General features: G+C 44.3%; 2 protein-coding genes across 3 annotated transcripts; one reads left to right on the top strand and one right to left on the bottom strand.

Annotated features, from left to right (window-relative positions):
* Positions 1-45,386: 45,386 nt before the first annotated feature.
* On the bottom strand, positions 45,387-50,710 carry LOC115566816 (prostaglandin reductase 3). Its single transcript, XM_030392820.1, has 2 exons — positions 49,566-50,710; positions 45,387-46,570 (listed from the first exon to the last, which is right to left on the bottom strand). The coding sequence occupies exons 1-2, from the start codon at positions 49,847-49,849 to the stop codon at positions 45,640-45,642; spliced, it is 1,215 nt and encodes a 404-aa protein (XP_030248680.1). The 5' UTR covers positions 49,850-50,710; the 3' UTR covers positions 45,387-45,639.
* LOC115566815 (teashirt homolog 1) lies at positions 49,048-85,890 on the top strand. 2 transcript variants are annotated; one of them, XM_030392817.1, is made up of 3 exons: positions 49,048-49,365; positions 51,690-52,319; positions 82,268-85,890. In XM_030392817.1, the coding sequence occupies exons 2-3, from the start codon at positions 52,280-52,282 to the stop codon at positions 85,807-85,809; spliced, it is 3,582 nt and encodes a 1,193-aa protein (XP_030248677.1). In that variant the 5' UTR covers positions 49,048-49,365; positions 51,690-52,279; the 3' UTR covers positions 85,810-85,890. The 2 variants fall into 2 exon arrangements, with proteins under 2 accessions (XP_030248677.1, XP_030248679.1); XM_030392819.1 differs by lacking the exon at positions 49,048-49,365 and adding an exon at positions 51,033-51,460.
* The last annotated feature ends 58,289 nt before the right edge of the window (positions 85,891-144,179 follow it).

Below are 144,179 nucleotides of genomic sequence, written 5' to 3'. Positions count from 1 at the left end.
TGCATCTCCTCCCTCCCCTCGTACGTCCCTAATCAGGGCTGGAAGGCTCATTATTAACTGCAGCAGGCCACTCGTGTGACATGGAAGAGAGAGAAATTAGCAGCTGTCACCCAGTGATGAGTTCATTTCCTGACAGGCCTCTGCTCCGAAGAGTCCTGCTGCAGACGACCAGACGGCTGATGGAAACCTGCTGCTGAAGCTTAATTGGAGAGCCGGAAAAGGGCAGGGGGAGGGGGAGGAGGGGAGAGCGCGGATGGAGAGATGAGGGCGGAAGTAACGCATTAAAGTATTAAGTAACATTAGGAATGTAACTATTGACAGCAGGCTACTGTGCTGGTGTTTCATTCACAGATAGCTGGGTGCAGTGAAGGAAAGGAACTAAGTAATAGTTACCCATTTACCTCGTTACCTCTATTGGTTAAGCTACCCAGAGGTTTGTAAAATGGTTAGAGTTAGTACCACACTGACATTAAAATGCTCCTTACATAATGCTTCAAACAAAATATTTAGTATGCTGAAAAGGGCAGTTTAACATTAGGATTACTTTTACTTTGGTTAAGGCAGCAATACTCAGTATTTTTATATGAACAGCAACTTGCATGACTATGTATATGTGAGAGGGGTCACTTATAGTTATATACCCGCAGACAATCATCACCCAGATCTACTCTACAAAGGTTTTCAGCGTCTTATTAAGCTAATTCTTTTGGGTTTCCAACCCAAAAATCACTTCTTTTTTTTTTCTTTAACTGTCAAAAGGTAGTTTTTGACTGCTTCTTCTTCTGCAATAACGCTCTATAAAATCCACCACATGCTACCTTCACAGCACTCAGCAGCGGACAGACACAGTTAAGAACCAATTAGTGAACAAAGCGGAGTATTCAGCTGCTCTAGAGCCATGTGTTTGCCCCAGAAGACAGTGGATGCCAGATTAGAGCACAAATATTGGACTTGCATTCATCGGAGGAACGGAAGCACAAATCTAAATAAATGCTAACGTTGCTTCATATCTGCAGGATAGCCCGTTTGACATGTCAACTTAAAGGGTAACTTCACCAATTATACAAAACAAAGTGTGTTAGGGATCTTCAGGAGTACTAAGCAGCATTATGGGTAATGTAGGCACCATGTTTTGAAAAGCAGTCCACTGGTCTATCATTATACTCCTGCAACACTTTTGGACTCCTGGATAGTGTAAAAACAAATCAATGCAGCAGAACCAGAGCTATCAGCTATATTATTCCCACACTACCCACAATGCAACTTAGCCACTGAGTGACATCACTGGTGGCAATGTATCAGATAAAATGCAGCGTCATTTGCAGTCACGAACATTGTTAGACGACTTTTTTCACATAATGCAGTAGTACTGCCAAAGACCTGTAAAGAATGTGTAAAATTGCCCATTAAAAGGGGATTAAGGGGTAACTGCGGGTTTAAGAACGGTTTCAGCCAAGGTGTCAGTTGTGTACTCTACCATGAATTGTACCTGGTATATCTTTACAGCACAATCTATTCATTTACTTCATGTTCTTAATTTAACTTCAGTGGAAGTTCCCATACCTTTATTTTGAAGGCAGGATGTTTACTTGTAATGGGGTATGTTTTACATGTTGGCCTTGCTACTTCAAGGATTTAAATACTTCCAAAACCATGGGCTGGTTGGCAGTGGAGTGCAGAGACTCTGTTGACACACATACACACACACTCACACACACACACACACACACACAGACACACACAAATGCACTCTCTCATACACAGAAACACTGACTTGCTCCCTCTCCCGGGGGCAACTCTCATCACTCTCCTGGGGACAACTGAGAGGGACAGCAGTGTGGATGGGGGTCTCTCTCTCTCCTTCTCCTCTCTCTGTTTCCCTGAGTATGATAAATATGGCAATTCTGTTTAGTCGCCATCTATAGAAAACATATCAGCCCGGGGATCATTTTCTTAATGTCTCCGCTATTAGTTTTGCCTTCCCTTTGGCAGTATTAGCATGCCGGCTGATACTCTCCGTTTGTGTGTGCGTGCGTGTCCTCGGGGCTCCAGGTGCAATTCTATTAAACCCAGACTTGTTTGTTTATTTCCTGTCCGTCTTCCCCCCCCCCCCTACATGTGCCCCGCTTGCTAGGACCTCCAATCCTGGCGTGTACATACATCCGAGGTAACATCGATAGGCCGCGTACAGCTGCATGTACAGTCGGAATGCAATGTTTGTTTTTGTCATTTCTGTAGCCATGGATCGATAGTTGTTTGAGGCGGGAGGTGGAGTGCAGGGGAAGCCACGGTTCAGTTACGGTTCATCTCTTCCATGGGAGTTATTATGGGAAAATGGGGAGGGAGGGAGGGAGGAGGTGAGGGATGGAGGGGGGGGGGCAGCCCTGCATGGCTCTTCTCCCTTTCTCTTACTTTTCCAATGTGGCTCTGCATTTGTGTCTTTGATCATGTTAATCCCTGCCTAGCGCCCACCCACCCCCCCGGTCTCCCTGCCATAGACTCACTGCCACACACACCTCAGCGCCTGACAGAAATTGACAGCCCACTCTATCCCCACACATACACCCCCCCTCCAAAATGGCAAGCGTTCTCCATTCCTGCATAGAGCAGCTTACCCCCACCCCAAAATAAAAGAATAAAATAAAACACCCGGGCAGGCAGGCAGGCAGGCAGGCAGGCAGGCAGGCAGGGAGGGAGGTAGGGAGGGAGGCAGTCCCATTGACGGTCTTGCGGCACTTCATTAAGGAGACGCGGTGATTGAAAAGGGATCTGATTAGCTCACTTCGATGAGATAGCAACGTTTCAACCTTGAACCAGAAACAACTGTAAGTGCTTTTTAATTAGGCACACAACGCCGAGGAATAGCACTTCAAAACATAAAAAAAAAAGAGGGAGTGAAAGACGGAGTATCTCAGGCAGAAGGGAAAGTAAATGATGAGGCAAAGAGTGGATCAGTGGGAGGCCTATTCCCTTCTGCCCGTACACCAGCATCACTTTTTCAACACCGCACGCGCCATGAAAGAGAAACTTGAGGCCGAGTTTAGCGGAAATGCTCTCAAAAACAGTTCCAGTTTGGTTTCCCCCTCCATTTAGATTTACAATATTTAAAATCATATAGACCTCTCAAGGGGGGAAGAGTGTCATGCCTCGAGTCTTCCCTACTTGAATTAAACAATCTGACATCCTCAATTTTTTTGCCGGCGTCCCTCACAGAGCCTGATTCACGTGTATCGACGCAGAGGAGTGGGCACGCTACCCCGCGCCAACACGCCACTCTGTTTAAATAGCAGATCTTCACTGTCAGCCTTGCGATAACACCTTTCCACATAGCTGCTGCAGCCATCTGCTTCATGTCAGCCCTGCCATATAGGGGTTAACTCTGTTGGTATATTCGTTTTATCAAAACAAACAGCGTGACAGATGAAGAGAGGGAAAAAAAAAAAGCTGTGCGATAGGTTTGCTTGATTCAGGAAAATATTTCATGATAAGGTGAAACTTTAATGTTTTACTTGGCAAAAAAAAAAAAAGTTCACTCCAGCAGTAAATACTGACAGGATACAGCAGAGGGAAAATAACAACCTGGGCCAACACTGAAAATGCCTGTAAATAATTCACCAAAGTGAAGCAAAGAGACCAGTTATGTACCTGTAATCTAGATTTCCAAGATGAATTCCTATCAATGCCATCAATATTAACTGTACTGTAACATAAGTGTTCATCATCATTTGAACAGCACTCCCTGAAAACTGTTGAGTTAGAACAGTTAACTCCCAACATAAGGGTTACATCTTCTGTTACCGGAGGTGACGTTGATACGATTTAAAAAGTAAATCCACCTGTTGAGTCAGTGAAAAGCTAAAAGTAATGGATCAACTGTTGAAATTATTCCCTAAAGTAATGGATAAATGGTTGGAATGTCAGCTTGTGCCACTCCGTGCGGCCAACCTAAACACTTACAGTTGTTGTGCGGAAATACTGTAACATCCACTGTTAATAATCAGCAATTGAAATGAATTGAAATCAATTTGAATGATAGTTATATGAGAGTGCAAGGTAACAACAGTAAAACATATAGGCGGAGTGCTACATCTGCTAAAGTAAGCATGCTAACCTGGTAGCCCCAGCGGTCCGAGGCTCCTGTGCTAGTAGTGTGAGCTCACAGTACAGGCATACTCACGGCTAATAGGACTGCTGGCTACATATGACTGAGCTAACTAGGTAACAGCAGCTGAGTAAGCAGCTACAGTTAGCATTTACTCTAGTGATATGCTGCCCCCTATTTGTTTGGAGAAGTAATTCAACAGTTGGCCAGTTTTAACATATTGCACCTTTAACCTTCTGCTTTAGCTTTTTCCCCACTGCAACGCGTCACTTCAGCAAGTTGTCGCATCTCCATTTTGTTTAGGTCTGCTTCCCCGTGAGCTCGCATGAAATGGATCACACTGATTAATATTGAACCTGTTGAATGTCCAAATTGCACCAAATTCGACACTGCACTTCACTTGGTCTTTAGCAACAAACCAGCCAAGTCTGATTTAGATTGGATCAGCAACCACACCAGCGGTTCAGTGAGGCTTAGACACAGCCGTGTTTTGAGCTAAATCTTTAGCGTAATTACAATCCATCTAATATTTAAAGTCAACCTCACGGTGCTGCTAGAAAAAATTCAAGAAAATCAGCAAAGTCATTAAGGTTCATCCTCTGGGAACAGCGATTGCCTGTTCTAGATATTATCTTGCACCGAGGTTGCTGAGATGTTTCAGTCGGAACCAACATGGTGGTCCGACTGACCATCATCCCTCGAGCTGTTCCACTTGTAATGCCTTAAACAACAGACACGGGAGGCAAAGGATATGTTTTCTCTGGACTATGTGAGGTGAAAACACAAGCAGCTTATATCAACTTCACTACATCAACACATATCGTACCTGTTGTCTCCCGTTCCTCGTGAAAAAAGACATTATGACTCTCTGTATTTGATACCAAAAAAATATGGCTAACATTTCCTGACATGAAGGAACAACACACCCTGACCAATATTAATCCAATTTTGGAAGGCTCGTTCAATTTTTCTTGTGGATGTGCCTATTGTTTTTTTTTTTGACACGCACAAAGCTGATTGATTGACCACAACTCGCCCGTCGGAAACACGATTCAAATGTTATTAATCTTGCGCCGTTTCAAAAGGGTTTGTTGAAAACGTGTTTGTCAGTTGGACGGAAACAAAGCTGCTGGTATCCTTTACTAATTTAACACAGCCAGGCCGCATCCTGTGGCTTCGACCAACTACATATTGATGCCGCTGAAAACTTTGAGCAGCACATTTTTCTCCAGAACCAGGAAAAGACTCACGAACATTTTCGGGGCAGATGTGACAGCTTTTCACTTGGAAAAAAAACAAAACAAAACAAAACAAAAAAACGGTCCCACGGATCGCTCTTGTATCAACTCTGTTTTCATTTATCACGCTTACATTCCAGTCCAGTTGGACTACTGTCAGTCCGGGACATGTTTATAAATGGGCCCATGTGTGTTTGCATCTTTACTATTAAAATGATGTGACCAAAATGAGAATGTCAAATATCTCCGTGCATGAGAGAAGTTTTATTTTGCAGCTGCCTCTCCTCTTAGTCACCCCCCTCGTGTCTATTACTTTCTTTTTCCTGTCGCCTACTTCTCTCTCCTAATGTGCGACGAGCAAAAAGTCGGGACTCAACTCTCGGGGTGATCTCATTTGCTGGATTGAGTTTTAGTGTCACCGATATTGGATTAGATGTGATACTACTTCTGACTGTGCCACGGGAGAAGTGCAGTCACGAATTTATGGTGCTGCCAATGGGTGGTGTCTGTGTCATTCAGCAGGACTCATATTATTGGCTAATTCCCTCATCCCAAGTGATCTGGTTGGCATTTCAGCCCTCTAAAAAAAAACCCTACATGGGAGTTAGCCTTTCAGTATAATGTTCTCAGGGAAGGGGGATACGTCATTTGCGAGGATTTATTCCCAAATTGATCTTAAACATATCTGAGCTTGTTATAATTTCCCTGCTTTTCTCAGAGCAGGGTATTTCAAAGCAGGACATAATTGCGGTGCGCTTCCTTCCCAGCCACCCTGACCGTCTGCCTTTTAACCATCTTGCATGGCGAATTGAGCCCCGCATTTGTGAAGTGTAGCCCTGGGAGTCCCCTGGTGGCCCCTGCCTTGCTGTAACAAGCGTGGGGGGCCCCTGTGGTAAGTGCTCTCTGGGGACCCCGGCTCTGATCTGGCCGTCCCTGGGGCCCTGTTAATTCCTGCTCCGCTCAGAAAGCCTCGCCACTCTCCACTGCTTTCCTCCTCCTTCTCCTCGCACCGCTCTCCTCCTCTTCTTCACCCAACCGTCGTTCCTCTCTCTCTCTCTCTCTCTCTCTCTCTCTCTCTCTCTCTCTCTGTCTCTCTCTGTTCTTTATGTAGAAGGTGTGCTGTCAACAGGGGAACTCGGCCAGTCTCATTAAAAAGATGGTGGAGGTTGTGAAGTTGTGACGGTGACAGAGATGTGCAGATCAGCGGCAGCGTAGTGTCGCGGTTGGAGAAACAGTCCATTAACCGAACCCCGCTGATATTCGGTTAATACATGATGTGGAAGCGGCTCGGTGTCCTCAGGAACTCTGTCCAGATCGGACTAATCTGCACCTCACGATTTTAGCGTCGCATGCCAACATTTAGTGCCAGCACAGGAAGTCGTGTGTCCTATATGAGGCAAGCAGAGTAGAGGTGTGAAGGTCAGGGAGGTGGACGAGAAACATAGCGTGTCCTATTTACATACCGGAGAGCAGAGATCACGTTTTTAGAACCATAACCAGGATCTTTCCTTGACCTTAGCCATACTGTGGACATTGACAATGGTTTTTACTTCAAAACATCTTTTTACTGCCATTATTATTCTTATTGTATTAACTTCATTTTGAAATTTTGCATCTTCTACATCTTTTGCCTTGTTTAAACTTTATCTTAACTTTAGTTTAGTCTGGTCTTGCTTTGTTTGCTCTGAGTGTTTGACCGTCTGTAATATTGGGGGACGGTTGGTCTGCATGTCGAAGTGTTCTTAGGTAAGATACTGAATCCCAAACTGCTCCTGATGTGCTGGTCAACACCTTGCATGCCAGACACTGCCATCAGTGTATGAATGTATGTAGGAATTATGGTAAGTCGCTTTGGACAAAAGCATCTGCTAAATGCCCTAAAATGTAAAAGTATTGCCTTTTGAGTATCTTGCTTTTGCTTTGTCCATCAAAAACACCTTTTGTTTGGAGAAGTAATTCAATAGGTGGACAGTTCTAACATGTTGCACATTTGACCTTCTTCTTTTTTTGTTTTCTTTTTCTCACTGCGACAAACTGCTCCGACAGATTTCTCCATTTTGATTTAGGTCTGCTTCCCCGTGACTAGGGTCTGCTTCCCCATGACTGGGGATATTTTTATACTGACTGTGTCACATGTCCAAATTGCACCAAATTCGACACTGAACTTCCTTGGGTCTGCAGCAATAAACCTGCCAGATGTGCAGTCCATTGGACGAACGGTTCTTGAGATATGAGATTCACATACAGACAGTCAGACAGACATTGCTTGCTTTAAAGTTAAATGTAGCGCCAAATGAAAGTTGAGCTCGTCCAGAGCAGCTACCTGCATCATTATCTGAAGTCTCTATCAAAATGTCTTATCCCTGCATCAATTCAAGCGGTATCCGACTTTCTTTGACTTCATCTGACACTGACAGTGACAAGCAATTTGAGAAAAGAGACGGTGATGACATGTGACAAAGGTGTTGAGCCATAATCAAACCCGGGGCGCTGCAATTATCAGTACATTAGTTGACTGAGCCATCAAGATGCCTCACCAGTGGTGTGTTCCGACACAGCAAAGTGTAAAATTTCAAGGCTGTAAAGTTTGACTGAACCTGGTTCCTCCCCCTGAGCCAAAGTATCCGTGAACAAAACACCTAGGTTTTATGGATAACCATCATCATGTATCGTTTTTGCAAGCTTTTCTATCCGCCCTCTGCCCCTTCCTCCCTTACCCACCCTTTCTCCCACAACCCCCTGCCCTGTGGCCGGCCTGAGAAGAGGCTAGAGCATGGAGGGTGGGGGGCTGGAGAGGTGGTGGATGGAGGGGAGGCGGAAAGAGGGGGGGTGAGGCGTGTACATGGGGGGAGGAGAAAGGGGGAGGCGCCCAGATCATGCCGGGCGACTCCACAGGAGTGATAAGAGCGAATAAGCTGTCAGCGTGGGCGTCGGATGGGCCTTATTGTTCATATTTAGATGGAGGAACAATGGCGGGGTGTCAGGCGCCTATAGTTCATAATCTGCTGATGCTGACCAAGTGTCAGTGTGATCCATGAGCACCGAGGCTCCTGAATCCTTAAGCAATCCCCCGTAGGAATGTCATGGGGGAGAGTACAAATGGGACAGCATCTGCCGGACTATAGATAGATAGGTATAGCAGAAGGGGAGGGAGGAGAGGGAACGGAAGGAGGGCGAGGAAAAAAAAGGGAAGAAAGGATAGAGAAAAGAGAAGTAGAGAGAAGGAGGGTGAGACAAATCCAGAGAGGACAAAGTAAAAAGGCGTGAAAAGGAGACTGCCAAAAGAACGGTAGAGCAAATTTCTCGCCCCAAAATGAAAGCAGCTAATTGTGAACATGCGAGGAGGGAAGCACCTGTGAGGAGAGATGGATGGATGGGGGATTAAGACGAAGAGGCAGGAGGGAGAAGGAGGAGGAGGAGGGAGTGGGGGGTGGTGGTGCAAGAGGGCGCTGATTGTGAGGAGGCCTTTGGCTGTGTGAGCTCCCACCTGCAGGTGAGACAGAGAGGAGAATGGGCGTCAGATTAGAAGGGGGCCCTGAGAGCTCCTTCCCCCACAATGCAGGCTTGATTCTGGGCAGGGAGATGCCCCCGAGGCGCCAGGCGCACCCCGGAGCCGTCACAGCCTATCAGCCGCTTTTTTCTGTGCTCGTCTTGATCGAAACGCAGCCGCGCTGCCCTCGCACCGCTTCAGCTGTGACAGATGACAATTAATGGTGATTCTTTGATGGAGACTTTGAACAGATCTTATCAAGCTTGAGCGCGTGTGTTTGTGTTTTGGTGACAGCGCTTTGAAGAACTGTAAAGAGGCACGCGAAAGCTGCACGCACACATGCACACACGCCCGAGTCACGTGCTCTGCTGGCGTTCTTAAATGTGTCACAATGAAAATGCCCCCCCAGGCATTCTTCATTTACTGTCACAACTATTAGACATGGAAGGGGAGAAAAATAAGAGATGGTATCAGTAACGCATGAGCTACAGTAATTAGCCTCCTGATGCAAGGATGTGTACGTGTTGGCATGCATGTGTTTGTGTGTGTGTGTGTGTGTGTGTGTCTGTGAGTGTGTTGTGTTAATGCACAGCACACAAATGAACACTGGTATATTCCTGCATCTGCTGAGGGGCTCTCATCAACAAAAGCTGCGTAAACTGGAATCACTGTTCTAAGGGCCGCGGCGCACATTCTCTAAATTATATATCATCTCCAATGACTCATATTCATGCTATAAGCTATGCTTATGCCTCCATTAGTTTATGAGCTGACATGAGATGTAATGGGGGGCCTTGTCATGCCACGCTGATCCCTGCCAAGGCCCCAGATCTTCACTTTCTCTCCCGCCTTGTTCCCATGTGCCACCACCTCCTCTCACCTTTCCTAAGCTGATGTGTGTGTGTGTGTGTATGTGTGTGTGTGTGTGTGTGTGTGTGTGTGTGTGTGTGAGAGCGAGAGACAGAGACATTCTTTAGCCCCCGCTTTAACATGCTGATGCCGTGGGGTTTTGGTAATGCTTATTTTCATTAGTGGATTGTTGTCATGGGAGCCACATGCATTCTCAATGCCTGTATGTTGTTTAGTGGCTATAAATGATGAAGGCATTCTGATTCCTAATTTTTGTAAAAGTGTATTTTGTATTCAATTTAGCATGCTAGTGCAAGCATGTTAATTTATGCTAAACGTACCACCAGCGATAGAGGATGGTTTTGAGCTAAGCCTAACCCCCTAACCACAGTTACTACCACTCTTTAGCTTGGTTTGCCAATCTTTGCTGGTTGAAGTATCACGCATCATGTCCAGTGCACCAGTGTCGGAAAGTCGCCAAGGGCACCATAATTAAAAATTCTGGCATGCTGCCGAATACGGAGAAATGTATCTGGCAGTGACAGGATAAATCAGCATTTTGATCTTGTTGGGCAATGGCTTGAGCTTAACAAACATTTTTGAAGTCCCACATTTAAATGGAATTGCCCCGACTGTAATCTGCAATTACTTTTGTTCTGCTTCACACGAATGACACAGATCACCTCCTGCAGTGGTTTGATATTAAAAGCCGACCAGGAAATGAGAGGATTGTGCCCTTAGAGAAGCTGGAAGGCTTTTAATGTGAAACATCTGGAGGGGAAGTGATTGGCTTAACTGAGAGTAGCTTAACACCAAATGAAAAAATGAGACAAAAAATGGACCTGACTGGTGTATATTAGTGAGAGAGAACAGGATCTGTACTAAAAAGAGACACCTGAGTTGCAAAGCGAATGAATATGGCATGGTTATATTGTTGTTGTGATGGAAACAAAAGCTGCAAATTAAAAGCCTGTATCAAATAAAGACCTTGTTCTCTATATAATTTATGTAAATTGAACACTCAATTGAGCTTTTAAAATTGCAAGCTACTCAGTTACATCATATGTATTTCCATTGAGAGATGCACTAATCTACTTTTTTTAAAGATCTGGTCTGAGTTCACCATCTGAATTTAGGTATCTGGTTGGTATCTAAGTTGCTGCCTTGCTTCCCTTTTTCTGGAGACTTATATACCTCCAGTCAAACCATATGTCGAGGTAGTCAGTTGTTACCATCTCGTTCAGTTGAAGACTGTCTCATGTCACCTTCCAACAGGTTCATGCATCTTTGTCGAAGTGTTTAAATATAAATTACTTAATCAATTTGTGCAAAAACATTGCATTATTGTACATCGACAACGCATCAAAAAAAAAAAAAAAAAATGGACTATGGAATCTGGACTGGTATTGCTTTGGTGATACCAGTCCGTCAACCAATGAATGAACTGCGTCAATATCAGCACCTATTACCAATATTGGATCGGACTGGTCTTTCAGCTTTGGTCCGACAGCCTAGATTCTGATTCTGCCTCGGAAATTCATCGCGTCAACCACGCTCTGATCTCTCGCATGACTGTCTTTTTCTGGATAAATACAAAAAATAACATAATGTTTAGATACATGAACTGTGCGGGGTACAGAAAGTGGAATAGTGACCCCAAACCTCAACTTCACATCCGTAGAGCGTGACAGTTCGTCATAATCCACCCCGCAATCTCACCGGATCGCTTTACCCAGCATGCCACAGGTTCCTCCGTCCGTTCCCCTCGCAGTGTGTTGGCCTTGGTCAGGGGTCTGCTCAGCGTCAAGCGTCGCGGCGCTGACGTCCAACACAAACACGCAGCAGTCGCAGTTTGGTTCAGTGGCCGACACTGCGGAGGCTTTCCCGTCCACGCTAAACGCCGCTGACATCACTGAGAGCTTAGCCAGCCCTTCAAGCACGCTCCCAAAGGCTGGGACTCGCCCTCAGTAATCAGTGGGTAGATCTCATAACACAGACATGCACATGCACAGAAAAAAAGAACTGGCGCTCATTCATTTGGTTGGAGCAGGACATCGCGTAGACTCAGTGACAGGAGACATGCATGTGTGCAACCACACACACGCCAACAGAATGCACACAAGACTTTTGCGGGTAAACTTGCTAGGGATAGGTGATCAACTCCTTTCATACTGCCAGTGGACAAGTTTGCTTTTTTTTTTTTTTTGGTGTATTTTTTTCCAGAGCTGATGATGGACCTAGCTAAGACATCTTGCTTCTTTCTCTTCTCCGTTGAGAGTTGCACATTCACATTACTGATCAGGCGGCTGGCAAGGATTTTATATAGACATAAAGGCCGGTGACAATGCAGAGAGGTTATTTTTTCACATCTTTTACTTTAGTCTGTCTTACAAACTCAATGAAACGAAAAGAGAAAGGGAAAATGAGTTGCGCCCCAACGCCCTGAGCTTCAATGCGCATCCTAGCAATGCACAGATCCGAACTGTAGGGCATTTATGGTGACTAACTTAAAGGCCAAAATCTGTTCATTGTAACCGAGTTGCTGCAATCGGTGGATTTGCTCTCTGAAAATAAATTACTGATTAAATTGACAGTCGAGAATGTATTTATTTATTTTCTTTGTCACTCTTGACCAAAACTTCCCCAAACTTCCAGGTGAATCATTTCCCCTGCACCACACACTCAGCTGTGCTACAGTTCGCTGACAACAGAACTTGCGGCGCGTACACAAAATAAAAAGCGGGAACTTTTGCTACTTTTATAGGCACCATTTTGAACGCAGACACATGTGGAGCTGATATACCGCCGATATGAGTGTAACCTCGCCTAAACTCCGCATTTGCCGAATTCATCCCGTACGTATGAATAAAACAGGAACACCTACTCAGTGTGCACAAAAGCAGTCATTGTGCTCTGAGGATTCAATACTGCGCCCCGAGTTAGAATAGAAAACAAGAGGCCATGGCTCATCTCTGACACTTAATACCCTCTTCCAAGGCGTGATCAAAAGGAGTTTGTCCTATAAAAGCAAGTGGACAAAAAGAGCGACCATATGACACCTGATGTACGGTTCTGTATTCCATGACGCAGCCATATGACTCAGGATGAGGACATAATTACAATCAGGGATAGGATTATGATTACCTTTTCTAATTTTTCTCCTCGTGATCAGCAACGGTGTGTTTCTTTACGAGGCCCATGCAGACTTCCCTCCTCCAACCTGCGAGTCCCTCAGGTGTTTAATGGCAACACATCACTTCACAGAGGAGCCTCTTGCCTCAGCTGAGGTGTGGCAGCTGCCTGTAGTGGTGGCCTCAGACATCACTGCAGGCAAGTGGTGGTGGGGGGGGGGGGGGCGACCCTGGAGAGCACCAAGTGGAAAAACAGTGAGCGGAGCAGCTACAGTAGAGCTATAGTGCAACTACAGTACACCACCAGTGCTGTACGTGGCAGTCTGGGAGTTAACTAACAGCCTCGGGGTCGACTTAAGGGCTCTGACTGCGGGCCAGCTCATCGTTTGCATCACACTACATTTCTTCTCCTGCAGTCAGGTCACAACTGGCCACTGCCGGTTGGCATTTGGGGACCGGGTAATATTTGCATCAGACCACAAATCCCTGCGTCCAAACTCACCTTTCCTCCTCTCCTCTGATACGGCAGCAGCGGACTCCGCAGTTTGCCGGCTCTCAGGAGGAGGCACATTACGGCAACAAGCCGGCGAGAGAATAAATACTGAGAGGACATTTTCATTACTATTTGTGAGCTCCCATGTCGCTCGGTTTTCATGGGTTTGTATTTTTTTTATCTGTGGTATGGCTCAGCGGTTGAATTTTTAAGGTCAATTAGACATACCTCACATGTATGCACAAAACGCCATATTTTCTTTGGGTTTTTTTTTTAATCTCAGTTACCTTTTTAATCACGCGGTTAAAGGGGCAATATGTAGTTTTGAAACGCGAACTAAAACTCTGAATTTTAATACTCACAGGATTAATTCGGTTACACAAACTCAGAAATATACTTTTTATTTTTCATTAGCGGATCTCAGGAAATAAGGTCCCCAGATCACTGTTAGAGAAAGGTGGCAGGGTCCGCCACATATAGACACACTAAAAACAGTATGATGCTGTGTTGTCCTTTGAGGTCAGTTTCATTCAGTCATGAAAACAGAGACACTTTGTGTATTTAGTTTGTTTGGACATAAAAAAAATTGTCAGTCAATGAAGATCTTTCACTTCTGATAAAAATGTCTTCTCCAAAACTACATACTGCACCTTTAACTTCAATTCAATCAGTTTCCTTGTAATTTCCCTGTCGATGAACATGTTTCCGGAGGTGAAGCTCCTTTTCTTTATTCATCAAAAACATTATTCCCGAGGAAAAAAAACCCTGCGTGCCAGGTGTTTAGAATAACAAATGTACACGCTTCCATGAATCAATCTGTTATAATTAAGAAGCAAAATGGCCATTCATTTGCATAAAAATGTTGCAGCTTATTACTAACAGGTGAGCGTGCAGGGGAAGGGAAAAAAAAAAATAAAATAAAAAAGACGAAGAAGTTAAGACGAGCCAGAGGAGGAAATGATGTCAGCTCGACTGCAGCTGAAGAACCCCGGACCGACGCATCAACATTTCGAACTAAACGACGCTCCTCTCCTCCTCACACAACTCTCATGCCAATTTAAAGGGAGAGCAGCTCGCGTCAATTATGGATGTGCACTATTGAAATGTTCATGTGATAGAGGGTAATAGTAGAGAACATGTTTTATTACTTAATTGAGTGGAGTTCCAGCAGGCCTTGTAAATGAGGAGTGACAGTAGGCGTTATCACAGAGCGCCCTGGGTAATTATGTTCGGCTAAGTCTGGCTCGGAGGAGGTGAGACTCTCGCAGTGGTTATAAACAGCAGAGTTCGGCTTTCTCTCCCTCTCTCTCTGTCTCACACACACACACACACGCACGCGCGCGCACACACGCGCTGCAGCAGAAGCTGTTTTATTTCGGAGGCGTGGAGTGTGTGTGCGGAGGGGAAGAATGTCATTTATTGCGCTGAATGTTTATCAACTCAGACTTCCATCTTGAGGCTGACACTCGCTCAAACAGGTTTGCGCGCCACAATTAGCACATGTAACGACTTTGCAATCAAAAACAAAAACAAGCGTGTTTGAGGCACTCAGTCCTGGTGAGAGGTGTAATCATGTTCAGGGCAATTACACAGGTTTGTTGTTCTCTACAGCCATGTTATGTACCTGTGGGATGCTGATTGACTCAACAATCTAATTAGGTTTCGTTACGTAGGCTCCACAACATGTTACAATTGGCGGCGGGACCCGTATGGTACACAGGGCAACAAGGTCATATTCTTCAAGCGTTGCGCATGAGTGGCCGCCCTCGGCATTGCTGCGTGTTGTTGTGTTCCAGCCCGAGACCTTTGAGTCACCCCGTGAAACAGAGTGGCACCTTTGACAGTGAGGGAAATGTTGTGTCGAGATTGGCTCTCATTGGGAGCATGATGATGATGATGATGATGATGATGATGTTGATGCTGCATCATTCATACAGTCAGTGACATACATTTATGCACAACGTAACTCAAGGAATACTGTATTTGTATATGAAAGGCTTTATTTGTAAATGCCAGCTGATATAAGACAGCTGTTCCCTCTAAAGACAGTTTATTTTAAATATTACATTTGCCATCTGATTTGATTTTTCAAGAAAAATGGTTAGAAATGATGAAAATTGCCCCGAACACATGGCATTCAAATGTCTTGCTTCATAGAGCCAACAACCAAGATATTTCCTTTATGATCGTATATGAAAAATAAAAACATCAAATCGTCATATTTGAGAAGCTGAAGCCATCAAATCTTTCGGTATCTTTGCTTGAAAAATTACCGGAATGATTTATCGATAGTCGCAACATTTGCTGATTGCCTGCTGACCGACGAACAGAAGTGGTGAGCGAGAAAAGGAAAACAAAAACAACAAAACCCCCGCGACTGTAACCACCTGCCACTGCAGAAGAAGGGGAAAAAAAAAATAAAAGATTTTACAGATTATCACTTAAATGATTGTTTCAAATTGCAATAAAAAAAAGAAAGAAAAGGGAAAAATAAAAGAAACGATCTCGGTGAAGTTTCACATCGGCTGCGCGGCCGCGGCGACTGCGGCCCCCTCCGCGATGCAGAACGTTTGACGAGTAAGAAAGATAAAGACCTGGAAGATGAACAGTGTATGATGGAGAATCACAGATGTTATGGGGAGGGGAAGGCGCCGGCCGTGTGACACGTTATCTATGAAAATGGATAAAGCGAGGAGAACAGAGGATCAACACTGTGAGGGCAAAGTCTCCATAGACTAATTATTCCTGTGACAAAGTGGAAACTGTGCCACCATTGTCCCCGCTCCACCCAATCACACATGTAGCGAAAACTGAAAAAGAAACTCTCTCCCCTCTGATACATTCTTTTTTTTTTCTATATAACTCTAGGTGAAAGCAAAGGAGAGGCTCTGATTAAGGCGGCGTATGGTGAAGAGAATCCGCGGTGTCGCCCACCTTTGGGGCCCTCCTTAAGTGGCCTTAAATAAGATAATAAGGGCGGTGGGCAGAAAAGAGAGGACTTTGTCTGCTGGCATTAGTGCGATGGCCGTGTTCGCGGTGATATCTTTGAGGGGGGATAGTGTGCCAGTAATGAGACAGGGTTGCCTTCCCTTGCCGGCCTAATTAATCCTACATTTTCATAGCGTATAATCACTGCCCACAGTGCAGCCTTCCACTGGCCGGAGAAGAGAGACGTCGGAGCCGTCTCTATCTGTTGCCCTATCTTTTTCTCTCTTCCTGTTTCTATCTTTCCCTCTCCTCCTTCCTTCCCCCCCCGCGCAATTTATTACACTGGTATCCAGAGTGAAGTGAAACCTCCCAGTATGGACCTATCTGTCATCTCTACATTATCAGGAAAACACACCGCCTACCATATTGTGCTACAAGGGGCTCCGGCAAATTACTATTTTTATGGGACATGATAAAGGAAATGCTGCCTTATGTTCAAATATTTTACTGTCTTAGAGGAAATGGAGAGGATTGAGTGTTTGAGATTGCTGTGTGTGTGTGTGTGTGTGTGTGGGTGTGTGTGTGTGTGTGTGTGTGTGTGTGTGTGTGTGTGTGTGTGTGTGTGTGTGGAGGCCAGTACTGCTACAGCTGATGGATAATCCAGTGGTCAGGTACGGTCTCATAAAAATGCCCTTCTAAAGGGTTAAAATGCAATAAAGCTTTGAAATGGAATAATGTAATAACTCCATACTGACATCATAAACACTCAATTACATGCATTTTGTTTAACAATAGCGGGAAAAAGTTGAAAACATTTATCGACTATTTCATGAAAAAATCCAGCTTTTTTGTTTGTTTGTTTTTGACCAATTTAGTCGGCCTCTTAAAGGCGCACTACATAGTTTTGGGGAAGAAATTTTAATTAGAGGAGAAAAATCTTGATTTAACAGAAAACTGTCTCAATTTTCACGACTGAATAAACTGAATTTACAAACTGACCTTAAAGGACAACACAATTTCATACTGTTTATATTTGGCGGACCCTGCCCCCTCTCCGGCTTTACACAGTCTTCTGGGGACCTTAAAAGAAAATGTTACCTCTCTGACTTTCAGAATTTCTTTTCCTCAAACAACAATGTGCCCCTTAAATATATGTGAACATGTTTGTTACGGTCTATCAGAAAAGAAACTATCAATATAAATAGACAGATAGTGTACTGTCGTGAGATATCAAAAGCTGCGCTCAAACTGTATTTATTCTGTCTTCAATATGCACTCTTCATAGACAGCAGTACGTGACACGGGTTGTTTTCATTTCTGCAATAGCCCTTGGACTGGAAACGCATCGAGGACTGCAGTGTCTCGCTGCTCAGCGGCATTGAAGCCATGTTGCAGAACGATCCCTGAGATGATAAAGAGAGGAAAGTGAAAAGTCACATCCTGTCACATCTCATGATCTCCCGGCTGAAATGTGAGGCCTGCAGGGCCTTGAGGGTGACATCCTCCATATACCAACACACCACTACGCAGTGAACGGAGGAGGTGGAGAAAAACGGAGGGGGTGGATAGTATAGAGGGGAGAGGGAGAGAGAGAGAGAGAGAGAGGGGTGGAGCGTGTGGAGGAAAACAGAGTGGAGGATTTAATGGTAAATAAGCCTGTGTAGAAGCAACTGATCCTGTCCCTCCCTATCTCTCTGAAATCCCGCTTCCCCTCTCTCTCTCTTTCTCTCCCTCCGTTTCTATCTCTCTCTCTCAATCGCTGTCGGTGTGAGACAGATACCCCAACCTCAAAGTGACAGGCCCTCAAACGACTTGGCGAGGAAACCAAGCATTAATTAAGTCATTGCCGGACTGTAATTTCCTTGAGAAGTGAAAAAATGCACGAGAAAAGGTTACTGAGACCTTTTCTGTGTCAAAATTACCATTCGTCATGAATATTAATGCACCTAATGAAGACAACCTTTGCTTCATCAAGAATGTTCTGGAGCAGGGTGCCACGCTGATAGACTCTCCCTGGCTGTTTTTCTCCTTCAGTCAGGAGGGGAAACTGGCACACACACACACACACGCAGTAATGCACACGCACACACACACACAAACTGAGGTTTACCCATCTGAGTCACCAGCATGCATCTTTTTCTTTATGTGGAGCAACATATCCGTTCGTCTGCACGGCGCCATATTCGACCAAACATGCTATTTAGGAAAGAAAGCAGCTCAGATCCCAGAGCAATAATTAAAATTCACTTTGAGAGTGATTTACAGCAAAATGCTAGTCTAAAACGTAAGTATTCATAGAAAAAAAGGTGTTTTATAACGTCATTATTATTCGATGATTTTTACTTTAGAATGATTTTATAACATCAGTTATGATGACTGGTAAGTAACTGGGTATATTCTCCTCAAAGAGACATTACTAATGGATTAAATTTAGGTTTTAAAGCCGAACATCACAGATTTTACACCTGGAGTTCAGTTTACTCATCGCGAGCAGTCACACTCTGCCTGTGAAAACAGTTGTATAACGTCTTCTGTGGCTCTGGAGGGAGCTTTTCTAAACTTTGAAAAATAACCCTGATGATGTTATCTAATTAAAGACGCTGTCCAGTTGCATTATGGGAATTGTAGACTCCTTGATCTATGCTAGGGACTGAACGTCAGGATGTCTTAGCCTCCGCCGTTTTGATTTTGACAAAATTGGTCTCTAGTGAGTCCCCAAACATTATGGAGGTGCAGAACTAAATTGCCCGAATAGCCATATGATTCTGTGAGCTCACACACACACACACACACACACACGCACACACAAATCCGTTCACCTTCATGTACGAGGATGGTGGCAGATAGCTCATAGATGGGAATCTCAAAATCTTGCCAAATAAGAACAAAACTACTTTAAGTGGTAACTAAAAGCTTTTTTTTTTTTTTCATTTAAGTGAACTGAAGGAAGATGTGAATACTACTTGTTTTATAGTACAATAGTTTGTAATTCTAGATGAAAGACAGGGTTTTCATACCCTCTGTCATTTCAGCAGCAGCCCACATTGAGCAATGACTGAAAAATTAAATCCTGTCAGGCTCTTATTTTCATATTATGGTCAAGTTTAATGTACTTTAGCAGTGATTATTAGAGTAGTAGCTAGTGACGCTCTTTCTTTTTGTCTGTTTGTTTTTAGCCGTGGTTTCAGTGTTCGTATGGATGGTCATGTCAGTCGGTATTAACTGTTTTTTTTTTACTGACACTTACAGTAAATGCAGGTACAGTGGAAGAAAACACATCTAGGGTGATCAAGGACGTTTGAACAAATTGAGTGATTAAACAGGGCGGAACTCGATACTACTGCTCACATACCTCAGAGTGCTGTAGGGAGGATGTGTTATTGTTGGCTAGCATCACCTGGAAGCTAGCATCAACCTGCTTCCCTCATCAAAAAGCCTACGATTTTTCCATTCGATTTTTTTTTGTTTTTCAGCGAGTTAATCTCCACTAATGAGCGCCACATTCATGATATTTGCAGCATAAATTAATTTGGCAGAAGTACAAAGCTAATGCTAAAAGATCGCCTGTAAAGTCAGACTAGTGAGTAGATCAGTGTTTCTGTTCGGTGTAATGACCGTCAGTTTCCCAGACAACTTCTGTGGTCTCAGTTAGCCTCCTTTTAGCAATTGCTCATTTTAAGACATGTAAGTTCTTTTTTATTCAAATGTCGGGATTTAACAGCTGTATTTTATGTCGCAGAACAAAACATTAAATCTCCTAAGCTTGTGTCAACCCCAGACCTCAATTACGGCATTTAACAAAAAAAAAACAATTTCAAAAACCCATTGACTTCGAACAGGAAGTGCTCGTATGCTAACTTAGACCTGCGTTTTAGGTCTCATTCCTGGGGCACTGTATTGGTGAGTTCTATTGTAAAGGGTTACTAAATTTGTACAGACATTCATGGTCCCCACAGGATAAGCTCTAGTTTACTTTGGTGATCCCCTGAAATTGTATCTTGCATGAATTGAGCATTATTGGTTTATGATGAATTTTCTAGAAAAACACTTGATTGACAGGCATAAAATGTCATACAAACATTCATGTTAATAATTATTCCAGTACATTGGGTTATTACCATAATAGCAGCAAAATGAATGACATTTTATCATCAGCATAGTAAACATTGTTGTTTTCAAGTTGTTAGCATGTTAGTATAGCATCACAGCTAACATCAGCTGACATCACTTCCTACATCACTTCCTGTACACCAAACCGCTTTGTCCCGGAGAAAAGCTCCAAGTCACTGAGTTTTTTTTTCTTTTTTTTTATGAGAGCAGATATAAAAGCTTTTATATACCAGTTACTGGTGCCTTTATGCTGGCGACATGGAGTAACAGGAGATGTTTTAATATGAAACTGTCACAGATTGTAACTTTAAAAAGATGATCTGATTCCGACTTCCCCTGAAATAAACAGGCAGGAAACAATGAAATTATGCTTTTAAGTGCCACTCCTCCATACATACACGGGCTGTAATCGCCACTGCTCAGCCACAATCTTTGCCCTTCTTACTCCTCAACGTCTCTCTCTCTTTCTCTCTCTCTCCCTCCCCTTGACACATACCTCTCATTAATTCAGACCTGTCACATTGACACATACAATTACACACACACACACACACACACACACACACACACACACACTCATGGTATCTCAGTAGCGGGTGACAGCTCAGTGCTGAGTGACAGCAGCCCTGTCTGTCTGCTACAGGAAGATCTTCTGCTGCCAACAGTTTTGTAAAGTAACCCTCGACTGTCACCGCGAGAGACGGAAGGGTCATCTATTCATATGTCTGCCTCCTCAAACTGTAAATAGCTTCAGTGATGTCTTCCCTCATCCATTATTAACTGCTTCTGAATTAATGACAGTCTTTTATTTTGCACACGTAACTCTGGTGTGGTTGTTTGGCATCGACTTATCCATCCAGAGGCAATCCCACTCCATCCTCTGATTAGGGTGGTTTTGAAATGTATAGTTTGAGGAAATAGTTTTGGATTCTGTCATACTATAAGACTACATATTGCTCGGGTATTCCAACATCACTTTTTCCAACTTTACCTGAACGGCTATAATAAAGGCCCAGGGAAAATGTTTGATCTTGCTGGAAATGTCCAACATTATATCGAAAAAGATGTCCTCTTTTGCACAATAATAAACACATTGTCCTTTTCTACAAAAGTCTTTGTCATAGTTTAACTTAAACATATGGTGAGCTACCTCTCATATCCGCCCAGTTTGTCTTCAAATGTACAGGAAGCGATTCTGGAGAAAGATAGCTGACTGTTGAGTGTCATTCACAGGTCGTCAAATAACGACAGTTGGGGTTGGGCCAGCCGACCCACAGTGGTCAACACGCAGCATTTTTTATTCTTTCGCTGTGCTCGGGATGTTTCTGGCCGTCAGCAGTTCTGGAGAAAGATAGTTGTTGACTGTTGACCGATGCTTTGGATCGGATCCACAAACCTAGAGCGCTGTCATCAGCAAACCTGATCAAGTGCCTTTTTGGGGGAATCTAGTGCAGCTGACTGGTGTATTAATGAAAAAACAGTAGTTTGGACTAACAACAGCCTATATTGATGTTTTATTCAGCGAAAGGAGCTTAGAGACTTCTTAAATGTCTAGTTGTATCAAGAAAACAAACCCATTATCACCCATATGGTAATGCTGTAGAATTACCTATCTAACAAGGAAGTGGTGGACCACGCTGAAATGTGTCGAAGCCAAAACAACTTTTTTTCAATGACTGTTAAACATGTCATGATGTGCAGACTTTAAGCATGACTCGTTTGGCTGTCTGTAAATCTGATTGGCCCACTGGCATCAAACGACTCCCATCATCTTGACCTGTGCTGAGCGCAGATTGGACGTTGCTTAGTTTTAGCAAGCAGCTGTCTGTTATATTGGTTTGAAACTTAATTCAGTGATATCAACATTATTTAGTGCTGATGGTGGGCTTATCTACGTTTGTGTTACTCTCTGGTTTAGCAGTTACAGTTAGCAGCAGTTTCATATTAATGGCTCACTGGTTGAATGGTTGTTCATCAGGCCCACATCGCATGCTAGCCTCCTATATTAAAGCATTTTCTGAGCGGATGACCCAGCAGTTTCACTTTAGCATAAAAAAGATTATAATGCATTCTGTCAGGTCTAATGTGGTCAATTGTTGGCAAAAACTTTTCCAGAATACTGACCCCAGCCTCCCCTGACACGTGACACAAAAGATTCCTGGTAGAAGCTATGAAAGCAAGCGTAAACCAAATATTCATATCATATTTTCAGTGTCACATTATAAATGGAGAGGATAACAGGCTAAAGACAGAAAATAACAGAACAAACAACACAGAACAAGGCAAACACACAGAAGTGCAAGGTACACTGCCAATTATTTTCTGATGTTTTAAGCTAGATTTGTTTTCTTTAAGGATCCCTCTTTATTTTGTGACCTGTGTGTTCATGATGTGGATTTGGACTGAGTTCAGATTTTACTACTAGGAACTGTAGAGGATCTCTGGCATCCCCTAGGTGAGAAGAATAAAACTGTGATTTGTAGTCAGAAGTTCTGCCAAGGAAGCCCAGAGCTGGAGGGCTCAGAGACGAACAAAACAGACAGGAACGTACCGTAAACTGGTCCACCAAACGTCAGAAACACTGTTTTCTTTTCTTTTTTTTCATCATTTGATCTGTTCCACATCAGTCTAAGAGAAAAAAAAATAATTGGCCGTTTAGAGGCACAAAAAGAAAGTTTGCCTTTGTTCTGAATCTGCATAAGAGTCACCACCATACATTATCATGAATAATACATCCATATCTCCTCCAGAGCCACGGGTGGTAGGGATTAGATAAAGCGCCATAAATAAGCTTCAAAGCCCGCTGTATGCCATTTTGTTACACCTCGCCATAGAGGCCTTTCCTTTAATCACAAACTTAGCCTTAGCTGGTGGGGCCCTTTTGTTGCGATTGTGCTGGTGTCGCTATTAGCACGGGGCGGCCCCGTCTGTACACACATATTCATTTACCTAATTAACACGGGACTCACACTGGGAGTCAAATGAAAGCTACCGTAGGGGAGTCGCAGAGAACAAAGCCTGGTGAGGAAACCCGCCACTGGAATCACTGTGAAAAAAAGCAAAGACACCCGGACGGGGCTTTGGTTAACTGTTGTGGTTTATCTGAAGACACAAACGCGCTGACAAGCTCTTTCTTGTCCGTTTGTCTGCCCATTGCTTCTCATGATAATCATATATTTTATGGGAATAAAAAAAAACTGTTGGTTCCTTTTGTTCTACTCGTGTGCCGACATTGCAAAATATTTCACCAAAGTTTCTCTTTCAACTGTGTAGCAGGGCCGTAATTATAATATGAACTGAAATGGAGTCACTGGGGTCTAGTGATATGATGCCCCCTATAGGGGTATACATTCAACAGACGGCCAAACCTTACATACTGCACCTTTAGTATAAAGAGAGGACTGTCTTCTAGAAGTTCCTCTGAAAAGGTCAAAAGGTCACCAGTTACCTCACAATTCAAAACTGAACTTCCGAATTTTTCTTTAACAAGAATAACGTTTGGGAAATGTGGCAGATTTTCGTGGCAACCAAATAATTGACGACAGAGACAACAACCCCTGACTTCAGGCCAAAAATATCTGCTGTGATACTTAACAGACTCTGGTCTTGATATTGGCGGAAACATAATTAGTAGATTATCAGGTAAATTTCCCAGTAGATTTCCCTCAGTCGACATGAAAAATGACCAACATAAGACCAGAATTAACGTCTTGTGCAATGTTCATCAGTTGTATTGTATTTGTGTTACAGCTCTGCTGTAAGTGTGCACAGCCTCTTCAGTAGAAACACAAATAATTAACATCTTATTTTTGGTGACAGTTTGAAAGTTTGCCTAAAATGTGCTTGACAGTTGGACGGACACAGCACAGTCTGTGTTTCCCTCTGAGGTGCAGGACTCACCGTCATGTGTTAATTTAAAGAGTTGGATGTCTTTTAGGACAGATTATCTTTAATTAACACAGTGAGATAGATGCTCGTTCTATCTGCCTGTTATCTCAGCCTTGTACTCCGTCAGGTTATTTTCATATCTTATCAAAAGCTGCAGTGTATTAACATGGACTGGCTGATGTGTATTGTGTGAAATGTTGTATTGTTTTCCAAAACTGGGTTCTCATTAACTTTGTGGGCATTTCTTTGATGTTATTTATATCAACTAATTATTTAGCTTTCTTCAGGAGGATTCCAGGCCCTGATGTCCAGTGCCTGCCTGCCACAGGAGTCCAGAGAGGAAAAAAATAGAAATCCCTTTAATAAAAAATTTGAAGTCAGCACATTGAGATATCTGACAGGTGGACTTGTTACGACTCAGCAAATGAAATGCAAGACATTCTATGTAATCAGTTAGTTTGTTAGAAACAGCAAATCACAGGATACTATACGTGTCCATTGAAACAATATAGATAGCTATGCATATCTTGACTAATTACCATACAAGATAAAATATTAATCAAATGTATTTATGTTTTTTTTGTTTATTTTGATGATACAAACGAAAATGATAAATACCAACATTACAACTTGTGCCTCAGTCACAAGTTACACTCAAAACATATTTTTAAAAAAGAAATAAATATCAGCATATGACAATAATGGCGTGGTTAAGGTCTGATAGCTATCATGGTCTATTGGCACAACGGTTGAAGGAGTGCTGTCCAACTGTTGAGTTCATACTCCATCAAACAGGGGGCAGCATATCACCAAAATAACCACTTTCTGCTTCTAACTATAGCTAAGGTTAGCTAGTTAGCTCAGTTAGCCATGCAGCTAATGATCCATCAACAAAGATAAATCTCGGATAGGAATGTTAATAAAACAGTTGGAAAATGTTGATTATCTGGGATACAGGTTGACATGTTCAAGTGAATTACAATGCTGGGGTGTAATTAGCCGATCAACTAGATTAGATTCATGTTGCAGCATGGCTGTGCAGCCTCCCATTGAACACCGACAGAAAGTTTTACAACAAAGGTATACTGTACCAAGGTGGTTTACAGCTACTCCAACCAGGAAGCTGACTGAAAGAAACAGTAAGATGGCGGATTCAGGCGGGGACTGAAGGGGAATTAGGCAGGAAAGGAGCGAGAGGTAGGGCATTAGTCAGTGTCCTCCTCCTGAGGCCTGAGCTATACTGCTGGACTATCGCCTCTTGAGGTAGAAAATGGTACAACAGGACAGCATGGGCCAAGGCTAGCTGGTTAGCATGCGTACTTGAGTATTTCTCTCTGCAACACAATGTCATCAAAATTGCATCTTTGGCACTCTGATGATAATTTTAGTTATTTCTTTTGATATTCTAAACAAAAATTCTTACACAGTGCATCTTTAAGGCGTGGTTAGTGTCAAACACTTGTCTTTGCAAGTCTCTGATCTTCAGTCTCCTACCTTGAAGTCAAACATGCTACAAACCAAATCACCACTCCAGCGTCTACACACTCACTTTCTCGCCTCACTAAAATGACATTACTTGGCACTGACTGATAGCACAACAGGGATCATGTGTGTGGAACTACAGTCAGTCATGTTGAATATGGATTTAATTCCTGGGAAAAGGCCTGCTCTGTTGGTTGAAAGTGTAAGTGCTGATATATGTCACTGTGAGTGATCAGTAAAACAAGCTGCATCTCATTACATCAGGAGTGGAAAACACTGATTGAACGACTTAAGCAATAATGCACTTTCAGCCAGTTTAGGCAAATAATGAATAAGTATGGCACTCAGTAGAGTGCATACCTCTGCCAAGGCCCAACAGTCCCCTTTAATTCAGTCAAGCCTAATGCCTTATCAAATAAAACACATTTGGAAATCTGTTTAGTAGTTTTTATGTAATCCTGCTGACAAACCAACCAACTAACAACAAACACAACCTCCTTGGTGGAGGTAATAAGTTGACACTGTGGCATTCTCTTTGTTTGTTTTCCAACACTGCACCCCTGCCACATGGTGACCTTTCTTTTAACTTTTTTATGCGACTCACTCTTGAGCCTTCCTTGATTTATACTGTGAACATTGTGTATAAATGACACATAAAGAGGTGAACACGTGTTGTTTGCGATGCACGAAAAAACCACAGAGATTAATTAAGAGGGGTTGGAAGTTGCATCAGCAGCCAATTATCACCTTAGGAGAGTCGCCTCGGCCTCTGTCGGTTAGCAGCCAGCCTTCTTTCTTCTCCGGCTCCCTCTGAAATCAGCTGCCCATCAGCCACCAACAAAATGGATGGGAGCCAGCAAACATATTACCACCCAAATACACGGTGACAACAAATCGGGGATCGTGGTAATAAACTCTAATCTATCAGGAGGAACGAGGGATGAAGGATGGGGGCTGGTCAGAGACCTGCAGCACAGCGAGCAAAGAGTGGAGGGACATGAGAGAAAAGAGTGATGTGTTTAAACTTCATTCATCCGCGGAAAGTCTGCAGTGATTTACTGGTGGATGCTGGGTAGTTCCATGGGAGCAGCTGGGGGTTCAGTGCCTCATTCAAAAGTGCTATCAAAGGTTTTCCTCGCTGATGTGGGAATTTGAACCAGACCGCAGCAGAAAATGGTTCGCGGAGGTAAAAGAAGCGCTGATGCCTGTGGACGAGGAGAGAGTGCACCGCGAGCAGGGGTGATGGACGGGCGCGGGGAGAGGCAGAGGGTGGAGGGCATTTCGTGAATGATTTCAGTGAACACATATTCGCCTCTCATCAGCGGCCTGACCTCCTCCGACTCGGATGATCCTTGTTGTCATGGCGACTGGCAAAACAAGTGTGACACTTCTCTGCTTCCCCCTCCCTCCCGTATGTGAGTGATGAAAATGAATGTGGCCCCGGGATCAACACGCAGTCATATTGGCACAAAATCAATACTTTTTCCCTCTGTCTTGCATTGGTCCAGTAAGCTGTAACATATCAATCCATACGTGCGCGCAGTCAACACTAATCCTCCGTGTCTATGTGTGTGTGTGTGTGTGCGAGGGGAGAGAAAAATGTTGCATTGAACAAAAGCTGCCCGGCTTGTTTGAACTGCTCCATTAAAACAATCTTTGTTTTTGATACCGAGGAGGAGAAAAAGAGCAAGCTGACTGAACACGGACTGGATGTCAGTCGAAGATGGAGGGGTTTTTGTTGTTTTGTTTTTGCTTTTCTTTAAATTCTGTTTCTCATTACTGTGCCGAGCCTCAAGCAGTGAGGGGAGAAAAAAACGAACCAGAGCAACTGTGCTTGAGCCCAGGGGCCCCCAGGAGCCGTGGGGGGTCCCTACTTTGATGGAGGCCTGAGCATCATTAGAACAGATAGCATGATGGGGTCAGGAACACACTGCTACCACTGTACCGCTTCTGCAAACTCCTAACAGCACTCTCACTGACAAACACAGACAGCAAAATGTGTTTCCACCCAACTATTTTCTATGTGACTTATGATGAATCAAAATAGGAAAAAAAAATATCACAGACATATTTTTGAACTTGCCTATGGCAGAAATATAGAAAAAGTGGTGGGATTGAAAAAATACAGATAGATAGATAGATAGATAGATAGATAGATAGATAGATAGATAGATAGATAGAAAACAAAGTTAAGATAAAATCCAAAAGACACCAACGGAGTAGGACTTTACAAAATATGACGACGGGCGAACGGAACGCAGAAATTAATTATGTAACCCATTGCAGTTCTCTCCGAAAGTTCACTGTTCATGAAAAAATTAATGTGAGCTAGCGCTTCCTTTATGGGCATCATAAAAATTATACTGTTGTACTTAAATTTTTTAATAAACTGACTGAGAACATTTAGGGAGACTGGCATATGTTAATAAGACTGAGAGGAGCGGGCTGTCTAAACAGCGTCGGCGAGGAACAATCCCGCTCTGAAACCGTCCCTGGACCTCAAAGGTCAACCATATTTTTATAATAGCAGCCCTATGGCCAAATCTAAATCTGTCCTCAGAATATGGAGGCCGCCCAACGAGAAGGTGTGGCAGATAAAGTCTAATTCCTTGCGCGAGGCGTCGTTACGACACCGTCTGTATAGGACAGCGGGACAGAAAGATGGGATACGTGACGATACACTTCAGGTTTTATGTGCTGGCTAGAAGTACATTTCTGTGCGGAAGCAGTAGTGTTTCGTAGCCTTAGCCTCGAGGACTTGACTGATACATATTTTACAGGCTGATATAGACTCAGCAGCCTCTTTATTAGGTACGCCTGTTCAACTGCTCAGTAATGCAAATATCTAATCAACCAATCGAATTGCATCAACTCACTGCATTCAGGCGTAAAGGAAGGTGGTCAAGATGATCTGCTGATCTAAGGGTTCGCAGGAGATCGTCTCTGAACTGCAACCGAAGTGGCCGTTGAGTGTATTATTATGCATCAATGTCAGGCTATGGAACTTTTGCTGAGCAAGTTTGGGAGACTGTTTAATGTGAAACTTCTACTACAACAACATTTTTGAATTTAGCTGAAATGTTAAGCTATTGGAACAGTCGCAAAAGTGAAGAAAAGTTATAAAGTCAACAAAAATAACCTGTGGTGTCGTAACACAGTGACTAAAGATGGATTTTAATGCTTCTGAATTATTATTTCAAGAGGAAGATTGTTTTCTCTTACATAGTCTCACTTTAAAGCTACAGCTTACCATTGGAAACCTTTTTTTGCAGAACACATGTTCCCCTGAACTCTGTCTCAGCTATGGACTTCAGTCCACCTCAGGTCAATGTCAGGGAAGTTGTCACTATAGTCCTCAGGTGTGTTTGGATGAACATATTTTTTTTTATTGATCCTAGAATTACCCGTGAACAGTCTAAATGAGTGATGATGATGAAACATGAAAGCAGCACCGCATTTTATCCTTAAAGGGACACTCACTATAATAATACTTTTAAAGCTGAAGTAAGCCATAAAACCTGTATGGTTTTATGCTTCTGACAAAGAGCCTGCATTATAAGGTGGCAATGTGGTGGGTATTTAGAACTAGGCTCAACTCTGCTCGCTGTAGCTCCATTTTACATCCAGTTGAGTATATTCTAATCATCTATTGGTCCAGCACCTGTAATATTTGAAGTACAGAGGGTCTAATGAAAAATCCTACTGAGTTGCATTATGGAAATGGTTGCTAAAAAGTTAAAAATGCTAAAAGTCAGGATATTTCAGCCTGTGATTCTTATATTTTGAATTAAATCTGTTACTTTCCCCTACCTTTTACCTAAATCACCCAACTTGGTGATCATCGCTTGATTAATGTGGCATCCAAGTCCTTGTTTACATGAAAACTGCATTGCAAAAAGTGTAAAAGTTTAGGGTGAGCACACTCTGGAACACAGTTTCAAAAGTTTGCATATTCAGGCTACCAACACGCTGTTATGTCTGTAAATGCACGGCCAAAATACTTTGCTTTGTTAACCCTTTTTTGACAGTAGAGAACATAAATAAGCACACAAGTCTCTGGAATATGATTTCACTTGATGTTCCAATGTCACAGTGCTGATGCAAACTGACCAGAGTCACCTAAAGTGTCTGATGAATGTGTTACCTATCAGTCCATGTGACCACATGCGTACTCCTCTTGGTTCATTTGTAAATAGCCTGTGTGAACCCCATTTTGACCAGAACCATCATGCAACAATGCACGCTAACAGCGGATTTATTTCCTTGCTTGGAACCAAATGAATCAAACATCAGCTGGAAAAGTAAATCACATTCTGTTCGGCATGTTAATGAGTCTTCTTCTACTATTTGAGGCCTTGACAAGGCAGCACGTCAGCAAAATTGTTTTACTACTTTTCTCCTGGAATAATCAACTGATCGGTGAATGTGAAATCCTTCAGACTGCATCAGAGGAGGATGTCATTTGGCTGCTTGATACTTGAGTTTGGCAACTTATCTCTAAATTCTCCCAGCGTACGTGTGTGTTTATGTGAGAATGTATGTTGGGTGTTGTAGGCGATCTCTGATGGGTTGTCTGCGTGTGTGTGTGTTCCCTGGCGGTGATGAGACCCTGTCTCTGACACGATGCTGCTCTGTTAAGGTCAAGCCCTACAGAATGTCAGGGATGATGACACGCACTGAAAGGTTTCATCTAATCCCTCCATTTCCCCTCTTCCCCTCCGTCCCTCCAATCTGTCTCCCCCACCTCCGTCTCCGGCCCGCTCACTCAAGAGACAAGACAGACATATACCGGCCTTCACCTAGAGTCTGCATCAAGACTCTCTGTGAATGTGTGTCTGTCCGTGTGTGTGTGTAAATAGCATCAAGCCATGCCATCCCACTAGTAAGGCCAATTCAAAAATGCCTGAGGCCGCTGTCTCTGTGTCTGTATGGTTGGCCTGGTCTTTACAACCCGCTGTCAAACATCTTTGCTTCAGTCTACAGTGGCTGCACATTTACTGATGCTCAGGTTATCCTCGGTTGCTTTAATATAGTGGAACTTGTGCAGAAGTACAATAAGCAGTAATCACGAGTATTCCCAGCATGCATTTATTATGAAATGATGTGAGAGGGATCTTTATTTCATTGTTTAACATAGAAAACCTAATATGTTTAAGTCCTTTTATCCATTTAAAGGTGCACTCTGTAGTTTTTTTATGCCTAAACAAACTCAATAAACAAACTCTTTTTGTTTTCATGAATTAATAAACAAACTGACTTCAAAGGACAACACAATTTTTTATTGTTTTACTTTGTTTATATGTGGCGGACCCTGCCATTTGTCTAGCCTCAAACGGTGTTCCAGGGACCATATTTTCCAGCTTGTTTATTTAGTTATGGAAAAAATATGGAAAACATGCCTGAGACTGCATTAATACCTCATTAATATATTAAAATTCTGAGTTTGAATTTGGGCTCCAAACCAACCTTCTGTAGCTTTAAAGGGGCACTATGTAGATTTAAAGTGGCAATATGTAGTTTTCTAGAACAAATTAATATTCAGAATTTTAATATTTACAAAATTAGGAGGAATAATGTAATCTCAGAATTATTTTTGATAGGTGAATAAACAAGCTGTTCTTAGAGGAAAATGAGGTCCCCAGACCACTGTTTGAGGCTAGAAAGGTGGCAGGGTCTGCCAAACATAAACAAAGTGAAACAGTATGATTAGTTTTCTACATTCTGCATTCAGGGCTTTCAGCAAAGTGAGCTTGAAGCGCCGTATCACAGTTAAATCACAGACCTGAGCACAGTCTTTGTGCAGATAGAGTGGATAAGAGCTCTGCAGAAAGACACGAGGATGTTTTCAATCACTCCCATATCCGATCCCCTCACATCGGTTTGAATGAACTAACTTTAATTCCTCTCGCTTTCACCTTTACAAAGAACGCCTCCTGACAGTCTTTGCTTGCGCGTGTGAAAGCAAATCTAATTCAGTTATTTCTAAATAGCGTCAAATGAATTCAATTAAGCTGCCATGAAAAAGAATGTTATTTACACCGTATGAGATTACCTGGACTTAATTTCCTGGGGTTTTAAATAATTGACAAACAGCATGTGCGTACTTAACTAAGCCTCATATTATGCGCACAGTTGAACATGTCATCAGTTAATCTTAATGCTTTTTTACTCCTACATTCTCCCTCATTTTTCCCTCTTTTCCCTCGCTCGGCTGCTCCATAGTTAACACTTATTAAATTAGCAGTCATCCAGTGATCAAACAACAACCCTTCTCCATCGAGCCGGCTGAAAGACGGCAGAGGTCTCCTCAGCATCTGGTGAGATGCCTGGCTTGGTGCAGATGAGCACAGAAGCCCTGCTAATTATGATATTACAATTCCAGTAAAGTGGTGTGTGGAAGCACTGCAGTTTGGATTTGCTTTTAACCCGGGTAAGGAAAGAAACAATGCTGGATTCAAGATGCCTGGCTTCCCCTGCACCTTCTCAAACTGTCATTTATCCTCTCACCTCTGTGGATTGGGTCTGGATCAGTGGAGGAATGGCGGAGATGGAGAGAGCAGAGGGAAGGGGGGGGGGGTGTATGAAGGATTATATAAAGAAGAAGCAGCACTTGACGGTAACTGGTTGAGATTAGCGCCTTAGGGGTACAGCAGTGGCTGTGATTTTGATACTGCGCCCCCAGCTAAACGCTGAAGGCCGCCTTGCCTAGAGGAGTCTGCCTTCACCCACAGGCAGTCAAAGATTGTTTTCTTACCAGCATCACCTCCTCCTCCTCCTCCTCCTCCTCCACCTCCTCCTCCTCCTTCTCCTCCACCCCACAGACACCTGTCATCTCCAATGTCAAAACTCACAGAAAGGAAAAGACAACGCAAAGAATAAACAAAAGAAACATGCTTTTTTTAAAGGCACACTCTGCATACAGATCTGTGAGGGTGAGGCCCAGGCTTCACCTGCAGCAGCCTGAGCCAAACACACTCAAAGTCATGACAAACGGGGCTCTGCTGGCTATTAAGGATGAAGTCTAAATAATAAAACAGCTATATTATCCTTACACAGCTACAAGAGGGGTTATCAAGTCATTCAGCCACAACAATTATATATATATCTTTACGCCTGAGTCTTGATTGTAAACAGATTTGATTTTGCTGCATGTATGTTTTTATATTAAAAACAATAATAATTGGGGAAAAATTCAAACTAAAAGGGTCTCTATTTAAATAAAAGAGCGTAAAAAAATGATACAATTCTAAGCAAGACTGTCATTTTCTAATCTTGATCGATGTCCTGCATGTTCTTAGATGATCACCACACAGTTTAGGACTTAAATAAAATCTAATATGTAAAAAATGAAGTCCTGCTAATTCAGGTTCAATGCAAATATTCAATGAAATATCATAGAAGATATAGTTTTTCACCTTGAGGACAGTGAAGTGGCTATTCACCGTAAGTGAATTAAGTGTGCAGAACCTTATTTTCAAGTGGTGAAAAGAACACACACATAAATATAAGTACATTTACTCAAGTACTGTACTTGAGTATTTCTTTTGAATGCTGTTCATTACTTATTTCTGCTACAATGTTTTGAGAGCCAATATTAAACTTATAACTGCACTAGATTTATTTGATAGTTTTAGTTACTAGTTGCTCTAAGTGTTATAAAAAGTACACAAAAGTCATTAAGTAAGTAAGTAATGTTTTAAGTAAACGTAAATCAAAAAAATATATGGTATTGTGTGACAGGTATGTATATACTGTACTATGGTGCATATTATTATGATTATCGGCCAGGCCGATGAAAATAAAAATGCACTACATTTGCTCTGATGCAGCATGTAATCTGCAAAGTAACTAGTAACTAAAGCTATCAAATACATGTAGTAGTGTACAAAGTACAATATTTGACCCCAAAATGTAGCAGATAAAGATGTAAAATGTAAAATACAAGTACTGCAAAATGTTACTTAAGTACAGTAATTGAGTAAATGTACTTAGCTCCGCCAAGGAGGTTATGTATTCACCCATGTTCGTGGGTTGGTTGGTTTGTTACCAGGATTACACAAAAACTACTGAACAGATGTCCACGACAATTGGATAGAGGACGTGTCTCAGCCCAGAATAGAACGCAGTAACTTTTGGTGTGGATCTGGATAAAGGGATGGATCTAGGGATTTTTACAAATGTTCTTTAACATTGCAGGGAAGGCAGTTTTTTCAACATTATATTGTTAATTTCTCAGGGAATGATACATGGATTTTAATAAAAAGATATTAATAAAAAAAATGTTAATAATAATTATATATTACTTTATTACCTCTCTTAATTTCTCCATATGTGTCAATTCTTTTATTTGGTTAATATTTGGTCACCAGAGAGAACATTGGGGATGACATTCCCACTAAAAATCAGTCTTGGCCATAGTGAAAACTTTATATTTGGATTTTTCTTTTACCTTTTCCCTCCATAAAGATGCTTTAAACAACAAGATCTAATTTGAACTCACGCTGGCTTCGCAAAGATAATTTTTTTATCAAATCGAGTGTGAACGACCTTTGCCGCCTCGAGGAAACAGCTACCTGAGGAGCAAGAGGCAGAAAAACCCCGTCCTGGTGTGAAACGGCCCTTGTCGTCCGCGTAGTTAAGCAGAAGCATGAGATGACGTGACACTGGCAGCCCTGCCAGGCGGTGTTGTCGCAGCCAATGGGGGGCAGAGGACACAACGGAGAGTAATGGCTGCTACATGCCATCAGCCTCGCAGCGATAAAAACACACCAGCGCCACGTTTCATCTGCTCTGTTTTTCTCTATTTTAATTCCTTCTGTTTGTTTGTTTGTTTGTCGACCTTGCCATGTCAGCTGACCTTCCTCCATCCAGGACCCTGAAGAGAGAGGGGGGTGGGGGGGAGAAAAAAAAACAACAATGAGCAGGACGCTGACATTTCTGCACAGAGAAAGAACAAACAGCACATACAAAACGTCCCCCCCTCACCCTCCACTCCCCTCAGACAAATTTACTCAAAAATATGTGTGTGTCTTGAACGTCCGAGGCTGTCCGGCTCGCGGCCACCATTGCCAAGGAAGTGTCAGGGTGTCGTGACAACTTCAGCGACTGCGGTGCGATGGGTGACCCTCGGCCGGCGGAGGGGGGGCGCTGAATCCTCCACCCACCCTGGATCCTGACAGATGTCATATACCTCCTCCATGGGCACCTTCTGTTTCCTGTTCACCTTTCTCCATCCTGCAGCGTTAGGGCTCCTGTCTCCACCTCGTCAAAACGCACACACACACAAACACACACACACACACACGCACACACACACACACACAGGGGAGGGGGAGAGACAGACAGAGAAGGAGAGACAGAAAGTTGACCGATACAGGTTTATAAACACCAATATTTCAGGATTGACAGAGGCGGTAGAGTGCTTTCAGACGATTATACCAGAACAAATGCAAAACCGTAGCTTTTCCCCACCTGAACTTAACCAGCGCATCACACTAAAGCCTGGAGATTTATTAATAAAAGTCTGTTTAATTCTTGTCATCTGCTTGCGCCGACTCTATTTATGCCTTTTTGTTTAAATACTGTCTGCTCAACTCAAAAGGCAAATGTGCATCCTGCGCTCCCTGGCATTCACGTCGCCTTCTCGGAGGACATTTCCTGTTATTTACCGAAGGCTTTTCTCTGAGAACAGTTGGTATTTTAGTCTTAGCACACCCCACTCAAAACCTGTTTGCACAGATTTTCCCAATCATCCTTCAGACCGTAGTTTGACAGAAACACTTCAACAGAATGAGATTCTGCCTCGTTACATTGTCTCATACTGTTACATCAAAAGTGTCACCAGCCCACTCTGTGAATAACAAGTCTAACAAACCAAAAAGCCTTATGATATTAGATTTCCATAAACCTTCTGCTGGCTGCCTCCTCGTCGGGATTGTGTATCATCCACTCAAAACGCTCTCCTAGATGGAAATGTGCAGACTAAATCTGATCATGGCGCTAGATAATGTTCACTTCTCACTCCTGAAACACAGACTTGGGGTAGGAAACGGAGGGGATCCTGTGACTAACCCATCAATCACGCTGACGTTGTGCTCGAGTGATGGATATTCTAATTTCCCTTTTATATACAGGTGCACAGGATGGATGGATGACGATTAATGGACGGGCAAGGCTGTTCCCAGAAAACAAAGAAAGACGCAGAGCGGCCCGCGGCGTTCACTTTGGAGGCTGGGGAGCTGCATTTCTCCGTGTTTTGAAGATGATACCTCACATTTGGGACTTGATTTCCCTGTAAACACACGAAGACGCGGTATACATCCTGAGGTGACAAAGGTGTTGCTAACACAACAATTGTCTCGCCTCCACAGGGACCTACAACAGGTCCTGCAGACACTACTCTGACAGCCCTTGACACCCTCACCTCGCCTCATTTTCGCGCAACCTGTTTCTCACATTCTGTCATTGCTATCACCTCCGTAATTATTCCTTTAACTTTCACCCCGCCTCAGACTGCTTAGACCGTGGTTTATTTTAAAAACATCACCCTCCTCAGGCCAACTCCTCCAACGCGCCGTGCTTATCTGTCAAACTCTTCAAAGTCGGAGTTGTGCCAAACATCCTTTTGATGAAATCTTCTGACGTATCGGCGCTGCGGGCTTGAATCTCTGAAGACGTTTCCTCAACAATCTCTCATCCTGTCTTTTCAAGCACAACTTTCTTCCCTCTATGTAGTGCTCTTAAGCAAACACCTCTTTCATATCGACCCCTCCGCTCAACCCTTTGCGCCACGCTGGAGGTTAAATGGCTTCACCCCACTAATTGGCCAAAGTCGTCACTGACATGGAGGCAAATGAAGTGGAGGAAGTCCATCAAACTGACTCAGGAAGATCAGTGATGGAATGCAACTGAGTACATTTACTCAAGTAGTGTACAATTTTGAGGTACTGCTGCTTAGCTTGAATATTTCCATTTTCTGCTACTTTAAGGAGACCTACATGCTTTTTTGTTTTTCCCTTCCCTTCAGTGTGTCATACGTGTAAAAGTTCTTGAAAGTTAAAAAGCCAAAAATCTGCGACAATGGGAGCTCCTCTCTCCCACTAATAAACACTGCCCCTGAAACGCCTCGTGAGTAGTCCTTTAATTCTGTGACTTCTCGACATCACACTACGTCACTGCGTCACACATTTGCCTAATTTATGCCTAAGTTCAAGGTAGAAATAAAGCTAACTGGAAGCTGAAAACACGACAGAGCTGATGGGGAGACATGGTGATTATTGCTGGCTCGGGCCTGTGTGGGCTGACAAATCAGAGCGAACTGGGCACTTAGGAGGAGGGTCTTAAAGACACAGGAGCTAAAACAGAGCGTCCCAGACAGAGGGGGGTTGGGGTTAGGTCTATTATCAAAATACTTATAATACTATGTAAGTATTATGTGTATGGCGACTTTCACATTTATGGAATTAATATTGGCTATGACTTTTGGGTAATTTTTTACAACACTGGGAAGAATGTCAAACTTCATTAAGGGTATAGTTTTGTCCCCCTCAAAATCTCCTCCTATGATCTTAGCTCTATGATTCTAAATGTTGAACATAATTTATTTATTATTATTTTCCAGAGGAGGGTCATGTATGTTTGTATCTTAATAGTCAGACCAAGTACTTACGCTAACCACACTCAAATATGTCCTTTTGATGGACATCAGTGGCAGACTATTCCCCCTGTGGTCTCTAGTTTCCTTCCTCGTTTCCCTTCACAGCTGACATTGAACATGAGCATTCATAAACCATCCCGACTTTTCATGAGACTTAACAATCCCGCCTGAGATCTCTCTTCCACCTCTGTCCTTCTCCCTCTCTCTCCCTCTATCTCACTTTATCTCTCGCTCTCCATCCCTCCCTCCCTTGTCCGAAGCTGTCCTCCCAGCCATCTGTCATGTGATGTTTATGGGCCCTTTTGCTTTTGTGTCCTGATGACCACTGTCACAGAGAGCTACCCATTACCGATGCGGCCTGATGAACGATGTTACCCAGACGCATTGCTGACACCCCTGTGTCCTTGGCCGCAGAGACGCTGCCTTGCTAGCCAGCTCAGGCCAGTAAAGAATGAGGACAGGGGGGACCTGAGGGAGCTGGACTGAGGACCTGTCCGTCATCCCGCCGACAGGATGCTCGTACCCCCTCCTCTCCCCTTCTCCTCTTTATCCAGCCAATGGAAATATGGGGCTGGTCAGCGTTGGCGATGGCGATGATGTTGTCATTAATCCTGAGGTGGTGAATAGCGCCCTTGCCTTTCACCTGAATATATATCTACATCTTAACAGACACAGTGAGGGACCCTCGCTCCCCTCCAGAGGCCACAGAAGGTGCCCTAAAGGGTTAATGTAGGTAGGAAGAGATGATGAATGTAGCTGAGTGTGATTTTATCTGTCAAATAGAAATGTTAGTGCTTGTTCGGATGTTTTATTCAATACGTTTGTAGTGCAGCGAGCTGGAATAAAGTTTTATCGCCGTGTGTTGATAGCGGCACATATAGGCTGTTCTAATAAGATTTTTTTTTTATCATACTGTAAAAAATTTTAAATTGCGCGCTTATTTAGGTCACTTGAGAACTTGGCTGTGTCGACCCACAAATTTATACCCTGTCAGATATTGGCTGGGTAACAATGGTTTGATCTACATGCCTGATGTCTCCTACTGCAGGACGAAAGATGTAAGATGTGAAGGTCAAACCAGGCTGAATATGGTTATTTAGTCACAGCTGTTGAGGTTACATACCTAAGGCAGGGGTGACATGGCCTTAAATGATATGTTGCCATATATCTAGGTTATATCAAGATCTGTGAAGCACTTCGTAAGGGCTGGGCGAACAAAATCAAACGCACCAATAGTTTGTTTACGACATAGCTCGATGTCAATATTGAATATTGTAGGGATGACCATTGATACTTTCACAAAATGTAAACTCAGTTTTAGATTATTGAAAAGACAAAAAACTAGACCGGCATGCAATAGAGTGTACACCTCCACCAAGGCCCAACAGTTCCCTTTACTGGTTTCCGGTGAACTTAAATTTTGGTTAAGCAGTTATAGGTGGTTTAAAATGTAGAGTGACAGAGGTCTATCGAGATTGATATTGGATTATGGTTGACTGAATTAAAGGGAACTGTTGGGCCTCGGCAGAGGTATGTGCTCTACCCAGTGCCATTCTAGTTTATTCTTACTTTTCTCTCATCTTTGCTCTTAACTGTTGATTTAGTCTCTACAGGCATGTAAAGATTATTCATATCAAACAGCCTGATGAGGGTTCACTAGAAGACACTGGTTCGCTTTTTAAAGGGCCCCAAGTCAAAAAGGTGGGAGCAGCTGACCAGGACATCTAAACACTTTTCAGTTTTCACCAAATGTTTCCCCCTTTTCACCTTCACCTCATGACATCTTTTGATCCGCAAATCACCAAATCGACGCTCAGAGTCGCTGCTATGTATCATAAACATCAACCATTTTAGGTCGTCAGGGTTTGTCACAGCTGATCTTAACAGAGGGAAAAATACAGAGAGGACAATCCGCTCACAGTACTGTAACGTAACCTAATGTGAACAATCTGCTGGACAAAATAAAAAAAATTCTCATTTAATCAGCGGGGCCTCCTCTCCTCTCGTGTCACCCCTCCCTCCCTCCCTCTCCCTTTTCTCCGTCCCTCCCCGATTCTCTCCGTGAACGTCTTTACTGGCCGGTGAAGCCGCTGATGAATTCTTAAGCAGATCACGCTGATAATTGTATTTCATAACTGTCAGTTGCGCGAAGGCTGCCAGTGTGCCCAGGAGCTATTTGTGTCTCAGTTTGTCCTCCACACACCTCACCCTCCCAGCCCCCTCCCCCCGATCCACTACTCTGTCCAACCCCCCCAATCACCAGGGATGTGCTTACTGTCTCTGGCCCCGAATTACTCAATCAGGAGGACACATTCACGGATGACACCTTTATTACAATTAATCAGGGGAACTTGATTAAGAAAGTTATTCCTCCCCTTCATTGAGACTTACACAAGTGGTTCTGCTGCATATTGTAATTTATGTCCCACTGAGCTCTCGCGCCGCTGATAGACAGAAAAGCCGACAGATTGCCAGCCATACTGAGACACATGTGGACGTGTGTGTGAGAGGAGGGGAATGACTGTGTGTGTGTGTGTGTGTGTTTGTGTGTGTGTGTGTGTGTGTGTGTGTGTGTGTGTGTGTGTGTGTGTGTGTGTGAGCGGCCCCCACGCACATCTACATATCCAGAAAACACATGCACGGCCACAAACAAACACATTCCCCCCTATCATTCTGTCATGCACAACTCAGGTTTCGCAAACAGTTTAATAAATGACTTTAATTGGCTGTAGAGATGTGCCCACTAAAGGAGGCTTGAATATTCCATTTCCCTTTCTTCTTGTCTCTTTCCTTCACTCTCCCTCTCTTTAACACACACACACACACACATACGCACGCACGCACACACACACACACACACACGCTCCTGAATGAAGCCATCTCTTTACCTTTACTCACAGTTCCTGGGTCTGCTGTGGCTAATTAGTCGAGTGGGGTTTTAGGTTTGGTAATTAGGCAGAGGTAGGAGTGACGGGGGCTCGGGGAGTTGGGGAGTTGAGGGGGTCTGACTGACTTGCAGAGAAAAGAAACTGGACTGTCTGGATCCTGGCAGCACCAAGCAGCCAGCCAGTGTCCCTCAGGCGCCTGGAGGTAGACTAACCATCCCACACGATGAGGGTGATGTCTTTGTTATGTGCCACATGTTCCGGTGAGGGGGAAACTGTGGAGAAAGAGTGTTTAGTGGGAAAAAAAAGAAAGAACCAGACAGAGAGAGACCTTTTGAGAATTTTCACTCCCCGAAAAAAATGTTTAAGTGCAACAATGAAAACCACCTCCGTGCTGTGGTGTTGGATTGGAAATAAAAATGGATTAGAAGGGTAGAAATAGTTGTGATTTCAAGAAGTTGGATTTCAAGAGTTGTGACTTTTTTCCTTTCTTTCATAGAGCAGTAATATACATTAAAACACATGTTCATTGTAAATGAGTTTTCAATGCTTTCAGTTCTGCAACAGAAACAATCCACTAGTGTATCCATTGTTATTTTAGATTATTATCTTTAGATGCTTCACATCCTTGAAACTCCTACAAACTAAGCTTACAGGCTATAAAAGTCAATTAACGATCAGAAATTATAAAAGTATTGAAACTATCATACATATACAACCTTCCCTCAGCAGCTGCCAGTGTGGCCACAAGGGACCATTATGTCCCTTGATGGTAAGGTTACTTTTGAAATGAAATACGTTACAGATTACAAATGTAATAAGTATCAAACTAATGTAAACTCTCACATTTGATTACTTTTGTAACAAGAACCAGTGAACGGAGCCTGTCCAGACACATACAGCTTCCTGTGAAGCCACCCTGTCCTTAACGGCGTTGCACTCAAAGTGGTTCCAGCTGCTTTTTCGCACCCGCATTGTCCGAAAAATATGAAAAAAGGAAAGCGTTCAGGTGCGCTGAAAAGATGTGAAGCAACAGAATAAATGTTACATTCTATGTATGCTTTTGGGCGAATATATCTGAACGTAGCCCCTTTGTTGCCACCAGTATACTGATGACTATCTGCAATGTGATTGCATTATCTTTCTTAGTAACTGTAAAGATCACAATCATAATACCCAATAAATTCAACCCGTCTAGACATGTGCAGATCCTCACGAGTCATCCTACCCCTTGTTTGTGCTGCAATCAAATTTGTTCCAGCAACTTTTCTGACCTGCGTCGTCTGAAAATATGACAAAAGAAAGCAACAGGATAAATGTTATACTCTACAAGCAAGCTGCTGATCTAAAAGAATATATTCATCTGCGACCCCTTTGTTATCACCAACATAAAGATTAAGTTTCTGTGGTTTGATTACATTTCTTTTTCTTAGTAACTGTAATGGATGACAATTATATTCATTTTGTGTTTTAATTACAGGCACCCTTACATGTATCTCGTTATTCTCCAACACTAATTCCATCCTAATGGTAACTGTTACATCCTGAAAGAGTTACATGAATAAAGACTGACATGTTGACTTTATCAAGGGAAAAATGTCAAAGTCAGCAGCAATCTTGTGAAAATCTTTGAATATATCAATATAATCCATTGCTAACTTAGTCTTCCTCGCACGTCTTACTGTGTGGAACTGTGCGGGTCAACGTTAACAACGTTTATAAATTCAACACTACAAAAAACAAGCCGTACCTATTGTCATCAACAAGACTGATTGCTACGCTCACAAAAAAATCCACCGTTTCTAAATCCCCAAGTTATGAAATGTAATGATTTGTTTAATTGTAAAACAATTAGTAATAATGTTTGGAAGAAAATCAAAGAAACTCCCGGACTGTTGTTTTCAATTCAGGACAGCAGAGATGACCTGAGAGGTGTTTGTAAGTCTACAGTTCATAAAACTGATAAAGGTATTAAAGGAGAGGCACGTCCACTGTCGGGGTTAAGTTACAGATAAAATAAATTGTTTGTAAAGCTATTTTTGAGGATTACAAGTGTCAACGTCTGCTTTTTTATTGTTTTCCGCAGGGTGGCTTAAATTGATTAGAAATCGATTGTGTGTATTATATTTGATGACTGAAAATACGACTGCTATGACAAAACAATGTCAGTGATACAGCAGTCACTCCTTTAGATTGTTGCTAAACCACACAAAGTGAGGCTGTAGCAGTACAGCCCTGCATGTGTGAAAAAAACAAGTGTGTTTCATTCTTATGAGTGCAACTTTTGATTTGCACGAGGGAGATTTATTATTTCCTCTGTCAAAAGTCTCACTTTTAGGTAAAGCGCCACCAATATCAGCAAATCTCAGAAATACGTCTATTTTGGGGCCTTTCTGACGAGCACTGACTCATGTTTTATTGTAACAGTTAACAATAAAACGACCAATAACAAGGCAATTAAAATTGTGCAAACGAATAGGCAGCCCATTATTATGATAACACTTAATTAAACTCAAACATTTCCATAAGGTAAAAAAAGGGTAAACTCAGCTTACCTACATATACATAACTGTCTACATGTACCTACTGTGTGAATGACCCTTTCCGAGGAGAACGACTACACTCACCCTCGACTAAAATGAAAGACACACTCGGCGTAACTCCTCAAATGAAGAAATGTTCCTGAACTTTTACCATCACACGGAAGTCTGCCAACGCTTCTGAAGAACCCTCTCTATCTTTAATGTCTTGTTTACGCTCCACGGTTCCAGGTTGCTTCAATACATTGCCAGTTAGCGGGCTTCGGCTGCAACACAATCCAATTAAATAAAGAGTGTTGTCTCTCCAGGTTCCTGTGTTCTCTAATTGGGGCTGTGACTGTTCACTAATCAGCGGAGGTACAGGTAGACCCTGGAGGACGCCGAGACGAGGCCTCTCCTGGTAATTGAAGAGATGCTAAACCTGGCCTACTCCTCGCCGTGCAACGTGGATGCATACAGCTCTCGAGCAGCCATGTGCATCATCGCGTTTTTTTTTTTTTTTTTGCAGCATCACGGCTGACAACACAGATGTGATGGCAATAATTAAACGATTACTGTTTGTTCTGTTGGTCAGATCATCTTAAAGCATTTTTACAGCGTTAGTTTCGTGTCCTCTTTAATTATGAAATTTCAATTTAAACAAAGGCACTTGAATCTTTTAGCTTGTGTGTTTAGTTTTAACTGGCGTATGACGGTTATGAGTGAGTCAAAATTTTATATATATATATATTTTTTTTTAATTTTATATTTTGCAGATTTAAATCCAGACAAAGCAAAGAAAAGGAAGCCTGGCCGAAGAAAAGATGCAACTTTTCAATGGTAAGTTTAGTGGATGTAGGCAGGATTGAAAGATTTGGAGGGATACTCAAGGAAAAGTTGATCAAATATATATTGTGAAGTGAGAAAGATTTCATTTTGTAAATGAATCTCGAGCATCATCAAATGTTTGCATCATAACACCTGACAAAACAGAAGTAATGGCAATATTTAATTACTTAATGACTGTTTGTTCTGTTGACCAGCCATTTTTTATATTATTTTAATTTTATCGATCTATTTTGATATTAACTTAATTCAAGCTTAATCACTTGAATTTTAAATCTCATGTAAACAGTACAAGTGGCTAAACTTCATGGGAATGTGTGTGTATGTGTACCCAAGTCAGTCAAAATGGATGGATATTTTACATTTTAAGAAAGACAAAATGAAGAAGACTGTCTGTTGATACACAATAATGATAATGTCATATTGACAAAACCATTGCGCAGCTTTATAAAATGAAGTTCAGTAGATATAAGGAGGCTTGAAAGATATGGAGGAAACTGAGAGAAAAGTGAAGTTAAAGAGTTAATTTTCCAAATCATTCTCTTGTTGCTGTGTTTCAGTAATAATTTAAAGCGCTACTTTAATGTTTGTGAATGCACATATCACCCTTCACAGCAGTCTCTATTTGGTTAACTACATCTTGTGAAAACACAGGATAAAAAGATATTACAGGCCTTCCATGAGCAAACAGAACTAAATCTGAAAGTGTCCGCCGCCCGTGCCAAAGACCATCAGTTTTCCTCTGACTTCCTTACACTCTGGATTGAAAGCGGCCATGGCCTGGTGTGTTCCTGATTTCCTGTGCAGTCTGCTGAAAGTAGCAGCTTTGCATGCTGGGGTCACACCTGTAACGTATTTCACACTGCGTTATATTTTGAGTGGCCACCTGGATGAGGAAATAACATGTTCACAGTGCATGAACACTACAGCCCTCCCTGCCAGGTAGGAACAGGTGTTTGTTTTTAGACGACACACGGTACATTAATGCGACATGGACGGCCTCAACATACGCAGGACCTCATTTTTGATTCTTGCCTTTTTAAAAAATAGGGGAAATTAAATGTTAAATCCTATAAGGTCTTGGACATTTTTCACCTATTAAGGCCTACGTATTAAAAAAAAAACTTTTCTTTTTGTCTCGTGCATGATAATGATGATGTGTTGTGTAGAAATATGCTGCAAAGTGACTTAACTTCCCAATGTATGTTCTGCTGCTTTGTTTCCTGTTTTCAAAAACTAAATTAAATTAAACACACACACACACACACACACACACACAAACACACACACACAAATGTTAATGAAAAAACAATGTCAAAGGGCATTCCACAATACATTCACTATAAGTGATTTCTCATACGTTCAGTGGGAAAAGTAATGGCATTTTATAGTCCGGCTCCTGGTTAGCTGGACTAATTTTTTTTATTTTTTTTTTATTATGTGCAGCTTCTGGGCATGTGAATGAAAAGATTGATTGTGTGAATGCCATTTCTGTCAGCCACAAACAGGCAATGAAATACCAAGCACACCTGGAGCAGCGCTCACATTTGACAAGCACATACCGATGTAAGCCCCCCCCCCATTAGAAAAACAATGAAGTCTATCATAAAACATTTATGGTAGATAAAGTGCGTGTGAGTGCGTGAAGCTGGCGCAATATAACCGCGGGTCGAGAATAATTTCAGGGGTGGAACACAAGATTAAGAAAACCTGTAAAAAAAAAATAAAAAATTTCTGGGTGGCTATAGATTTAGGTTCTTAGAAGACTATTTGTGCAATATTATTTTAATTGCATAGTTGTTCCACTTTGTTTTGCGTACAGGTTCCAAAACATAGAAGAAAATAAAGTTACTTATTATGTTTATTGAAATCATTGTATAGCTATACTAATAGTTTTATATCAATCATACAAAAATAAAGAACATAATCTGTATTTGAAATGATTATAGACTTTTCCTTCTTAAACTTAACAATCATTTAGGGTCAAGTATGATTTTTTTAGTGCATTAACAATCAGTTAAATCACAGCTTACTGCTGCTAACAGAGGGTGGTGCCACATCCACCACCACCTTGCCCAGGTTTTTCCCATCATACATGTAGTCCACAGCCCGGAACACTGACTCCAATCCTGTGAACCTCCCCTCCTGAGCCAAATCCCCTCCATCCACCTCACACACCAGCTTCCCCTTGGCATACAACTGCATCATGCTACCCAGAGCCTCCCTGTAGTCACTGATGAAGTGGGGCAGGAAGAAACCCCGAACACTGGCCGACCTCTGGAGCAGCTTCACCGGCAGTGTTCCCCCTTTGAGGGGCGGGATCCCTGATGCGCTCTGGTACCCCGAGATGAAGCCAATCACGATCAGCCGCCCCTTATTGGCCAGACTGTTCACTGCGAGTTCGAAGATGCTGCCTCCCACTGACTCATACACCACATCGACACCTTTTGGGTACTCTTTCCTCAGCGTCTTGGCCAGGTCTTCTGTCTTGTAGTTGATGGGCCTGTCGCAGCCGATGGATTTGAGGAAGCCAGCTTTCTCGTCTGAAGAACAGGTGCCGATCACATGACAGCCGGCCTGTTTGGCAAACTGCACTGCGAACTGTCCCGTTCCACCAGCGGCCGCTGTGACCAGGACCGTCTCACCTTTGGCCAGGTCGCCCAGACGTTTCAGGGCGATGTAGGCCGTGGCACCGCTGACCAGCAGGGTGAGGAACTCTGGCTTCACCGCAGGTACAGGCACGCTTTCCTTGGCCGGCACCACCGTGTACTCAGCGAACGCACCGCTGCCGAAGTAGGCCACAGTGTCCCCCACGGTGTAACGGGAGCTGGCGCTGAGGCCGAGGCCGACGACCTCTCCGATACCCTCGAAACCGGCATCGAAGGGGGGCTTCACCGAGGGATCGTACCGGCCTGCTGAGTAATTAATATCAGAAGCGTTGATCCCCACAAAACTGAAATACAAAGAAAAACAATAAAGAAGGATTAAACGTGTGAGTTGTTAAAAAAAAAAAATGCACACACAACATTCAGAATCACGTCCAGAAGCTTCTATGTGGTCATCTGAATTCCTGTCTGAAGGTCAAGACTTCAGCTTCCTTCTCCAGACATGTCTGCACGGGTCACAAACACTCTGGTTTGTTTTGGCAATGATTCCCTTTCTTTCTGCGAGAGAACAGTCCTGCACTGACAGGGAAAGGTTTGTATCACAAAACACATTGCATGATGTCATGATTCATTGTCTTCAGAGACACCCACAACAAACTGCACTTTAAAAAAAAAAAAAAATCCCAGATAGCTGCTTCTTGCCTCGACACGAAGACGGCTGTTTTCATCTTACTTTGGTAACATGTTGGAAACAAATATGTGAGAAAGGAATGTATAAATAAATCATTTACTGTCTTTTAGAGCTGCGCGCATGCTGCGCCTCATTACTGTGCATGTCACATGTGTACTTTGAGCCCGTAGATAATGCTTCTGTGGTTTGCGGATGGGTCAGGATGATGTAACCAAACACCTTGATTGGACTACTTTACATCACTGGAATCAGTTTTGCGCATCGCTGAAAACACCGAAACACTCGAGTTTAAACAAAATGAGCCGAGACGTGACAATGAAGTCAGAGTGTGTTCAAACAAAAACCTTCTGAATGCAACGATCATCTCACCAAGATGACAATGAGCGCATTTAAAACCACAACAAGCATTGTGATATAAACACAAGTATCAGCAGAGTGTGTGTGTGATGATAAATGCTAAATGAAATTTTAAAATGTGTGGTTATAGAGAAGACATTTTTATCAGAAGGGAAAGATGATGATGATTTTTTTTTATGCCTTAACAAGCAAAATTTAACGTCCCTATAAACGGAGCTATGAAGCTTCAGAGAGGAAATGCAAAGATTTTAAGATTTACAATATTCATTAGCTAACAGTACAAAATCTGAAATATTTGTTTTTTCCATAACTGAATAAACAAGTTGAAAAAAGCCTGTTAACCCTAACCCCCAGAACACTGTCTGAGGCTAGACAGGTGGCAGGGTCCGCCACATATCAACAAAGTAAAACAGTATGAAATTGTGTTGTCCTTTAAGGTATGTTTGTTTATTCAGTCGTGAAAACAAAGAGAGCTTGTTTCTTTAGTTTGTTTTGACATAAAAGTATCGGTCAATGACAATCTTTCATCTTTCCAAATAAAACATAGTGCACCTTCAAAGGACAACACAGTTTCATATTGTTTTTCTTTGTTTATATGTGGCGGACCCTGCCACCTTTCCAGCTTCAAAGAGTGTTCTGGGGACCTTTTTTTCCTGTGAGAGCAGCTTGTTTATTCACTTATGGAAAAATAAATATTCCAGAGTTCGTGTTATTACCTCATTAATATTGTAAATCCTAAAATTCTGAGTTTGAATTTCTTGTCCAGACCTACACAGTGCCCCTTTAAGGTTTTAAGGCCTTCAGGGCAGATGGGAAATTACATTTCTGCTAATAATTTGTTTCAGAGTGCATCCTTACACAAAACCAAACACACTAACAGAGGCTGTGTCATTTTGGACCGAGAATCTAGCTCAGAAAAACATCACGAAAAGCACGACCACGCAGTTTGTTGCAACCTCTGTCTCTCCTGTGCAGGTCATCTGTCTTCCATCTGAGTGACTGCGCTTGATTTTTACTCCAAAGTGTGCGCGCGGATCAGACGCGAGGGTGTTGAGTGCTCTGTGATCTAGATTCTTGAGGATTTTTCAACGTAAGGAGATCCGCTTGGGTGGAATCTTAAATAAAGGAGGAAAGTTTCATTTCTTCCTAGTGAATTAATCCTCCTCTTTCACCACAGTCACAAGCTTCTCGATTATCAATTTTCTCACTCTGAGATCCCCCATTCAACACTTCCACAGTGGATATTTCACTGATGCTCTGCAACATGGGACGAGCGCTTCCTCGACTTGCGCCACGAAGCAGAAATGTTTATTTTCCTCTGTTTGCTGAAACATCCTCCCTTTATCTTCCGGTGACGGTCAAAGGTCTCGAGCAAGTGACCGATAAGACACTAGTGTTCCACGTTTACACTCCATCTGACGGAGCAATATTTGCTTTATTGGCACCGAGTGGCACGATGAACCCCTGAGGTGCACTTGTGTGATGCTGATTTAACATTTAAAATCAGATCAGGCGCACATACAGTCTGTGATGTAGTAGTAAATCAAAATTAGGGTAAGACATTACCTCCGGCTGGCATCAGAAATAGAAACTGGGAATCTTACTATGTTTTTAAAAAAGCGCATTCAAATTGCTCCTCTCCCAACTTACACCAGCAAAACGTGCTTTAATTCTATCTATCAACATGTAATAATCACTGGGGCGACTGTGTCAGGCTTGCAGGTGCTCTTCGCTAACAGAGAAAACACACTGCTGAGAAAATGATCCTGCAATTCCCGCGCCATCTAACACCGCATCTCCTTCTCCATCATCTCCATCTCTTGATGCCAGTCTGAGCCCCCCCTCCATGACTCTCTGTTTGCAGTTTGGTGACGTAGAGAGACAGGAGGACAGAGAGAGAGAGAGAGAGAGAGGGAGAGGGAGAGAGAGAGAGAGGTGGGGGAGAGAGAGAGAGAGAGATGCCGAGATGGATTGATAGACAAATGCAGAGAGGGCGGAACTTGGAATTACAGTACAGCGCTTATTCCTCACGTATTTTGCCATCTTGTGATGATGATGATGATGATCGCAGGTGCTGGACATGGGTAAATCGAGGTAAGCGGAGCCCTTTATACAACTTCTCAACATTGCCGTGATAGATCGACATCCCATAATGAGCCACAAATAGACTCGTAAACACGCTTTGGGTCACCTTTTTTTTTTTTCTCTCTTGCTATTCCGAGCGCGCAGGGGAAGCGGCGGTGGCACGGCGCGTTTGTGGCCACCTTCTCCCCCCCAAAAACACACCAACTTACCGATTTCTGACGAGTAAGTCCGCGTCCCCGGGCGTCGGGACCGCGACGCTCTGCATAGAGACGGCCTCTCGGAAATTCGGACTAAGCTTGTTTACAACCAGCTTCCTCATGCTGCTCGGTATGGAGGATCCCTTGAAATCCATGAAGTGCGCCGAGTAGGACATATCTACGATGAAGCGCCGCGCAGTCGAATGAACTCCTGAAAGTGCGTCGGTGCTTCTGAGCCCCGCGATCACCGACAGCGCTCTCCCGCCGTGCCTCGGCAGCAGCAGCAGGCTGGACATGCCTCCGAAATGTGACAAAGTTCACCGACAACTTGGCGTGCGTTTATGGCAGTAATAAGCCCGTCTGCCGTTAGCCTGCGCTAGAGGCTTTTCCCCCCTCTCTCTCTCTGCACATGCACAGCGTGCAGGCCGGGCCGGGCCGGGCCGGGACCGACGTGCAGATAGACCAAAACAAAAGCCGCGATGCTTCGCAGCGGGACTCTCGGCTAGTTATGCAAAAAAAAAGCAAAACAAACAAGCACCGGATCGAGTATTTGGGATTAGAAGGTTGCTGTGGTGCAGCCCTGTGAGCAGCACAGCAGCGCCCCAGACTTGTCGTCGGAGTCCCTCCCCTTCCCGGACACAGCGCTCACTTCCTAGTAAGGTGAAACAAATCAATCCTCGTCTCCTAACGCGTTTTCCTCCCACGAACACAACCGCCAGATCTTCATTTATAAACAGCGACAAAACACAGAAACACAAGAAACAACCGCCGAGCGCCTTCCTCCGCGTTTTTATTTGAACATCGCCTTTTATTTTTAGTCTTTATTTTGAAGGTTCCTCTCTCCCCCACCACCACCACCGAAACATGTCCGTGGCCACATGTTACACCTGTAACCAGAGCCCGCATCAGCGATTTGTCAAAGTGTGCCGCCTTTGCGTTCGCGCACGTTGCGCGCGGCGGTGCGTTACCGTGCGTTACCTATTGTCATCTGCCCGTCACGTTCTGGAAACATCGCTGCTTTTCGGAATAAGCGTGTAACAGTGTTGCTACAACAGACCTCCGTCCCCTCCCCTCCCCTCCCCTCGGTGGGAGACGGACCTCTCCACTCGTGTCAGAGCCGGAGAGCTGCTTTTTTTTTTTTTTTTTTTCCCTTTCCACGAGCCAGAGGTGACATCTAAGTTGTAACCATCTCAAAGCTCGAGTTGTGCTTTGCCATAAAATGTTCGTGTAAGTTTCTGTCTTTTTCTTTTCTTTTCTTTCTTTCTTTTTTTTTTTTTTTTAAAGTTGATCCCCCCCATTGAATGATTCCTGAACATGTTTCCTTTCCTTTGTCGGAGGTTTGGGATTTTTTAGAGCAAAGGGAGAAGGAGGGAGAGAGAGAGAGAGGGAGAGAGAGAGAGGGGGGAAAACAAGACAATTAAAAAGATTGACAGGTAGGCTCCTCTGTCAGGGGTGACGCTTGTGGAGAGGGGAGGAGTAAAAATGTAGCAGGAAAAGCCACTCGATGCGTCTGTCTATCAGTTGAGACTGTCTGAAACAGCTTCTGGATCCACCGCGTTTCCATTTTTTCTTTTTTCGGGAGACCTCGGATCAGTCCCCCTGGAGTTTTTTTTTCCGCCTCCCCTCTCTTTTTTCGCCTTTCTTCCAACAGACAAACATTTTAGTCCATGTCGACCTGATCTGTTTGGTTGGCGAAGCCTGGATGCGCCTGCGTCTTGTTTGTTTCCCCTGCTCTCTCTCTCTCGCTCTCTCTCTCTCTCTCTCGCTGAAGTGATATCCTCTTCTCCACCGCATCAACCACCCCTTCCTTAAAAAAAAAAAAAAAAAGCTGAAAAAAAAAAAAACCCGACTCCTGTCCATGATGCGATGAGACGAGCGGTGGGAATTATTTCCACGACTCGTAAAACGTAAGTAAGAGAGCAAAAAAAAAAAAAAAAAGGGGGCAGCTCGTCCCGTTTATTTCTGTGTATTTGTCTTCAATGGGAGAGAAGGAGGGGAGGAAGGGAGGGAGGAGAAAGTCTCCGCCGGACTGGTGAGGCTGGATCCGGGCTGAGGTGGCGTGGTGGTGACGGGACTGACGTTAACCCATCTAATGCCTGTCTGTCTGTTTCCCCCTCTCCCCTCTGTCTGTTTCAGGTCTCTGGCACAAGAAGAGAAGGAAACCTAAGGATACACTACTTGTCAGAGCTGTGCGGCGCGCTCACACGGGACTTATTTGTTTCGCTCGCCGCCAGAGTTTATTTATTTTGTCGTAGGTTTGTGCGTAAAAGACGCAGCAAACTATCGTCCCCCTCCAAACGCCACTGGAGACTAGGGGGGGATCTCTTTCTCCTTTTTTTTGTTGTATTTTTTATTTTTGCTTCCTTGGGGAGGGGGAGTGAACTGAAAAAGAACTTGGCTTTCAAGGCGCTTCCTCGCTTTTATTTCTACCCCGTGCCACGAGAGACATGAAGGAAGATGATCTTTGATGGGCAGGAAGGTGTCAGGAGCTGGCCGAATCCCTTCGTAATCTCCCCGCTCGTTGTCGAAGCCGATCCAGCCACCAAGTCCAGAGAAGAGCAGCCGGTTTGAGAAGAAGAAGACAAGGCTTCAGAGAAACCCCAACACACTGCCTCCCTCCCTCCCTACCTCCCCCCCGAACGAACCGGGATGATTCTTCAGAACTGACTGACTTTGATTTGTTTGTAATTCCTGCATGAGAAGCACCGTGGAGAGTGACGGTCACTATGCCGAGGAGAAAGCAGCAAGAGCCGCGGCGATCAGCAGGTATAAACCCTTCCCCTCTCCATAACCACCATTTCCCACCTCAGCAGCCAACTAGTTTGATTTTTATTTTTCATTTACAGGCACACACATGAAAATATTCCACCCCTCACACACCACACACACACACACACACACTCTCTCTCTCTCTCCTCGTGCTGCATGCTGAGATTCATTTGAACAAAACTCTGTGTCATTTTTTGGTCGCGTTATGACCCGCAACTTGTGTGTGTGTGTGTGTGTGTTTTGTTTGTTTGTTTTTTTTAAAACGCGTCCCCCAATTGCGCGAAATATGACGCACACGTACGCGCAAGTGGCACTTTTGAGAGCCGATTTCTCTAAACATCCTCGCTCTGCCAGGAAAAAAAAAAAAAGTTCTCTTAAGAATGGTGAGATAAACTAAATGGCATGTTATGGGGGATAAAAGGGAGCTTTTGAGGTTCAAGAGTGAGTAATGATGAATAATTGACTGGGAAAGAAGGGGGAGAGAAGAAAAAAAACTGGTGAGAGCCGGTTTCTCTCCCCCTTTTCTCTCTGTTTTATTAGAGGATTGCCATCCTTGATTTGATGCGTGATTGATCGCCTGTCACGTGGCAGTCTTTGATCTATTCATCCCTGATAAACATCAATAAATCCTTTTCCACGAAGACAAGACAAGCATGCCTCTGGTAAGGTTTTAGCCACACACACACACACACACGCATGCACACACTCAAGACACAAACCCTCCTGTTGTTCCAAGCAGGAAGGGAAATGCAAAAAAAAAAAATAAAGAAAGGAGAAAAAAAAAGCAAAAAGTTGCGAATAATGCTCGAAAATCACCTCGTTTTATTATTATTATTATAATTTTTTTTTAAGGGAAGCGACTAACAGCGGATGAAAGCCCGGTGTGTATGTTGAGCAGATCAGAGGGAGAATCAACTCAAACACTCCCTGTTTTAATCAGCTGTGTTTGATGCCTTTTTTTTTTTCCTTCGTAGAGATAAACGTTGACTTTGTTTTTTTTTTTCCTCCCCCAATCCGAATTCACCCCACATTCGCTGCAAAGAATCGGTCCAGTAATGAAATCAATATCCACCGCTGGAGGGGGGGGGAGTTATTATATTTTGCAATGTGACCAACTGATAAAACCGGGTCTTGGCAGAGGACCGACAAGGTTGACTTCTAGTGGTTTGGATTTGGACTCCCCCACCCCCCTTTTTTTTTTTTCTTCTCCTCTCGTCTCCCTGCAGCCTTTAAACAAATGTAAATGAGTGACAGGGGTTTCTACCTCTGTGCTAATGAGGCCGGGCCTTTGAAGTTAGGCATTAACAACTGGAGTGAACAAAAGACAGTTACAGAATTTTAAAGAGATTTTGAAATATGAGGTGCAAAGCGGGTCGAACAGGAGGGCCAGCCGACGAAGACTTTGAACTCAGCAGGTTTTATCGTTTAAAGCCAGGGGAGCTGCTGGTGATGATGGTGGTGGTGGTGATGGGGATGAGGAGGAGGATGAGAAGGAGTGTAGGATGGAGAACATTCAACCGGTGCTCGCTGCTCACTTCTGGCTCTCTGTCTTTCTTTCTTGCCTTTCCAGCAAAGTACTTTTCGCATAATTTCTACAAAGACAGGAATCAGATTTAGAGCCTTACTTGACTTTTTTTCGAGTGTGTGTGCGCGCGCGTGTGTGTGTGTGTGTGTGTGAGAGAGAGAGAGAGAGAAAGAGAGTTTCGGTTGTTGTTTTGGCGAAATAACCCGCTGGAAAAAGGTCGACCATGGTGGTGGAAGAATGACTCCCGTTTAGTCCCTGCATGTAGATGGAGGCATGAAAACATGACATCGCTGTGACCCCTCCCTCCCCTCCCCTCCCCTCCCTTCTCTCCCACCACACACACACACACACTCACACACACACCATTGATCCATTACACTGTCCACTGAGTGCCATGCGCATCATGGGTTGTAATGGTCAATCACAGCTTGGCAGACGGGATGCTTTCCATTCTTCCATGAACATGACAGTCGGTCAGAGATAACGCCCTCCACTCCACGCTCTCCCAGCAGCAGCAAATAAACCAACACAAACACACACACACACACACACACACACTAGGCTAGCCTGATGCTCCACTGGGAGCTGGTACTGACCTGTGGCTTCCTCTCTGTGCTGCTGCTCAGAGAGGAAATTGCTCGAGGTGGGACCGAGCATGGAAATCAGAGCTCAGACGATTAAAACGACAATAGCAAGCTTGTCTCGACAGCTTTACCTTTTTGTCGGAGGACGTTACTTTTTTTTTTATGCAGTGTTTATTTTTAGCGTCACGGGGCCGAATCCTGCAGAAAATAGCCCGCAAAAATTCCCAGCGATGGTGGAAGTTGTAATTGTGGAGTTTTTCAAAAATCAGCCGTAGGAATTTTGGACCCAGCTCATAATTATATGCACTGAACGGTCGTAGCAAAAGATGCATTTTTATCACCCTTATTTTCCCTTAGATTTTTAAAATGGCTGTGTTTGTGTCGTAATTTTCAGGAATTTGACATAAAAGCACGTCAGATTTTTTTTCCCCCCTCAAACGCTAATTCTCTAAGATGATTCTCTCAAGTAATATTTTGACACGTGTGTGTGTGTGTGTGTGATGTTAAGATCCACAGAAAAGGCTTTGTTTCTTTTAGAGATAAAACATTTGCATCTCCCATGACACTTTCGAGAGATCATTTAAAAAGAAGCAGTTTTTCGGAATCCATGTTTAGCTTTAAAAAAAAACGAGAAAGTGTGTTAAAAAGAAAAAAAAACGCTACATCCTCGTCTCTCCTGTATCCACTTCACCGTGCACAGCTGCATCTTCCTGCGCGTGTGTGTGTGTTAATGCACTTCATCGCTTTATTTAAAAAAAAAAAAATAAAGGTGAGGAGGACAGGAACAATTAAAAGTCGGGACAGAGTGACGCCGTCTCTCATCCGAGGCAGGCTTAGATAGTCTTAGAGGAGGAAGACGAGGAGGAAGAGCTGATAAGGGTAGTCGCTCTTATTTCTCGCGGAGCACGATGGTTAATTATAAGAAAGACTGTGCGTGCGCGCGTGTGTGTGCGCGTGTGGTGCAGTGGGGGTAAGGTTGCTTCCCGTTGGCTTCATTAGAGAGAGCCCTAATTATCTGCAGAGCTGATGGATTTGTGACAGGCCCTAACGATTAATGCTGACAAATTCAGTAAGGTGTCAAGTCCGCAGCTGCCTTGATGTAATCAAGTTGATATTATACAGTCCCCATAGCCCCTAGTGCAGCACCAACTCAATTTGCCGGCGCAGGTGACAAATGGACTTTGCTACCTGACTAATCACGTCAGGAGACAATGCCAGTTAATGACCTCGGTGAGCCCCCCGCCGCCCCCACCACCTCCACCACCCTTATAACCTTGTAATAAGCCGTCCAGATCGGCAACCTTTCCCTCAGTTCTCTTTTTTATTTTCCTCCTCTCGCTCCTTTGTTTTCATTTCAATCACAGGGTGATTTAATTTCTGTGTCGATTGTAACGGTGCGCTCTCGTAAAGAAAAAAAAAAAAAAAAGGTCCTCCTCCTCGGCTGGAATGCGAGGGGTGGAAACTCTCCAAACTGTTGCAGGCGATTTATTTATTTTTGTATTAATGACACGGCTCAGGCCTGTTCTCGCCACTTGATATATCAGCACTCCGAAGTAATCCCAGGAACCCTTTTGAAAGTTTTTTACACTTTTGCATGTGTTTGCAGCCCTGCTAGTAAATCAGCACCGCATCACGAGACGGTCTTCATGTACTTTGGCTCCACGTCCTCCCAACTCCGTGCTGGAGCAGCCGCCTCGCTGAAGGCCTGCAGTTTATTCGGAGCAGGAGAATCACAGTGCCCAGGGATTAATGATTTTGCATGCCCGGGGTAGCTAAGATTACACAGCGACCTTTGTGCTCTTACTTGACGATGCTGTTATGTGATATTCTCCCCTCGAAATAATCAGCGTGCTGAGATTTATGTGCCCCCCTACCCTTCTGTCTGCACCAGCGTCCTGAGGAGTGTACTGCCTCTACGTTGAGTGTGTGTGTGTGTGTGTGTTCTCTCTTTTAATGTTGCCAGATTTTGAATAGCACCCTCCTCCCAGAGAATTAGAACAGTCTGGTTTTGCTGAAAAAGTTGATTTTGAGCAAAGGAACTAGTGTCTCTGGCCTGAGAGTTGGAGCGGCTTATAACTTAAGATGCCTTAAAGGCTCCGCAGCTTTTGAGAAATGAGAAGTTTATGTTAGAATTTAGTGAAAAGTGTGTGTGTGTGTGTGTGTGTGTCTGTGTGTATGCGTGTGTGTGTGTGTTTGTGAGAAAGGGGGGAGCGTGTGTTTGTAGCTTAGCGCTGACCGGTGTTAGTTTTCCTGGAATGAATAACTTGAACGAGCGCAGCGCTAACCACGCCACGTTAGTCATCCTCTTTAGCAGGGCCTGCCTTCAGATCTGCTCTCCGTTTCCCCCACAGGAGCACGAAAAACAACCTCCTGCAGCAGCTCCACATATTTCCTCGCTGCCGACTGTCATATCTGCTCACTATTCCCAATCAAAAACGAGGGATATCAAACAGAGCAGGAACACATATTGATCCACAGCAGCCGTTTTATTCCCCCCCACCACCACCACCACCTTCAGTCGTGCTGTACATTTCCTGGGCATTCCCTTTAGCTTGTGTGTGTGTGTACGTGTGTGTGTTTGGCGGTCGGGCTCGGCTAGAGGTTACGCTAATTGGAGCGGTGGTGTCGTTAGCAGGTGCCATCGATCGACCTCGTCGATAGCCACTTTTGCTCCTGCGCCACCCTCTGAAACTATTAGTTAAATTTACATCGGGGATTTGAGGCAGTCAAAGGTCAAACATGCTCAGCTCGCTCTTCTAATGCCTCCAGTCACCACAAGTGCCCCTGTGTTACTCTGTGTGTGTGTGTATGTGTGTGTGTGTATGTGTGTGTGTGTATGTGTGTGGTATTAGTTTCTTAGCCATATGCATTAGTTCCGTTTATTATCCTTGCAAAGGCGCACAGAAAAATTCTTACACTCCCGTCTCCGAGATCCACGCGAGAGGCTATTTTTAGTATTGATTATCAGTGAATAACTAATATAATCAAATGGAAAGTATTAGCGAAGGTTTAAGCTGCATGTGTTAAGCTTTTCCTGTTCACATAGATAAGGATATATTTCCCAACCATAGCGGTAATTCCCCTCCTCGTCTCTTTCTCTTTCTCTCTCTCCGAGTCTTTCCGGGGCATTCTCAACAAAAGCTGCCCTCAGGGCACGCTGCTGCCATCACTAACAGTGTGTTGCCCTCGCTGCACTTTAGACACACACACACACCGTCAACCATAAACACAGACAGACTGACTGACAGACAGACAGACAGACAGACAGACAAGCAGGCACACACACACACACACACACACACACACCTACACCTAATGCTTAAGTGCAGCCAGCATGTCTCTGTGGGAGGTCATAATGGAGGTGGCTTAGTATGATGGGAAATCATATCATTAAAGCAGCCAGATGTGCTTTGTTGCCTGCCTCGCAGCACATAAAAACAGCAGCAAGTCATGGGATCCAAAAAAGAAAAAAAAAAAAAAAAATCCAAGTCTGAGAAAATCAAGTCTGAAACAGATAGAAAGCAGCCCTCTGGGACTGGGCTGACAAGCAGTCTTACTCCTGACTGCCATAGAAAAACAATTTCCCCCCAAATAAAGAATATTTGTTCTCATTTTTCAACGTTGCGGCAGCATAACAAACTGGCTTTTTTAACTTCACTCTCAGCTCGGACTCGGAGCTTTGATGAGCGGCGCGCTGCCGTTATCAGCTCTTTGTTAAGTGTGCTTAATTACTATGTAATATTTGTGTTGTGCTGAGTAGTTATATTTTATTAAGGAGCCACAGTCGGGGGGGGGGGGGGGGGGGGCTTTTGAGCTCATTAATGGAAAAAAAAAAAACGTTTGTATGTTCAGTTCATTGTTATGTATCAGTTTTGTGTGTTTTTTCTTGTTTTGTTTTGTGTTTTAAAATTTTTTTTTTCTCCGGCACGTAATGCGAGACGTGAGGAAGATGAGAGGGGAAGCGTTCAAGAGGAGCAGTCGTGCAACATTTAAGGCGCAAAAAATTGACATCTCCAAATTTTCTTAAGTAAAGTATTACATTTGCCGAGGGTAAATTTGCTCTCTTGATCAGTGCAGCGCCTCCTCGAGAGGCTATGGGAAAAGTCTGCTGGAGCCAAATTTAACATGTTACTTCTATCAATAAAAGATGAGCAATTACAGAATATTTTGTCTAATAAGTATTTGAATTCCTCAGCGCTGGGGAAAAAAAAAAACAAAAAAAAAACACACACACACACACACAAAAAACATGTAGCTTACCCACTCATTACATCAGTTAGCAAGGGGGAGTGAGAGGCAGCTCTTTGATGCCAACAAACAAACAAGACAAACGAGATGGGCCCACTACAGAGGAGCAAAAAGCCCTATCCAGGGACACCCAGCCCCTGCGCTCTCCTCCCTCTCCCCTTCCCCTACGTCTCTCTACCTCTCCCCTCGCCGTCTCCTCCACGCACCTCTCATCTCTCCCCTCGTTCTCTCGGCACTCCCCTCTCCCTTTATTTCTCGCTCTTTTTTTTCCCCCTCTCCGACGCGTTTTCTCCCCCTCTCTCTTCTGGATAAACACTCGTTCTTCGCCACTCAAAAAGCGAAAAAGAGAAAAGGGAGAGGAGTGCTGGTGGTAGAGGAAGGAGGGGAGGGGAGGGGGGGTGCGAGGATGGGGTGAGTGAAAAACGGGGATGAAAAAAAAGTGTTTTCTTTTTTAAACTGTGGTCGGGTTTTGTTTTTTTTTTTGTTTTTTTTTTTTCTTTCTTCGTCTTCTCCCTCTCTCTGTCTGTTGTAGCTCATCAGACAAAGTTAGGTGGGGATCGTCAGGGGAAAAGGAAAAAAACTGAAGGGGAAAGAAGTGAGGGAAGGAGTTTAGCAACACGGTTTTAATGTGTACGCCGTCCTTCTGGCTTTATTTATGCCATCACTCAGATAATTGAACGGAATCTAGAGAGCTGAGAAGAGTGGTCGATGATAGTCCAGCGCCACCATCGGAAGCGGTGGCGTCGGCAGGCAGGGGGCTACGTGGGCGGACGGATTGCAAGGTGAGGGGTGGTGCAGTGGTGTCGAAGCGGAAGGGGGGGGGGAGGCTGGCTTTTAGGACGGGTATTAGAGCTGACAGATGAACGGGACGATGGACAAATTCTCCCGCAACAGCTGTGACTGCCGCCATTATCCTGACAGGTGTCAATTAAGAATTACTGCCCGGCCGGCCGAACGCCCCTCCCGACTCTCTCTCGAGCGCACACACGTCCCTCCATCCACTACAACAACCCCCCTCCGACCTACCCACACACCCCCTTGTCCAGCTGTCGGTGTGCGAGCAAAATAACACTTTACCCTTGTCAGTGTTGTCAGAGGCCCCGGTCCCCCCCCCCAGTTTGAGACGGCAGCCAGCGGCAGATGCTCGCTGGTCAGTCGCTCTACATATTACCGATCACGATGTATGTCGGCGGACGGGTGGACGCCGTCCAGCTTGGTCCAGTTGGTGGCCGTTCAAACTCTGCTCTGATACCAGGTGACTAAGCACTACCTGAGAGATGCGTCGCGAAACAGTGAGACCCCTCCATCAGATTATTACCACCTTTCGAATAACCCTCAGTTATGAGGATTTACATCGGGCTGCAGTGTGGTGTTTAACTCCACTCTACAGGTTAAACAGCCCCTTCATTACATCCCAGGTCTGTGTGTGTGCGCGTGTGTGTAGTCTGTGTGCATTCGTGCACAGTGTGCGGCGTGCTCACCTTTTGCAAAGCAGCGGCTGCAGACTAACCTAGATCCTGCATCCCTTGATCCTCTGCTGCTGCTCAACCCCGTTTGGCTGATACAGGGCCGCTTTTATTCCACATTGTAAAGTGGGGAGTTGAGGTCAATGAGTGAGAAAATGAACAGTTGCCATTGCCCATCTCAAAGGCTTCCCCTTCCAGTAAACCCGCTGGCTGACGACCAGTTTTTTTTGGGTCGGCAGGCCCTCAAGCTTCACAGCGAATATAAAAAAAAAAACAGGGGAAATTTAAACATGTGTGTTCTCCATTTGCCATATTTTCTCAATTTTGAAGGGTTTAAATCAACGCGGCGGCGTGCGGTTTAATTTCCCCTTAATTGCTCAAGAAACAGAAAAGCATTACGTGTACGCGACGTGGTGACATGGAGTTTAGTGTTACATACCTTTATTTCTAATTGCACAGCATATAATTCACCCTCGCGTTCACATATGTGCCTTGGAATTTTGAAAGTTATTATCTGCCCGTGTGTCACGCTGTTGACGCGGTGCAGTTATTACCAGCCCCTCCTGTAATAAATGCAGTTTTCTCCGTGCCGGCGCAGAATAAACATGAGAAGCTTCAATCGGTGAAAAGAAGGAGGAAGCAAAAACAGCAACGCGCAAAAGCAACATGAGAGCGAGCGCAGAAGGCTCCCCAGGAATACACAGATGGATTTGCATGTTCACTTGGGAGTTGCAGTTTTGGATTTTCTCCCTCGAAATCATTTGCCACAGAAAATAACCGAGGGAAGATAATATCAGTGTTATTTCGCTACTCCTGCTTTATTTGCATATCTCTTGTTTTAAATAAGGCAACCCCTCGGAGTGAAATTCGTTTTTTTTTTTTTCCTTTCTCGCGGAGCTTCGGTCTGCATCACCATTTTTTTTATTTTTTATTCTTTTTTTAATGCCTCAACCTCTTTGCCTCTATCTCTTTTTTTATTTAATTCTTTCTCCAGGCCCATACCTCCGCTCTCCCGTCTCACACTGGCACCAGACCGCTCCGAGCGATTATCAAACCTGAGAATATTTTTTTCCATCCCCATGCAAATCACCCGCCATGCTCTCTTATCGTTCCTGCTTTCGCCCCACCCTCCCCGGCCCAACCACCCCAAACGGTTGTGTGTAATCAAAGTAAACGGCAGCTAAAGCTAAAAGGGAAATGCTCTTTGTGGAGATGGATGGAGGGATTAAATATTAACCGGATGCGGCTGACTTAAGGCGAGTGTTTTACATAGCTGCTCCCGCCGCGGATGCCGTGCATTGATCCCCTCACCCTGGCGCCTTCACTTGTTTGGCTGCCTGCCGTTAATTTTTCACCATCGTCTCGCCGGCCAGGCCTTTAGAGCGGAGAGGGAGGCCAATGAATGGCTCGCCCAGCCACCACTGGCCCCCACCACCACCACCTCCTCCCCTCCTCCCCTCGCTTTTAACAGGGGGCAGGTGAGATGGATGATAGCAATTTGAAATTTTGTTTGTGCGTGTGATCATGGAGATTGTTTTTGGTATTACCATGGTGTAACAATTCCTGTGATTAATTGAGGCGGGCGCTCGGCTAGGATTGGAGGAGGTTGCAGCTTCTCCACCTTCCTCCTCTCTCCACTTGTGAATGTTGTGTTTATCGGCTGACCTTGGAGTCCCAACACCGCTGCACACACACGCGTGCACACACACACACACACACACACAACACTCACACGTCTGACAACACACTCCCGGGATCCTGCCTCCACACACTGCCTCTCTTGTCATATCACTTCCTTCATTTCCTCGTGCCTCCCTCTTCCTCTCCTCCAGCTGTGATTAAAAGAGAAAATTCGAAACCGCTCTAACCAAACTTTGGGCTAAAAGGAGACTAAACAAAAACAAAATGGCTACAGTGGCCACACTATTCGCGTAGCAGGACGTTAGCGGCAGGAATGCTCCTCCAGTGGCGAGCGGCGCGCCGTGTTTTCAATGTGTTTGTTGTCTGCGTGTGTATGGCAATATCCTGTGGGTCACAGAGGCAGCTTGTTAACAGGAGGGCTCATACCAGCAGCGGCGGTGCAACCCCCCCTCCTCCAAACACACACACACACACACATAAACACAGTTGTTGCACTGGCGCTGTTGACGGCATTGTGACGGCCTTCTGGCATTTATAAATGCGGTGTCGGTGCTCTGGTGGGGCTCTACCCTGCAGTCGTCAGACATGGCCACCGCTCATCACTCAGCCCTAATGATGCCTTGTTTTCCACACACACACACACACACACACACCCCCACCTCGGCCAGGGCGCACATCTGAAGGGGTCGCGTGCAGGTCGTGACCCCCAGGCGGCCCGCAGTCCGGACGGTCGCTGGTCTTCTTTCACGCGTTTCTGTCCGTTCCCCTCAGCTGACTTTTACAGAACGCTGGAGGGTGTGCAGGGTTTATATTTATAACCCTGCACGGTGTTAATTTGAATAATTTTTCACGCCACCAAAAAATTCCAAGAATTACATGATGCTAAAACGCTGTGAACCAATTCTAAAACCTAATAATAATAATAATATGAATAATATTAATAATAATAATGATGATAATAACGTTAATAATAACAACACTGAAACTACGAATTAATCCAGTCAAAACACTGCATTACTGTTAGACGCAGTTAAAAGAGCTCACCTTAGACACTGTAAACATGATGCCATATGTCTGTCATATCAGATCCATCGGTAATCTTTAAATAAACGAGTCAACAATGGCATTAACATGTCTGACCCTGCTCTCTCTTCTCCTTTGTCTCCTGGATCGTCACCAACTTCTCCTTCCCCTCCTCAGTCTATTCCCCTTTTTTTTTTTTTTTCCCCTCCTCTCCCTGTGTCTTTCTGCGTCTCTCGCTCTTTTGCTCTCCTTTAGTCAAAGTAGCCCTGGTCCCCATAGCAACACATAGTGAACTCTTACTCATTAGTGTGTGTGCAGCCCCGGCTGAATGGCCTGAATCCTGTTCCTCATTCCTGTGATTTCATACCCACACATCCGTCACCTCGTCATGATTTCACCCGACCGGGCCGAGTGAACCGCCGCTGACGGTGATATTTGGATATTCGGTCGATTCCAAATGGGTGCGTTTGCCTTGTAAGTGTGTGTGTGTGTGTGTCTGCGTGTGTGTGTGTGTGTGATCACATGAAGATTGAGAGGCGACACTGGGAAACGTCCCTCCGTCACGCCTGACTCACGCTCTCTGTTTTTTCTTTTCTTTTTCTTTTTTTTCTATTTTGGCTGTTAAATCTCCAGAGCGCTGATAACAGGTCAGCCGTTGAGAGAGAAACGAGGGGGAGGAGGGGGTGTAAAGAGAGAGGGAGAGAAAGGGGGGGTAGAGTGAGGAAGTGAAAGAACCAGGATATGATTAGAGAGAGAGTAAGAAAGTGTGTACGCAGAGGGGAGGAAAAAAAAGGAAGAGAGAGAGAGAGAAAGAGAGATTGGTCTTCTTTATGCTGGCTCACCCATTACGTGGGCGGCGCATGGAGTGGAGAGGTCAATGGGATGCCGTGATAGGCTAATCTGCCAGGAAGGGAGGGTTAGGGCAGGCCTTACGGGAGCAGCTCATTGGCTAGACTCATTTGCCCTGTGAAATAAAATCTCATCGCGTCTTTGTTTTCATTTTTTTTCTTCTCACCGTTTGAAGATTGATAGTGCGGGTATTTGCTCTGAAATCTCTTTCTCGAGTGTGAATATTTATCTGCCTGCATCTATACTGTACGTGTAAAGTGTGTGTGTGTGTGTGTGTGTGTGTGGCATACTTTTTCTTGGTTCATCCCAGTTCCTGTGGGAGCGTGTGTGTGTGTATGCACAATGTTTCCAGAGCTGTGTGTGCTCGTCCTCCAGTCAGACACATGGATGACAGATGACCCAGTGGGAGACACCAGCCATCCTGCCCAACCGGAATCGTGCACCCCCCACCTGCCCCCCTCCCCTCCTTACCAAAAAGTGCATACTTTGTTTACTTCCTCGGCTCTCGGCCATAAATCCTGGATCCACCTCCGATGTGGCGTTGCCCCCTTTTCCTCGGGTTACGGCTTTGTACGCGATCATAATAGCTGCGTCACTGCGAGTGTATGTGTGTGTGTGCGTGTGCGCGCTCAAGGGAGAACAAACCAGCCGCAACCTGGCTGCATGCATGCCTGTCTATCGCTGTAAAGGGGAAGGGGGGGGGGGGGGCCAACAAGGGGACTTACTGGACCAGAGGAAACCTAAATCCTCATATAAAAAGGCCATGCACTCAGGCCGAGGCAAGGAGGGAGGGAGGAAGAAGGCAAGAGAGAGGGAGACAGAAACAGAGGGGGGAGAGAGAGAAGGGGAAAAAAGTTGATTTCCTTTTTCAGCAGAGCCATACATCACAGGGCCTCCCAGCTGCAGTGTCACAAGCTGACAGAATGACATGTGTCATTTATCAAAGGGGCCAGGCGGGGGCCTTGGGAAACGTGCACCACAAAGCCTGAGAGAGTTCATTCCAACGCTCAACCCTCCCTCCTTCCCTCCCTCCCTCCCTCATCTCTACTCCCCTCAGCCCGCCCCCGCCGTTCACTCTCCTCCTCGTTTTCTCTCCTCTCTGCCCCCCACCCGCCCTCCTCCGACCACCTCCACCGCCCTCCCCGCTCACTTCGCCTGGTGCCAAAAAAAGGGCCCTGTAATGTTTTCTGTCTTCCCCTGTACTCACACACAGCCGCCGATGCATGAGAGTGTGTGTGTGTTTGTGTGTGTATGTGTGTGTGTGTGTGTACGCGCCTGTGTATGCACGGCCGCCCCGCTGAGAACAGGCACTTGCCATACCTTAAAGCCAAAGTCAGTGCAACTTTGAAGAAAATCTGAAAGAATAAATCACATTAGGAGAGCGTTCAAAAGCCTCGGAGCGAGCGCTTCGACAACCTACACAGAATTTGTTTATAGTCATTCATAAAATGATCACAAGACGATGGTATTAATAATACTTTGGTCCTAAAGTTTTGGTACGGAAAGATATTTAATGCCTACGTAGATTAGTGTGTATGTGTGTGTGTGTGTGTGTGTGTGTGTTATGCTGTTCCGGTTAAAGACGGTCGTTATCTCTCTGATTGTTATTATTGTAGCCTTATTAGAACATAGCTGTTAGCACTCTCTCTCTTTTTATCCATTTTTATCTCATCTCGGTCTGGAAACATTCACACACACACACACACACACACACACACACACACACACACACACACACACACACACACACAAACACACACTCTCCATACCTGCTACTGACGACTTGTTTGACAGAGAGATTACAGCTTCCCCGGCCGGCCGGGCCCCAGTCGGAGGTCTGCGGGGTCATGCCGCTGAGCGCTTGGGGCCCGTTTAAGAACGCATTACGTTGCAGAGCAGCTTGTACACAGGAACGCCACAACACGCTGCCGACGTGTCAGTTACAATAGCAAGCTGCGTCGGTCCAGTCATGGCATGCCTATCCACGACTCTCTGTGTTAACGTCTTACCTCGCCGTGCGCACTCCATTCCCAGCTTCCTCTCATCCATCATCGGCTCACCTTTCATCCCGAGCCCCTTCGTCCACCCCCATCATCGGGCCCTGCGAGGGTTAACTCCATCCCGGCCACTTCCAGTATCAATAAACTATCTTACCTGGGCGTCCGACCCCTTCCTCCACCGAGGCCAGATTAGACTTTTAAGAATGGCCAGAGCTTTAAACACAACAATCTGCCTCTTTACTTGTGTTTAGGTGCGGTAAAGGAGGCCATGTTGTTCCACTGAGCGACGGCTTATTTCGTCGCACTTTTGAGCAAGTGCAAGCAAATAAGCCCGTTTGTCGTACTGTTTGTCGAAACATCAATGAAAAGATGAAGATCAAGTAAAATCCAAAATGTGAAATTAATCTATTTGGATACCATATTTTATGAAACTACATAATTCTGGACCAGTTTTACAATTTAAAGTTGCACTATGTAGTTTTAGGGGAGAAGATGTTGTTTGACTTAATGTATATTTGCGGACCCTGCCACATGTCCAGCTTCAAACAGTGTCCTGGGGACCTTTTTTTCCTCTGAGAACAGGTTGTTTATTCACTTATAGAAAACATTTATTTTTCTGATTTTGTTATTACCTCATTAATATTGTAAATTTCAATGAGGTGAGGTGAACTGCATAGTGCCCCTTTAATGCAATAATCTGCCTCTCTTGTTTGGTTGCAGTAAATGAGGCCGCGTTGTCCTTTTGGCCATGTTTCTCCACATCTTACTCTACTTTTGAGCAAGTGCGAGCAAATAAGCTATATGTTTTCATCCAAACATTAATGAGAAGAGATCAGTTTCAATCTGAATCTGCATACAATAATTGTAAAACCAGTTTTACCATTTAATAACCATATTTTTATCACACTGAATGAATGAAAATGTTATGTCTTTTAAAATGAAGTTAACCCTAACCTGTCCAGGTACCAGTTTTCAGATGCACGGACATTTCCGCTTCCATCTTTTGAAAACAGCTGCTCCCGTACTTTCGCTTTCCAGCGTCAGACTAAACAGAACTATATATATTTCTGCTCCTAGAAACCAGCCAGGCAGCCAGGGCTCTGGCAGATCAGATCGCCCGAAGAACAGCTGAAAAACTTTCGGGTGAAATTCTCTGTTTAATTATTGAGAGGGCCGACTCGGGGGCAGCACGAGGTGGCGAGCAGACAGAGAGAGAGGGAGACGGAGTGAGTGAGTGAGTGAGTGAGTGAGGGGAAAAAAGAGAGAGAGAGAGAGAAAAAAAAGTTGTGGGGGAGCCCTCCTGACAGTATAATGTTTCTCTGCTTTGTCTGCGGGGGTTAAAAGACGTGGTACATCATTAAGAGGAATATTCAGTGGCGGTGTCACTGAGGGGTGACCCTTGGAAAAGGTCATGGATAGTTCACGGCACCCCTCCCCTCCTCAGCCCACTACATAGTTCCCCCCACTCTCTTGTACACGCAGCCATAGGTAGGAGTTCAGGGCTGAGGGTGTCAGTCAATTTGTCCCTTTTGAGATCTTTGTTTTCTTTCTCGTGAGTGATTGCGAGACGAGTTCCGCTAAAGCACGATTCAACAGTCGTATTTGCACAGTTCTGCGGCGCGTTTTGGCACCTGCGGACTCCTCAGCTAAATGTACGTGTGTACTCGACAACACTGGCGTTTGTAAGGAGATCAACAAAGAGAGAACTATCTTCTCTATCAATCCGTTCTCTTCTTTATCTCCTTCCTTTCTCCTCTCGGTGCGTTCCGTCGGCCCGTGTGTGACCGTCAGGACGGCCCCCTTTTCATTGCTCTTCATAAGCCTCATTTATTTCTGCAGCCAGATGTGAGCTGACAGACATCACTCAGTGGCCCCGCAACTCCACCTTCTCCCTTCAGTCGGTGCCCTTGGGGCCCCCCCCCCCCCAAGCCGGCCTCCCCGTGGCCCATTGGGGGGTCAGGCATGCACCCCCCCCTCCCCATGTGCCCCCCCCCCCCAACCCCGACATCAGCATTACAGATGGATGTGTCTTTAAAGCAGAGATTGATTGTGGATATCAGAGTTATGGCGCCATTCATCACAGCCGATATTATTCAGACGAGCGGGATTGAACAAGGAGGTGGGACTCCTGAGCCCATGGGTGGGTTCTGGGTGGAGGGAGTTGGGGGGTGCGGGGGCAGCGTGGAGTAGAGTTTAATAGATCGTAGATGAAAGTGTGTGTCACTTTGTGTGTGTGCGTGCTCATGTGCTCGCCCGTACCTTTCGTAAGTCGGCCCCGCTTGGGAATTCTGGCATGTGTTTGCGTCTGAGTGTTTCTCGTCTTTATTCTGTGTGTGTGTGTGTGTGGGGCTGTCTGCATTGATCTCCAGTGATGTGATCCTCCTTCAGAGTCTGTTCTCATCGGACTCTGATTTACGGCTTCATTAGGATCCTTGCACTGCCTCCCCTTCTTTTTGTCTCCCTCCTCTCACCGGGTCACTCCCGGAGACACACTCACACACGCAAAACACAGACAACACACACTCTCGCAGACGCGAAAAGCTGCGACTAAAAAGGGACTTTTTTTCACGCGCACACTTTGTATAGTTTGTTTCTGTTCTGTTTGTCATCTTTATGAATAATCTCTTATTATTCATCAAGGCTCAGCACCTCATTGTGCCCCCGAGAGTTGAAGTGCTGTGGCGGTTTTGGAGGTGCTTCCCTACCCCCAGGCAGCCCCGCTCGGCTGAAAAGAGCCCTCATTGTGTGTGTCGTCTTTTATGGCGCTGCCTGAAAGAGAGGGATGCACTCCAGTCGGCATTCAAATGCACGTGGTAAAGCAGCCAGCAGAGCAGGACAAACACCACAGGTTGTAAAACGCTTTGAAAAGGCGAGTGTGTGTGCGAGAGTGTATAAGGGTGTGCGTGCGTGAGGACGCGTAGAATGCGGGGCGAGTGTGTGTGTGTGTCCGGTGTGTGTGTGTGTGTGTGCGTGCGTGCGCCGGCTCTTGACTGAAAGGTTTTCACTCTCTTTACCACCACTTTTTTCCCTCTCCTGATACAGTTCGCCACTTACTTCACTCCCCCTTTTTCTCTCTGTCTCACCTGTCGTCTGTAGTCGCCTGAAATGACTTTCTTCTTCCCTCCACGAAGAAAAAGAACCTCAAAGTTTTTTGCCTCTCGTGTTTTTAAAATCCCCCCCCCCACACCTCCACCACCACCGAACCCCTCCTCCTCCTCCTCCTCCTCCCCCTCCTCCTCCTCCTCGTCCCCGCCGCCACCCTCACCGCCATTATCAGGAGTCAAGTCATGCAGAAATGTAAAAAATAAGAAGGTAATCACACTTTGTGCTGGTGCTTTTGTCGTCAGTCCGTGATGGAAATGGGTCTAAATATGAGATTAGAACCTGCCGGTGACTGATGCTATTAGGCAGATATGCCATAGACTTTACTATCTCCCATGAAGGATTAGCGCAAATTATACTGGGAGACAGGCTTGATTTCTCCTCTGCCTGGCTGGATGTGGGCATTTGAGGCACTCTAAGTTGACAGCGTCTGTCTCTGCTTAGTTCTCCGAGACAGGTTGTGTGACAGCTGATGCCAGGCGAGGGCTTAAAAAGTGTGTCTGTGTGGGTGTCTATTTGTGTGTCGGACGACGTTTTGGACGGTGTGTGTGCGCGAGTGTGTCATCGCGTGTGTGCGAGAGTAGGAGAGTTATAAACTGACAGGCGAGTGTGTTTGAATGTGATTGCGCGTCAATGACGTTTTTTTTTTTTTTCTACTTTTTTTTTTTTTCAGAAAACAGGTTCTCTTTGAGTAGGGTGACAATTGGGAAAGGCTAATTTTAAGCTCGGTGGCTTCCTCTTTAATTCTACACACTCTTATCTAGTGTTATTTTAAATAATTAAACTGTCTGCGAGGCTGTCCAGGTGAGGCTGTTTTTTTTTTTGTAGCTATGAATAAGTAAGAAAGGCGGTCGGACGCCTGACCAGGTGTTGGGTTTCAGCGTTTAAACCCATTAGAAACAGAACCGAGATAACAGCACGCGTACATTTCTCTTTCGCATCCGAACTGAGAGGTCCGTCATGACAGCAAGCCGATGGCATCCATCACGCAGTGCGTAATCTCACGTAGTTAGAGCCGTGATGTTGATAGAACGGGAGGAAGCTGGTCGAGCGGTTTGTTCACCTCTCAGGAATGTTGAGAACATGTAAATGCTCCCTGTTTTAGCCCTGCTGTCTCCTCGCGGCCCGCTGATTTAGGAGGGTGACATGTCCTTTAATGTTGGGTAATAAACTGGAGGGGTGGATTTATAGGCTCGGGGCCTTGTCCCCCCCCCCCCGCTCACCCGCCCCCCCGTACCACCACTGTCTCCGCCCGCTGGCTCTTGTGACGAAAACACAAGCTCCACCCTCGCTGGAAAGCTAGTATATTAGTAGTAGTAGTACATTCTGCAGTGAGGAAGTTTCCCAGTACGATGGAAATGAGTTTGGATCTAAAATCCGGTGATCCACGGCAACTGCAGCGATCTCGATCACTAACCCCAGCAATTCAGGGTCAAACCTGTCGTGAATTACAGTTTAAAAAGATATTTCACTTCATCGTCTGCGTTGTCATTCGCCAACGAAAAAGTGAAAAACCTAAACGCGGCAGAGCAACGACTCGCCCTCACTCCCAGAACCGAACCCAATGATCTTTGCTGCGCATTTGAAAACATTCAGGTCCACCGGCAGAACCTCGTTGATTCAGCTCGTCCTTATTCCTCCCCGTCCTCAGATTTCTCGCTCTGTCTTCCCACTCATCATCCTCCTCTCTGCTCTCTCCTCCTCCTTAGTTTGTGAGGTATGATGCGCGGCGGTGCTCTGCTATGTCAGCAGGATTGAAGCAGGTCAAAGTGTGGAGTGACTCAGATAGCGTCAGACTGATATATACTGTACAGTACGTTTCCTAATATCGGCTCCTCGTTGGAGTTTGGCCAGAGAAGGCTGCCCGCCTCCGTTGTGATGTAGTGAGGAATACTGCCTCGACTACAGCAGGTGAATGTGAAAGCGTTAGTAGTGTTTTTGTTTCAGGTGGCTGACCGGAAAATGCTCCTCGGTGTGGTGTGGGAGGATTTACTCACCACCTTAAGTGTGTAAATCCTGCAAGGAAACCAGCACTCCCTGCCTCGTAGAGCTGCTAAATCTAAAAGAACGTCATTAGTTTGGCTTCGGAGAGACTTTTGGAATTATATGATGGATGAAATGTTGCTTCAGAGGCTCTCGTACGAGTGCAGTTTGAGGGGAAGCACTTCTTTTTTCTTTTTAGCATGTTAGAAGTCATATCGGTACGAGTATCAGCATCTGAAAAAGAGCGATATCGGTCTCCTCTACGCAGGATGCTCCAAATCAGTCTCATCCTCTCCCCGACACAGTTTGACTGATCAGTCCGAGGCCTAGTTTGCCGCCGCCAGCATGGGACTCGATGTTCGTTTCTCTATTTATTTCCACGGCCCGTGCGTTTTTCCCCATATAAAGACAGTCTATGTCCGACCGTGTCACCGCGTGATGGATTGCACAGTCCTCTCCTCTCAGGAAGAGAGAAAGGGGGGATGGTGGAAAAGGAGGAAGGAAAGACGGAGGGAAAGAATGAGCGAGAGAGGGGAGGAAGCGGAGTGGTGCGGTGCAGCAGTGAAGGACATGGCAGCTTAGTGCTGGCCAAAAAGACTGTGCTGAACACCTGCTCCCGTCTCCAACGCCCCTTCAACCTCCTCATTACCTGTCAATCTATCACAAGGCAGCCAGATCAAATGTCTGCAGCAGCCAGGACTCGCGCAGGGAGGGAGGGAGGGAGCGAGGGAGGGAGGGGGGTGAGCGAGGGAAAGAAAGAGAGGGACAGATTGCATGTCTGGGAGAGCAGAAAATGAAGGGGAAGTAAACGGAGCAGCTGCGTGTGCATATCGGCGATCTGTTGATAATTTGGAGTAAACTTTGTCCAGAGTGCAATTATTTGAAACTTCTGGAGGTAGTTTGTCATCTCGCTAAATTTAGAACGCGTGGAAACGGAGGGGTGTGCGTGCGGGGCCGGGCGGTTGTGACTTTATGCAAATGTGTTTCATCATCGCCACTGGAGGGTTCAGAGATTACGGACGAGTTATTAAAATCGGTGTTGAAAAGTGAAAAGGAAGTAATATCGGTGGGGGGGGGAACGTTCAGGTGCGGCTTCATCTAAAGATTGATCACACTGACCAGAACTCTGTGATATTCTGTCAGGCGTCGGGTTTCGTGTTCAGTGTACCGTACGCCCTCTTTACACAGGAGTGTTGGGACCCGCCCCACAGCCTTGTTTGGCCTTTGATTCGTGCCTGTGTGTGCATAAAAGAGGTAAACCTGTGACGGACAAGCGCCTCTGTAGGGAGGCGGGGCCTGTGGTTTCAAATTACAGCCTCGACAGCGCAGCCAGTGTGTACCTCCTGAGAATACATGCGGACACATGTGCACATATGCAGATGTGTACTTTTTATGACACGTTCAAGCATACGTACGGGAGTGCCGGAGTGTGAGGGATGCATTTTGGGTGCGTGTGCGTGTGTGTGCGTGTGCCGTAAGAGGCCGATGAATTCGAGCTCATCAAGGTGCATTAGTGCACACATGACCAGTCCCAGCCCTCTATTTCTGATCCTTTTCAGTCCCCACTCTCTCGCTCTCTCTTTCTCTCCCCCGCTCCTTCTCAAGCTCTCTCGCCCCTCTCTCTCCTTCAGTGTGTGAGCCGCGGTGATTTACGGTAATTATCCATCGTTGGGTCATCTATCAGGCTGGCCGTTGCTAGGAGATGGAAGCAGCTGCTGCTGGCTGTTGTCTTGTCAGGGACAGTGCATGTGTGTGTGTTTGTACATACTTGTGTATATTTGTGTGCGCGTGTGTGTGTGTGTGTTCCCTGGGATTCGGGTGAGGATTCTTGCGTGCGTGCGCGTGTGTGTTTGTGTTCATTGGCGGCGTGTGTTCAGGTGAAGTGGTCCATCCTGATGCGGGGATTTAAAAGCGCAGGTGGTGCAGAAGACAGAAGGAAGCGAAGGAGTCGATGGATTGGAGGGAAGGATTATAGGAGGGAGGGAGACTATAGGGTGAGGGTGGGGTCAGAGGTTGAAGGAGGCCAGGTGGAATTTCAGTGTGTGTGTGTGTTTGGGAGTGCGGGGGGAGCTGGGGGGAGTGGGCAGCTTAAAAGGCACAGGTGTGTGTGTGATAGACAGGGGAGCTGTATGATAAATGTATCCAGGCAGATGGAAGTTGGAAGAAGTCGGGCCTTGGGGAGTAGTTTTAGTGGCTGTGAAAATTGCGAGATTCAGTTTGTGTGTGTGTGTGTGCGTGGAGGGGGATTTGAGGGTTTGGGAGGGGAGGGGGGCCTGTTTTCTATTGGCAGGTGATGGTCCCACAGATGGGTGCTGGTTCAGATCCCTGCTGAGGGGCCTATTTCTCTTCACTCTGGCGCTGTAATCCACCGTAGCCCATTGTGTCGCCGCCGTTTCAGGTTTCATGACCTACGCACGCCATTCATGTTGGAGCACACATGAATGCACCCAGATCCTACACACACACACACACACACACAATACACACACCGCGGAAAGGTCAACTGCAAAGCATTATAGTCTTAACGTGAGCATATGAGAGGCCGTTTTCAAAGGAAGGGGGGAACATTTTAATCACAGGTAACTCGGAGCTCAGACGGGGGAGAAGTGTTTGCTGCAGATGGGATAAAGAGCCCAGAGCCAAGGCTGTGAAGAAAAACCATAATAGTAATTACAGTACACAAGCAAGCGCGATAATTATTATGTTAACATAAGAAGTAGTGTAAATTAAGGTAAAAGCAAACAAATATGACAGCTAAAATTGCAGGCGATAAATAAAAAAGTTCCCGCTGCTGTTTGCTAACGGAATTGATAATAATGATAAAAATTCAAACGCTTGCTAAAGAGCTTACTCACAAACCTAATTAAAAGCACAAGTATGAAACACACACTTACACTGTTAAGACTGTGGAAAAAGCCAGCTGGAGAAACTGTACGCGTAGTTTCCCTGAAGTTTTATTTGCCTAACCTGTCGGCGGGTCCGCGAGAGGCAGCTGGATGTAAGCCACACGTCCATATGAGCCGCGCTAACTGTAAATACAACCTCCACTCTCGGCTCTCCATACCGGCCTAATTAGCGCCAGTTAGCATTTGTCATTGCGTTTAGGGGTGAAGATTAGGAACACCTCTCAATTAATCTGCAATCAGCCTGTTTGTTAATTAGCTAACCTGTTCTAAGTGGCCTTCAGGGCTCTTGTGTAATTAGCTAAGCTGCTGGGAAACAGGTCTGTGTGTTGACATTGACCTAAAGTGTACGCGCACGCACACGCACACGCATAGTGCGCACACGCACACACACACACACACACACACACACACACACACACGTATATACTATATAAGACCGTGCAGACGTTTCCAGTCATGGTCAAGTGGGACAAGAACCTCTGGCTCCCAATAAATTACGTACAGACACAAAGGCACCTCCTGTGCCTTCTGTTTGTTCAGGAAAAACAAATGCTTAAGCACACACACACACACACACTCACACACTTCCTGACATACTTTATTAGTTGTCGCAGGCGTGTCACGCTCATCCAAATATACATATTTGCACATCGTCATGCTCGCAGCGATACACTGATTATTCTTCCCTTCACTCCACAGCTAACCTGCATCCCTCAAAAGCATTCTTAGAAACGGGGAGAGGGGGGGATACAAAAAAAAAAAAACATACTGTACTCCCAGCTCACGTACATTCTTTTGAACATTTTATCCTTTTCAAGTGCAACAACATCCCCACCAAAATGAACAGTTTCTCCATCGCTGTGTCGAAGCACTTTTTTTCCCCCCTCGCTCACTTCAAAGCCATTTGTTTACTCTGCTGCCTCCTGACATTGTCTGTGGTAATTAAAGGAGCCCACTGAAATTTATGGTTTAATTATACAGGCCTTGTTATGCAGAGAAGACCAGGATGGGCTGATATGCTCAATAAAAATAAATAAATTCCATACGGGTTTATTGAACCCCGCGTTTGCGCGGAGGGCGCAATCGTTCCAGCCACTCAGGTGTGTGTGTGTATGTGTGTATATGTGTTATTGTGTTTATGCGTTCACGTGTATGCATATGTGTGTATGTTTATTTATGTATTGCCTCGCGAGGCAGCAGCTCAGTGTGGAGTGCGAGTGGGTGAGAATGAAATTGAAAATAAAAAAAAAAACAGGAAAAAAAAGCTAGATGAATTGCAATCGATTGGCGCTGGTTCACTGTATTGATCCCCCAGCATGTTAAAGCCTGCTGTACTCCATGAAGAACACTCAGTCAGTCAGTGTACCACCCCCCTCCTTTACCCCCCGTACCACCACCACCACCCCCCCACCCTCCATCCGCCCCTTCACCAACTAACACGCGGCTGGATATACTGTAAATGTCTCCCTGTGTTGTAGCTGCGTGCATGTGTAAAAAGCGGAGATGGTAAGCGCTTGCAGCCCGGGCTTTGGTGTAAGCGTTCTTGTGTGTGTGTGTGTGTGAGAGAGTTTTGTGCATGCACAGTAATGGAGAGTGATCTTGGCTGTGGCCCACAAGCTGCTTCTCTGAACTGATCTTTGAGTTGGGTATAAATAGCGCTTGCTCTATAAATAAAACAGCAGCACCTTTCACACTCGCTCTCTCTCGCACTTACCCACACACACACACACACACACACACACACACATTTTCAAAACCTGCCCACACGCCTTTTTGGATCTTACACCTGCCCAATCACATGCACAAATATGTGGACCTACCATCAATCCATACATCATCCTGTGGAGGTCAGATAGAAGGATGTCTGTGGGGCATATTGACATATTTACATGAGAACATGACCTGGACCAGCTTAGCACTGTCTACCTGTCTGACCTCTGACCCCACCTCACTTTACAGAACAATAATCTTGTTCGCATCAATCCATAGTGCGCTGGTATTTAGCTGATGCTGTTATTCAAGGGAGGTTGTAGCATGAGCCTGTAGGTCTTCTATGGCCCAAGACAAAGATGGTGTCACGATGCAGCAATTCTGTGATACTTGATACAATGCAAGACGTCAATTAGGATTAACAACAAAGTGCAGAGACTTAGCAAAGTGTCTTCTTATCACAAACACACCGACATCATCCTGAGCGTGTCCACGTGTGCCGCCATTCCAGTGTAAACTAGCCATAAACCGGCAAACAAAAGGCCAAACTATGCCTAAAAATCTGTATGAAGTCACCTCGGTTCAACCGAAAGGGGTGGTCTCGGTCCAGGGTTCAGCTCGGTTAATAAAATTTAGGAAGGTTCAGTACTTATGGACCAATTACAGGAAGTTAATGATTTAGTTAATGGTTTAATGATCAGAGCTGGAAAAGAAAAAAACAACAAAACAAAATGAGCCACGGCAGCACTTCCACTTTGGGAAAGGAGGAAAACTAATGTTTGACTGACATCTGAATGTAAAATTATCAGGGAATCTGGCAAGAGGAAGTGATGTGATAAATTGCAGAATCAGTATTTTGTCCCAGTCCCAATCTCCCTCAAAATGTTTACTGTTAAGACAGTGATCTTAAACCCCTTTGGGAACAGACCGGTCTCTCAAAGCCCAGGAAGATTTCCTCCCCTCTTCCTCTGGCCAGCAGCTGTGCAGATACAGTATGGACCACAGTTTTAGAGGGACAGACTGGCAGGTAATCCGACATTGCCGTCCTGCTTGCAGTGCAAAACACACTAACAAACTGCTCTCCAACAGATCAGCGCGTTGACTTTACATAATGCTACCGGCCTACTGTAAATCAACATGACGTGAAGTGTTTGCACGGAGCCACCAGCGCAAACGATCACCGCAACGGCTGCCGCTTGACTCGCTGAATATCTGCCAATAATACAGAATTTCACCGCTAATCCTGTTTGCACAGCACTTATTCACATTCACACCACTTTCTGCGTCAGTCCATTATGTAGCTGTGTGTCTGAAGAACAACACGTCCCATCCGCTGCTGTCTGCTGAGCTCAACTCAGGCTCCAAGTGTTTTTGAAACGGGGTGGAGGTGGGGGTGAGAGATAAATTGGTACAGCGAGCTGGAATGCTGCAGCAGTTATTTAAGGCCCTGTAGGTGCTGCCTAGGCCATATGCTCCCATTATTCCGCTTGGGAGGGGCCCATGTGGGCATGTGAGCAAGGCTGGAGAGATGAGGAGGAGGAGGAGGAGGAGTGGGGTGGGAGGCAAAGAGAAAGAGGGGGAGTGAAAACAGAAAAGGTAGCTGAGGAATTATTTTAAGGAGAAGCCCCCCTATCAAGCGTAGGAGGAATTTTAAGAACGGGATACCGGGAGAAGCCTGAGATGAGACGGGAACGAATTAGCTCCTAAAGTAAATGATCGCCTTCACCCTCAATATCCGGCTCTTTCACCGCCATCTTTGCATAATTCATCTCGTCAAATTTTGAGGTGTGACAGAGTATAATTCACGAACTCCTGAACTTTTCGGGCTGATAGCGTCTCTCAGGTTCGGGCTTCTCAATCATTCTCATATCAGGGAGCCGCACTTATTAAGGATCGGCGGCGACACGCCTCCTCGCGGGCGCTCGCTTCTGTAGCTTGTTGATTTTTCACAAAATAGAAAGGGATATCTGCAACTCGACGAAGCTTATGAATATAGCACTGTGGCGGAGAGAGTGAAATCTACGATCAGGATAATAAAGAGTAAACTGTGAGAGTAAACTGTGCCCCATTCAGACTCCAGATCCGCAAAACTTCATTTTGTCAGCTGTAATGGGCTGATTTTTCAAAAGAGATCTTTCCTCCAGCAGATAGCTCAATATTTATCTGTTAAGAAAACAAGGTCCAGAAGCAGCTTTGTTCTTAGCTTCATATCTCTTGTTCCTCCCTCTCTTTTCTTCCCCCCTATCTGCACAGTCTCTTGTCAAACTGAGGCCTGTGTTCCTGATCAGGGCATTGCTCTCATGTTAGCCGCTTCACGGGAAGCACATCCCAGCATTCCCTCTGACACGCCGGCAGCAGCATTACCATAATTGGCTTTTCTACATGACGGGACAGAGGAAATAATAATGTCATTTTATTTACAGCCCTCTTGTCCCGGTCCGAGAGCTATCACCCACTCCTCCCCTCCTCATCCCTCCTCCATCCTCCCTCCTTGCCGCCGCACTCTTTCTCCTCTCAGCACATACACCCCTCCTTCTTCTCCTCCTCCTCCCCCTTTCTCTTCTATCTCATCTCCCTTTCTCCCCCTTCTCCCTGTGCAGGGCGCGAGTCTCGTTCTGCCACGGCGTGTAGGTCAAGCGATGGCTTTTTGATCAGCTCCTGTCCAAAGCCATCAGGGTTGAGAGGCACGTAATGGAGAGCGGGGTGACAAACAGAATCTGGGGAAGGAATAAGACTGCCAGTTTCCTATTAGGGGCCGGCCTAAACGGCCTCTGCCCCCCCTCCGCACCCACCGCCTACCCTCCCCAGCATTCTCGGCTGCGAACCCACTCCAGCACTGCCTAAATCACATGAGTGAAGGGGCCCGTGATTGGACATTAGTGCCGCAAATGACTGCCGTGATTGCCCCCTCTTCCCAAACTCACATCAAATAAATAAAGAAATGTGTGTAAATAAATAGAAAGAGGGGTGTTGGAGAAATGGGGCTGGTGGTGGAGGTGGTGGTGGTGGTGGTGGTGGTGGTGGGGGGGGGGGGCTGACTGGTTTCATCCCCTTCTTTTTCCTCTCTCCCTCTCTCTTTCATTTCATCGCCTTTCTGCCTTTCTTATCTGGTTTGTTTGGCTTTGACAGCGGCCAAATGGTGAAGCTCCGCGAGCCTGACAGAGAGTTTTATTGATTTAACAACCAGCAGACTCTCAGCAAAGAAAAGGGAGAAGGCAAAAAAAAAAAAAAAAAAGAATGGGCAGGGCGGAGAAAGATAGCAAAGTTTTGAAAAGGAGTGATATGTTTCTGCTCTGCTCCGTGCCAGAACGCTGACGTGTCTGCTGATCGTGTTTCATTTTGTATCATGTACGAAAATCAAGTCATACAAAAAAGTGGAGCCGCATGTGTGTGTGTGTGTGTTTGGGGGGGGGGGGATGTTTTTGAGATGATCAGCGCTTAGGTCGATAGCGGTGTCCCGTTGTGAGGCCCAGTGTTGTGTTGAGGCAGGACGCAGGGCGTTCACCACAGTCTTTTCATCAGGAAAACATCACATCAAACTGACTGTGTGTGTTCTGCAAAACAGGACTCGGCGCACACTCTGAGAGCCCTGAGAGCTGGTGTTAAACCTGCACAAAGCAGATCACAGGGTGCAAGTCTGTAATGGCGCATTGCATTCTTTAATCTTTTTACTTCCGGGCACAAATCACAAGCGAGGGTGCTTCACGGGTACTTTAGTTTGCGCAGTCCTTCAGGAACTCTCTCATTTAAATAAGAATAATAATAAATAAGGCCGATGAGAACAAAACACACTCTCTTGAGCTCTTATCTCTAATCACAGGGAGATGAGAGTTCAAGAGTAAATGGCTCTCTTGCCCAAAGTATATCTGGTAGCCTGAGACATGGTACCTTTTGATAACAGCTACTTTACAGCACCATAAAGTGTGTCTGTCAATCCATTTGTGTGTTATGCATTTTTAAAAAGGCCATTATAACATCCAAAGGGGCTACTACAAACCCTTTCTGGTGCTTAACATATCTCATATTCCTTTTTATTAACTGTGTAATAAGCATATGTGTAGGTATTGGGAGATGCACTAAGATGCTAATTCCTGCTTCCTCGCTGGGTGTTGTTGGTGATCTGGCGTGGCTGGTGGTGGGCTTGATCGCTGCTGCTTCTGACAGTGAGTCTGCAGTGCTATCCTGGCCACGCTGCCGCCTGTCTCCTTGATGGCGGCACGTCCCCGAGCAAAAGTGACAGGCGCTTTGGCGCCCGTGCAGATGGCCCTGCTCACAGCCATCACCCGCTCGGCAAACCAAACCGCCAGGGACGGCACGCCAGCCCTGCCCCTTCCCCAGCCCGCCCCTCGCTGCTGGTGTTGCGCGGCATATGCGCGTCCAGGACAAGGGAAGGAGCTTAATCTAGTCGCTAGTCAAAATCACACATATTCAAGTTGCAGTGATTGGACAGATAGAGTTGATGTGTAGCTCTTAATATTCTTCCTTCCTCTCATGCCTCAGATTTTAGCATCCTGTCAGAATAGATGCGGCGTCTCAAAACAGATGGAGAGATCATTTATTTCAGACTGCCGTGTGCCACGTTTCATCACTGGTATTGTACATTTATGGTTTGCGAAAACCGTCCACTTGCTGCCTGTGATTTTTACAGATGTCTGTCTCTGCCAGTCTTTTGTCTGTGTGCTTTTGATATCTCCCTCTTTGTTGTTTCCATGACAACATGGCAGGACAGGCATTGATTGACAGGGATCGTCAAAGGGTTCCCTGGCGACCTGCTCATTGTTCGAAGCCCCTCCCTGCTGCAGTCTGTGTTTTGTCACTCACCCAGGGATATTTCTGATCTGCTGCTTCTCATTCCTGCTGTCTGCCTGTGTGTGTGTGTGTGTGTGTGTGTGTGTGTATTAAGCACTGCCAATTATTGGGGTTTAGCTATTTTTTTGCTGCAGCTAGTGAGAGGGACGCACATAGGTAATTCCTACTGTATGTTTGCACAGTTGGTGTGGGCTTGCAAAGAATGGATAGCCGTTCTGCAGGAAGCTTTGTATATTAAGTGGCGGATACGTATTGATAGCCTCCTGTTCTGGAAGCAGGTTAGCGAGGGGGAAGGCACTGTAACAGAAGACACTCTGCAGATGTGTTGTAGAGAGTACAGCACATAATGCTAATCTGCTGTGTTAGGGATTTTCAGGAGTTTTAGAAACTGTCTCGGTCTCAGTCTGTCAGTGGGATTGAAGCGCAGCCAGGTTCTCCTGTAGTGCTCTCATTTCACTGAAATCCTGTCAAGCGTTAGGGGAGTATGTTGCTCATTTGGAGAAGGGTGTATCAGTACACGCACGGCAAACTCAGACTTATAGGCAATATTATGGTCGGTGGCTTCAGGTCTGCACTGTAAGAGCAAACATGCATGAGCCGCAGGGCGCGTATGGCACACGCACGGGCGCGGGCGAGGTGAGCATGCGGACAAACGCGCATCCGCCAGCATGCAGGCACTTACCGAGGCGCTCTCACGCACACACATGCACATCATCGCACAGTCACAGTCGACGGTGCAGCTGCTCACCTCCCCCACCTCCTCCACCCATCTCCTCTCAGGCAGCAGTAAATGGTGCCAGTGTATATATATCAGGTATTATGTCCACTTAGATTATGATATGACAGGTTAGCGTGCCGTTTGAAGCTGACAGCACATCTGTTTCATCAGGAGAGACTGATACTGGCATCTAGGACACACATCTCACCATGCAGGAAGGAGATAAAGGAAGGAGCTAGGGGGCTGTCTTTCCTGTCTCCCTGCCTCCCTCACCCTCTCTCTTTCTCTCACTCTCTCTCTCTTCTATCTTTCTCCCTCTTCTCTTTCGACCCGTCTCCCCGCCCACCAAAACCCACCACCTCCTGCTCACTTTTTCTTTCTCCCCCACATCATTCACTTCTTCTCCCTCTAACCACCTCCTGTCTCTCCTACTTACTGATGCACGCTGTGTCTTCCCTAGCAAGCCCCATCCACAGACACGCGCGCACACACACACACGCACACACACATAGTCTAGCCCTCTATCTCATTTGCATTTATACATTTTACTGGTAAACCTGTAACATCTCCTCCTTTTTTTTTTCTCTTTCCCCACACCTCGATCTTTGATCTTGTGTTGGCTTTTCTTTAAAAAAAAAAAAAAATCTGTCTTTTGTGTTGAGCATTGTCCATGCCATTTTAGATCAAACAAGTCGTACATTTTGCAAAGCCTTCAGCTCTCTTCCCCAGACCCTTTCCCTCAACAATCATTGAGGCATTCTCAATCAAGCTCGCGCTAATTAGCTCAAATGAAAATGAACTTCGGCTCATCACAGTGTGTTAGGAAAAGCTGCGATATCTCCAGATTAGAGTTTTGTTTCCTTCCCTATCTGATCGCTTGCATAACCTGAACATGTGAGGAGCCGAACTTCACCGACTGGATGAGTGAGAGGCAGTTAAGCTTGGGGAAGACAGACGGAAAGAGAAAGGGGGGAATTGAACATGCAAGCGTGCAGCTGGCTAACAAGGCCAAACAGCCAGTCATTTCCTGGGGAACATGAGGCATGTGTGGAGGAATAGGGAGTTGGGAAGGAAAAGGACAACTGTCAGAAGCTCAGTGATTTATTTTTCCCTTGGAGGCTTTTTTCACCACTGGCTTTCAGAGCCACATGTGTGTAAAATACACACCAACTCATGCATGCATGCATACAGACACATACACACACTCACATTGGATGAGAATAAAAGCCTACATTTCCCATCATCGAGTATTCATTCCATGTTATTTTGACAGTGGTCCTGTTAGTGTGCTGTAAATCTTTAATTTCACTGAGCTGACCTCTTTTTCCTCTCTTCTTTCCTCCCCTGTTTTGTCTTTCTCTCTTGCTCTCTTTCTCTCCAGCATATATGCCCGAGGACGAGCTTAAGGCAGGCGCTCAAGATGAGGAAGAGCACCTGCAGGATGACGGCCTCTCATTAGATGGCCAGGACACTGAGTTCCTGTGCAACGAGGAAGAGGAAGACGCAGATGGAGGCCAGCCACCTAGTTACAGAGACTCACCACTCAGCAATGGCACTAACCCTGACGCTGGATATGGGTCTCCACTCAGCGATGCCAGCGACCGACTTCCGGACTTCAAGAGCACCTCTTCCAGGGACGGTCAGGAGAGGGACGGCACAACTTTGCCCTTCCGCCCCAACAACGGCCTCAATTTCCAGGATAGCCTGGCACAGATGAAAGCCGTCTATGCAAACCTCATCTCAGATGCCTCTTGGTCCAGTATCACAATGGACATCATGAAATCCAAGCCTGCTGCAGCTGGCAGTGTCAGCAGTGCCCTCACCACTCCGGAGCCCACCTCCACTGCTTCTGTCTCCACAACGACAACCACAAACAAGAGCAGTGCGGTCAGCATGGCTAGCAGCCACCATAATGGCAGGAGCTCCACCACCACTGTCAACCACACAGGCAGCGCGAGTGGCAATACAAATGGCACGGCAGCTTGCTCTGTTAGCAGCCACAGTGCAACCAGCAGCGGTGGGAACAGCGGTGGTGCTGCTAGTAACGGTGGTGGTGTGGCCTATGACTGGCACCAGGCGGCGCTTGCCAAAACTCTTCAGCAGACACCCTACCACCTTTTACCAGAGCCCAGCCTCTTCAGCACAGTGCAGCTCTACCGGCAGAACAACAAGCTGTATGGCTCTGTTTTCACCGGTGCAAGCAAGTTCCGCTGCAAAGACTGCAGCGCTGCGTATGACACACTGGTAGGTTTGACAGTCCACATGAATGAGACGGGCCACTATCGAGATGACAACAAGGACAAAGAGGAGGAGCATGGAAAGCGCTGGTCCAAACCACGCAAGCGTTCCCTGATGGAGATGGAGGGGAAGGAGGATGCCCAGAAGGTGCTGAAGTGCATGTACTGTGGCCACTCATTTGAGTCTCTGCAAGATCTCAGCGTTCATATGATCAAGACCAAGCATTACCAGAAAGTGCCTCTCAAAGAACCAGTGCCAGCCTTGGCCACTAAACTGCTGCCCAGTTCAGCTAAAAAGCGAGCTATCCATGATGCTATAGTCTCCCCGTGCTCCCCAGACTCTATCCATGCTGGGAGTGGTGGGGGAAGTGTGTCCCTCGGGGATGTTGGCAAAGATACAAAATCTGCAGCTAACCCTTATGTTACGCCAAACAACCGTTATGGCTACCAGAACGGTGCCAGCTACACATGGCAGTTTGAAGCTCGTAAAGCCCAGATCCTGAAATGCATGGAGTGTGGGAGCTCTCATGATACACTGCAACAGCTGACTGCCCACATGATGGTCACAGGTCACTTTTTGAAGGTTACAAATTCTGCCTCCAAGAAGGGCAAGCAGCTGGTTTTTGACCCCGTGGTGGAAGAGAAGATTCAGTCAATCCCACTGCCACCGACCACCACCAGACTCCCTGTTCCCACTAGCATTAAGTCCCAGCCAGTGTCCCCAGCCCTGTCCTCTGGATCAGAGGAAAAGAGGGAAGGAGGTGAGGATGAAAAGATTGAGGGCGGTGAGCCACTGGAAAGAAAAATCAAGGAGGAGAGAGATGACTCAGGTGAGAAATCTGAGAATGACACCACATCATATAAATACCTTAGAGAAGAAGATCTGGAGGAGGCTCCGAAAGAGGGTTTGGATATTCTTAAATCCCTTGAGAACACAGTATCAAGTGCCATCAGCAAGGCCCAGACAGGCACACCCACATGGGGTGGCTACCCTAGCATTCATGCAGCCTACCAGCTGCAGGGTGCCATGAAGAGCTCCGCTACTGTTATACCCCCAATGGTCCAGAGTGTCCACATGCAGCCAATGTTTAACAGTGGGCTAAGAGGCCTGGTTAACGACCCCAACTCAGTCATCCACTCGCCACGCAGCCCTTCCTCCCCAACCCCACTCAGGAGCAATGTCACTGCCATGGAGGAGCTTGTGGAGAAAGTGACGGGGAAAGCTGCCACAGTGAAGAAAGAAAAAGAGGAGAAGATGGTGAGCCTGGAACGATCCCGGGCCCAGTCATTAGTCAAATCCCCCTCTCCTGCACTGAGAGAGCAGCGAGAGCAGTTAGCATCTCCAAATGACCTTTCTGTAGGTAAACTGTCGGGTATGAGAAGTAGCAGCCCAGGCAGTGTAGACTCAGAGCTCATCTGCAAGAAGGAGCCCAAAGAGAGCCTAGTAGATGGCCACAACAACCATTCAAAGAACGGCTCTGAGGCTTGCCAATCCCCGGTAACTAATGGCAACAGTCTCGGTATCATCACCGATCACTCACCGGAAAGTCCTTTCATCAACCCTCTCAGTGCACTCCAGTCAATCATGAACACTCACCTGGGTAAGGCCTCCAAACCAGTTAGCCCAGCTGCAGATCCACTATCTATGCTTTACAAAATCAGCAACAGCATGATGGATAAGCCAGCTTTCAACCCAACTCCTCAGGGCAAGCCAGCTGAGCCCATCAACCACTATCCGTTATATGACAACAGTGACCAGCCCATAGACCTGAGCAAACACAAGTCCGCCACTAACAGCAACAATAACAACAACAACAACAGCAGCAGCAGAGTGCTCTTGAACAACAATAGTGTAAATGGTAACAAACCCCTCATTTCCCTCCCTGACTCAGTCTCCTCTCCTCTGCGAGAGAATGCTCTGATGGACATTTCAGATATGGTAAAGAACCTTACCGGAAGACTGACGCCCAAATCTTCAACTCCATCCTCCATCTCAGAGAAGTCGGACGCCGACGGCAGCGCATTCGAGGACGCCCTAGAGGACCTCTCACCCGTGCAGAAGAGGAAAGGGAGGCAATCCAACTGGAATCCCCAGCACCTCCTCATCCTCCAGGCACAGTTCGCCTCCAGTCTGAGGGAGACTTCAGAGGGCCGCTACGCCATGACTGACCTGGGCCCCCAGGAAAGGGTCCACATCTGTAAGTTCACAGGCCTCTCTATGACCACCATATCCCACTGGCTGGCAAATGTCAAGTACCAGCTGAGACGGACTGGGGGCACCAAGTTTCTCAAGAACATGGACTCGTGCCAGCCCGTGTTCCTCTGTGGTGACTGTGCCTCCCAGTTCAGGACTCCCTCCGCCTACATCGGCCACCTGGAGTCTCACCTGGGCTTCAGCTTGAAGGACCTGTCCAAACTGTCAGCTGAGCACCTACGGGAGCAGCAGGCTGCCTCAAAGGTGATCACAGACAAAATGACATTCGGCAGCCCCCTGTCAGCCTTGACCACGCCAGAGGACGACACAGGCTCTGTGTACCAGTGCAGACTTTGCAATCGGACATTCGTCAGCAAACACGCAGTCAAACTGCACCTCAGCAAGACCCATGGCAAGTCTCCAGAGGACCACCTGGTGTTTGTCACTGCTTTGGAGAAACTGGAGAAGCTAGACAAGATAGAGAAGGTGTAAGCGGGGTCTCGAGCTGAGGGTAGAGACTGACAGCTGTGGAACTGATTAGAATTTCATTGCACTAAAATGACATTGTTCACAGTTACTGCACTGGGCCGAACTGAGCCGCCAGAAAAAAATCGGTCTTATAATTTTTTTTTTTTTTCGTTGTGATAACTGCCTGACTGGACCATGTCTTTTCATGTTGATTTGTTTTTGTTTTGCCAAGCTTTTTTACACTTATTTTGTAATATATTTATATGCTATTTGTCTGATCTGTGCATGTATTTTAGTGAATCAAGGTTAAACACAAGATTTTAATCTTTTCATGGCAAAAATACAACTACTGCTTCAATGGTTAAAGTGGTGAGTGGAAAGAGAATTGGTGGAAGAGACAACTGTATAATACTTGATATGAAGAAGGTGAAAATTAAATGTATACACCAAAAGAATGAAAGAATACCCTGAAAGACTGAAGTAGCACCTTAGACGGTTGATTTTTGAATTTGTAAAGAGAACATGTTTTGAAATATCTTGCATTTGTCAAAACCAGATTGATTTTTAAGAGATCAAGGATTATCATTTCCTACCCCCCCCCCCCCCCCCCCCCTCCCCTGCCCCTCCCTCCCCCCTCTCTCCTTTTTGGGTTCCTGTCACTGCAATGTTTTTGATGATGAATGGCCTGCTCATAAAACTGTCAGTGTATTAGAAAAAAGATCATGTGAACATTTGGAAAAACTGAAATGCTGCTTCTGGTTACGAGTCAATCAGTGAAAAATGAATGGCCGTCAGTATGCAAGTTTGCTCAAAAAACTTTTCCTTGTTGTGAAGTATCACCTTATAGCAATTTTTCCAGTTGTATGGTTTGTTACAACTTTCTCTTTCTAAATTGTGTCGCTTTATTCAACTGTAAAGAGAACAGTCCGTTACATGTAAATGATTACAGTGAAATGTCAGTACTCCATAAGACATATCTTACCATTTGAAACGGCTCAACATTCTTTGTATCTTAAGGTGTGTGCATTCTCTAACTTTTATATTGTCATTTTATATACAAAAATGATAAAAAATAAAAACAGATGGTGTATATAGATATATGCTGTAGAGCTACAAAATGTCCTTTTTTAAAGAAAATACAAATTTAGCTTCTTTGGCTTGGTTTACAGAAATGATTTTAATTATACTTGCATCCAATTTGATGCATGAAATGGTGTGGAAAATAAATAAGCGATGCACAATGACTATACATTTCAATGTTTTATCGACGATATTGTAAAAAAAAACAAAAAGTTTTTAGCACCGATTAGTTTGTTTCATTTATTTCTCAATTGTAAAATAAACCCCAAAGCAGTTGTTAACAGTCATACATTTGTGGTTGTGTGTTCATTTGTCATGGTGGTGCACCGAACTCAACATGTATTAAACTTAAGTCTGTAGCGTTTGCTTTGCGGCGAATTAAAGCAATCACGCCCGTATCAACTTCTAACACAGTGTAAGAGGATTTCTTTTTGTTGGTTAAACTTAGAAGTGACATTTACATAATTCTTGGCTCGCTTTTGGTACAAATTTTGGGGTTGTGCAACTGGCCTGCTTTCATGTTTACAAAAAATTTTAAGAGAAAAAGAAAAGTCACTGGTTTTCATACTTAAAACTGATGACTGAGCCGCATCATACTGCTGGAGATTGTTATATTGATGAAGATGACGGGGAGGATAAGCCTGTAAGGGTGCCTATTGTATTGAAAGGAACCCATGCTAGGCTTGTGACTGGCCTTCGGAGGGCCCGATCTGAAAGAATCAGTGTTATATTAACGACGGCCGTGTACTTTTGCCTGTCTTCTTGGAATAAAATCAGATGGGTGTCTGTTCTTCTTGATATAGCCTCCTGACTGGCCACACTGAACCCACCAATAATTAAAACAACCATTCAGATGATGCACAAACGGCAAGCTGTCCTTTTTCTCAGATCTGCTGACAAGAGAATACTGCGCCTGTTTTGCTCTGTGCATTTAAAAGAAATGACACTGATGTTTGTGATGGGGACGTGACGGTGAACCTTGAAAATGCAGAGTCTATAAATAAAACTGAATTACAACCTCAGTGTCATTTGCGTCCTAAACCTAACCCTCACCGGAGCAGAAATCTGATGCATGTAGGCTTTAAATGCTGTATTTTCAACATACAAATCGGCATGTTAATTCAGGTAAAACAACATCTTTGCAGGATGGAGTGTCACTTCAGCTTCATTGGTGTCAACAAGTTTGTTGCCTGAACATTTCTTGGTGTGATTTTCTAAGGTCATTGAAAAACAATGCTGTTTTGTGCAACAAAAAAACAAAACACAAAATAAATGTTTGAAGAGCCCGACAGACAATCTCTGCACTTTTTTCACAAGTCAAGCGGCATCTCCATCATATTAGTCCTTCAGTCTCTTTTGTTGCACACCATGTTTCGCTTTGTCAGTTTCCGTGCTTTGTGTGCTGTTATTTCAGATCTGACTTTATTTAATGTACACAGCAGCCTTAACATTTAGTTTTACTGAGAGCTGAGAGTGAGTCATTGTCTCTAATGCCCCCTCGCTGACCCGGAGTTAAAGGTAAGGGGCAAGTTGCGGGTCTTTCTCTAGGCAGCCCTGCAGGTAAAAGCGTCTGCGTCAGGAATCTGATCTCTCATCTCGCCCTCATGTCTCAAGTTTCCGATGGAGTACTTACAGTACCAGCCTTTGTATGGATGACGCCATGCTGCAGTGTTATGAATTCCATTCCTCACACTCACAACATGTCTCATGTCGGCTGAGTCAGTCACACACACTCACTCTCCCGGCTATATTAGCATGAGTGTCTTTGTGCAATTACACACCTCCTCGATCTGGCTGCACCTCGCTGTGTTGATACACGGATTCAGTGACAAAGGAAACACAGGCAGAGGGCAGATTAGCCCGGCTGAAGATGCAGCTTCCCTCGGAATAGGGGCTGCTAGAGTTGGGTTATAAAACAAACAAGGCAGATAAACAAGCAACATTTGGGGGAGATAGTGTTCCCTGCACACCAGAAATAAAAAACACCTTGTAGGTTTAATACCCCACAGCTAAACCTGTAATTTTGCTGTGCCGTCAGATAGCTGCTGAGCCGATAGAGACTCTTTCCTGCTTTGTTAGAGATCAGTGCACTGTTTCCTGTGCGTATTCTATGTAAATTACATGCGATAATCGCCACGCACGGCACAATGCTGGTTCCCGTGGTGCAAACGGAAACCGAGGGTAGATAAACGCAGGCTGGGCAGATTTGCATAGCCTTTGTGTTTTGGGCGCTGCTGAACGTGAGCCCTGAGGATTGGTAGGGATTTCCTCAAGGTTTTGTATAAGTAAATGCCTGCTTCCTCTCAGGGCTGGGACCATTATGTACAGCAGACAGGGGTGGGTGTAGACAGAGGGCACAAACGGAATAACAAAATTACCTGGGCTGGTGGGAACACGGGGAGGGAGTATTAACCTGTATAACTCGCGTCTGCCTCTGCCTAGATAGAGCAAGGGTATACCGGTGTTTGCATGGGAATGTGTACTCCACCTTACACCCTGATTCTGTGCGTTAAATCAAGTGTACTCTATACATGTGGGTCATCTGTTGGAGACAGAGAGGGGAGGTTAACTGCAGGAGGGCGTGTTGATTCCTCTCAGAAGTTCAGCTCTAACGCTTCAAGGTGTGTTATCACCTCAAGTGTACGCAATTCATGCAGCCTACCGGGCTGTAGGTACCTGTTTTTGTATATGAGAGCGGCGTGACGATCATTGTCAACCATGAAACAAAGACAAAGCTCCTTCTGAGGATCCCGCCGTGCGCCCGCCGCCTATAAACCCCCCCTCCCCCCCCCTAACTTTGCGCACAACTCCGACGTATGGTTTAATACCCTTCCAAAATACCTCAAACCAAACAAACAATGTCTGACAGAGAATCAGCAAACAAAGCAACGACGGCTGAGAGCCTTTGTACCGGATCACAAACCAAAGTCGGAGAAATCTGTTTGGATCCTGATAAAACGGCTCATTGTGGAAATTCCATTCAGAGGGAGAAGTTATCAGAATTCGTGTTTTGCACAAGATACCTGCTTCAGTCTATTTTTATGACGATTTAAGTCAGTTTGAAGACTTGATTCAATTATGTCTCAGCTCCATACTGTAGAATGTGTAGGATCTGTGACAATTCTATACGGTCCATCCATACAAACCAAGAAAAGGGCTCTGTATAGAAACAGAACAGGTTGTGTTTGTGCCACAACTTTTTTTGGTAATCTTGAGACTGTGTACTCACAGACACAAGGGGATGTATGCATTACTTACATATACATATTTTCAGACCAGCGGAACCATATTCAGTAAGTAACACCTGAAGATAAAATATGTAACATTTCCACATAAACATGTCTTCAAACAGCTCACCTCTGTTCAAGGCAAAGGTGCGTTTCGTTTGCTGGCCTGTCACTATAATATGAATAAAACTGATATACATTATACATTATCTCATCCTTGACCACTTCTGCCTGAGTCACATCAGATAGATTTTTACCTGCAAAACTGGTTTCTTAACATTGAAGACACCAACTCCCATGACCCCGCGCTACTTCAAGACTTCATCAAACTACGCCTTTTGCATTCACCACTTTGACTGAGAGACCCCTAGTGACAGTCTGACCTGTGGCCCTTTGCTGGATCCCTTCTCTCTCTCTCTCTCTCATCCCTTTTCCTGTCGCTCCTCAGCTGAACTGTCTATTAAAGGCCTAAAATAATAGTAATAATAATAATTTCATTAAATGTTTCCTGAAGTAAATATCATTTTGCACCTGGCTTAACATGGATGTGCCTCCAAAGGCTTAGCAATAGCAAAACCTTTCGTCGGATTCTAGAAAACCATTTTTGTTAGAAGTGTTAAGCTTCACGTGACACTTTTATGGTGCAGCAAGAACATTTAAAAATGTTTGTCTTTTCTGACCCAAAACAAAAAGATCTAACCCATTTTAACCAATCAGAGAGCTTTATATTGCCTTACTAGTTTTCTGCATAGCTTATACAAGTAACTTGATGATATCTTTTTGGATGTTGTACCAGAAAAAAACATTTTTTTAGACACTTTTAGGAGTCATACTGCATCATTTCAGGCACCACAGTGTGAGACTCATGCCACTGTGCCACTGGGAGTGCAGCACTCCAGCTGGTGTCAGTAGCAGTGTATTTGTAGTTTTTTGATGGACACGCAGCAGTCTTTCATCAAGGTGGGTTTATTTTGCAGTGGGAGGGTCGATGTGACAGAGTTGTCTTCGGAGAATGATGGTGTTTGACAGCAGCGGGCTAACGGATGCAGGAGATCATCTCAGTCTGCCAAGCCTTTAGTTATGATGTGGTGGTGGATGAGAACTGCAGGTGTGTGTCGCCAGGCCCTTCATCCATCACAAGCCCGGACAAAACACAAAGCGTACAGGGGGATGAAATGCCTCCTCCATCTTGGTGGGATGAGGGATGTGGTTTTAGAAAACAAGATGCGATACCTATCCATTCTGTTGTTACACTGCACCGTAATCTTTCTTTCTCTCTTTTTTTTTTTCTTTCATCCTTTTGTAGAGGGGGAACGGTTCTGTTTGTTTTCGTTGTGCATCTTTGTTTCTTTGACTCACATTTATCATGCTACACAGAAATCGCAATATAAATTCTTAATCTCTGAGATTCCAACACGATGAACGCTATAAATATACATGTTATATGTTACCTTGGCTGCAGAACAGCTAATCTATCTCTATTTGCCTGATCACCTGGGGACGCGTCTATAGCTACAATAATAATCCATACATGAAAGATTAATGACACATTTCCCATTATTCTGTTTGTATATGTATGATTTAGCGACTGACCTCTCAGGGGCTTTTTTTCTGAATATGAGAACTACCATGTCCCTGTCATTTCCCATTTCAAATCAAAGAGGTCAACGTGGAAAATGTCTCAAAACCAATTTGTGTTTCAAAAAGGCCCTTGAGAAATAGTGGCTTGTGTTGTGTTTGATATGCACAAAGACACTTATCCCTTATCTATCTTTTCAGGGAGAAAGAGAAGCAGATAGAGGGTGAAGTGCTCCAGGAATCAGTGCTGCCTCCATGAGATATGATGCTGCTTGATTTTGATCATTGACATTTGCTTTTTCATGCATCCCGAAAAACAAGGCCTCCCTTCCATTAAGGAATTATTCAAATGACCTTCAACAGTGCATGTTTTCCTACAGTTTTGTTGTGGGAATATGAGAACACATACTGACATCTCAATTACTTATGCAAGGCTCAGAGTAGGCCCAGTGGATGCAATCACCGTGTGTGCAATCCTCAGTCACTCCGAATCACAGAGGCTCCCGGACAGACACACATAATTCAGACAAGTCAGACAGGATTTGCATACAAAGACTAAAAACAAGAAAAAAAAAAAGAAAAAAAAGGAAAAAGGAAAAAAGAGGGTATAAATAAAAAATGCACCATCTTGAGCGGGAAGAGAAGGTAGAGATTTTAGGAGAGGGGAGAGCGAGGGACGGAGGAGGGGGGGACCAGTAAATTGTTTTAAAAAGGTCTTGCATGTCATATTGTGTATGTAAAGGGGTCGGACCGATATATACGGAGCTGATAATGGCCTTTGGCATTTGGTTTTGTGTTGTATACGTCAGATTCAAATCTGACGCGGCTGCATTGATAGCAATTACTATTATTATCATTATCATCATTATTATTCAAGTAAATAATAATAATAATAAAAAGGTAATATTTAAATATTATAAGAAGAATTACATTTTCATTTCTTTTTAGAAAATGACTTTTTGGACATTAAAGATACTTATTGCCGATACCTAAAGGTGCACTATGTAGTTTTGGGGAAGAAATTTTAATCAGAAGAGAAAGATCTTTGTTGACTGATTGCTTCTACCTAAACAAACTAAATAAACAAACTCTTCTTTTCCATGACTGAATAAACTGAATAAACAAACTGACCATAAAGGACAACACAATTTCGTATTGTTTTTACTTTGGGTTTTCCTGTCGGACCTTGCCACCTTCCTGTCCCGGGGACCTTATTTTCCTCTGAGAACAGCTTGTTTATTCAATTACGAAAAAAAAAAAAGAAGCATTTCTGAGTTTGAATTTCTTCCCTAGAAACTACATAGTGCCCCTTCAAAAATGCTAAATTCCATTTTGGTATAGTCTATTTAAAGGCCTTCAGTCATCAACCCCCCCCCCCCCCCGAGCCTCACAGTGGACCAGACACTGTTGTCCATCTTTATCCCCTTAAAACCTGAGTTTTTCCCCTTCCGCCCTTCTGGAGGTGACACACTGTCTCATCGTCGCGTGATGGGTGGGTGGGGGGGGGGGGGTTGGGGGGTTGTGGAAGAGGAGTGGGTGAAGGGGTAGAAGGGGCTGGGGTGGTTGAGGGCAGGCGGAGAGGCAGGGTGGGGTGGGGTGCATTGGAGGCTAACCCGGCATCACGTCATTAGCGTTGCGCGGCGGAGATGCAGGGGCACCCTGACACATGTCACGGACAGCCAGCCGAGAGCCCACGTATGAAGCTGACACGCTGCGCATAATTTATCCCGTGACACGATCTGCATGCCGAGTTGTTGATCTGTTGTGTTTGGTTTGGACAAGGGCGCTCTGGCAGGGAAGACAGAGGGGGGGGGGGGGGTGTTATTATGCAGGTGGGGGGGGGGGGGGGGGGGGGGGGGGGGGGAAGAGGAGAGCGAGGGCGGAGAGGTGGCAGGGTGTGTGTGTGTGTGTGTGTTTTCTGTTGGCGTCTTGGTGTAGCACACACTAAAGGGGCAACACATTTGTCATGTCCACTGAGAGGCAACATATACATAAACAAGTGCATTCAAATTCACTAATGCACACACACAGACTAGAACACACACAAGCGCGTTCAGTGCTTTGGTGATAAGCATGTTGAGTCACAGTGAAATCACAGCCATAATCTTGTCCCTTAAGACATCTGCTCATGAGTGAAAATGACTAATATTGTTGAAGTGACCCTCTGTCATTCCATTGGATGAGACTGTTTTTTCCGAAGCTTCAGCTGCGGTGGTGTTAAAGCACCGCTGACACCACTTCTCATCAGCGTCACATCATTTCGGCTCACTGACTAAATAAAGCATTAATTAGATTAATATGTTGGTGTGTGTGTGTGTGTGTGTGTGTGTGTGTTGGTGCTGTCTGTAAATCAGTAAATACCTTAAAAATAAAAGCAACATCAAAGGCTGTGGCACATATGGCATGGTACATTAGTAAATATGAGCACTTATATTGTAATATAAATGAGCTTATAGTTAGGCTTTAGTGTTGCTCGTGAATTTATGTGTGTGTAATTGCGTGTGTGAGTGTGTGCGTGTGTGTCTTCCGAAAGTGCTCATCAACCATCAACTACTCCTGCCCCCCCCAAACCCCCCTTTGCCTGGCTCGTTTACATGAATTATGCATATGACCAGTCTTGTTAGAGGAGCCCCTCCCTCATCACACCCCCTAATCCCTGCCGTTGCCGTGGTAACCAAAATTAGACATGACTGCGAGGTACAGTATGGGCCCTCGGGGCCTTTCTCAGGACAGGCCTCATCCCGGGCAGGCATGGATGAGGATCTGGAGGTCCTATGGGCCTGTAGGTCACCTGTCCACTGATATTACTGTACTCATGCTGGTGCTTGATGGGAAATATTCATTTCACTTCAGCTCAGTCTGTTGCCATGAGGCCTAAAGCAGTGGAGACGCAGCACAGATTCAGTTTCCATTTGATGTGAAATCTGAGGGGCGGTCATGATGCCTGATTAATCATCAGAACGATCAATGATCCTGCTCCCCGATGATCAGAAGGATTTCTCACATGTCCAAAATTTCAATCAGCTGTCTAAGCAGGTTAGAGCAGTTCCATGGTCTGATTTTCCTCGTGACTGCTGTCAAAAGATGTGTTTCAAACTGTCATGATCTTCTTTTAATATCACTGGAGTGCTATTTCACAAAATGTGGCCAAAACTGAAGTCTTGAAAAAGCTGAGATATAAACGGAACTTCAATGCAGAACAGACAGACCATGTTTAAGTATGAAGGTGCAATATGTAAAGAATATAGTTGATTGTTGAGTTTTGCCTGCTGCGCCTTGAAGTAAGTTAACAACTACAATCACTGGTAAGGTAAGCTGGTTCAAAATAGTCTAAGTTAGGCCACGGAATTAGTTTAACTAAGGTTTCGGTTGAACTAATCAAAAAAGTTAAAGAAGCTCTCAGTCAGTGTTCCTACTTGTTAGTTGAGCGTGATTGACGGGTATTTAGATACAGGTTTTATACATTTCAAAGTAAGACTAGTTTCTCTTTCTACCCTTCAAAGATGCAATCAACAACTTTTCTCCATTGTTAACCTACAGAGAGACATACTTATATGTCAACAATACAACTATGACCCCACAAACATGATCAGCATTCATCAGGAACATCCTGTACGTAGAGCACCTCCAAACGAGATATGCAGTGCTTAGATACTGTAGAAAGGAAAACCTTTTTAAAAGTTGGTATTGATCGGCTTGGTTGTGCAGAATTGTCCAGTGTCAAGGTGGTGTCTTGTGATTTGGTTGTACCAGGTTGTTGGGAAGTACTTTTCTGGGCCCTCCGCAGCTGTTGACCCTCAGAATTATAACAAGCTTTGACAATATTGGTGATATCACAACCCATTCTCACTCCCAACACGTCAAATACAACAGCCTGGTCAGTGGCCCCACACCTCTAAGTTTGATGCTGTAATTACCCCTCTAGTGAGGTAGTGTAAAGAGTGAGACAAGTCTGTGTTGGGGGTTGTTGGTGTGGTTGGATGGGTCATGCACTGGACTTTCCTTCTGGAGACCAGAGCATGCTATCTGATGTTAGTGAGTAACATACTTGCATCACTTACATTATGTGAAGCAACGTAATCATTGTAAATTACATTATAAGTTATGAAAGTAGTCATTTTAACCCCACGTATGATCTTTTTGTAGCCAAGTTGATTTGGTGCCTAAACCTAACAAAGAAGATGTGGTAACTTTACCTAACAAAGTACACTTGCGCCTAAACCTTACCAAGTACATTTGGTGCCTAAACATAAACAAGTAGAATTAGTGCCTTACCCTAACCGAACTTGATAGTTTGTCATTAATAACAGTCCCAAAGTCACAATATGTCATATTATGTGAGCAGTTTGTAAGCAAGCTTTATTTTGAAAAATTAAACTGACATTGCAGATTACATATTATTTCTTAATTGACCACAGACCCGTTACGTGCAAAAGTGACACTAGAGGGCCAGGTTAAGTGCCGTAATTTGAAGTTTAAGACCACTGACCAGGCTGCCATATTTGCTGTAAATTCAAGTTGGGAGTCAGAACGTGTTGGATATCACAAGCAAAAGAAAACATTATATTCGCATACACATGAAAGCATTGTAAAAACTATTAAAGGTTGTTAATATGGCCTATGGGCTTTCAACAGTCAACATTTGAAAGAGCAGTGCACCAAGAAAACTGTATGGTTTCCCATGGGTTTTAATCATGGGAATAATCCAGTAAGAATTCCAATGATTTTTAGAAGTATTCTTTGAAAACTAAAAATAATGATGAATAGTGACTGAAACTCAGTGACATTTAAACTGTCAATTGGTGCATTGTTGAATCAGATTGTAAGCTTTTTTTTATCTATTTATTTATTTTTTAAGAATTAGCTGTGGGCATTTAAAGAAACAAATTGGGCTCCTTTTACAAAGATACTGTTGTGTTTAAAGTGTGTGAAAGTTGTGCCAGCAGAAAACAAGTTTGCCTGTGCTGAAGACGAAAATGTGGCAAGACAACACAACACCCGTTTGGTGCCAGACCCTTATTACAGCGGCCAAGACACGTTCTCACACAGGACGGGATGATCTAACCTCTGCGGCCCTGATGGTGGTTTCTCCCTGACCACAACTAGTCAGTATCACTTTGTGTGGGACTGGAAAACCTGCAATGAAAGCTTTTTTTTTTTTTTTTTTAATGGATGTTAATGGAGAGTTTTAGTGTCCTGTAAAGCCGTTTCTAAGACATATATAAAATGATTACATCCCAGAGGATTTGGACCTCCGGGGCATGTATTGTGCTTAGATTTCCTATCTTTAAAGAATTTCACTGTGTTGGTTTGGAAGCAGTTTCCATGTGTTAGTCCCAACCAGCTCAATCACTGCTCCCTCGTGACTCCCCCCCCAACCCCATTAACATTATTGTTTTTCATAGAGGGAGGGGGGCTGAAAGGGTTTCTGGGACTCCAATGAGGACACAATTATCACGAGAGGCCCTTTTGTATCAACGAGATATACAAATGGGTTTTGTGTGGAATGAATGGTATGGTTGTTTTTTCTGATTCCACCGTAGATTTTTATTTGTTGGCAAAAACTTTTTATTTCCACATTGTAGCTTCGGGGGTAAGAAAATCATAAATGTCACACTGATCTCATTTTGCTACAGTCCCTCAGTTGGCCCAAGAACGTAGCTCTGAGAACCCCTGACCACTGTGGAATCAGCTTTAATACAAAAAAAAAGTTAAATTGAGGGAAAACGAAGCAGGCTGCCATTGTAGGCAGATTGCGTGTGATCGTCCCGTTGTTATTTCGAGCCTGTTAATTTCACAGCACCAGTTGGAGTTGTCCATCTGTTTATTAAAGGTTAACTGCCTCCACACTTATGAAGCGTACGTTTCTCACGATCCTCAGAGTTTACAACATTCAGCGGAGTGCGTGACGCATCTGAAAAAGTTTGTCTTCTGCTCCGATAAAAGAGTTAACGACAGGTTTTGTCTGGTATAAATAACTGAGAAGAACTCAACTCGAGTGAGAACTCAGAAAGTAGCAAAGGCACGAAAGGTCGCATTTATCATACATTATTCGTATTTTTAACAGAAAATGATCAGACAGTCTCAATCCTATATTTCCTCACAGAGGAGTCTGCAGAGTGGTGAAGGCTTTGCTGAATGTGGAGAGTGCAGATGAGCAGACAGTCCAGTTAATGGCCGTGCATCACTGTTGCGGAAGGAAGCTGCAGTTCCTGCGTGTCGATGTAATGGACAGCCTGACACTTCCTTGTCACTTTACCAAGATAATTTTACTCACCTACTGTGTGTATGTGTGTGTGTGTGTGTGTGTGTGTGTGTGTGTGTAGCATGTGTATTTTCAACAGCCATTACAGGTGATTTCAAATTAAGCACAGTGGTTGAGACCCTCCCTCGTTGTGTTTTTCTTTTTGCTCCTTCAGTACGGAAATTATTTTCAACATGCACGCTGCTTTGCTTCTCATATATGTGAACACTGTAATAACAACACAGCGAAAGAGGCTTTTCGCAGCAGCACTGCAGAGCTTTGTTCTGACAGAGAATCACGTAATCCGTCTGTTTAAGGCACACTGTGTAAAATGGCTTCAGGCAAGTTTTTACAAAAGTCATTTTCCATACCAGAATGTCTGACCAGAGGATGAAAAAATGCTCCTGCATGGCACTTATGTCAAATACGACTGAACCAACGCACACATGCATGGAGGATGGAGGGTTTTGATGCAGCTGATCTGGTTTCTTGATTCTTATATGCCAGATGAACTTGAGGAAAAACAACTTCACAAACAACTTAAAGAAACAGTTAACCCCAAAATCAAAAATACATATACATATACATATTTTTCCTATTAAGTGTGGGACTATTTATCCATCTAGATTGTTTTGATGTGAGTTGCCGACTTTTTGAGGTATTGCCCATAGAAATGTCTGCCTTCTCTAGAATATAATGTAACCAGACACACAACAGTGTCTCTCTCCAGAAATCACGACCAGATTACTCAAGCTCGACCTTGTTATGAGCAGTTTCATGTAGGATCTACTTTCTTGCCGAATCACTGCACGGAGAGAGGCTTGTATCTACTCATGGGCGAGAGCCTAGTTGGTAACTAAGCTAGCTGACGTTACAGCTAAGCCAGGAAAGACCCGGTGAATGTTCACGTTTCATTTGCTCGTCTAAAAACTCCAGACACAGGTGTGTTGTGTATGTCTGTGGTCAGAGGTCGTACCGTTACACCTATACTGCAGCTTAGACCTGATGATTTTTTCCTCGGAGAACCCAAAACCAGAGTCCACCGCCATGTCTTTCTCCTCACACAGCTTCACTCTAAAACACAGTAGCCCAGTACATGCCGGGTTAGCACCAAACCGCTCTAACACAGGGACACATCGGGCTACAAACCAAACACGCCAGCACCAGGACACGCCTCTTTAGAAACCAAACTTTTCCTAAGACAGCGATCCGGAGATCAATTTTAACTTTAGATGAATTTAAGATTAAAACATATATTTGTGTAGTTATGAGATTATTCTAAACACTTGGAGAAGGCGTGCCGTATCGAGTAACAACCTCTGAGCCATGTAACTGTACGTACACAATTCCTTCTGCGTGGTGACAATAACTGGGTATCACAAGCCGAGTGCCATCTGGTTCCATTACATTCAAGAGAAGGCAGCCAATACAACTGTATCTCAGTCATTCCCACCAAACCAATCTGGATGGATAAACAGCGCTACAGGTAGCAGAAAAAATATGCTCTTTTGATTTAGGGGTGAACTGTCCCTTAAGAAGTAAACTGTGTTTCTCCTGTAGCAATATGCAAGCACAAGAAGAGTATAAAAAGAAGCTGGTTTCCATTATGACTTCTTGCCCCACAGAGTGTGAATTCTGCTTCCTGTTCCTGAGCCGTGGATAGAAGTGACACCATGTGACTGCGCTTCCCAACACATTTTCTCTACGGCTAGCCCCACCCAGCCTCCGACATCGGCACCCGGTACCCCCCCCCACCTCACCACCCTGCTTCTCCTTTGTTAAGCCAAGCTCGGAGTGCCATAGACACAGATGAAGGCGTGGAGAAAACACATGCCAAAAAGGCCCCCCTGCCACTCTCACTCTTGCACAGCGACAATGATAGGCTGTCATCACACAGCGATCAGCACTGTCACCCACAACATTGCCGTGCACAAACACACACACGTACACAAGTGCGGGCATGCACACAGACACACGCGGCACAAACACACACACACACACACACACATGCACAGGACCCACGGCTGTGAAAATCCGCACCAGCCTCGACAACACTGACAACCAAGTCACTGCTGTCACTTCAGTTATTTTTACACTGGGGCCTGACAACACATCAAAAATCCCTCTCGCTATGGGAACAACATGAGACCACTGCATCAAGCCCATTAGACGCCACGTGTCACATCAAATATCTAATTATCTGCTATTCAATATTCCCAATTAAGTTGGAGATGTTCACTATGCACATTCACACAATAATTTACCACAGTGTTGTATATGCAAACTGAAAATGATAAAGCTGGCCTCGCTGTAAAAAAAAAAAAAAAAAAAGGGGGGGGGGGGAGAAGAATAAACACAGCTGCATTGCTGTCCTGGTGACAGTGAGAAGGCTGAGGTGGATCCTGGAGAGAGTGATCGCACGCTGCGGTTCAGTCCTGTTTTCTGCAGATAAAATCTGACCAGGAACAAAGAGAGAGAGAGAGACACACAGAAAGAGCCAGTTACTCCGCTACTTTTTTTGTCCACACTGGTGGAGCAAGAGTTAACTTTTTTGGCCCCGGCTGCTGTCAGCAAGCAGAAGGCAGCTATGTGATGAGTCTGATTGGCGGCCGATGGCGGTGAGATCAGTGGCAGGGCTGTGCGATGGATGCCATCTTGGCCGGCTTGTGATGTGCAGTTTGTCGCCCGGGCTTCACTAGGAAGGAAAGCCTTGAAAATACTGCTGGCTGTCACTCAAAGAGAAATGTGGTGTAGTTCCAAAAAAACCCTCCACCAGATACCTTTTTGTTTGCTATCGCTCCCTTTCACAGCCACCAGGACGTGATGCACAGTGTTACAGTAGTAAATAAAAAGGTGAGTAAACTCTGCTGTTGTCAGGATAACGATTACCGAGCAATCGGTGTAATTCCTATCTCGAAAGACCTCATCCTTGTTCAAGTTAGGACACAGCTCAATACAATACGACCTACAGATGATTCAAGTTAGCCTCAAAACAGGGTAAACATAGGTCAGTGAGGTCATCCCTTTGAAAGTAATAACTCTAACACAAGAAAATATAAGTTCTCATGAGCTACCGAAACGCCAAAAGGGATCATTTGTCAGTGCCTTTTGATTCAGTCCATAACATTTCATGATCCTTCACCTCTATAATTACCTTCGCAGAGGAGGTTATGGTTTCGCCTATATTCGTTTCTTTGTTGGTCGGTTGGTTGGTTGGTTTTCAGGACGGTTAACAAAAAGTACAGAATGGATTTCGATGAAACTTGGATGAGTCTCGGTCCAGAATAGACCCCTGTAGCTTTTGGTGTGGATCCAGGAATTATTTCTCTCTATCTTTAAGATTAGGGCATAGGGCGTTTTTCAACGTTTTTGTTGATTTCTCATCGCATAATGTATGGATCATTTGAAAAAAAATATCTGGCATTTAGTTGGCTGGAGCACAGTTTGTCATGAATCAAAATAGAAATGTGTCTACTTCATTCTTCATTTACTTCATTTTGGTTTCAGGTGACGGAAACTAGGTTCAGGTCATTAACACTACTAGGTTAGTGTTAGGAAAAGATTGTCCTGGTAGTTACTCCAGACACACCAAACTGATGTAAAAGAACAAGTGGTGACGATGGCCGATTGTTGCGTTGCACCTGAACACGCCACAAAGACAGACAGCCAACTAGCATGTACGTTCTGTGCCTGCATGAGAGGAAATAACTCTCCGTACCACCAGGCGGTAGTAGTCTCGATCGTCTTTCAAAAAGGTCAACTGAAAGACTTCGATCTGAAAAATACAAACTGTTTTTGAGATGAAGCAGCGTTTGTCTACGCTTTTCACACCACAAGATATCTGTTAAAAGTCGCTAATAGCACCGGCATTGTCAGCCCTTGGTCTTTGGTGGAGGAAATCACGGATACTACAGCAACAGGCTCCAGGGGCTTTCCCTTTCTTTTTCCATTTGTCTTTATACTGCAGCCAAGAGTGATTTCTCTCACCGATGGGCTCCAATGCTCATTCAACATGCTCCAAAAGCCATTGACGAGGGCAAACTAGTGCCAAAGGTGCGGAAGACACTGCAAAAACTAGCGCCGAAGACGCTAACAGATGGCCTGACACTGGCTGATGGCCGACTGTAAGCCTGGTGTGTCAGAGCCCTTAACTGTGATAAGGAAACTGGACGCAAAACCAAAGTTTCTGCTATTGTCACATACTTTATAAGGCCAACCGTTCACGATGGAGCACTCTGTTGCAGTCTAACATCTCGCCTTCAGCCTTTCCCCATGAAAGAAGACGGTTCATTCACATAACTCCAAGAGGATTTTGCAATATCCAGGTCCAATATCCAAGCTGATCAGATAAAACAAATTCTGTCATATTGCACTGAGGCCAGTCTAAGAAAATAACTAAAGAACCGAAAAAAAGATACAGAAAATCATCAATATCATACTCGTCATGATATTTGCAGGTTACTATCCTGAATATATAGTGCAAATGTTTCAGTCACATATTAGATGAATGGGTGCCGATTTGGCTGAGGGTGCTATTATCCATGCAGACCACCAGTCAGCTGGCTCCCCACACTTGAGGGAAAACCTCTCCACTACCCCACCCCCCCGACTCCCTCACCCCATTTTTCCCCATTAGCCCCTTGTTTGGCATGACAGAGTGGGATTAAACACTGTGTGTAAAATGTTGCACTTCTGAGCAGCTCCCTTTTTACATTTAGTGACAAAACAGACAAATTAAGCGTTTGCCCCGTGCAGACTTGCCCTCCCCCTCCCTCCCTCCATCCCCCCCCCCCAGCCCCTGCATATTTGTTGCCTGAAGCGAGGACCGCCGCCTCATTGCAGATAGTCAGAGGGAGGACGGCGGGGTCAGCTTCGCCTGCGGGCACGGGGGGCCCCTCGGAGCTGCAGCAGCCGCTCGTTTCAACCATCAACCAACATTTACGAGAACAGAGGCCCCGGCTGTATCTGCTGACCAGGAAGTAACACAATAACATCAGCAAAGCAAAGCCGATAAATACGGATGCGATCAACGGCTGGCAGAATGAAAGAGGTTACTTTCCCATTAACCTAAGATGGTATGTTGAGTAGACATTTGTTTTAAATTATCTGGTAACACTTGAAGAGGTGCACGTTTAGGCAGTGTTAAAGTGTTACACTGCATGATGCCATGAAATAACTGCTGCACAGTGCTGCCGGCGGTCCCAACATAACAGAACACGTCTTCTAGGGACGGTTTAATGCACTGTTTTGGCCAAGTACGTTCAAAACTTCGTGTTCAAACAAGAATTTGGGTATGGTTTCTAAGTGAGTCTCCAAAATGATGGAATACTTTTATTGTGCATTAAAGATGAGGTGAGGTCAGATCCCGAAAGCACCAGTTATTTGGCTGATGAACCTAAACATTAATCGTCTCTTTTAACCTGAGAATGAACAAATTAAAGTGAAGTGATTAGACAAATTTGTGTTTTATGACATTGTAACGGCATTTTAGCTGGGTGAAAACGTGGACAAGACGTCTTCATGAATCAATGTCTAAATCCCGGTTGGTGCTCACAGGGACGTAACAAACGCAAGACATTGTGTTCATGTTGCCTCATTTCTGTCTTAGACGGGGAGATTTTTTGTTGTTGTTCGTTTGTTTTGCAAGCGATGTATTTGTCCCGCCAACGCTATTTTTGGTTATAACAGAAGTTGCATTAGCGGGTGTCAGGAGCAGTCTATTAAGAATTTTAAAAAATGACTGTTTTTAGTGGTCATATGTGAGCAGATTCTAACATGGAGGGAAAAACAAGACCTTCCATTCCCCGTCTCTCTCGGCTGCCTTTACAAGACTGCGGACGGTTTGTTTACGATGTGTAATGTTGCTGGACTGTGGATGTCTTTGTGAGGGAAAGTCCCACATCCAAAAGATGTGACTTTATGCACATTCTCAAGTGCTAACACAACAACAGTAGCTAACGTTAGCTCCGAAAATGGAGTCCGATAAATACACTAACGACCAGCTTCCAGTTCCACAGAGCCGCTTTAAGTGTGTGTAAATACTTACTAGTAGGAAATTATTCCTACAGTTAGGGGTCATCATTCAGTATAATTTATATTTTCTCTTCGCAAAAGTTCCATCTGTTGGCGACACAATTCCCAGTCCAGGAGTTTTGATTGTTTTCTTGTTGCCGGTGATAGACGATAGACTAGACGAAGGGCAAATCTATATGACTTTGGTCCTTAATGAGGCCTGTTCTGGCTTTTTAAAAACTGAGACAAGGTCCTTATCAGACGCTCTCTCCCTGGGGATTGTCACCCTTTGCGGAGTACGTTTCCACGTAAGAGAGATTTCCCTGACACAAAGGCATCTCTCGTCTATCTGCAAAGCTTCTTGAAGTGTTTATCCACCAGAACTGACAGAGAGCTGACTTTAATTAGCACCGTCTCCCTTTTTTACCCCCCCACCGCCTCAGCCCCTTCCCTCTGCCGCCGTACCCCCCGCTCACCAACCCTTCCCCCCCCCCGTCAGATTGCATAACTTCGAACTGAACCGTATATTAGGTTTTATTCACTGATGTTTTCTAAGGACCAGTTCACAGAGAGAGGGGGAAGCGAGCCGGCTGCTCTCCTCATTTATGGCACATAATTAAAACTAAATGACAATTCCACTCTCCTATTTAATTAACCACTTTAGATAAAGCAAACACACATACAGTATGGTACAGCAAGGCATATACACACACTCACAAGTGCGCTACACACACACACACACACACACACACCTTATCCGATAGACACACAAAGCATCGCACAGACGCAGGTCACACCCCCCAAGTCTTATTAAACCCCATAATATTTCAATCTGGGGCTTTGCTGACTTTGATAATATTCGGGAGGGAAAGCCGCCCCTCCCATGATGCTCTTTTTTTTAGGGGGGATGTCAGTCAACTTGACACCCTGTAAATACACTCTCAAGCTCCTGTTTCAGTCATTCCCCCCTCTGTCCAATCATTTGTGAGTTTTCTCAGTGTTAATGATGAAGGGTTTAATTCATCATAACAGTATTCGCACAACCTCTAATTAGCAGCAACACTCGTACAACAATGCCAGCGTTATCTCCTCATGCAAATGAGCTCTCAGTCTGTTGCGTTTGCTAATTTTATGAAACGGCAGGGCGATAACTACGCAGCCTGTGCTAATCTTCCCTGCGTTTAACCCTGGTTTTCTTTTTAATCCGCCATCCATAACAAACAAACAACAAACAATAATCCTATTATCGGCTTGATGATTCCTTCTTTTGACTTATTTTGCTCTAATTTAATCTCAATTATGGGCAGAGGAAAACACTGACAGACACGCACTTTCTCCATACATTCAGATTTCCAGTTCAGATGAGCTCTCTGAGCTCGTCAATACAAGTCCCCTGACAGAGCCCTGGCGATAACATCCATATAATATCATGCCATTGAAAGTGAATGGTTGAATTACATGCCCTGTTTTGCCTTATGCCACTGTGGAGCTTGCAATATGATGGATGAAATTCAATTAGCTCCAGACTGAGGTGTATTAGGGCGTGTACAGTGAACACACTCATCGCTTTTTTTTGTCTAATATTCCCAAAATTATATTCATGATGTGCATGTATGTGATCAAAACTAGGCAGTCCCAGGCTGTGTATATATTGTGTGGATGTGGGCTTCGTGTGGGTGGCGGGGGTCTGCCTTGTTATGGCCCTGGGTTCACTAACCTTGTCCATATTGACAGCTCCTGCTATTAGGGGCCACAACTGTGAGGGATCCCTGTGGTTAGATTAGTGAGAGATGAATGCTCTATGCCTGAGTGTGAATGTGTGAGTCCATGTGTACGCGCGCGCATGTGTGTGTGTGTGTGTGTGTGTGTGTGAATGCTTCTGCTGTTGCTGATTACCCACTCTACCTGTTGTCACTGTGGGAGAAAATATCAGATATTGTCTCATTTGCCTCAATGACACAGTAATAACATTATCAACAGCCCCGGTAGTTTATACTCTAATTTGGCCATTCAAACACACTTAGACTCACAGTTTGATATCTTTAGTTAGACACGGAAGCATCTCTGAGTCAAACATAATAGATTTTTCATTAAAATGACTTCATAAATCGTGTGTGTGTATGTGTGAGTGCATCGGAGCCCACCTTGTGTCGGGCAGACACTCTGCTGTGACAGGTCATTTTCAGTGACCTCACAGAGAGGACCGGCAGCCCTCATTTCATAAAGCTATGAAATGACCAGTGACAACACACATTTATACTTTATATATATATAAACATACAACATTTTGGGGCTATATATAATGTAGTAGTGTCAACATTCAACCTAGTCCCTTTACAAAAACTACAAAATAATAGTGAAAATGTGAATGTTCAGATTAAGTTGTTTGGTTTTTTTTTGTCAGAAACATGTGACAAAATATATTACAAAATGTTTAGATGTTTCCCCAGAAAGTACATACACTCTTTTAAACTTAATTTAGTTTAAGGGTCAATGTTAAATGTCAATTGTTTTCTAAAGAGCATGTTACATTTTCAAAGCTTTGGCCATGGTTTCATGGAATCGATGTTTTCAGCCCATTCGCTTCTCCCATTGACGATATCACGTGACTCACAGTCGGAGCACTTTAAAGGCTTAGAACAGCCTTATAGCTGTTTTGGAAAATATCTGGGTCTTTGATAAAAAAAAAAAAAAATACAAAAAAAAAAGAAGTCACACCACTGGAAACACCTGGGAACATTTCCAAACCATTTTCGTCACACCATCTCAGTCACAGGTATGTAAGTTGTCTGTGCTGGCTGATATAGGCTACAGGGCCGGCTTTACAGTGTCTCCGCGAGCACTAACAAGAGTGTAGTCTTTCTAATTGCATGCTTTCTCAGTCTTATACTGGGAAACTGACGAACATTACGCGTGCAATTCAAGACACAATTCAAACGGGATTCAAAAAGTATTTGTCCCTTGCTGTTCAGTAGCGTACATATTTTTTCTGAAGTTAGGTAACATGGTGGCCCACAGGAAGGGGCAGGACTTCACCTCTCTATACTTTTGAGTATGTTTAAAAAAATGAAAATAAAATCAAACTTGTAAATAACCGACCAAAAACATGCTGTTTGCGTGTCCGCAGCTTTGGATTCAACTAAGATTTGTGTAATGACATCAAACCAAGAAGCTGTCGATTACACGCTTGGATTCATTAGTAACAGTCGTCTGCGTTACCTGTTGAGGTGAGGCCTCGAGATGATATGTCAGAGCACTGATGTGTTTGCGTAACTGGGTCGGATGAGACAATTACAGGGCTTTAGGGTGCTGGTGTCAAGGGTGAGATGTTAAAGAGGGGGGGGGGGGGGGGGGGGGGGGCATCTAATGGATTGAGCGTGTGTTGATATGGCTTCTGTCGACATCCTCCTTCCTCTCTCCGAGCCCACCAGCCATCCCCTTAAAGATGTAATGACATCTCATAATTAGCATAATGTCCCAACTTGTCTGCTGCTTTTAGCTGTCACACCGTATTTGTCTGAGCCCAGCCAATTACAGTGGCGATGCACCAAGGGGGGGTTGCAGTGGGGGCAAATAAAGGCTCACATGATCGGCCACGTCCCACTGGCTGTTCCTCTAAATACAAGTGTAATGCACTGTTGATAACATCAGACTTGACAATAGAGTGTAAATCAGCTGAGAGGATGCTTTGTTGCTTGTACATGCTCAGATGTTCAGACCGGCAAACTGGCACATGCGCTCACTGATTTTGGCTGTGGATAATAAAAAAAAAAGGAAGAAATATTAAATGGCTAGTGTCACCCAGCACGGATTTGTAGTTCCAAATAAAAATCTGGAAAGATACTGGAAATTGGTACACAGGCCCTATCACAAATTTCCAGTTACCCCTAACGTTTTTTCCAATGCCCCCTTACCGATCCAAACACATTTACAATAGGTATTTGTAGAATTCTCCCCCTGTGAAGTGGGACAACCCTTTAAGATCCTTATTTATGTAAACAGACATGAAAGGACACTTCAAATATGCTCAAAGAGTTCTCTTGCATTACTGCTGGCATTCCTGGTATTATCACAACGCCAGCAGCCATTTAAATGATGGAAATAGAAAAACAAGTATGTTCACAAAACTTGCGATCAATCAAGTTATTCAATCAAGAAAAACCTAGCACACAAGCCATATTTTCTAGGCTAACATTAGCATCCTGCGCTTCTACCATGCCAGTTTGACCTAATTTAAGGTTCAGCAACTTTTCACTTGTAATTTTCAGAAATTCCAGGCCTCAAATGCCATTAAAGGGAGGAAATGCAGCATTGAAATACATCAAAATGCGACACTGTCATGCACCATATTGGCACAAACAATGTAATGTTAGCTAGCTAGAGACATTTGTTTATTGCTTATAAATGCATAAAAACATGTACAAGGAACATTGTCTAAAAATAAGTCCCTTTATCTCACCGAAATGTTATTTTTTGAGGTGACTGCTCATGATATATGATGTAATATTGACTGGAATTAATACTAATATACTAAAAACCTCAGCCAGCTCATGGGTGAACATTTCCAGTTAAAAATGCAGATAACAGTCTATATTCAGTTCCACATTAGCCTAAATCTTAACATGTAATCTGACTTTAACAAAAGATTTGAACAAAAATACAATGTGACGCTAAATTTTGACCCCATATCGGCCTTTTTCTGCACACAACATTGTTCTCTATAGACCATATCCACACGGCAGCCATATCACTCTGACATCAAACTCAGGGTGGGAAGCTTAAATGTCATACTAATGTCTTCCAGGTTGAAACATAAACAAAGGCAATCAGACAAAATGTTGTCACTTCACTGCTGCTTGATTGATTTGCAACTGTAATGACGATGGATCGTTTAATCCAGAGAGACATCGGACCATATTTCGAGGTAAAACAACAGGTCTGATAGCTGATTAGACAACAGCTAACTTTAGCATTCAACCACAACCACCTAAGGTTACTGTTTTATATGGTACGATCAGGAGAGGTGATAATTAATTCAGAAATATAAACACACATCTTGGAGGCATCTGTCTAAACCTAGAAGTGAAACACACAGGGTGTAATCAAACAACGTCAAACCTCGGCTAAGCAGTCATCAATAATGTTGTTTTACCTTGAAATACCTCAAAACTGCTTGGTCAGAATCTTCACGTATCTTCAACAACACATGTCGAATGAAACAAAGTTTGCTCGTATCTCCACGCGCCACACCTCATGCTCTGTAATTGACACGAGTCTCAGTTTTATATAACTACGATATAATGGCGTCTCATAACTTAAATTGCTGTGATGTATTCCATCCTGTCATGTTTATACAGAGAGACAACCAGCTTGTCAAGAAGCTAAATAAACCTGCATCCGACGTGTCAGACGCCGGAGCTGCTCTATTCATCAGACTTGTTTTAATCCATCTCCATATGATTCCTAGCCTCTCCATACATCCAAGTCTCAGCCGCCTTATATATAATGTATCTGAACAGAAAAGAAATGGAGGTGACAGAGTCAGTAGTTACTATGATCAAATATCATAGCCGGAGGCTAACTGGGCTTCAGGGCCCACTGACAGACACAATCCACGGGGAATGAAGGGATGGGGAGGGAGGGAGAGAGAGGGAGAGGGGATGTCTGTAGTGTAAGGTAAAGGATGGCTGTATGTCAGTATAAATCACCATTGCGGAGGCTAATCTCTCAGGGTCTCTGGCAGGATAAATACTTTGCTTATAGATCCAACACGCCTCAGTCTCCGCCACTCATTGGGCACGCTCAGTAGGCACAAGGCCTCCCTGGGCACGGTGCTGGCTTTCCCCCTTAAATCATCCCTCATTCTCATCTTTTTTCACTCCGTCCTTTCAACACTGAGAGGCTGAGAGGCCGGCCGGGTGACTGGAAGAGGGATGAGAGAGATATCATTCTCATTTCTCTTTATTTCCTCACGCTTCCCCTCGCTGCAGAAAAAATAGCCTCCGTCTCGATGAGTCTTTTAATCTCATATCTGATCTTAAAGTCTTACTTTTCTTGAAATGAGAAGGTAATTTGGACAGGAGGGATGAGATAATTCCTTTTGTTACTCGTGCAGTTTCCACCTGTCACGGGATTTTTTTGTTATAAACACGCCACATTATCTTGAAACGGGGCAGAATATGCAGATTTCTCCACTGGAATCTAAAAAGAAAAAGTGAGAGTCTCACCTCTATCTTGTCCGTTGACAGATTCTTTTTTCACTTGTTTCACAAAAAAATAAAGACTTCACTGAAAAGACTTGTTGAAAGAGAGACCTTTTGCAGTGTGCCCATCGTTCTGCTTTCCCTTTCTTCTCCCTCAACTTTCCGGCGAAGACGAAGTGGCAACACTGAAATGAAATTAACCTCGCTCCATTGTTTCTGCAGCGACAGAGAGCGTCTCCTCATTTCCAGTACAGTTCACTCTATTGTTCAAACCCCTACACTTGCAACTGCCTTGCTCTCCATTTTGTACATTTTGTATTTGCATGTCCCCTGCTTCACCCCTTTCATCTCTGTGATGGCGAGGTAAAGACATCCTCCCCCCCCCCCCTCTGCCTCCCTCCTCCTCTCCTCCCCTCCCCACGCCTTCCTCTTCCTCTGCTCCCCTCTTCATCCCTCCCTTGTTCCCTCTCTCGGTAATCTGGCCCTGTCTGTAACAGTGGAGGTGCTGCCTGATTGAAACAAACGGCCACTGATTGCTGATCAGCCAGCTGTAAAGCCTGGCAAGGATATGAGCTAATGAAAAAATGGACCTGATTTGAGAGGCACCGAGCGTCGCTCACCCCGCTAGCCCTGCTGTCCCCTGCTGTTACCCTCTATCCCTCAATTCCTCCCTCGTCTTCCTCCACCTCACCCTGTCTGCCTATCATTGTCAACTATCCTTACTGAGAGAGCGAGAGAAACCCAGGGACATGTAAAGGATTGTTTAGAGCTGGCTGCTTAATGGAGGTAAAGAGGAACGAGCAGGCATGTGAAGGTGTTTCGGATGTTTTCCAAGCGCCTTGGACACGCGTCTGTATGTTCCTTTACTTCCAGTTTGAGGACCAGACGTTCCCAAAATGATGCAAAGATGGCAAAATCTTGCAAAGCGGGAACATTTTGGCCCGTCGGCATATCTGCAAAGGGATGATGCCTGCGGGTTTAATCAGATACAGTGTCTGCACGCTGAAAGAAAAGCACATTCATCAATTTGCTAGATTATACAAACGGTATAAATATTACTAATCGCCATACAGCATCTGATATGTTTAATATGCTCGCTTTAACGTCCAACAAGTATTTTTTTTGTTGTCATAAAAATGCAAAGGATGCTGTCATAGCATACAAAGGGAGATTTGTGCACAAAATGGACCACTTAGGCCACAATGAACATCTTGTGTTTGTTTTTGCACATTTTGATAATCTTCGCTCCCCATTTTGATGCATACAAAGGCACAAAGTAGCACACTCTGACCCCCCCATCTTGTAGGGTCAGCGCTAAAGTGGGCAATAATTGCCAGTGGCAACTCATTAGAATTGGTGATTTGGTGAAAGTAAAGTGGAGAAATAAGAGAAAACACACAAATAAATGCAGGCACATACACATGCCCGGGCACACAAATGCATATACGCGCACGCACAGAAGCAAGCGCACACACTCACACCTACAATGCCAAGACGATAAATTAAAATCTTCATGACCCTGTGTACACAAAATTAGCCATAGGGCCAACAGACCTGCATTAGAGCAGTGCATAGTAACACAGAAGAACTCTAATTGGGGGTCATTATTTAAGCTGTGAGAGGGAAAAGGCTGAAGACTCTCATTTTCACTCCTCTTTCGCCTTCTTTTTTATTTGACAGGCGCAGTAAATTAAGAAAGTGGTGATATTTAATACCTTTTAACCTCCCCGAGACAGTTTTCTGATCAATTACTAGAGCAGGCTGTAATTGTTAGCCTGGATAATGATTCCACATGCGAGAGAGCAGCGCTAAGATGAAGCCCTGAGTGCAATTACCTTAAACCCCTCAAGTGTACTGGTGTCTGGAGAGGACATTATGGAAAGAGAGAGTTAGTAAGACAGGCAGAGAGAACCTGCGGAGAGACTGCCATATGAAGTAGGAGATGATGTGAGATCGTCTGACACTGAGGAGTAAACCCTGCTCACACAGGCTACAGAAAACGTCAGTACTGACACATCAAATGAAGTTCTGGGGATTGGCTTAGCCTACAAGCGCTAAATTGTAGTGACTTATAAAATGAATTAAAAATCTATGATAGTTTTTGGATTAAATCTCACTGTACTCTGTGTTTACTGTTAATAAGCAAATATTAGCATGCCGACAGGTGGTAAACCATTAACAGCTAAACATTAGCAGGTTAGCAATGTCATTGAGAGCATGTCAGCGAGCTACTGTTAGCATTTTGCTCTAAGCACAGCTGTGCGTGGGTCAACAGCGCTGCATTGTGATAGCGTCTTTCAAGTAATTTTTTTGCTCCATGTCTAATGATTTAGTTAACTCACAGCTCTCATTTGTGATAGCTGCACATTGTTCCAGCGACCCATGATTCCAAAGCACCAATAGTCCAAAAACATGTCCTATTGGACAAGGGGTCCACTTGTCCGACAGACCGTTATGCCAAAAACAAAAGCCAAAAAATTCAGAAACCCATTGCTCCAAAACGGTCAGATGTCTTTCATCGTCATAGTCAGGTTGCCTTTGTTGTCACTCTATGAGTAATACACATGTGGTAAATGTGAAACGGCCAGAGTTGGGTTAGTTTGAGGCACCAAAACTATTTTGTTAGTAATACGACAAGACCGTGTTTTGGGTGAAAATAAGTGGCTACGTTACTTACGTCAGTTAAATTGTAACCTAAGGTGGTGGTGCTAGTGTGTGTATATTTGGAACTGTGAAAGTGAAGTTTTTACATTTTTACTAAGTTATAGATGAAAAATTGATCTGGTGAACATAATCACAGTCTAATGGAGCATTTGGCAACATAAGACCCAGAGAAAAATTGTTGAATCCAGAAACAGAGCTAAAGAGAAAGTGAAAATTGTTCCTACATTTGCCAGGTGGTGAAAGTGCTACTGTACTGTATGCTGACACATTCACCAGATGAAGGTATGTCAGTGTTGTGTTTACAGCCATGATTTACAGATCCCTATTTATGTCCAGTTCCATCAGAACACTGACTGTTCTCGCTGTTGTTCTCGAGGAGACATCACTCCTCTATACGCGTTGCCACATGCTGGCATGTTGGCACTTATAGCAATGTGTTAATGTACATATTTGTATGGGCTATGTTTGCATTTGCACAACTTGCGGGTTATGTTGGACTGACACGTCTGCCGTCCTTTTATTGAAAAAACCTATGTGGGTGTCCCTCTCTTGGCTGTGAAAAGTGTATGTAGCCAAGCAATTTGAGATCAAATTACACCCTGTGAAGTGTCGCGCTCAGGCTGACAGGCCCCCCAAACACTAAATAAATCACCTTTTTACTGTGGAGGAAACTGCGTGGCTCAGCTGCACATGAGAGCACTCCCATTTTAAACTGCATGTTTTTACACTACACACCCACAACAGTCGCTCGACTATTTCACCATCGGTTGCTTTCACTCACTGTAGGTGACCAAAAAGGAAACATACGCTGATGTTAGTTGGAGCTTAAAAAAAGCGTGGTTTCGAGCACCCTGCCTGTGGGGGGAGACCGTTTGCTCGCTGATCAGCATGTTTGGTGTCTCGGCGCTGGAATGCAACACAGTTTTGAATATTCATGATAAACAGCAGCAGAGAAGTGCCAAAATGTCCCACTTGAGTGGAAGCACCGTTGCTGAACTGTAATTCCGCTGCTGTAAAATCCAGGGGCACAACATAAATGTAGTTAAAGCAAAAAGTTGATTTGGCTGTAGATATATTTTCTATGTAAATTAACAAGAGCACCGAAAGTTTGAAGCTTACTTTAAAAATCACATGATTCATCTATGACCAGCGTGTCTCTAATGCCAAACGTGTGAAATGTGTTTCCCACAACGGGTTGGGTTTTTGAAATGAGGCAAAGTAGAGGAGTCAAAACATACATTTATCTCACCTCATAAAGTGCAAGAACGCAAAAGAGCTACTGCCTTTACAGCTTTCACAGAGCCTTAATTTGTTACTTTCCACCCTTGAACTGCTCCGCTTGTTTTGCATAAAGTGCAAGATTTATCAGGGGAGGTGGGAAAGAATGCGAACAAATAGTGAAAAAAATTTCAAACAAACAGAATGCTTGATTTCTTCAAATATTGAACAGTTGGTGGTGTTATCTGGCTCGGTGACCCAGCGCTCATAGCAGGCAGAGCGGAGTGGCATGGCCTGACCTCCTGTCTGCAGCGAGGCTGGCTGGAGGCTGAGGAGAGCCGAGAGAGAGAGGGAGAAGGGGAGAAAGAGACAGGCAGAAAAGGACGAGGGCAAATAAAATACCAGACGCCTGCACGAGAAACACACACAAAACTAAACTAGCATGAACCCGCTGCCATCCTCCCCCCCCCGCCCCCAAACATCAAATATGTTAAGGCCATCTGTTTTTTTACACAAGTAAACAACAATGCGCTGTCAATAGCAACAGGGCCGGCTGAGTACACTTGTTTAATATTTAACAGAAATAAATGACTGTAGTTGCAGAAGTTAAAGGTTTCACATTTAGTGTTTTTTGAGTAGAATGGATTATATGGCCTCTTTCGTCCGACCGGTGTTGTTGCTGGTGCCAGCGTTTTCCCCATTTAAATCCACATTTCCGGAGAACCCCGTTCTGTCCCATTCCCCCCTCCCAAATGCAGCTTTGGAGTCGATGTGGAGGACAAACATGTTGTGGAAATATTTTCCCACCAGCCTTTCACTTCCACCACCATCTGGTGTCATCAGAAAGTCAAAAAGCTTCATCTCCGTTTGCACTGGCAAAAAGCGGCATCCTCCTCTCATTTTGTTCCGTAAAGCAACCTCTCCCCGCGCTGTAAAGTAACGGGGCCTTTCCGTACGTATGTGCTGGTTCAGCTTGACTCGGTTTAACTCAGCATGGCAGGAACATGCGTCACTGTTACTACTGGGCTACGTGCTTCTAGGCTAGTCTTAAACCAGTGACGCACTCGTGGGGAATAGCGGTCAACAGAGCTGCTGCAAAGACTCATTCTCCTCCTCCTCCTCCGCAACATAATCGAAGAATCACGGCCAACAAAGTTCTGCTAATTCAGTCTTTAACACATTTCATTTGCCAAACGTATCTAGCTGCTTAGGTAATCCAAAAGCTTCTATTATTTTTACAGTCATTCATAACCAGTAACTTGCGTCACTCTGAGCCGAAAGCGAGCGCAATGAAAGAAACGGGTTGGCTGGTGGTCCCGACCCACTCCAGTATCGCCTCCAAGCGGTCCGCGCTGGGTGACATTAATGGTCAGACTCAGCGACTTACTCTCAGTGTATGATATTTTCCATTGTGTTGTCATACAACTGCCTGATGGGTCTTCAAATTGTGGTGGATCATCAATGGTTTGTCAAACCGTCCAAGACAATTCCAGTGGGCTGCTTAGGAGGAGCATGCTATTTTTCAGTCGACGTTTCTCTACTTATTTCTTATTATTACAGAGAGGACATTTTAAATTCAAACAGGTTAGAAAATGTTATGGTCAAGATAAGAACATATGTTCTCGGCAGCACAAGTATCCACCAGAACAATGAATAACTAATCCTACAAAACAATAAGCCAAGTGTTCGCATTTTATTCCGAATACCTCATGAGCACCACTTTTCGGTGGTCTAAAACATAGAAAATAGCAACAGACAACAATTCAAAGTTTCCGTTGTTGAAAAGTCAAGTGAAGTGATGCTTCACATTCAGTCGAGTCGGAGTCCCTCGACTCTCCTGCCTCTGTAATAGAAACAGACGAGGATGATTTACCTTCACAGCCACCGAGATGATCCACGCAGCAGATGTTTTACACTTTCTGACCATTTATTTGTGGAGCGGGAGAGGGAGGGGGAACTTAGGAGGGGTATAATTAGGATTTATGGAGTGAATCTGCAGAGTTGCAAAGGCGACTGATGATCCCTCCTGTAAGAAGTGTCTTTGTCTGCTAGGTGAGGGATAACGGACGGCGCCATGTTGACAAGGGCAAGGACAAGAAGCTGGATGTTTTAGCGCTGCTCACCGGGTCCCTCATCCGCTTAGCACAGATGAACACACAGATATGCGCCTATGCACTGCACACCAAACACACACGGACACACACACACACACACACACACAGGCAAAGCATGAATGCATCCATCTATCTAAGACAAGAAGGCACTGTCGGGTGAATGCAAAAATCTACATGCATGCATGCTGACACATGCACGTACACACGCAGAGCGTCACGACAAGCGCCGTTAAACATGCTTTTAAAGGGTAAATGCACACAACACACACACAAATGTATATAGAGACACACTGAGGGAGGAACATGTGTGATGTCCATACGTCTTATCTTTGCACAGGTCTGCTACTATTCAGGATTAAATGTGTATATACACACACACACACACACACACACACCAACTCCAGTGTATTATCTGAAGTCCTCTGGCCCAGCTTGTCTCTCTTGAGGTTATGGCAGCACCGGATCACCCCCAATCCAACTCCCCATTTGACTAAAGAGGAAGCCCCTCTCATGTAAATGTGCTACTTTTGTCGGAGTATTTCATTCCTCGGCCAAGTTTCACGCCATCACACGAGCACCGCTCCAAAGTACCTCCGCTAGATTCGCCTAATGGGGAGTCAACCAGATGACTCACATTTGTATTTCTGTGTCTCTCCCTGAGCCTCTGGCCTGTAGCCTGAAGCTTGCCAGCGGTCATTAAATTGGTTATTTACAGTAAACAGCGCTATAATCCTGTCACAACCTCTCCCTCGTCCTTCCACAAAGCCTTCGCCAATGTTTGGTGGCGAGAGGCGCGAGTGTTAAATGGGTATTGAAGTGACGTTATCTGGATTTCTTTCTCTCTTTTTTCCCTCCGATGGATGTGGAGCAGGGTTTGTTTGTCTAAATGTTAGCACTTTGGAAGAGCTCCACAGCTGTGGGCACCTAGATCACATTGGAGGTTTCACAGCACACACACACACACGTGTGCACGGACACACACTGCTCACTCACACTCTGACAGGCAGCCATGTTGGGCTGGCAGCTCAACAACACAAAGCTTTTATCTGTCAGTGGTCAAGCCTGACTGAACCCCCGCTACATTATAGGCACTCTCTCTCACACACACACACAGACACGCTCTCCCTCTCTCTCTCCCAAACACACACACACACACACACATTGAAAAAGTGCCATTTCTATTTTTTTTCTCTTTAAAACCTGGCTCAAATCTGCTCTTTTCCGGAAATTAGCCATCTGTGCTGCCCGTGAGTGACAGAATGTTCATATCAATCCTTCCAGGAGATGATGAGCACCCCGTCTGCACAGACAACACCCACACACACCCAAAATGACACACACACACACGGCCAGATTTGCAGGAGCAAGTCATTTGTGAATTTGTTTCTGCTATGGAAAATGGCATGAAGTGAACCTTCCTTTTGAAACAGATTAATTTGGTGCTGATTCTCATGGCCACTCATACAAATACAGTACACTCACACACAATATGACCACATGTCACACAAGATAGAGAGTATGTGGTTGAGAAACAGAGAGCAGACAAACACACAAACACACTTCCAAGATTCCTGCAGGACAAAGATGGCTGGTGGTTAATGAATCTTAGTTAACACCATTAGATTGAATGATGAGCGCTGTCCGATCGCGCCTTCCTGTGTATGTGGCTCTCTTTTTTTTTCCCGTCTCTCTTTCTTCTTCCTCTCTGCCTCTATTTTTTTACGCTTGAATTTCGACGAATGGCTTTCATCAGCAAAGCGCATCTCATTAGCGGAGATGATGCGCCGTATGTTGATCATCATCATCTGTGAGTGGACTGATGAGCGATGAATGTCAGCCGTAATGGAGGCGACAACGCTGCGTCCCGTAAACCCACCGCGACACACTCACGCTAATTACTCCATATAGCGCTGTTACCGGCAGCAAAACGGCTGCAGCGGCACCAGTAGGAGCAGAAGTGGAAATGACAATCATAATGAAGCATATCAGGTGCATCAGTTCACTAAATGCAAGCTGCGTCTGGTATTAAACATCACCGGGACTGAATTTCTGGAGACAGAGTAGAGGAATGGAATCACTGTTGATTGAGATCATTTTATTTGGTTAATGTTGTCATTGTAAACTCTTTGTTTGGACGCAACACTGATCCTAAATGTGCCTTATTTGTCATGGTGGACTGTCACAAAGTGTGTTTTGGAAGTACTTTCACTCATTTTATGTTACCTTATACTGTTACGGACTTCATTTCAGAGGGAAGTATTGTACTACTGTGTACTTTACTACTTTACTTTACATGCATTTGAAGGCTGTAGATACTGGTCGATTTGCTGATCGATGCTTTACACATCAAAAGAATGGTCAAAATGTTGATCAAATGCAATTGTAGCAGTAGAAATAAATCAGTAACATTCAGCATTAATGCATACAAATATAACAGCCATGGCGGCTGTTTGTCTGTACAACAAATAAAAAAAATGTATATTGATTTACTTTATTTTCAATACACCTTCATTTCTAATTTCTTGTGCGGAGGGTGTCTCGATCAAAAAAAAGGAAGTAGCGTGGGACCAAAGAAGCACCGTCGGCAATCAAAATCTATCTGATGGGACTCCAGCAGAAATGTTAACTCTGTGACTTTGTGACATCACACTATATAAGGGGAGTCATGCATTTGCATAATTTATGCCTTGGCATGCAGGTAATTGAAAAGTAAAAACGTTGAATTGATTTAGCACAGCTGCTCAGTTGTTATACGCGTTGCCGGCTCGGGTGTGTGTGAGCTGACCAATCAGAGGAGACCGGGTATTTGGGAGGAGGGGCCGTAAATAGACAGGAGCCAAAACAGAGCATAAATGACAGTGCTGCAGCAGTGGGCAAAAACGCAACCCAAATTAAAATCATGAACCTGAAAATGAGCATGACATTTCTCCTTTAACAGAAATGTTATTGTGTATTATGCACTGTACTTAAGTAAAACAAAAGCTGCTTCAACAAAACACTGCTTAATCTTGCAACTATGAGTGGCTTTAAAATGTATAGCTTACAATTTTTGTTTACTGAAAAAACAACCAACAAAAGAAATAATTGTAATGGACAATGGTATACAGAAGGTTTAAAAGTTAAATATGTACATAAACAACTGCCAAACCTTAATGTTGCAACAGAAAAGCATGATAGAATTTAACTTTAAAACATATCAGATGCTGTTTTGAACTTACTGGAGATATATTTTTACATCATGATGTCAGAAAATGATCCTAGGAGCAGATATAGGTGACCCAGCCCACTACTCATACAGGTGTACAGTTATTGGTCTCACAGTGTATACTTATAGTAGAGGCAGTCTATGAATATTCACTGTCCGATCACGCCATCACCATGCATCGGCTCTCGCGCATCCCCAGGTGCTCCTTTTCACAGGTGACAGAAGGATGCCGAGATGGCAATATTTTTTTTTTTCTTTGTTTGCGGGCGTTTGTTTGTGATATCACACCTCATGCTAACTTGCAAATTATTGAGAGCCAGGGTAACAATAGCAGACGACTCTTTTGTCCTCTCACCACTCCGGTTGTGGCTGCTGATGCTGTGATTCTCCCGAAAATCCACTTTGGCTGAGACACAAATGAGGCCGAGAGAGAAAACACCGTCTGGAAAACACCCTCAAGGCTCCAGTCCTTGAACCAGTGGTCAGTCTGGAAGCTGTGGGAGATTTTGGCCAAAACAAATGTTATTGTTCAGCAAGTTCAAAGTGTGTTTGAGTGCAAGTTCAAATTCCATCGTTTTAATTTTTTACGCGAGCAAGTCATGATGGATATACTGAAGCCTTGTCTGCTTTTGATTGCTTGTAAGTTCTGGTGATTTATTCATATGACAAAGCTGTGCAAAGTGGCAAAAATGCGGAGAAGAAATAGTCGATTTTGTTTGTCTGTGATCTACAAAGTCAGAGCCTTTCTCGAATCCAATAAATCCAAAGGTTTTTTGATATATCTATTGCAGAAGTTTTTCATATTTCAAGACAAACCATAAAAATAAGCCCTTTCCAAAGTCCATAATTTCTCTCATGTGTGCTTACACGACACAGCCTCTCTGCTGTTGCCTTGTCTAATCTGAAGCCTCCCAACTTCTGTGAGAGAGAGAGAGTGCTGGAGAGGAAGAAAGGAAAAAGAAAGAGTGTGTACCTCCGCTCCAGTTTGGAGAGATTTATGAGTGGACCAAACCAAAGAGTGTAAGAGTGTACACTCAGAGAGAGTTTGGGAGGAGAGATTTACGATCCGCCGCATGGGTCATAATTCAAAGTTCATGCTCACATATATCACATTTTGAATCACATAGATTATGAGAGGGAACAGATTTATCATACACACAGGTAGCACATGTGCAGGCTCCAAAAAGAAAAGAAAAGCAAAAAAAAAAACAAAAAAAAACAACACACGCTCACAACCTTGTGCGCCAGATGTTATTTCATTTTCGAGGTAATGTGATCCTTAGATACAGCAAACCTGGTAATATGATGACTTTAAATTATTGTTTGTGATTGCCTCGATCTGTAATATTCCGTGTATATCAGTCTGTTTCTCAGATGAAAGCAAAAGCACAGTTTATTTATCATCAAAGATTGTTTTTTTCTTATAATCCTACCATCAGTCAGTCGTTTTGGATAATGTTCTTATACGCTATAAATAACCTGTTTGTGACATAAACTGTATATATACAGGTTCTGATTGCAGTGCCATTCATTTGAGGAGCTCTTTTGCATCAAGAGTGGTAAGGGAAAAAAAAAAGGCAGGGTAAAATCCATGTCTCATTCAGTCCAGTGGAAACTCTTTTACAAGTCTATCTTGATGTAAACTTTACTTTTCTATTTCCTATGATTTACTGTTTGGAGGGTGTTAAATGTTTCATGCGCCACAGAGGCCACTCTGCTGAAACCTATTCAGCTCTGAACACACAAGCCCATCTATTTCTGTTCCTGTTTGTTAAATATTAACCACACCGTCCCGCTGTCCCATCCACTGTGTATAGGTGTATGTGCGTGCGTGTGTGTGTTTGGGAGATAGAGAGAGCTACGTGTGTGACCTTTCTATTTGTGCCCGTGTGTGTATGCGCACAACACAAGTGTTTGTAAGTGGTGTTGCCAGAGTGTGTTTGTTAGTGTAATGGTGAGGAACTCGCAGATCCATCTTGGGACCTTTTGGACCTCCTCAAGATGTCTCTCTTACACTGGTATCAAATATTCCACTGTCTTTGTGAAGTCCGATATACCAGCATGTTGTTAAATTGTGTTTTTCCGCCTCAAATGGTTTTTGCATGGTTACTCAAATTGTATTTCAGAGCCAAGTATTTTGTTAATGTTTTACAACATGTCTGGAGGAATTCTTTAAAGGGGGACTACAGCTTTTTATTTTGTTGGAAGACACTGTGAAAACCAAAACAGCAGAGGGTCAGATACAGATTTGTAGTATCAAGCTCCGTAAACTAAATCCTACATTTCCCATAATGCCATTCAGTAGTGTCTCTCAATAGACTTTTCCTGCCCAGTGGCCATTTTTTCTTACAAACCACACATCAATTTTTTTTTTTTCTTTTGCTAGCTACCCTTGGCTGTAGCTAGTTAGCTGTGGAGCCAGTGGCCCTTCAGTTTGCCTGGACCAGGACCTGGATCACATCAGAAGTCACTGAGGAAAGAAGAACCAGGGGCAACCTGAGAGGGAACACAATTTTAATTTAATTACTACTAACTCGACATTTTGTGAGTTTCTTTCCTTATTTATTATGCTGATAGCTGGCAATATCTGCCAGCTGAAGCTACAGACCAGGGCTAGCTGGTTAGCATGCTAACTTCAGTATACATTTCCACAACACACGTCTTTAGTTAATCATTTTGAATATTTTAAACAAAAATTCTGCCCAAACTTTGGAAAGCTCCTCTAACGGCTACAGAAGAGATTGTACAACTGCTTTTACAGGCCTGGTAGTACCCCTCATGGTGGGTAAACTGAACTTCACGTGGACTGTCACTTTAATGGTCCAGTTATGAATCATTTATTGTTAGAAATGGAACATTTTATTAGTGTATTATCACCTGAAAATGAGTCTTTCTATTTCTACAGAGGGAGCTGGTCCGCCATGTTGCACCACCATGATTTATATAGGAACGGACCAACCAAACACTGGCTCTAGAGATGGCTTTTGGTGGTATTAGCTTTTTCAGCAGCCATCGTACAGTAGGGTGAGATGAGGGGTGTTCAGTTGGTTGCAGTCTGCAACCACACTGCTAGATGCCACTTTAGTATCAAACCAATGTTAAGTCATGCAAGAGTTTGGGCAATAAAGTAAATGAAAAATGAAATGAAACACTCGTGAAAACAGCCAAAACAAGGCAGACTAAAGTAGGGTACTGCAGCCCTGCAAGTCCAAATAATACAATAATATCTTGTTGTTTTGTTATACGTTGCTGTGTGTATTTCAGACCTGATGCCTTTCATTCAGCAATCCGAGGCCACACCGCAGTGGCTCGACTTGAGTAGCTCTCAAGTTTTGTTTCGTGAGCTAGACTCAGGTAGGGGAAAAACAGCGAGGATCCCCATTTTGATGATGCAACGAACCCTTTCACTGGCCCGCACGAGACAATTAATGAGAGTGTTTTGTTTTCTGGGGGCTCAGTTCTTGTAAAAGTCAGTGTGATGAAGCTCTTGTTTTTTTATCTTGACCTTGTTGGAGCCTCCATCACCCTTCCAAATTAATATTCAAAAACCCTTAATTAAAAACCCGACACCCCATCCTCCTCTGGAGCAGGATAAACAAATCTGGGGCTGTGTTTGTTCCCTTCTGGCCCATCCTATACTCTATTTTAATGATTTCACTTCAACCTCGGAAAAAAAAAAGGAAAAAAAAAGAAACGCAAGATGGCACGATGCAGCAGAATGTGACATAAAAAGATGAAGACAAGACATAGCTGGGGGTGAGTGAAGAGAGAAGTGGCGGTGGCAATGGGGGGGCGGTGTACTGTGTTTCAGAGTCGTAGTTAATTACAAAAAGCATTAATGTTTTATTAACCCCTTATCAGTAATTAATCATGGGTCTTTGATGTAAAGTTCAGCTTACAAAAGCACCAGGAAAAAAAAAAATTCTCTCATCCATATTAGCCCATTAAGCCGGCTGGTATGGACCAGTCTCGCTAACTGCAGAGTGCAGGACAGCCTCCGCAGGCATTAAAGCATTTGTTTTGACAGCGCTGTTTGTTTTCTACTCCCAGAAGCCATTGCAGTGCACCTCCAACTCCCACTAGTCTCTCACCAAAGGAGCCAGTTTGCATTTCAAATATGATGGAGCTATTGCATATTGTGCACAAAATTCTACCTTTTCCCCGCTCAATGTTTCCCTGGATTCCTGTACGTAACATGTTATACATGACTGGTAGACAAAATTAGATTTTATTATTTTTTTTTTCCCAACACAATGTTGATGCTTTATTACTCTCTCTCTCTCTCTTAACATAAAGACTCTGCCCTTTGTCGGTGTTGTCTATTGTACGAGACTGCTAATCAAATCCCATAGGAGCATCGTGTGAACCAGTAAAGCGCTGGGGCAGTGGAACAACACACACATGTCAGGAACAGTTCATTTTCATGTCTACAAGAGGGGCTAATAGGGCACTGGAAGAATATAAAGGTGCACTATAAGCTAACGTATTATAACACGTGGTAACACCAAATAATAACCATAATTAATGAATTGTGAATGTAAATGAATTAAACTAATAGTCATAGTAATGGTTCTTATACTATTAAAAAACAATGAAATGAGTATTTCCTTACATGTTTACTGCTGATCCAGAACAATAAAATCATACTTTCCGCCTCAGTTACAGCGTTTTGGTACAAAGACCTTTATCAGGCTATTTTACAAGACAATAGGAGCCACCATCTTGAATAGTTTGGTTGACCCAGGTAGACCAATCAGGTCACACCACAGGCTGACATCCCCCGATCACAGTCACACTCCTGACTGAGAACACTCATGAATCAGACTGTACACATTTGTAGGCTAAAAACAGCTACACGGCACTTTTGAGCCCACAATAAAAAAAAACGCTAAACCATTTATAATCATCAAACGTACTTCTGATCCAGACTGCTTTGTCTGTAAGTGGCCTGGGAACGGAACGGTCTGTATTGTGAGACTTAAAAGGTGCACTGCAAAGTAACAATAATTCAATAATAATCATTAATAATAAATACAGTGTGGGTAAAGTGTAGTAGGGGTTGAATATTTCAGAGGGCGAATGTGAAGTTAAACTGGATATGATTAATATTGTGTATTTGAAACAAAACGCATCTGTTTGAGTATTTTGATTTGCTCGTCGAGGCTCAGTTAATCAGTTACACTTGAAATTTCGGCCTGAACGCAAGCCTGCAAAAAAGATTGATGACAAACAATATGAGACTTGTTTTTTTGGTTGTTTTTTTGTTTTTTTTGTTTTTTTAACTCCTCTTCTAATGTGCACTTGTTTATAAACCGTCCTGAGTTGGGGAAATGGATGTGTTGATCTCCGACTGAGGGGACGATGACTGTAGCCTTTTCACCTATAACCTCACCCCTTCTGTCCCTCTCAGGGTGTTGTCTGGGGTGATCCCGAGGGCAGGGGGTGAAAGAGAGGCCAGCTGGACTATGAGAGGGTGATCACGAGGTCAGTAGACCTGATAAACAGCGGTGTGCACGTGCGTGGGAGTGCAGGGGTGTTTGGGAGTGATATTTGGGGTGAGAGTCAGGTCAGGTTTGCCTATGTACACTGAGGCTGTCGGGGGGTCAAGCGATGGTCACCGTGGCCCTCTTTGAGGTCTGTGTGCCGTCCTTCAGTGTAAACACAGAAGACACACACGGCATCCTCTTCACCTGCGTTGATCAGCGAGACGGACGAGGGATTGACAGCCGCCTCGTTATCACACGGAGGCTGCAGTGAATGTCATCTCCTCTGTAATTCTTCGTGCCCCCCCCCCCCCCCCCCCCTCCGCTCCATCCACGCACGGAAAACCGGCGACATGAGCGCCGCGCGCACATGACTTTCCCCCCCGCATCCAGCCATGTTCTCTGCTCTGCAGAAAGTACGACAAGACACTGGAGGCCATGTTACCATTGTTGATGCTTTTGTTGTTATTGTTCCTGCCCGTGTTGATTAAATTAGGAAATCCTTTAAGTCGGCAGAAAAGAGGGGAGCGTTGTTTTATTATTAAAGAGGAAAGAGACACCCCGGCAAACATTGCGCCGGTTAATGAGAAGTACAGCAGAGTGCTTCAGGACTTGGAGATTTCAATAACATGGCAGAGCAGCAACCCCCCACCCCCCACCCCCCCTGTGAGGAGGATAATACAACAGCCCCCCCTCCGTCTGGTTGCTCCTTCCTTGTTTTCCTAGCTGGCAGAGCAGACTGTAGGTGCTGTCTGAGAGACAAATGTAGTTCAACAGCCTTTAGCTTTTCTTGTTGTTTTCTCCTCCTTTTTTTTATTTTATTTTGCAGGTTGCGGAAGATCAGCGCGTGAACAGTGTGAGTTTTTGGTAAACAGATACAGATACGCCTGGATGTTTGAAGTGATACTTTGTGCCAATTTTTGGAACATTTGCCTGATGACAAATGTCATCATTAACACAAGTCTTCGTCGCCACCCCCAGAACTTGTTTTTGGCACATCATCATATTCAGATATTTTTTTGACATTCAAAACGTCTACTGAAAACCCATCAAAGATAACAGTAAAGCATGTTACAGACGTTTTGTGGCAGCTGGTATGATATCAGTTCTGCAATAACATGTTGCTGCTGTCCACTGGTGGACTCCGAGTGCCCCCTTGTTTAAAAAAAACGCAGCAGAAGTGCCTTCCTGGACGCCCAAGTGGTAGATTAAACATGTCTAAATGCCACGTAGGGTGCACCTTTCCTCTGTACATGTTGGTGTCCTTTTCATTTCTTTCGCCCCGACCCTCAAACATCCTGAGTCCGCCACTGCTACTGTCAACATCTGAATCAATTTCCAAAAGACTCCTCAGCGTTCGTCCACTCACCCTGAGGTGGAGGTAATGTAAATATGGCATCAGAGCTTGTGATGCACGGAGTATGAATTCTACGGTGACGACGCTGTCGGGAAGAGTGCTTTGCTGCTTTTTTTCCCCACGTCACTGTGACCTTTGAAAACTTTCTGAAACACCTTCTGAGCACAGATATCAGCTTTTCAACTTCTGTGTTGTGAGCTTACTAAAGATAGATTTCTGTCAGTTTCTGTAGCCACTTAACGACAGATCAGAATACCAGTGCCAGGAAGAAATCCAAGAAGAAAAAAAAACCAAGAAGAAGAAGAAGAATGGGCAACTCATCTGTTTCCACTGTCACACAGATTGCAGCGTAGGTGGGTGCCATCGCCGGGGCGAGGTCACGTATAGCACATGTATTTTGTGCATGTGTGGATGTATGGGATTGTTTCTGCTTCTGTTAGACAGAGTGTGTGTGTTCCTCTCGTGTGTATGTGTGTGCTTGCCAGAGTGTGCGAGGCTGCATCTGTTGTTTAGAGGGTCGTGTCAGACTGTGGCTCCACCAGACGCACATTGCAACTGCATTCCCTCCTACATGACTGCTGTTTTCCCATACAGGCGAGTGTGTGAAAGACAGCGCATAATGTTTACATGCACACACCGCGAGTCTTTGACCAGGCAGGGCAGTAAACAGACAGCAATCATAAAAACATGCTGTTGATCCCTCATTGTGTTTAATCAGAGGAAGCCAGCAAAGGAAACCGAACATATATCATTATGGCTGTCTGTCAAAGGTGGCATTACATTACCTTCATTTAGAGTGCCTTTTAATTTTACAACTTGTAGTTCCCACCGACTGCATTTGCATTACTAAAAGCATCATTTTATAGAGAATGCGTTTATGGACTCTGACAAGATACATGGAGTGCGCTGAGATGACATAGCAGCCACGATAAAGATCCGGGTACGCCTTTTACATTTCTAAACTTGAAATTCAGCCAAATACATTTGTGTTTGCGCTGTACTGAAACTTGTTGGTAACTCAGCTAATTACGCTAAAATCAAAAGGCTGGTACATCATGATTGCTTAGCCAGGTAAAGAACGGTTAGAGTCTCAGCAGTGCTAGCATATGTCTTTAAGCTAAGAGTCAAGGTTCAGAAAAATAGTTTGGCATGGTCGGAAATATACTTTCCGATATGTTTTTTTCAACATGTTAGCTAACGAGCTTTAGCTAACAGGCAGATATTGTTACCTTGAAAAGAGATAGTTCCTACCTGTTTCCATTCTTAACACTAAGCTAACCAGCTACTAGCTCCAGCTACATTTTGAAAAGGCATATTTGTGACTGGAAGCAATCTTTTTGTGTTCTCAAGCTAATGTTTCAACAAGTATGGCCTAACTATTTTTGCTGAAAGTGAAGGCTTAAAAAAAAATCCAGCAGATAATTAGATAACATAGCATAAAAACTAAAGCGGGGTAAAGCAGCTAGTCCCCCATAAACCAGGCTTATGTAAGTGTTAGTAATCTTCTCAGCTCTTGTCATGAGGGTGAATAAGCTAAAAATCTTTCTCTTAGCAGCCTAGATTACAATGGCAAAAGCTAACCCTGAGTTGCTAGCTAAGGGGCTAGGACTTATATGTCTTTCAGCTGAGAGTGAAGGCTTATAAAATATGAAATATGAAGCTACGACTAGCAGCTAGTTAGATAATTTAGCACAAAAACCAAGGGCAGGAAAAGCTGCTAGTCCCCCTTATGAGAATGTGTATTTTACAGGTCAGTGTTTGTATGATTTAAAGAACTTAGTTTAACATGTTAGCTAATGAGATTTAGCTGATGACTATTTCTGTTAGGAACCTAGAGTAGGCTGGTAAAGGCTTGTGTCAACCAGTAGCTAACTCAGGCTAAAGGTGCTCAGACAACTGCAGACCTGCAGAGAAGGCAGGGCAGCTACAGTATGACTTAAATACCCAAGACAAAAGAGGCTAATGTTTCCCTTTTACTTTCTATTAACACCCTGCTTCCTCATTCCACAGCGAGGTTATCAGTGAGAACAGTGCTAGAGGTCAGACTGGAGACCTCTGTGTGACCCACGGCCCTGCCATGACCCCGTGACCTCAGATTCATCAGGGCAGTGTTAGTTCAGGGTTCACAGGGGTCAACCACTGTTCAAAGACACACAGACAGATTATTGTTTCCTAGAAGGGCCGTCCTGCTATCTGAGGACCCACCCTGGCCCCGTCTCCACAGTTAAGGTTACCTTAGTATGGTATAAACTATATGATACACACAAAGGAAAAAACACATACGCTGCTGCAATCGTCTCCATGACAGCATTTATACCGTTCTGCAGAGAAATGAAATGTGAAGTGTTGACTTCTCATGATGAATTAGCTCTTTCTGCACCACTGCTTTGGAGTTTGGGTGTTTTGCTTTGCGTTCAGCGAGCATTATGATTTGCCATTTACATAAAATAGATAAATGTCAGGCACGCTGACAGTGATACAAATATTTGGCGCTTCCCTGGTGTTTCAGGTTGACAAATCTACAGAGGCCACCCCTTGACCTTTTGACCGTGCCGGGCCTTATGGGTAATGATGATACTGATGGCCTGACAGCCAACTTACCCAGTGGCCATCTGGAGCAGCTGTCATGGTGGCTGATTGAGAAGGAGACCCACCACCGAACACGCATTGATTTTTTTATTATTTTTTTTACCGGGGAGCACCCACCCCCTCTCAGGTTCTCTGTTGTCGGATCCTTTAGCATTGCGCTCACCCTGAACTTTGACCTGAGAGAGAGGGGAGCTGGAGGTCACTGTCAACGCCCGTCTCGCCCATCTCCTCCTCCTCCACCACCATGTTGTGCGTTTTCCTGGCAGACATAGGCCTACACACCACACACGATCCGAGTTGCGGCATATATGTCACCCCAAATGTTTCCAAAGACGTTCAAACCCAGAGAAATCCCCAAATTTCATTCAAAGTAGCAGCATGTTCCATTCGCTCACCTATATGTTCTGGAAGACAGCCGGAGTGCGACTAAAATGCCATTAATAAAACTTGAATACATTACCTCATACTAGAACGTTTCCGACCAGTCATGTAGATACATTTCTATCAATGGCGGTGGTTTCACGCTAAAGACAACAGCTCCCATAATCCACCGCTACTGACCTTTTTGCTTCTTTTTTTGTTGTTTGTTCGTTCGATGGTTCAAGAATAGCATTAACCTGCTGTCTGTATTATTGTAACGTACTTCATGTTTGACATTTATATTCATATTTTTTATTCTATTGTGTTCACACCAATACATTAACTTCAACTTACAGTATGTAAGAAATCTGGGTGTATCGGTGGCTCATGTCAGACGCAGAGTGTATAATAACCACAAAATTCGCGGTTCGACTGTGGAAATTTGTTGCATGTCACCTAGATTCTATCAACTGTCCAAAAAAGGCTAAAATACCAAATATACTACTGCTACTGCTACTACTACGAATAATAACAATAATGATCTTAAATAAAAACAGAATACTTCTACTGAAGTAGAATGATTTAGGCTAATTCTCTTTCCCAGAACACATCTGTACACAACCAGATGTTAGCACTAGTCTGAGTCTGGAGTACCTGCTTGCCCTGCTGCTTCCGGAGTCGTCTGTTATGTAAGCAGAATGATAGCGATCTGCTGCTCTGACTGAATGTTGAATATGAAGAGGAGCAGAGCAGGCTGCACCCATGTCCACCTTCTCCTACAATACCCCCACCCCCCAAACCCTTCCAAAGCCCCCCTCACCACATAAACAGACACCTACACATACCACCGCTGCCGTATAGTGATCCGCATAATCCGACAGGCTCGGGGAGTGACTGATAGCTATTGTTGTGTTGGAAAGCTTTTGTCACCTGACAAAGAGCTCTGGCTTTGGCCCTCATCCCTCTGCATCATCCTCTTCCTCATCCTCTCTCTCACGGGGATATGGAGGGGCCTCAGTGCCCCATCATGATGACTGATGGACTCCTAGGGATGGGTGAGGAGGAAGAGGGTGGGGGCAGGCGATCTTCATCACACAAGGCTGTTTATGGCATTGAGATGGTCCTTCGAATACAGTTCTGTGTCAGGAAAAAAAACAAAACAAGCAACAGTCTCGCAGAGAATTACCAGCTGTCTTGATTAACACATTGAATAAGGTATCAGCATCATAGAGGAGGCTCTAACCAGCCACAGGCACGTTTCTGCTGCTCTGACACTTTTATTTTTGCTCATTTCGCTTGTTTATTGTCATGATAATGAAGTCACAGTGTTGGTGTCATCAGGAGAAATCTAGCATTTTGGCCTGGTTCCACTGCTAATGTATGCAAGAGCTACTTTTCCCCTCTCATCACTGTCAGCGAGCCACTCGCCACCAAAATGGCTCCTAATTGAGCGAACTGGAAACAGTAAGCCAAGAACTGAGCTGTTAATATACAGAGATTCAGTATACATGCGGTGGAGTTTTAAATTTAGCTGTGAAATATGCTCCCCGATATGTTCCTGTGATCACCGAATCATTGCACGTGATGAAATGGCTTTCGCTTTTTCTGTGACAGCAAGGATTTCAATGTAATGAGTGGGAGCGACTGAGCACTACTGACAAGCTTAAAGCATTATAAATGTTGGGACAATACAAACTGGCAGACTGAATGCTCGAGATTTCTGTGTTGTTGTTTTTTTTTTTTTTTTCTTTAAGGCAAAGACACATTTTCCCTCTTTTCCTTTCTTCTTTTTTTTTTGCTCCTTTTCTTGTATTCATGCCATTTATCTCAATGGCCTCTCGCTGCACTGTGGGAATAGCAGCAGCACTTGCGCCATGTGTGAGACAAAGAGAAAGGTCTGTTTCAACACCATCAATCCCACAATCCCACACAGTGATGAGCGAGAGATCGTCACCATCTGTGGATGTGTTTCTCATCACTTTGCCTAAAAGTAAAACTGTACCCAGCAAAAGTTAAAAGTGTGAACGTCTCAGTGTGGCGTTTGTCTAGGTGTTTTGGAGATACCTCCCACTAAAAGTCTACATCGCCTTCTTTTTTTTTTAAAATAGCGTGGCATTTGCAGCATCCGTCCACGCGCGCGCCATTGTGTTTGGTGATTTTTTTTCTTTTGCGTGTTAAAAATACAAGACATTTTCTCCCCCCTGCGCGTCTGTGTCACTCTGCCTCCGCGGTTGCTGTCTGTTTTGCCCTCTTTCCCTGTATTTCTCTCTTCCCTCGTTCCCTGTCCCTGGCTGCAGCGCAGCAGCCATTAGCTTTACAAATCCAGCCTTTGATCTCTGATTTGGGCGGGTGCCTGGGAGAGGAGGGGTACTGGCTTGCTTGTGTGTGAGTCTGTGCGCGCGCATACGTGTGTGTGAGTGCGCGTGTGTGTGTGTGTGTGCATCTCGCTGTCTATGTAGGCCATTCGAGGGCTAGCTGGCGCTGCAGAGGAGGAGGGTTCACGACCGGTCCACTTCTGCCGAGGTATTACAGAGGGAGTCGATTTCCAGGGAAGAGGCCGCGATGATAATGCCGCCTCATTTGCATTTGTACTGAGCGAATAAGCTGCCTAATGGTTTAAATATAACTCACTTACCACTCACTCCAAACTCCAGTTCTCTCCCCCTCGTACCACTGTTTCTCCAAACCCCCAGCCCCTCCCCCGTCCTACCTTTTCCTCCTCCCCCCCTTCACTTATCTCACCCTTCAGAGCCTCTCGTCCCATCTTATCCTCGCCTCATCTCTTCAGAGAATAACTCCCCTCCACGGCCATGTGCCCAGATATTACATTATTGAACAGAAATCACTTCTAGCTCTCTGGCGACGGTCAGGGACTCCAAATAGGTACTCGACCGCTGTTATCGTACATACTAAGTGTTTCAGTCAAGGCTCATTATTTACACCTCTGAACGCTGACGCCAGTGCCAGCGTTGCCAGATTGTAACTGATGATTTGTCGGATAGATTTACCGATAAGTTGTATGACGAATACTACATACAATACAAACTAAATAAAAGAACTCTCTTCGTTTGCGTGACTGAATAAAACTGAATAAACGAACTAACCTAAAGGGACAACACAGTTATATACTTTTCCTTTGTTCATATTTGGTGGACCCTGCCACCTTTCTAGTTTATTTTCCTCGGAGAACAGTTTGTTTTTCTTCAGTTTTGTAAGAAGAAAAATTGTCTAAATTTGTACGATTACCCCAACTCTGAGTTTGAATTTCTTCCCCAAAACTACATCGCGCCCCTCTAAATGTTTCCAACCACTTTTCTTAGACATCCAAAATGGTATTACTTGTATACAGTGAATCCGTTTATCACAATCCAACAACACTATCAACACTATCATGTCCATCAAGGCAGAGACGCAGGACGCTAACTGGCCATTATCTGATATTTGATAACGTACCAAGGCAACATTTTCTCTCTTCATCTATCCGTCCTCTCGTCCGTCCATCTGCCCATCTACCTGCCCTTTTCCTCCCCTGCCCTCCCCCCTCTCCTGAGAGGTAATGAATGGCTTCCCTCACTGCGGCGAATTCACCTGTTTCTGCTTCAGCCTTCCTCCGCCGCATTAAGTGGGGATTTATGGAGGCGGCTTCCCATTGAACAAAACCATTTCTCTTCCAGTTTGGTTTAACAGCACTCTTTATTCCCTGCAGATTTAAGGATAGGAGGCTGGGGCTGGATGGAGGGAATGGGTTGGGAGGGGAAGGAAGGGGGGCAACACCATTAAGGGCTACGGCCCTCCCAATTTCTCTCGCACTTACATTGGGAAGGCAAACAGCCCTGAGCGGTCTGCTCCTAAAGAGACCTCTGTGAATAGATAGATGCCTGATGGATCAAGTGGAGTGCTAACACATGCAGGAGGACTGTCCCATTTCTGGCTCTTTTACATGGCAGGAGCTGCTGGATTTCAAATGGGACTTAAAGTCGGGGCAGCTTTTATTCCTCACCTAAGAATAGAAATGTATAAATGAAATCAGAAGCCTGTCTGATACACAGGGGATACAGCAGATGTAACAGCAGGCCACAGAGGCATTTGTCCCTGATAGTGAATCTATTACTGAAGTCTTTATTGAAATTGAGCCGACATGCTAGAGACCCTCTAATATCATAACCTATAAAACTGTGATATTTTTATAATTATTCAGTGGCAGCGTATTTGGGTGAATCTTTTAACTGCCGATGACTGTGTCATATGTAGCTGCATTAGCGTCTCATTACTTTGGCGATAGGGAGAAGATTCCTTAATGCCTCTCGACAGGCCATGATGTAATTACACAGTGTTTGTTGCAAGTCAACATGATAATTTGTGTTTCCAAGGGATCTGTCATACGCCCGGGACGCCGGGCGCATAAATGATTCAACCCCTCATAAATGTCCTGATTGAAAACAAGCTGTTGCCCAAACCAACTTAACTATCTTGTCATCGCGGCACCTCGTGGCCCTTAAAATACACAACCGCAAAAAACAAAACAAAAAAAGAAGAAGAAGAGGGAGAAAAAGGAAGGGAAAAAAAAAATCCCCTGTGAAAATTCATCACAATGTTTGGCGCTGTGAGGCAGAATTATGCATGAAACCATAAGAAAAGCTTACCTTTCACTTCTCCCTCTCCCCCCTGTGTGTGTGTGTGTGAGAGAGAGATCGAGATAGAGTGCAATGTGTGGAGAGAGAGAGAGAGAGAGAGAGAGAGACAGTGTGTTTGGTGTATGTGTGAGACTGCTCTACAATTCCCCAGAGGCTGCCATTGTCGAATTTACCCATTCCCACCCTCTGAGCTCGACCTAACAAGACTACACAACATCTGCATGGGGGCTGCAGAGTTTATGTACATGGTAGCAGAGGGTGTGTGTTTGCGTGAGGCGGGTGTCTGTGTGTGTGTGTGTGCGTTTGGGGGCGTTGATTTTTTTTGTTTTTGGACTATCTGTTTTGAAATCTGCGCGGTGGGCAGGGTATATTAAAGGCAGAGCGAGGTGTTCCTGCGTAGCCGCCGGCTCTGCTGCACCTCTCTAGCATTCTGACTGTGACCCCAGCCTTCGGGTGTGTGTGTGTTTTCTTTCTCTTTGTACACACTCTCTAAGATGTTTCTCGCTCTCCTCCTCTTTTCTCCTCTTTTTACTCCCCCCCCCTTCCCTCCTCCCTATGTTCCTTGCAGAACAGAGCCCCAGATACTGAAGATATTGCCCCTGGTTTATTTGGCCTGTCTCTGTCTCTCTTTTTCTCTCTTTCTCTTGCCATATATATCTCCCGATCCTCGTCTCTCATCTCCTTTCTTTTTCCCTTTTATTTATCCTCTGCAAGTCCTCTCACTTTGCGATCAATACGGTTTTTCCGCTTGAAGCCTCGCGGCCAATCTGAGAGGAGCTGCGGGATTTTTGAAGTTGGGATGCTAAACATGTTAAACAGCAAAGATGTTTTGAAAAATTTGGGATCATCGGAGAGATGTTAAACGTCTGAATTTGTTTTTCCCAGTTCCCAGCTGCATACTGTACGTGCATCAGACGTTATGGCCTTTTATCGTCTATCTTTGATCTCGCTGTAGCGTTTTATATCATATTTCTGATTCCCGCATTTGAATCCATTAGCGGATCACTAAATCAGGGATGTAGCAGTTATCGTTACAAAATGAACATGTGATATGCATATTTATGTGTTCATAAATCTACTTCGAAAATCAGTTTGCTTCATTTGAAACCAACACTGCATCGCCACGTCTTCCTGCTGTATTTGAGCGTTTGCATGATTCCCGCATCGTTAAAATCTTGAAAAGAAAAAGTTCAGTTCATAGTTTGACTAACTAGTGCTTTAATTGCATCAAGTTACCATCCGCAAGCTCTCTTTTGTCATTCTGAGGCAATACTTGGCTTTTAGGTGTGGCATGTTCAATTCCTCCATATCTCTTTGTGTATCTTGATCAATACAGTCGACCCTTGAAAGGTGAATTTCCCTCTTAGGGAGGCTTAACAGAGTATAATAATTCAAAATCAATAACATTATACAGCAAACACTATAATTATTTTCAAAAATAATGTATTTTTTTTCCCTCATAGACCTAGCCGCAAATCTAATCTCATATCTGTTTGATGCAATTTATTATATCAATACATACATTTTTGTAAATAATTCTCTGGATAGCGCTTATCATCAAGGCTTTGTCTAACCTTCAGTTCTTTCCAAACCACCCAATTTTAAATAACATTTAAAAGTTCTTATGACAAAATATGCAATATTCAGTCTGCTGGGAATGCCACACTCATACACGGATAAAACCAAAACAGACAGACTGACCAGAGTGTATACTCACATCTGCTGCGTATGTTTGAGCCATGCTAGCTGTGTGGTTACATGGATGGTAACGTCTGTGCGCTGGTCAGTTAGCTGGTCCACCATTAATTGTCCCCAGAGAATGAATTCTACGCGACATTTGTGATCTATTGTGTCTTTCTCTAACGACACCGTGAGGTTATCGTGGGGTTATGAGTGGAATGTCTTGTATGGGATGGATTGCCATGAAATTTGCCACAAATGTTCAAATTAAAGGTTCCATATTATGCTCGTTTTCGGGTTCGCACTTTTATTTTGGGTGTGCTAGTAAATCTTTATATATTCTATTGTTTCCATCTCTTTAAGGCCCACCTTTCTGAAAAGCATTGTCTATTTTAATTGGTCAGCTCTCACAGGCCTGAGCACGCCCTGTCCACTATGTTTCTGCATCAGCTGTAGTTGTGACATCACAACCTTAAAGAAGTCCTCAAGGGTTGTTTAAAGGGGCAGTTTCTGAACACGGGTTGTGTGCATTCATTAGTGAACTAAGCATTTTGATTCTGTCACCATATTTTTTTCACTTTTTTACATCTATATAGAACCCAAACCTGATTTAGAATCGAAAAGGACAGGAAATCTCTCTTTCTACAATGTGGGACCTTACATTTAACATAAGCTTCCCATGTAACACCATGACAGGTCAAAGTTTTGATTTTGTAATCCTTCAATATATAACCCACTACCTGCCAAACAAATATTATACTTTGTGTGAATTTGTGTGCAAATGTTAGCATGCTAACATGCTAAACTGGTGAATGGTTAAGTATATACCTTCATACAATCAGCATGGTAGCCATCGTAAAGCTTCTACGTTGGCTGTGGATTCTTATATCAGTGCTCTGAATACTGTATATTGAGGCATTCTCAAAAATGGCAAGTGTTTTAAGTCCAGTGTTAGCATCTCTTTGGAGTTGCACTTTTTTTTGGATCAGAATATCACTGAGCACATCCACACCTGGATTTGCTGTGTCTTCCTGACCTTGATATTTACCCAACATAACCCGAGTCAACCTTGATATACGGTATAAAGTAGAGTTTGTATCCACTAACCTCTCACTCCCTCTATCAGTCCCTCCTCTCCTCTCGCTCCTTTCTCTTTGTTCTCCATTTTGTGCACCTGCTCCTCTCGCTCCTACTGTTGGATGGACTGGCGGAAGGCTGCTACATCCCTGATGACTGTCATCATCATCGTCTGTCTGTCCGACCGGCGTTGACGAGCCAGAAAGGCAGTGAGCCAGCGAGCCAGACAGCAGGGCTGCGGAAACAAATGCAAACTGCCCCGTGCACCCCCTGTTTGCATCCAAATGTCGGGCGAATTTTATGCAAACTTTTGAAATGTCACCAAAAGATAGGATGTGAATTAGGGGTGTTTTCATCACTTGGAGTTGGGAGTGAATAAACTGGCTTTATGAATGAGTAAAAACACAACCACTGGCCTTTCAATAATTAATGAGTATCGGGCAAGTTGCTGTCGCTCTGCTGGGACGGATAATGTTTGTCACCTTTCATGTCAAAGATGGCCAAATTGCAGTTGTAGATTTACTATTGTCTAACCACGAGACTGACTTACTGGTTGGAAGCAGTTTTGATGAACGAAAATTTTTCAACCAACATTTTATACAAGCAACGTTTGACCTTTGCATTGACAAAAGCATTTTAACATACTTTTCAAGTATTTTTTAAAGGGGCAGTATGTAGTTTTGGAGAAGAATTTAAAAATCTGAATTTTAATATTTACAATATTAATGAGGTAATAATACAAACTCGGAAATATTTTTTTTTTCACAACTGAATAAGCGGTTTGAAGCTAGACAGGTGGCAGGGTCCGCCAAATAAAAACAAAGTAAAACAGTATGAAGTTGTGTTGTCCTTTAGGGTCAGGTTGTTTAGTCAGTGTATCCAGTCTGTTACTAAGTTTGTTTATGCATTGATCAGCCAATGAAGATTTTTTTTTTCTGAAAATGTCCCAGAAAAAGACATATAGTGCACCTTTAAACATCTTAAACTGGAGAAAAAAACAAGGAAACAAAAGTAAATCACCCTCTTGGAAGAATTACTAAAATGAAAACTCTTCACGTAAACCTGCACGTGCAGATGTTTGTACAGCATATCCGCGTGTGTGTTTGTGCCGCACACTCCCACATCCAGACTATTTATATGCACACTTTTTCCTGACGGACCACATGAGACAGGAGAGAGAGAGGGGTAAACATCAAACCTCTTCTCCGGTGGTCGTCAATATAACGCTCCTACAGCGATTGTAGACATTATTAAACATGGTGTTTTTTAAAGTGTGACACAGTGAGTGATGTAGTGAGGAACAAAGAGAGGAGAGTGAAGGAATGAGGATGGGAGGGGGTGGGGGTGTGTTGGGGGGGGTGGAGGCAGACGGGACTGCAGAGTGACGGCAGAGAGGGAGAGAGAGAGATATTCAGGCATCACTGCTTTTCCTCCAGGTGTCTTTGGCCTGCATGATTTCATCTGCGAGGCCATAATAAACTTCCTTAATGAAATAAGTAATTAACATATTATAATTGTGCAGCGGATGATTTTGACAGAGATCATTTTCCATATCTAATGCTATGCTAATTTAATCTGTTCCCCTCCTCTGCCCGACACGACCCTTTCTGTGATTAAGTTTCATGGCATCTCACTTTCGCTTTTCCTCACCTCTCCTTCTTCTTGCACCCCCCCCTCGCCCCCTCTTTCCCCCTCCTTCCCCCTTTACTTCCTCTCGCCGTCTCTCTCTCCCTCTCTCTTTCCGCAGTGATGGATTGACTTCTCGGCGGAGGTTCAGGGCCTTGTTGTTGTGGAGTTGCAGGCGGAGGGACGTGCACAGATGGCGGGGGAACTGGAGGCTGGGGGTGGAGGGTGGAGGCCTGGATCTGTATGTGTGGTCTGATCTCGCTCGTTCCTCCGCCTCCTCTGCATGGAAAAAAAAAAAAAGGAGAGCGCGGAGCAGGAAGCGTAGGAGGTGGGAGTAACAGCGCTGATTGAAATATAGCCATGGGCTGGTGGTCATGTGGACTTTGTGCCTCCCTTGTTTTTAGGCCTGAGTTTACCTTATAGTTTGGAAGAAGTCCGATGTAAACCCCGTATGTTCAGGAAGGTTTTGTGATAAAGAGGAGAAGAACTTACAGTCACAAAAAGAAAGGCTTCAGTGGATTATTGGCCTTACGTTATACCACTTCATTGCAGCAGACCGCAGTCTCAGTTCAATTTTCTTTCAGAGACAGACCTCTGGCATATGTCATTAAATTAGAAATGCCTTGATGGGCAGACCCAAAAATCATATTTTTAGCCATCACTAGTTGCATGGCTCCAGGGGTGGCAATGTCAGTCCATCAGCGCGCCGCTTTAGTCCAGACTGAAAGACGTCAAGAACAACTAGGTGGATTACTATGCAATTTTTGTCCGGACAGTCATGATCCCCACTTGATGAGTCCATTTGACTTCTCATTTCTTTTGGCACCCTCAGAGTGTTTTCAGACATGTAGTTCGTCTGTTTCGTTCTAGTTAAAGAATTTGTTTCAACCCTTAATTTGCCCCTTAGTTCATTTGTGTTTACACGGCAACATTCAAGAACCGTCCAAAAGTTGTAAACGAATGCCACGCCATTCTCTCACTTGTCAGAATTTTACTGGGAAGATTTTACTCAAAACGTTCTTATTGTGTTTAATATACAGAAGTTGCCAAAATGAAATGCTCGAAGTTAAAATTTCAGCAAAACTTTGACCCTCTCATAATACCATACTGGCATTTACAAAACATGCCCTATCACGTTCACATTACATGTTTAAGACCTTTGAACTGTAATATTCAGAGGTATGGTGGAGTTACTAGTGAGAGGGCTGCCAAGCCAATGACCACAGTTCGAGACCGTGTTTCAACATTAGTAAGTGTGACACCATTGGACAATTGCGTTTAAGCTGTGTTTATGGGAGCAAAGCTGGGTGTTTTTAACGAGACATTGCAAAACCTCCAGCCGTGTTTGTGTTGACCAAAACAGGTAACATGTTAACACAGGTTCCTAACCCTAACCAACTGTTTGTTGTGCCTAAACCGAACCAGAGCACAGGCACAGCACATTGTGAAGTTGCAGCATAAAGAAATGCAAAGTTTTAACATATCTTTAGTACGCAGGAAATTACATTGCCAAAATTCATTTTGGCAGAGACCAACATCATTTGCCGATCTAGGCCCCACATCCACTTGTGAGCCTCAGCTGTAATAAGTACAGAATATTAGCATGCTAACATGGAAATAAACTAGCATGGTGAACATTATACCACCTAAACATCGACATGTTTACATCGTCAATGTGACTATGTTAGCATGCTAGCATTAGCTGTGCCTTAGCACTGCTTCAGACTGTCTAGCATGGTTGTAGACATGTTTTGAAGTAGATGCTCCTAAATAGAGGAAGAGGAAAATAGCAAGATAAGACACAGATAACTTTACTCTTCAATTATCATGTTGGTATAAAACTTGAAAAATGTTTTCCAATCACAACCAGAGGACCTCATTGATTCAATTTCATAACAAGATGGTTCGTTAATGCCTTTTTGTGCAGCAATCTGTGGAAACAAAAGTCAAATAAATACAGGTTTTCATTGGACAAACAGCAAACGATCAACAGGCTAGCACTAAAAACATAATGATCTCCTCTGTGAGAGTGGACACAGAAATGGAGGGAGGAGGTTCAAGGGGACAGAGGGCTGGATGGGAAGAGTAGGAGGCGAGGGACGAGTGAAATCAGCCAGCTGTGGTTTGATCCGTCCCATGTGATAGCAGGCCCCCTCTCTCTCACTCGGACTCTTTAACTATCCCTCTTTCCTTTTTTTTTTTTTTTTTTAACTCTCCCAGTCCCTAAAGTCTCTCTCCCCTGGTTTCTCTGAGCAGAAGGAGGCACCCACTGGGGCCTCTCCATTTTCTGTCACCCATGAAATGATGCGTACAACACAGCCACTACCCTGCTTCCTGCACCCCCTTCCCTTTCCCCTTAATCCACTGCTCTAGCATATAGAGTAGACTATTCCCCACCCTAAAACACACAAGCTGTACATATATACCTCCCCTATCTAGTATTCAGTGGTGTGGACTGGAGCACAGAGGAGCTTCCAGGAGTGTCAGTTCATGAAGGAAGACAAACCAAATGTTTTTAATATATTTTTTCGGCAAACACATGGTTGGAAGTTTGGCTCTGAATGCTGTCCAAACATGAATGGTTTAAATTTCATACTGTTGCGTTTCTTCAATGGAGTCTTGTGTGCTGTGCCAATGCTGGAAAGCGTCTGGCAGCGTCGATTCTCATGCTGGGATAGGTTAAAACACTTGTTTGTAATTATTTAAACCAATCCCAGGCATCTTGGGCAGTAGTAAACTCATGATGTAGTTACGATCCTCCTGCTGAGGAGTGTCGGGCGGAACATGTGTTGCACATGGGGAGACAAGCCCTGGCATCCTCGGTATAATTTGTAGAATGTGGCCAGAAGTCGAAAGTAGCTCCAAACACATAGGGGGCAGCATATCACCAGTGTAACTGACATCTGCCGCCCTTTGCTAGCTGTCCTTGGCTGTAGCTAATTAGCTCATGGCTCAGTTAGCCTAGGAGCTGGAGTTTTATTTTATTTTGCTCATGTTGAGTTTGAATGAAATGTTTATGATACGTTAATGAGCCAATTTAGCAGATATAAGTTTGGCAAAAGACAGAAACTTAAATTCAGAAGGTGTACAGGTTGTATTTTTCTATTTAGTTAGGACAACAGAAATAAGAGTATTTAACTTATATATATTCTGTGAGTTTATTTTGTGGGTTTATTACGCTAAAAGCTGGCATATACAGTATCTGCCGGCTGAAACTACGGAGGATACCGGACCTCTCGCTGGTACGGAGTGGTATGACGTGACAGCATGGGCCGGGGCTAACTGGTTAGCATGCTAACTTCAGTAGACTTATCTGCAAAAATGGTTAAATACACACAAAAGAAAAGGTAAGAGCTGCTGTGTTGTGGTATTTAGGTTCACCGTTAGTGCCCAGATCGGTGTTGGGGTTCACTTGCCATTTTGAGGATGTAGTTTGCTAGGACATTCCTTGTCTTCATTTCCCATAGCAAAATGGATTTTGAAAACAATGCCTGAAAAAGGCATCCAATGGCAGGTTTACTCCCACAGTCTACATATGGTGAGTCACTAGCCCTTTTTACACAGCGTCTCCGCATTATCTCCGGAGCGGTGGTTCTCAAATTCTCCGCCAATGGTGATTCACACAGAGCTAAGCATCTCCGCCTTCACGTGTGTAATTCACACAGAAAGCCGGCACTGCGGCTCCTAAAGAGGCGTGACGGTACACGTCATGTTGATGACGTTGGCGTTTCCCCAGGTTTTCCCCTGTTAATCTAAACCAGCGGACAGTTTATAATCATATGGATGCTGTTATAATGTGTAGTGATTGAGATCCTGACCCACCAAACATCCTGGAAAGTGACGGAGTTAAGTTTTTCGTGCTAAATTACATAATTATACATAATCAGTAAACAGGACACTGTCTGACTCTGTCACTCGCGGGGATGGAGGCTGTTTTCAGTTCCCTGAAGTCTCGGTCCGGAGGGCTGACGGTCGCGGTGATTTATTTTCATCACAAACACTCGGTGAGTTAAAGTTTTTTGCCGGTGACAAATGCTGTTTTTTGAGCAGAAATGTGAGGAAGTCAGGACGGACGCTTCTCCACATACAGCTGTGGTATTTTTTTTCCTAATATAAGTTGCCAAAGACAGTTACAGTTACTACGTTACTTTTGTTCAGTCCTGTAACGTTGCTTTGTGGGACATTTCTCTGTATTTAGTTGAGTGAAGGACCTGTGTAGTTATCAGACTGCACGACCGACACGCCCCCGCTCTGCGCCTCCGGATTATCCGTTCACACTGGGACGGCTCACCAATAATGCGGCCCTGATACTATCCCCAGAGGCGGATCAATTTCCCCCCTCTCCGCATCTGAAACTTTCACACAGAGGAGGGTGCGGAGAATTGGCGCAGGATCCCCGCATGCAAACGGCAGTGTGAAAGAGCCAAGTGTAATCTTGTGCTTATCTATTACACTTAAATGTCACTTTAATTAATGACCAGGTGTAAAAGTGATCTCTACCATACCTTGAGATAACTTGGCAGGATGACATGGACCTCTACAGAGAACTTTACCTAGACAACCTTTTTGAAATTCTATACAAACAACATGTCTATCAGATGCAACACAGTCAGTGATTAAAACTATTTGTAGCGTTCCACGCCACGTCCTGTAAGAGGATCTCTCTGTGCCTGTGTTAAAAAATAATGGCAGCACAAAGGAATGGTGAGTAGGGCCAACAAAGGGAAAGAAAGGTAAATAATGCATAAGCAGTATTTTGTAAAACAATTTTCCCCATTCTAAGTTAAGCACACAAGAACAAGTGAGATGTATAAATATTGTAGTACGCGGAGGCTTTGTCTGCCTGAATACTCAGCATTTTCAATGACTGTGTGTGTGTGTGTTGTGTGTGTTGTGTGTGTGTGTGTGTGACAGAGAGAGAGAGAGGTCAGGTGGGGCAAACAGAGGATGAGTAATGTGAAAGAGCTCAGATGGAAACGTGGCCGGTAACAATGAATGAGTGACAGGACACATGCCACTGGGTAATGAGAGGTTCGCACCTGCATGTTACCTCTTTCTTTCTGATACCAAGGGACCCCTCATACACACACACACACACACACACACACAGAGCTCCCTATCCACCGACCGACCACCACCTCCACCCCCGGAGCGCCCAGTGAAGGTTAAAACCTCCCTCAATGACAACTCCTCCACTGTGCCCGGGACATGGCGGTAATAAGGCAGCAGTAAACACAAAGTCAAGCACCGATGATGCAATCACCCTTCGGGCCAATCAGTAACTTCTTATACAAATGCGGAAAGGTCAAAGTTTCAAGTATACAAGATTTTAGACATAGATCATGTTCTAGAAGGGCTGACTATTACAGCCGAACAATACACAGGATTGTGAGGATAAGGATGTGAGCAACACTTTTGTTTCCCCAAGACAGTTTTGCCGAGTTCTACCCAACTGTGCTGGGGGTCGGCTTGAACCTGTTGTTAAGCCAGGATGTCTATAATTTGTAGAACATGGCCAGATTTCAAAGGTAGCTCCTATAACATAAGAGAGAGTAACCGACAACTCCGACTTTTTGCTAGCTGTCCTCGGATGTGGCTAGCTACTGTTAGCTAATTAGCTCATGCTAACTCCAGTAGGCATCTCAGCAACACAATTCATAGACGTCTTTGCCATGACATCAACGCAGTTGTTTCTTGGCACTCTGTTGATAATGTTAGTTATTTTATGGTATATATTTTCAATAAAATTGTGGTCCATATTTTGAAATTGCTCCTTTAATTGCAACACATGGTAAGGTAGGTTTGAGTGCTGTGTGAAACCAAATGTTGACTTTTATTTTAAATCTCAGTCATAGTTTGGTTAGGTTTAGGGCAACAAAAATACTTGGTTAGGTTTAAGGAAAAGATCGTGCTGTGACTTTAATGTGAATCGTAGAGTAGACCTCTGGGTTAAAATAAACCCTTTCACACCTGCCTGGAGTCGAGGAGTACTAGCCAATCACAGCGCAGTAGGACAGAACAAGGCTAAACGTTTTTGTGGGAA

The sequence above is a fragment of the Sparus aurata genome, chromosome 17 (genome assembly GCF_900880675.1).
Source record: "Sparus aurata chromosome 17, fSpaAur1.1, whole genome shotgun sequence".
NCBI lineage: Eukaryota > Metazoa > Chordata > Actinopteri > Spariformes > Sparidae > Sparus > Sparus aurata.
The sequence above is the reverse complement of the archived record's forward strand: the minus strand, read 5'-3'. Positions and strand labels throughout refer to the sequence as shown.

What these genes read in the sequence shown, in the direction of transcription:
- LOC115566816 (XM_030392820.1), bottom strand. Translation starts at nt 49,849, where the DNA reads ATGTCCAGCCTGCTGCTGCTGCCGAGGCACGGCGGGAGAGCGCTGTCG. An exon ending in GACTTACTCGTCAGAAATCG is followed by an intron (nt 46,571 to 49,565) that starts GTAAGTTGGTGT and finishes TTTGTATTTCAG; the next exon opens with TTTTGTGGGGATCAACGCTT.
- LOC115566815 (XM_030392817.1), top strand. Translation starts at nt 52,280, where the DNA reads ATGCCGAGGAGAAAGCAGCAAGAGCCGCGGCGATCAGCAG. An exon ending in AGAGCCGCGGCGATCAGCAG is followed by an intron (nt 52,320 to 82,267) that starts GTATAAACCCTT and finishes CTTTCTCTCCAG; the next exon opens with CATATATGCCCGAGGACGAG.